This window comes from Dromiciops gliroides, chromosome 5 (genome assembly GCF_019393635.1).
Source record: "Dromiciops gliroides isolate mDroGli1 chromosome 5, mDroGli1.pri, whole genome shotgun sequence".
Classification (NCBI taxonomy): domain Eukaryota; kingdom Metazoa; phylum Chordata; class Mammalia; order Microbiotheria; family Microbiotheriidae; genus Dromiciops; species Dromiciops gliroides.
This window is the reverse complement of record NC_057865.1, coordinates 216,213,540-216,357,718: the sequence shown is the minus strand read 5'-3', so window position 1 is coordinate 216,357,718 and position 144,179 is coordinate 216,213,540. Positions and strand designations below refer to the sequence as shown.

Genomic DNA, 144,179 nt, shown 5'->3' with positions numbered 1-144,179 from the left:
AAGGTACTGTAAGACACACTTCATATCCTCTCTGGGTAGCTTATAAAGTCACTCAGAAGTCTAGATTGCTTCAGAGTGGGCTTGGGTAGTTTTGGACACTCCCTAGATGTGAGTTCATTTTGTCCTTCAGGGACTGAATGTATAAACCAATATCACCTTATTACCTCTGTTCTGTCTCTAAAGCTCCATGCTTTAGTTTGTTGGGGTTTTTTGTTTGGGTTTTTTTTTTGGGGTGGTGTCACAGAATGTTCATTACAAGGACTGCAGGGAACTGTGGAATCCAAATTCAATTTCAGATTCCTCCCTATAATCATACCCTTTGTTTCATGCCCCCCAAACCAGAGTTTCTCCTGTATACATCAGAATGTGGCTTGTATCTAAAAAGGTCGTGAAATTCCATGCAAGCACTCAGGCTAACAAAACATCAAAGATAGAAGAGGTTTTATTTGACCTGACTAAATCTGTATCTTTCCAAAGAGCCTACTACAGGGGCAGCTAGATGGCACAGTGGATAGAGCACCGGCCCTGGAGTCAGGAGTACCTGAGTTCAAATCCAGCCTCAGACACTTAACACTCACTAGCTGTGTGACCCTGGGCAAGTCACTTAACCCCAATTGCCTCACCAAAAAAAAAAAAAAAGAGCCTAGTACATAGTAGGCACTACTAAATGACAAGCACGTAGAAGGCACTTAATAATACTTGTTGTGTTGATTGAAACATATACTGGAATATTTTCCAAGTAATGTCCTAAAAATATCATTAATTAATACATTCCATTTATTTGAAGTAGAACTCACCTACACTGTGCAAGGTACTGCACTAAGTGATAAGGGAATAGACAAAGATGAATAAGACATAGACAATATTCTTAAGGGGTTCACAATCTAATGATGTTTTTAAAACAGTAAAATTTAAAAGGCTATAAAGTGTCAAGCTTTAAGAATCTCTTTGTGTCTTTTAATAACTCGTTCACATGTTGAAATAGCTTGAAGGCATAATGGTCAACATTTTCATTTGCCAGGGTCACATGAGGGACCTAATCTCTAGTCCAACACTCTAGGCTACAAAATGAAAAAATCTAAAAGAAATGTTTCAAATCAGTGGGCTGGAAGAAGATAGGAATAGTCTAGCATTTGGAGGGAGGGGAAACAGCTATTTTGTAAAATACTTTTTTGCCAATATCTTCTGCTTTGACGTCCTCCTGGATTTTCTAATGTATTCCTTCTCATCCCCCTCCCAGAGAGGCATCCCTTATGAAAACTTTAAAAAAAAAAAAAAAAGATGAGGCAGCTAGGTGGCACAGTAGATAAAGCATTGGCCCTGGATTCAAGAGGACCTGAGTTCAAATCCGGCCTCAAACACTTGACACTTACTACCTGTGTGACCCTGGGCAAGTCACTTAGCCTTCATTGCCCAACCCCACACCCCCCAAAAAAGGAGAAAGGGAAAAAAAAAGAGGAAAAAAAGTTCTGCAATACTAACCAGCCAATCAAAAAAGTCTGATGTTAAAATTAGTGTTCCACACCCAGAGGCCTCTATTTCTGCAATGAAGTTGGGCTGAGGTGTCATCCCATATCTCCTCTTTAGTCTTTATTATTGTTCAGCAACCATTTTCAACCATGTTTTTGCTGCTGTCCTTTTGACTTACATTGCTATAATCATTGTGTATATTGTTTTCCTGATTCTGCTTGAATCATTTCATATAAGTATTCCCCTGCTTCTCTGTAATCGTTGCATTCATCAATTCTTAGAGCACAGTAATATTCCATCACATTCATGGACCAAAATTTCTTTAGCCATGGTACAGTTGATGGACATCTCTTTTTCTTTTTTTTTCCAGTTCTTTTTCTTTCTTTTTTCATTTGTGTGTTTTTGGTGAGGCAATGGGGTTAAGTGACTTGCCCAGGGTCACACAGGCAGTAAGTGTCAAGTGTCTGAGGTCGGATTTGAACTCAGGTCCTTCTGACTCCAGGGCCAGTACTTTATCCACTGCACCACCTAGCTGCCCCCAGTTCCTTACTACTATAGAAAATACTGCTATAAATATCTTGGTGCACATGAGGCTTTTCTTTTTTCCGTTGACCTCTTTGGGTTATATACTTACAAGTAAAATCTCAGAGCCAAAAAGTTTAGTTAAGAATTCTCCCTCTCTCCCTAGCCATAGCTATATTGATCTGCTTTTCTTTTCTTTTTTTATTCTAATATTTTTAACATTCAGGTCACATATCCATTTTGGTTTTTCTGTGGTATATGGTATAAAATGTTCCTCCAAACTAAATTCCTACCAGACTACTTTCCAGTTTTCCCAGCAATTCTTGTTAAACAAGGAGTTCTTTCTAGGTAATTTATGCTTTCAGGTTTATCCCACACTGGGTTATCGAGTTTCAAATACTTGTACTTGATTCTTTTGTTTCTATATTTTTCCAGTGATCTATTTTTCTATTTTTTAAAAACAATATCAGATAGTTTTGATGATTATTGCTTTATGATGTTTGAGGTCTGTAAGAAGACTCCTTCCTTCATTTCTACCTTTAAAAAATTATTCTTTTGATATTATAGATTTTTTGTTCCTCAAAATGAATTTTATTATTTTGTCTAGGTTTGTGAAGTATTCCTATGATAGTTTGGTTGGTATGTCAATAAATTTGTAAATTAATTTTGAGAGTACTGTTATTTTTATTACAGTGGCCCAGCCCAGCCATGAGCACTAAATATCTCTCTAGTTACTTAAGTTGTTTTTTATTTCTTTAAGGAGAATTTTGCTATACAGATATAGACAGATTTTTTTTTACAGTATTTTAACTGTATTTTTTTCTGGGGGGCAGCTAGGTGGCACAGTAGAGTCTTGGCCTGAAGTCAGGAAGACTCATCTTCATAAGTTCAAATCTGGCTTCAAGCACTTATTAGCTAAACCTGGGCAGGTAATTTAACTCTATTTGCCTGAGTTTATCATCTGTAAAATGAGCTGGAGAAGGAAATAGCAAACCATTTTAGTATCTTTACCAAGAAAAACCCAAGTGGGGTCAAGAAAAGTTGGACATGACTGAACAACAACAAAACTGTATTTGTATAACTTTTACTGTATTAAAAAAATATCTTTCTATGTTTAAACTTTGTAGGGTATGCTTGTTGACTTGACTTTTTTTTTAGCATGAGTGAATGTTATACTTTTTCTTTTTTTCCCCATAAAAGTGTTTTATTATTTTCCAGTTACATGTAGAGATAGTTTGCAACATTTATTTTTCTAAGATTTCTAGTTTCATTTTTTCTCCCTCCCCAAGACAGCTAGCAATCCGATATAGGTTATAGATTAAACATTATTTCTGCATTAGTCATGCTGTGCAAGAAGAATCAGAGCAAAGAGGAAAAGCCTCAAAAAAGAAAAAAAATAGAGATAGTATGGTTCAATCTGCATCTAGATTCCATAGTTCTTTTTTTTTTCTGGATTTGGACAGCATTTTCCATCATGAGTCCTTTGGAACTATCTTGGAGCATTGTATTGCTGAGAAGAGTCAAGTCCATCACAGTTGATCAACATACAATGTTGTTGATACTGTGTACAATGTTCTCCTGGTTCTGCTCAATTCACTCAGCATCAGTTCGTGCAAGTTCCTTCCAGGTTTCTCTGAATTCCTCCTGCTCATTTTTTCTTACAGCACAATAGTATTCCATTACATTAATATACCACAACTTGTTCAGTCATTCACTACTTGATGGGCATCCCCTCAATTTCTAATTCCTTGCCACCACAAAAAGAGCAGCTATAAATATTTTTGTACATGTGGATCCTTTCCCCTTTTTTATGATCTCTTTGGGAAAAAGACCTAGTAGTGGTATTGCTGGGTCAAAGGGTATTCACAGCTTTATAGTCCTTTGGGCATAGTTCCAAATTGCTCTCCAAAATGGTTGGGTCAGTTCACAGCTCCACCAACAATGCATTAGTGTTCCAATTTTTCCACAACTTCTCCAACATTTATTATTTTCCTTTTTAGTCATATTAGCCAATCTGATAGGTTATACTTTTTCAAAACCTTTTTCTTCATCTATTGAATGGACTTTACTAGCTGATTCCCAGATATTTTGTGCATTTTTTTTTTGCTGGGCAATAAGGGTTAAGTGACTTTCCCAGGGTCACACAGCTAGTAAGTGTCAAGTGTCTAAGGCTGCATTTGAACTCAGGTCCTCCTGAATCCAGGGCTGGTGCTTTATCCACTGCACCACCTAGCTTCCCCCTATTTTGTGCATTTTCAAGTTATGTTGAATATGACTTTCCTTTCTATTGGTTTCTCCTGAATTTTATTACTATATATAGAAATACTGATGATACTTGTGGGTTCATTCTACATACTGAAATTTTGCTAAAGTTATTAGTTGTCTCAATTAGAAACTTCTTTGCTCATTTCCTAGGTTTTTCTGAGTGAATTATCAAGCCATCAGCAAATAAAGATTTTTTAAAATCGTCTTTGCCCTTAATTACTTTTGTCTTACTATTGCTATGATATCTCAAAACTATGTCAAATAACATCAGGGAAAGGAGATATCCTTCCTTTACTCCAATGTTTATTGGGAAAGCTTCTAGTGTTTTTCCTAGCACATAGAATGTTAGTTTTTGGTTTGAGATGGAAACTTTTTGGTATATTAAAAAATTATCTTTCTTTCTTTTTTAGTGAGGCAATTGGGGTTAAGTGACTTGCCCAGGGTCACACAGCTAGTAAGAGTTAAGTGTCTGAGGTGGAATTTGAACTCAAGTCTTCCTGACTCCAGGGCCAGTGCTCTATCCACTGTGCCACCTAGCTACCCCCCAAAAATGATCTTCCTATACTTATGTTTTATAGGGTGTGCTTATTGACTTGACTTTTTATAGCATAAGTGAATGTTATACTTATTTAAAAAGCTTTTTCTACATTTATTGGCATAATCATATCCAACCAATTATTTTAAGATGGTAGGGTGGAGTGAGGACTTCATTAGCCCCTTTGATGAAGGGCAGTAAATGTCTTCCACTACATGGGAAAGCTTGTCAATACCTTCTTAAATTTATTACCATTTAGATACTGATTTTTTTTGGGGGGGGCAGGGCAATGAGGGTTAAGTAACTTGCCCAGGGTCACACAGCTAGTAAGTATCAAGTGTCTGAGGCTGGACTTGAACTCAGGTCCTCCTGAATCCAGAGCCAGTGTTCATGCATTTCTTCTACTTCATCTACTTTTACTAATTTCTCAATCCTCTTGCAGTCTGGTTTCCCACTTTGTTGCTCAATATATGCTATTTTCTCCCCAGTTAACTAATACTCTCTTGTCATTTGTTCAGTTGTGTCTGACTCTTCATGACCCCAGTGGGGTTTTCTTGACAAAGATACTGGAGGGGTTTGCCATTTCCTTTTCCAGCTCATTTTACAGATGAGGAAACTGAAGCAAACAAGGTTAAGTGACTTGCCCAGGGTCATATGGCTAGTAAGTGTCTGAGACTAGATTTGAACTCACAAAGAGTTTTCTTGGTTCCAAGCCCAGTGTTCTATCCACTGTGCCCCTTAGCTGACCCCTTAATTGCCATATCCAATGGCCTTTTCTCAGTCCTCATACCTTTTTTGGATCCCTTTGCAGCATTGGACACTGTTAGTGAACCTCTCCTGGATACTTCTACGGACATTCCTCTCTCTTGACTCTTCTACCAATCAAGACAACTCCTTTTTCAGTCTCCTTTGTGGTATATTCATATTCTACTCTCTAATTATGGGTGTGCCCTGAGACTCTGTCCTGGGTCCTCCCTCAATCTTGGTAATCTCATTAGCTCCCATGAATTCAATTTTTATCTCTATATAGAAGACTTTTTGAGTTCAAGAGAAGTATATAAGGTTCCTACAGTGGAGATGATTGGTGCCAGAGGAGTTTTCTCATAGGAGCAAGATAGCACAGGGCATAAAGCATTGAATCTGAAACTGGGAAAACCTCAGTTCAAATCCAGCCTCAGTCACTTACTAACTGTGTGACTCTGGATAAGACACTTAACTACAGTTTCCTTATTTCTAAAATAAAGATAATGTTAACTCTGAGAAACAGAAGTATGACTGGCAGTTGTTTGAAGAGTACAAAGGTGAAACAAAAATGTAATATGCCTAATCAGCAGTCCTGAAAACTACTCTATGTTTTGATGAGATTTAAGAATCAATCTCTTAAATTGAAGGGATGCCCATCAATTGGGGAACATTTGAACAAGTTGTAGTATATGAATGTGATGGGATACTATTCTGCTATAACAAATGATGAACAGACAGATTTCAGAAAAACCAGGAAGGATTTAAGTGGACTGATACTGAGTGAAGTGAGCAGGATCAGGCGAATATTATACATAGTAACAGCAACATTATATAATGACAAATTGTGATAGAATTAGCTCTTCTCAGCAATATAATGATCCAAGACAATTCCGAAGGACTCATGATGGAAAATGTTCATCATATCCAAAGAAAGAACTATAGAATCTGAATGAAGCTTGAGGCATAATATTTTCACCTTTTTATTTTTGTTTGTTTTTTCTTTCTTGTGGTTTTTCTCTTTTGTTCTGATTTTTCTTTCACAACATGACTAATGTGGAACTATGTTTAAAATTATTATATCATATATGATATGTGATATATTATATATAAATGATATAAACTTACATCAGATTGCTTGTTGTCTTGGGGAGGGGGAAAGAGAAAGGAAGGGAAGGAGGGAGAAAATTTGTCATTCAAAATTTTACAAAAATGAATGTTGAAAACTATCTTTGTATGTAATTGGGAAAAAATAAAATACTATTAAGTGGGAAAATTCATTAATTAATTTTTAAAAAGAACCAATCTCTTGAGAGATTGTAATAGTAGTTGTAAGTTAGGTCACTGAATTCTGATTTGTCATTCTATCATCGGGCATTGTGAGTCTTTTGTGTTTTTAACCTTTCTTTTCAGTGTGGGAAATAAGTATTTTCCCCACAATTTTACATTGTACACAGAATATGTTTCTGGGAGATATAAACATGACCCAAAAACCAAGCTTTAAATAATTTGTCTCTAGGGGACATGAATAGGTTCAAGAATATGAGAAGAGAAAGCCTACCCCATTTCTCATTAGAAGTCAATGGGGGGCAGCTAGATGGCACAGTGGTTAAGCACCGGCCCTGGATTCAGGAGTACCTGAGTTCAAATCTGGCCTCAGACACTTGACACTTACTAGCTGTGTGACCCTGGGCAAGTCACTTAACCCCCGTTGCCTGCAAAAAAAAAAAATTATTAAAAAAAAAAAAGAAGTCAATGGAACAGGGAGCAGATAGGTGGTGCTCTGGATAAAGCACCGGCCCTGGATTCAGGAGGACCTGAGTTCAAATCCAGCCTCAGACACTTGACACTTACTTGCTGTGTAACCCTGGGCAAGTCACTTAACTCTCATTGCCCCCCCCCAAAAAGAAGAATTCCATGGAATGGGGGCAGCTAAGTGGCACAGTGGATAAAGCTCAGGCCCTGGATTCAGGAGGACCTGAGATCAAATCCAACCTTGACACTTACTAGCTGTGTGACCCTGGGCAAGTCACTTAACCTTCATTGGCTGCCCCCCCCAAAAAAAAAACCCCCAAGAAGTCAATGGAATGAATCTGGTATTGACTGCCTGGAGGGTTCTGGAAAAAGGGAGTCCCTTAGAGAGAGGGAGATAGAGCAGTGTACCAGCCTCTTAGGCCTAACAATGGTTCCTTAACTGTAGATATCAATAAAATTTTAAAAAGAGGAGGAGGAGGAAGAGGAAGCAGAAGATGATGATAATGATTTTGATGGATCTTGGAAAGATAACCAATGAAATGAAAAGTATTTATGAAGTATCTATTAAGCGCCAAGGCACTGTGCTAGATGCTGGAGGCACCGATACAAAAATGAAATAGTCCTTGTTCATATTGTAAGTAAATGCAAAATGTATCTATAATAAAAACCTAGAATGCAGCCTAAATATTAGCCTCTCAGCCAATCATAACCTTTGTTTACAAGGCAAATTATTCAATCCTGTTAATTTTGTTAATTTGAGCTACAATTTTTTAATATCCATCATTCCTTTTTCTATGTAGGAATATTTTACCTAGCAATTGTTGTGGGCAGGAGGCCCACAACTGGGGAGACAAGTAAAGAAGGTGTTGGATAGTAGGAGGCACTCAAAGCTATCTTTGAAGGAAACTAGTTATTCCAAGAGGAAGGGGTAAGGAAGGAGTCCATTCTAGGCATCAGGGACAGCCTGTGCAAAGGAACAAATAGGAGATAGAATGTTGTGGATGCAAAATGGCAAGTAGCCCATTTGGCTAAAATATAAAGTGCACAAACTGGGGTAATGTGAAAATGGACGGGAAAGGGAGATTGGAACCGGATTTTGTGAAGTCCTTTGAGTGTGAAACAAAGGAAACAAGAGAGGATGATTACCTATTCTTTGAGCAGGGGTATGATAGACGTGTGCTATAATATTATCACTTTGGAGGAAAGATTGGAGTGATAATTGAGGCAGGGAGGTCCATTCAGAGGCTATTACAATAGTCTTGTATGAGGGGATAGCTGAACACCATGTTTCGAGAAATCATAAAAGAAGACAGAAGGCAAAGTGCAGACTGTTAGATACCCAGGTCACTACCAGAGAGGAATCTCAGCTTTCATTCATCCATATGTGACAGGTGGGCTGGTTCTTGGATATCCTCCATTAAAGAATTAAACTCCCGGGCGCAGCTAGGTGGCGCAGTGGATAAAGCATTGGCCCTGGATTCAGGAGGATCTGAGTTCAAATCCAGTCTCAGACACTTGACACTTACTAGCTGTGTGACCCTGGGCAAGTCACTTAACTCTCATTGCCCTGCCAAAATAAATGAATGAATGAATGAATTAAAAAGAATTCAAGTCCTCCACACTCCAGAGATAGCATAAGGTTTTATTTGGCACAGAGGAATGGGACCCGGAGAAGTTTAAGACCTCTTCCTCTCTGAGCCAGAAGAAAGACAATGCCTTTATAGGGGGTAGATGGGCGAGCCTTGAAAATGGAAAAATTATAACTTTGCAGGGCTGGGGATACTTGAAACAGTTGTGTTTATATTCCTGAGCTCCTGGGTCATCTCCACCTCCTGGTTCTAATCACACAATATGCATATCTGACCTCCTGTTATTGATTTGTATTATATATTTGTGTATATATATATGTATATATATATATATATATTTGTATTATATCTACTTTCTTTGTACCCTTGAGGCACATCTGACTTAGTACGTCAACTAATCTTCACAGAAAGATCCTTCCGACTGACCCTAGGCCCACTACACATAAATGTGATTATCAAATTCCATGGCTCCCAGAACAAAGAGAAAATATTGTGAGCAGCCAAGAAGAGCCAGATCATGTACTGAGGAACTCCAATTAGACTCATGCAGCACTATTCAGTAATGTTGGAAAGGAAAGGAAAGAATAGACTGGGACATACTCAAAAAATAAATGGAAAATGACTTACAGTCAAGAAAAACTTATCTCTTAAATAGTTGAACATAATCCTACTGGGAAAGAAAAGTATTTTTTAGCAGAAATGATTAGTTCATCATTGCATTCCAACTGATAAAACCGGAGCTGAGCTGAGTCTTAGACAAAGTAAACTCAAGGAAGGTAAACAAGTTTGAACACCTCGAAAAGGCTAAGTGATTATCCACGCTTACCTTCTGAATGGAGAGAAAAAAACATTGACCTTTCGGAGTCACACCCTGTCTAAGTGTTAAAGAAGGAACTAAAAGAGACCAGTTCTGGACTTGGGTGTTTAAAAATAAGCAAATAGATAAAATCAAACACAACCCAAGGGAAGGAAAGCAGGAAGAAACATTTCTTAAAATTGGGGTACCATAGGTAAAGGTCATTTTACAACATTGCAGTAAAAGATAGAAAGAAATAGAGTTCTCCTGAACTTAACACTTAGCTGAATTGAACAAAGGAATGAACAAAAAAAGATTGTAGCGAGAAATAATGTAGAGTAAATAGGAGATGAATTTGGATAACAATGGAAAAAGGAACACAAGGATGGGAAGGTGGGGTTGGGAAGAACATTGATTCAATCAAAACAAACTACCACTATAGATGACTGATTACAAAAGAAAAAAAAAATAAGACTTGGCCTGGGCTGAAGGAGGGAGGATTAAATTTTTCTATAAACTGCAAATAGCTAATGTTGATTTCTACTCTTTTTTTCCTTCAAAAGAAGGAAGTTTTAAAATCAATTCTATTTCTTTCTTTCTTTTTCTTTTCTTTTGGTGAGGCAATTGGGGTTAAGTGACTTGCCCAGGGTCACACAGCAAGTAAGTGTCAAGTGTCTGAGGCCAGATTTGAACTCAGGTCCTCCTGAATCCAGGGCCAGTGCTTTATCCACTGTGCTACCTAGCTGCCCCTTAAATCAATTCTATTTCAATAGGCATTTTGAAAGCACTATGTGCCAGGCACTTCAGGTCCAAAGGCATTCAAAAGAGAAAAATGTAAACGGTCCTTGTACTCAAGGAAATTATGTTATGTTATGTCTTGTTTTGGGTGGAGGGAGAGGAGCAAACAACATGTACTCAGAAAATTAAATTTAAATACGTAATATAAATTGCGCAGATATTCTCTGACTACAAGAGCAGGCTGGCAGCAAGGAAAGTTTTTGCATTAAAGTGGGTGACCACTGGAAAGAAGATTGTCCCAAATCTGACCATATGATTGAACAGTGGACAGTCTAGGTGAAATGAAAAATAGCTAATTAGTAGTCTTCTAAAATGATATTATGCTCTAATTCAGTTTAAATATTAGCCTCTCAGCCAATCATAACCTTTGTTTACAAGGTAAATTACTTAAACCTGTTAATTTTGCTAATTTGAGCTATGATTTTTCATATATATCATTCCTTTTTTATGTAGGAATATATTACCTATCTCAGACACTTATTCATATTGTTACAGTGAGTATCTCTTTTACTCCTCTTACTCCCCAACACATATGAGCCATAACCTAAGCGGTAAAATTGTTTCTGGGAAGGTGGATTTAGAACTTTAATGAGCCAATGAAAGGGAGGAAAGGGAGTCCCCTCTCACAGACAAGGTCCCCAGCAATGAACCCAGTCTAAACTGTATGGCTTCCTGGGCTCAATCAAACAGTATCTCAAAAGTAAAAACATATACAGAATGATTTCTGAGGAAAATGTACTTATTTTTTCATATTGCATATCACCTTTAGCAAACTCAATCACATGCTATGACATTAGATTGTAAGCTATTTGAGGGCAAGGACTGCCCCTGGCACACAGATGCTTAATAAATGTTTATTGTGGGGACAGCTAGGTGGCACAATGGATAAAGCACTGGCCATGGATTCAAGAGGACTTGAGTTCAAATCTGGCCTCAGACACTTGACACTTACTAGCTGTGTGACCCTGGGCAAGTCACTAAACTCTAATTGCCCTGAAAAAAAAGTTTATAGAATGAATAAAGAATGCATCCTTTATAGGCCATTGTACAGCAAAAATTTAAATCAGTAAAGTAAATTTAAACAAAGGACATAGACTTTAAAAGTCTAAATAATATTACTTAAAGAACAATTAGGTTAAATAATAAATCATAATAGATCAAAGAAGCAATCTTGTTTAATTTCTTACTATTCTTGTAATGACTATTTTAAATAATGCTTTATTTTCCCCCAATTATAAGTGAAGTCAAATTTTAACACTCATTTTTTTTTAAGTTTTGAATTTTGGGGCAGCTAGGTGGCACAGTGGATAAAGCACTAGCCTTGGATTCAGGAGGACCTGAGTTCAAATCCGCCCTTAGACACTTGATACTTACTAGCTCTGTGACCCTGGTCAAGTCACTTAACCCCCAGTGCCCCACCCCCCCCCATTTTTTTTTGAGTTTCAAATTTTCTTCCTCCCTCTTTTGCCTCCCCCATCCCTGAGATGGTAAGCAATTTGATATAGGTTGTACATATGCAATCATGCAAAACATATTTCTATATTAGTCATATGAAAGAAGAAACAGAACAAAAGGAAAAAAACATGAAAAAAATTAAGTGAAAAATAGTAGGCCTTGATCTACATTCATACTCCATCAGTTCTTTTTCTGGAGGTAGTTAGAATTTTTGTTTTTTATTTCTTTCTCTCTTTCTCTCTCTCTCTTTTTTTTTTTTTTTGCAGGGCAATGAGGGTTAAGTGACTTAGCCGGGGTCACACAGCTATTAAGTGTCAAGCGTCTGAGGTCGGATTTGAACTCAAGTCCTCCTAAATTCAGGGCCAGTGCTTTATCCACTGCACCATCTAGCTGCCCCCTGCATAGCATTTTTCATCATGAGTCCTTTGAAATTGCCTTGGAACATTGTATTGCTGACAATAGCTAAGTCATTCACACTTGATCATGGTATAATATTTCTGTTACTATGTTTAATATTTATCTGGTTCTACTCCTTCATTTTGCATAAGTTTGTGTAAGTTTTTCCAGGTTTTTCTGAAATCTACTTGCTTGTCATTTCTTAGCACAATAGTATTCCATTATATTCATATACCACAACTTGTTCAGTCATTCCCTGATTGGGCATTCCCTCAATTTCCTATTCTTAGCCACCATAAAAAGAGCTGCTAGAAATATTTTTGTACAAATTGATCCTTTCCCCTTCATGACTATTTTCTAATCAAACTAGACTAGGTGTTCCCCAAAACTTATACTCAATCTCCTGCCTCCATGTATTCATAGAGATTCCCAGTCCCTAGAATATGTTCCATCTTCATTGATACTACCTTTAAGTATCATTACCTTTCCTCAAGGCTTTAGCTTAGATGCTATATTCTTTTTTGTTGTTTGGTAAGGCAATTGGGGTTAAGTGACTTGCCCAGGGTCACACAGCTAGTAAGTGTCAAGTGTCTGAGGCTGGATTTGAACTCAGATCCTCCTGAATCCAGGGCCATGCTTTATCTACTGCACCACCTAGCTGTCCCCTTAGGTGCTATATTCTTGACGAAGTCTTCTCTGATCATCACTCACCTAGTTAGTGGTCTCTAAGTCCTCAAATTAGCTTATATTATACAAATTTGTGATTGTTATCTCCCCCTCTTTCCAAAAAAGATGTAAAGTCCCTGAGGGGAGGCACTTGTTGTTTGTTTTTGTGTTGTTTTTCTTGCAGGGCAATGAGGGTTAAGTGACTTGCCCAAGGTCACACAGCTAGTAAGTGTCAAGTGTCTGAGGCCAGATTTGAACTCAGGAACTACTGAATCCAGGGCCGGTTCTTTATCCACTGAGCCAACTAGCCTCCCCCCCGCAGTTTTTATTGTTTGTTTGTTTGTTTTTTTGCAGGCAATGAGGGTCAAGTGACTTGCCCAGGATCACACAGCTAGTAAATGTCAAGAGTCTGAGGCCAGATTTGAACTCAGGTCCTCCTGAATCCAGGGCCAGTGCTTTATTGAGGCACTTGTTTTGTTTATGTCTTTGTGTATGCTCTGTGCATCACTGTATGAATCAACCAAAATTGCTCTCATCTTTTCTTGATCTCTCCACAGCCTTTGTCCCTGCTGATCACCCTCTTCTCCTGTATACTTTCTAGTTATTTTTTATGGCACTGTGCTCTTCTGTTTCTCCAACCTGACTGATTGTTCCTCCTGGTCTCCTCTGCTCCATGTCATGGTCATTGTCCCCCAAGGCTCTTCCTTCTTTTCCTCAAACACTACACTTCATCCCCTCTCCCCATTTTCACTAGCTGGGTCTCCTGCCTGGATTGCTCTCCTCATCTCTGCTTCTTGGCCTCCTTCAAAACTCAGCTCGAATCCCACCTTCCTGGCCTCTCCCCAATTCCCTCACTGCTTATGCCTTCTCTTTGAGACTATCTTCAATTTACCCTGTATATACCCATTTGTTTGTACCCTTTTATGTACCTACTTGTACTTTATGTACCCATTGGGATGTAAGCTCTTTGAGGACAGGAACTACTTTTGCCTCTTTTTGTATACTTAGCACTTAGCACAGTGTGTAGCACAGTGGCCCGTGGATAGAGAGCTTTGGGCCTGGAATCAGGTATACCTGAGTTCAAACCCAGCCTCAGATACTAACTGTGTGACCCTGGGCAAGTCACTTAACCCTGTTTGCCTAACTTTTCTCATCTGTAAAATTGAAGAAGGAAATGACAAACTAGTACCTTTGCCAAGAAAACCCCAAGTGGGGGCAGCTAGGTGGCGCAGTGGATAGAGCACTGGCCCTGGAGTCAGGAGTACCTGAGTTCAGATCCGGCCTCAGACGCTAGACACTTACTAGCTGTGTGATCCTGGGCAAGTCACTTAACCCCAATTGCCTCATTTAAAGAAGAAGAAGAAGAAAACCCCAAGTGGGCTCATGAAGCCAAAGACATGACTGAACAACAAAATAGGACACACCAAGCACTAAACAAGTGCTTATCAATAGACTATATAATAAATACTTATTGAATTGAACTGAGCTGTTCTGTCATGTCTGACTCTTTGTGTCTGTAGAATTTTCTTGGTAAAGATACTGGAGTGATTTCCTTCTCCAGTAGATTAAGATAAAGAGAATTTAAGCAACTTGTCCAGGATAAAACAACTAGTCGGTGTCTGATGTCAGATTTGAATTCGGGTCTTCCTGATTCTAGGCCCAGCTCTCTATCTACTAAGCCACCTAGTTCTGAAATTACACTACAGAAAACCCAGAGAGAAGGAAGAAACAGATAAGGAGTTCAAGGAAGGGATCGCAAACCTGTGAGGGCCTTTAATTATCTAGGCATCTGCTGGAACTTTCTCTGCCAAAAGCAAAGAGGCTAACAAATTCTTGGCATGTCTTAGTAATAATTTCATCCTTTCAAAGGTAGTGGGAGCAACAAGGAGAATTGCTATTCTAGTTCTGATTGTGATTAATAAGGAAGAGTTGGAAGCTAAGGTAGAAAAAAGAATGGGAACCTTGGATGGAAGTGACCACTCTATCTGAGAATTCATTAAAGAGAAGAAAGGGGAAGCTAGTCATAGACTGCTATGAAATCTAGATTTGGGGACAGTGGATTTCAAAGAGTTTAGAGGAAGGATAGGTAGGATTAGCTATAGGGAATTCTGTAAAATTCTGTAGGGAAAGTTAACCCCAAAGAGTTGGGAAATTCTTTATCTGAAGATACAAAGAGAAACAATTCTATTTTTTTTTGCAGGGCAGTGGGGGTTAAGTGACTTGCCCAGGGTCACACAACTAGTAAGTGTCAAGTGTCTGAGGGCGGATTTGAACTCAGGTCTTCCTGAATCCAGGGCCGGTGCTTTATCCACTGCACCACCTAGCCGCCCCCAAAGAGAAACAATTCTAAGGAAGAAGAAAAAGATGACTTGCATAAAGAGACCACCACCCAACTTATATTAAAAAGGGGGAAAGTATTTAAGATGGAAGAAAACAGATACTAAAGAATGAACTCAACATTGTGGCACAGACTTTGAAGAATAACATTAGGACATGCTAGGGAAAAAAGGCTAATGGTCACTATACTTTCAGACTTGAAAGCACTACAAAGTGATATTTATTTATTTGTTTTTAGTGGTGCAATTGGGGTTAAGTAACTTGCCCAGGGTCACACAGCTAGTAAGTGTTAAGTGTCTGAGGTCGGATTTGAACTCAGGTCCTCCTGACTCCAGGGCCGGTGCTCTAGCCACTGTGCCACCTAGCTGCTCAAAGTGATATTTATTAATAGTCAGATCCTTGGTAAAAACTAGGTAAATATATCTATATAGGGAAGAGACCAGATATAGGCTAAGCCAGGTCCATAATTTTTCAGATGAGGAAACTGAGGTCCAAGGGACATAGAGAACATCCGAGGTAGGATTTGTGCCCAGGCTCTCTGATTCAAGAGCAGAGTGTTTGGGCAGCTAGGTAGGGCAATGGATATGACGCCAGGTCTGGCATCAGGAAGACCTGTGTTCAAATCCAGCCTCAGACACTTAGATCCTGTATGATGACCCTGGCACTTAACTTCAATTCCATCATATGTAAAGTGGGGATGATAATAACATCCACCTCCCAGATCTGTTGCAGGAATAAAGTCATATTTTAATATATCGAACATTTTAAAAAATGATTTCATCTAGAAAATGAATCTAATCATGAGGTCTAGTCTGACTTCATCAAGAACAAGTTATGCTAAACTAACTTCTTTTCCTTTTTTGGCATGCTTAATAGATTAACCCCTGGTCAGGGGATGCATATACCTAGATTTCAGCAAAGCATCTGACAAAGTCTTTTATGCTATTAATTATTATATTATATAATATTAATTATATAATTATTATTATATAATTATTTCAATTAATTTTAGTTGACTCTATAGAGTTCTCTAATTACCCCATCATAACATCTGCAAAAAATGATCATTTTATTTCCTCTTTGTCTATTCTTATTTGGGGGGTGGGCAGGTGGCGGAGAAATCTTCTGGTTTGGGTACAAGTTCGGTAAGAATCAACAATGTAACATGTGAGGTAAATTCAGCCACCTAGGAGAATGCCTCTGAGAAGGATGCTTGCAAGACCTGACAGAAAGCCTCAAGTGTTTTCTAATTCGGGCTTTGACAATGTCTGAAAAAACAGTTTTCCTCTCTTCTCTCTGAAAGGAACTGAGTAAGATGAAATCTTGTCAAAAAGGATGGAGGGAGAAAGAGGATATAATATCTTCCTCCGTGCTAGCAGGTGGAATGAGAGGGGGACAAGAGACCAACCATGCTGGGAGGTCACAGTGCCAACACAGCTCCTCCTGGTGCTCTTCCCATAGCCACTGCTTTGACTAGGAGTAAGACACTGAGGGAAAAAAAGACTGTAGATGAACGATCTGGAAGCCTCTGAAGCCGGCCACCCTCCCATGGTCTCTGTCTTCTGCCCAGAGCATTTAGAGTAAGGAAGAGCCCAAAAAAACAAAGACTGTGCTATCAAAGAACACATTTCAAAAGTGTCATTCATCTGTCATATCAGAGACATCTTGGTACGGAGAAAAGAAGCATTCTTTACTTAGCCTTGGAGTTAGGAGACCTAGGTTTGAATTCAGGCTCTGATGCCAGCTTTGTGATTATAGGTAATTCATTTAGCTTTTCTGATCCTCAGCGTTCTCTATAAAATGGATAAAAAGATACTTGCACTACCTACTTCACAGAATTGTAGATACAAGTACAAAAGGAATATGACCTGTTATTGCTATTATTGTTATTGTTATTATTAATTATTGGACTGTAAGCTCTATGAAAGCAAGGGTAATACTCTAATTAAACTTTCCATCTCATCTAGAATTAAATGTTTGTTGATCAAAGGAATGAATAGCATGTATGAGATGAGGGAGTAGAACTTTTCACCATCAAGATTTCTTCTACGACACCAAGCTAACCTGAAAGCTGGCTCCCGTCCCCATTCTAACTTTCCAGGAAGTCAGAAGAAGAAGATGGGAATCAAGGGATGATTCAGGTCTCCCTGTTTAAGATTTCCAAGAGTAGATTGACACTCAGTCTTTTTTCTCTTTGAAAATCATAATTTAATGAAGAGATATGTTTGGTGCTATTGTGTATATATAACCTATGTTGGATTGCCTGCTGTCTAGGGGAGGGGGGAGGGAGGGGAGGGAGGGAGAAGGATTTGAAATTGGAAGTCTTGTATAGACAAATGCTGAAAATTATTTCTACATGTAACTGGAAAATAATAAAATTATTTTACTTTTTAAAAAATCATAATTTAAGCTTGAGGACATAAATCGAATCTCTATTAATCATCTCAACATGCCAAGCCTGGCTGAGCAAGACTGGATACCATTTAGGACAAATGGTTTGGAGTAAGAAGCCAAGAGCTAGTTCCTACTCCAGCCTTTGCTCCTTCATAAGGATTGGATGACTGGATTGAAGTATCTACTCTTAGAGGGCTTATCTTGCAGAGGGATGGAGTAAATGACCTAATAAAGGTGAGGGTCAGTCCATAGTATCAAGGATAAAATGATAGACAGATTGATTCTCACTCATTGGGCTTCTGTTTTGTCTTTACAAATAATGGATGGATATAAGAAATGGAGGCCTATGTAGCTGCCTTAAGACTATTGATTGCCTAGAGATTACAGTGCCCACCCAAGACAAATAAATTTGGGGGGGGGTGTGGATGGTGCAAAGTCATCAGTCTCATTCTCTCTTCCAGAGTCATCAAAGTGCAGTGGCAAGACAAAGTCAGGATGAGCCGTGACGGCCTGGGATGCAGTGAATGACTTTGGCATCTTCGATGTCTGACCAAGCTCTAAGTGCCTGCTTCAGCCGCCTCATGGCTATTGGAACAAATTGTTCTCATCTGCCTACTTCACAGGGTGAAAGTCTTCACATGCTTGGGGTAGACACTCCCCTGTTGGTTACCTTCAACCTGTTTTAGTCCATCTGCTGAGATAGTTTATCTAGGATGTGGCCACTGCATTTGCTACAGCTTCTCTGAGCCACAGGTGAGAGTTGGGTGAATCGGGTAGATGAGCAGCCCTGAAAAGGGATCAGTAAGCCCTCACACCATAGGTGCTAGTCCTACCCAAACACCCAGAATTCCAGTGCACAAATAGTCAAAAGATCCTCAGGACTGATGGACTTCCTATTATCACATCAATATACCTTTATGATGGGACATAGAAGTATGGCGAATATGGAGTCAAGGGAAATGGTGCTCAACTGAAACCAATAATGTATCTTTGCCAAATAGCCTTTTTTTTTTTTTTTGTGAGGCAATTGGGGTTAAGTGACTTGCCCAGGGTCATGCAGCTAGCAAGTGTTAAGTGTCTGAGGCCAGATTTGAACTCAGGTCCTCCTGACTCCAGGGCCAGTGCTCTATCCACTGAACCACCTAGCTGCCTCCTGCCAAATAGCCTTTAGAAGCTATTGTTGAATAAACTTCCTTTTGTTAAATGTTAGATGGTCTATGAGTATCTCATTTCATTCCAGTCCCAAGCCTGAACCACCAGATTGGCCTGAGTCAAGCCTGGCCCAGAACAATAATCAACCTTTGTTTTCTTCTTTCATGGGAAGGGAGCCCAGATTTCAGAAATTCCTATGAGACCTTTATGTGCTCCTCCCACAGGGAGCAAAGAAGAGAGCTGGGGATCCCAAATGAAACAGAGGGGAGGGAGAACCCAAGAAGATGCCCAAGGAGAATCAAAATGATCTCTCATTAAATGACGGAAAGACAAAAGACATATACATACACAGTTATTTTAAAGTGTTCTGGGCATCTATTGTAACAGAGAACATAAGATTTTGAGGTTAGGAAGAAGGGTCAAAATCCCAAAGGTCAATCCCAAATCTTGTCCTTGAGAAAGTGCTGGCAACTCCTTTTTTTAGCCCTGGGGACCATCATTAGAGCGAGTGTGATAATTAGAGTGTTTATTATTGTTGATGTTTTTCTTTTCCTGGAATCTTTTAATAATTATTGTTCCTGGGAAGCTTCTGCTTGAAACAGAGTCCCATTTTTTGTTTGTTTTTTGTTTTGGGTAGGGTTTTTTGGTGAGGCGATTGGTGTTAAATGACTTGCCCAGAGTCATACAGCTAGTAAGTGTCAAGGAAGGGTCTGAGGCCGGATTTGAACTCAGGTCCTCCTGAATCCAGGGCTGGTGTTTTATCCACTGTGCCACCTAGCTGCCCCCCAGAGTCCCATTTTAAAAATGTGACATGAGAATCACAGAATTTCAGAGTTGGAAGGAACCACAGCAGCCATTTAGTTCATGTTTAAAAAAAAAAGTCATCCTCCACAACATGTGGTACAAATGGTCATCCAGTCTCCACTTAAAGACTGCCGTTGGGACAGCCAGGTGGTGCAGTGGATAGAGCACTGGCCCTGGATTCAGGAGGACCTGAGTTCAAATCCGACCCCACACACTTGACACGTATTAGCTGTGTGACCCTGGGCAAGTCACTTAGAGAATCTAAGCCCCAACAGTGACCGCTCTTCCAACACTTGAATGCAACTATCATATCTCCCTTGAATCTTCTTTTCTCCAGTTCTCTGAACTGATTGGACTCATGTCACCTAGGAGAGAGCACCAGGACTGAAGTCAGGAAGACCTGAATTCAAATCTGGCCTCAGACACTTAGCTTGTATGACCCTGTTCAAGTCATTTAACGATGTTAGCCTCAGTTTCCCCATCTGCAAAATGAGCTGGAGAAGGAAAAATGACAAGCCACTCTTTGCCAAGAAAACTCCAAATAGGGTCATGAAGAGTCAGACATGACTACAATAACTGAAAAACAACACGATCCTTCATCATGGTGGTTCCCCTCCTATAGATGGATGCTCTTTGTTTATCAATGTATTTAAACTCTGATGCCCCCAAAGTGAATCCAGATGTGGCCTGACGAGGGCAGATGTCTAACCTAGGATTTCTTTTCTTTTCTTTTTTTTTTTTTACAGGGCAATGGGGTTTAAGTGACTTGCCCAGGGTCACACAGCTAGTAAGTGTCTGAGGCTGGGTTTGAACTCAGGTCCTCCTGAATCCAAGGCTAGTGCCTTATCCATTGCGCCACCTAGCTGCCCCCCTAACCTAGGATTTCTAACTCTAAATTCCTTATTCCTGGAGGCTATGCCAGTCTTTGGATAGCCCAAGATTGCATTACTTCTTTTGGCTACCACATCACATTGCTGAATCATGTAGAACGTTTAGTCCCCTAAAACACCTAGGTCTTTTTCAAATAAACTGCTGTGTAACACACCATTCCTTATCTCATATGGTTGACGTTGCTTTTTTTTTTTTTTACCCAAGTTTAGAACTTTTCATTTTCCCTATTGAATTTCATCTTATCAGATTCAGCTCAATGTCCTAGTCTGTCAAAGATATTTTTGGAACCTGATTCTGTCCCCCAAGTTGTTAGCTATTGCTCCCAGTTTAGAGTCACCTGCAGATGTAATTAGCATTACATTCTATGCCTTTATAAAAGTCTGACTAATACAAAGGAAGGTAAGTAAGGCATGCCCTGGTATAATACTTTACTGAGAGAGGTCACTTGCACATGTGGGGTTTAATGGAGGTGGTTCCTATGTGTAGTGCAGACCTTCCTTTCCCAATCTTGGCTCATTCCTTCCTCAAAGACTTATATCTACTAGGTCTAGGGGTAAATTTACATTTATATGTGTAAGAGAGCTTGACCTGCACATGCCCAGATCACCTAACATGGAGGTATCCTGCATCCTTGAGTTTCCCATTACTTGGCTTACTTAGCTTACTTGATTGGACTGTGTGACCAGAAAAGTGTACAATTTCCTGCTGCGTTCAGAGGTTGAAGATCACAGTTTACCCACAGTGCAGGCAACATTAACTGAACCAGGAGGAAAATACCTTCCCTATTACCTTCTCCTTTTAGACCTTTTTAGTCCTTTTGTCTGGGCATTTAGGGCAACTAGGTGGCATAGTGGATAGAGCACCAGGCTTGGAGTCAGAAAAACCTGAGTTCAAATCTGACCTCAGATACTTCTGAGTTGTGAGGCCCTGGGCAAGCCACTCAACCCTGTTTGCCTCATTTTTCTCATCTGTAAAATGAGCTGGAGAAAGAAATGGCAAACTGCTTGGGTATCTCTGCCAAGAAAACCCCAAAATGGGGTCACAAAGGATTGGACATGACTGAAATTACTGAACAATAACAAAACTTGGGATTTATTTTTTTTCTTAGCAACCACCAGAATTTCTTTTGTATAAATGTAGGGGAAGTAAAACAATAGCAATGAATGGACAAAAAGCAACAGGAGGTGGAGGAGGGAGAGAGAATTTGTTTCTAAAGGGATCAGTCAGAAGCTGTAGAGACAGAACCAGCTTCTTTTTCTGAACTCAACCCTTTCCCCAGCAAAGGAGAGGAAATTATCCACTGGTTTAACAGAAATGTGAGCTTTGAACCAATTTTTCTTTAATAAGCAAATGAGGGGAAATGCAATTCCTTTTGGCTGCTCTCCAGCTTGACCAAGGCACTCTCAATTCTTGCCCGGAGAAACTTGATTTTTGTTCCTTAGCATTTGATAGTTCTCTCAGTCAGGTCCTAGTGGAAGGCAGGGAAGACCACAGTTATACGTTGTGCTCACCACTCTACCCTCCTGCCTTACATCTTACAGCTTCTTACAGCTTCTTTCTAGTAGAATTCTCCACAGATATATTCCCAGAAGTGCAAGCTCAAACCATGTCATCAGCTGGTGAATTCTGAGATAGCTTCTACTTGAATCTCCCATCTCTATAGCAATGAATGTGTCACATAGGTAGTTGATAAAAATGTTAACAACAGAAGGTGGAGCACAGATTCTCTGGAGTACTCCATTGGATATCTCCTATTAAGTTGACATTGAACCATTAGCTATGACTTTAGAAATCATACCATCCAACTAGTCCTGAAGCCATTTAATTGTGTTATTGTCTTTCTCTAGCTTCTTTAACTGTGGTTAGAGACCTTATATGGAGTCGTAACTTGACGTGGGGGTTGTGAAAAATTTGGCAATGGTAGAAGGTTATGTATCCCTATTTTATATACCTATACACCTGGGGTCACGTAAAAAGTTCTTGGACAAAAAGGGGTTGAGAGTGGAAAAAGCTTAAGTCCTGGTCTAGTCCACACTTTTCCATAAGAATAGTATGAGATATCTCACCAAATGATTTGCTAAAATCTAGGCAAACTGTAGCTATAGCATTTCCCTGATGTACCAATTTAGTAACCTTGTCAAAAAAAAAGGAAATAAAGTTAGTCTAGGAAAACCTGCTCTTGATAAAGTCATGCTGGCTCTTTGTAGTCTCTAACATTGCCCACCCTTCACACTGGCATCATCCTATTGGCAACATCTGAAAATGTAAGCCTCATTGTCATGAGGTAGCCAGGCCATGCTCATATCATTTTCAGTTCCACTCCTTACTCTCTGGACTTTTCCACCTCCTCTCCAGCAGCCTGGAGAGGCTTCCTATCTTCCCAACCCCCCACACCCACACCCATCCCTCTACATTCCTTTTATGCGTTATTCTCCCATATTAGAATGTAAGCTCCTTGTAGAGAGGAGTTACATTTTTTGCTTGTATCTCCAGCAATTTGGGTAGGAACTGTCACAGAGTGAATGCTTAATTGATGTTTTATCTACCTACCTATCTACTTATCTACTTATCTATCTATCTATCTATCTATCTATCTATCTATCTATCTATCTACCTATCTATATCATTCTGTACTCTATTACCTTTTTGCCAAAAGACAGAAGAAATGTTTCATTACCAGCTTTATGCAGTAATGATTTGTCACAGCATTGACCAGAGATCTGAAGTCTTTCAAAATTGTTTTCCTTTACATTTCTCATAAATGATAAATCATGCAGATAAGATGATATAGAAATCTCACAGGTTTTGGGGGGTTTACCTGCAAGATGTCTTCTAAGGACCACTCCTTAAACTGAAAAGGCTCTAGCCCTCGTGGATTTGCCAAAAATAATTGGTCGCAGGCCTCATTTTTGCCATTGTTTGACCTCAGAATGGCTCAGAGTGGGTCTAAATAGCAATTGTATCTCTTTTGGCCAGAAATTCTGAGGGTTGCCCCCCCCTTCTCTCTCTCTCTCTCTCTCTCTCTCTCTCTCTCTCTCTCTCTCTCCCCCTTTTTTTTAACTAAGTAGAAGAGGCCTTTCTTTGCCTCCTTTCTTACCTAGGCTTAATCACTGAATGGGTGTTGCCTCAGGCAAACTGAGACCTTTGAAAAGGCCTTAGCTTAAAAGGCCAAGGTCTCCCATTGCATCCTGGGTCATCTCCATTCATCCTAACCTATGTCTTGCCACTGGATCCAGACGGCTCTGGAGGAGAGAGGGAGGCTGGTGACTTTGCACAGTCCTTCCTCACTTAAATCCAATTCATTGTAAGTCATGACATCACCTCCCCAACATCATGGTCCTCTTTGAGAATGAAGGACAAACAACAACAACATGACTCAGGAAAGCCCCTTCCTATAAGAGATTTCTACTTGCTCTGGATTCATCTCAAGACTAGTCTAACTCCTAAAAGAGGGAAGTTGGGCTTTTCTCAAACTCTCCATTTTGAAGTAGACCTCTGGGGAAAATCTTGAAAACATAGCTTAAGTATGGCTCATGTTCAGGGTATCTTGAAAGAAATTCACAGGTTCCTGTCTAGAGAAGCTATTTAACGCATAAAAATTATAAAAGGTATAGGATAGATATTTATTTCTTCCACTACAGAAGAAAGCTTTAAGATTCAAAGAATTTATAAGTGTATATTAACAAATACTCAACACACAAAAAATAACCCATCACCATCATTACCATATCCTAGAAAGATAAAGGCATATTGTGGGACTATTTGAACAGACCTTTCACTTGCACCTCAGATCTGTATTTTCCATGCATTTCTGGTCTGGATATGGCCTTATGTTCAATTATATACAATTGAAAAATAATTGCCTATTGTAAGTGAAGGTGATTATAATACCTCCTCCTCCAATATTGTGTGGATCCAAGAGATAACATATATGAAAGTGCTTTGAAAAGTATGAAGGGCTCTATTCATCCAGACTTTATTGAGTCACTGCCCTTCAATTAGGTATTTTTCTTATCCTTATCATAATCAAGAAGGTTTTATTCAGCTCTCATTTCTGCTGGATGCTACAGAGATCTAGTTACACATATCGACATTGCACTTGTGGAGTTCATGGCATAAGACACACTGATATTTGGGGTAACTTTACAGAATTAGACAAAATAATGACAAAATTAATCTGGAGGAACAAATGCTCAGGAATCTAAGGAGAATAATGGTTGGGGGGGGGGGAGTAGCAATCAAGGGAAGTTAGTTAGCATTACCAGATCTCAAATAATACTGCAAAACAGTAATCACCGAAACTTTTTTAAAAAATAGAAAAGTTTATCAGTGGAATAGATTAGATAAACAAAATCTCAAAATAATTGAATACATAAACCCAAAGATGCCAGTTACTGGGGGAAAGGACTCTGTATTCAATAAAAAAAAAATGTTTTAAACTGTTGCAAACTGGAAAGCAGTCTGGCAGAAATTAGGTTTAGACCAACATTTAACAACCTACACCATAATAAGCTCCAAATAGATACATGACCTTACTAGAAAAGGGAAAGAGGTATTTTTTACAACTGTGGCTAAGGGTAGAATTCTTAACTAAATACCAAATAGAGGTGATCATTAGAAGATGAAATGGATAACCTGGGAAGACATGTGTGAACTGATGGTGAAATGTGAAGAACTAGGAGAATACTTTGTAAGATGACTGAAATAATTTATAATGGGTGTGATTGGGGCTTGTAGGGAAGGGACCCTGATCTTTTGAACTGAAGCACTTTCCATATAGCTAGGCATACACTCTGGCCCCTTTCTGTGGAACTTCTTTTTTTTTCTTTTTTAAATCATGAAAGTATTTTATCATTTTCCTGTTACATGTAAAGATAGTTTTCAACATTTGTTTTCATAAGATTATTTGTTCCAAATTTTCTCCCTCCCTCCCTTCCCTTCCCCCTCTCCAAGACAGAAAGCAATCTGATATAGGCTATCTATGTACAATCACATTAAACATATTTCTGCATTAGTCATATTGTGAAAGAAGAATCAGGACACAAGGGAAAAACCTCAAAAAAAGAAAAGAAAAACAGCCAAAAGTAGAAACAGTATGGTTCAATCTGCATTCAGAAGCCACAGTTCTTCTTTTCTGGATGTGGAGAACATTTTCTATTATGAGTTCTTTGAAATTGTCTTAGATCATTGCACTGCTGAGTAGAGCCAAGTCTACTAAAGATGATTTTCACACAATGTTGCTGTTACTGTGTACAATGTTCTCCTGGTTCTGCTCATCTCACTCAGCATCAGTTCATGTAAGTCTTTTGAGGTTTTTCTGAAATCTGCCTGCTCATCGTTTCTTACAGCATGATAGTATTCCATTATATTTATATACCACAACCTGTTCAGCCATTCCCCAATTGATGAGCATTCCCTCGATTTCCAGTTCTTTGCCACCACAAAGAGAGCTGCTATAAATATTTTTTGTACGTGTGGGTCCTTTTCCCTTTTCTGTGATCACTTTGGGATACAGATCTAGTAGTGGTATTACTGGGTCAAAGGGTATGCACAGTCCCATAGCTTTTTGGGCATAGTTCCAAATTGGTCTCCAGAATGGTTGGATCAGTTCACAACTCTCTGTGGAACTTCTCGATAAATGACACTTATATCCTATAAACTCCTTACTACTCTCTTGGTCCCTATGGCTTGAGTATTGTGCCAAAAAGGACTGGCATCATGGGGATAGATTCTTATGGAAACTTCCCTCTCAAGAGATTATAAGAAGATCTGTAGAGAGGCTCTATCCTCTTTTTGATCTTGAGACTTTTCCAGCCTTTTTCTTGGTCTTCTAGAAAAGGGGAAAGGCATTTCTTTCTTTCCTACCCCCACCCTATCATAGCCCACAGATCAAGCTCACACTGGCTAGATGCTTGCTTTGCACTTCTGATACTGGACCTCAAGTAATTGGCTGCCTCTTCTGGATACAGGTCTGCAGTCAGCAAGTATAAATTCTGAGAGACATATGCTTTCAACCTTGGCAGCTATCTTGTCTAGCATTTTTTTTTTTGGTGAGACAACTGGGGTTAAGTGACTTGCCCAGGGTCACACAGCTAGTAAGTGTCAAATGTCTGAGGCTGGATTTGAACTCAGGTACTCCTGAATCCAGGGCCGGTGCTCTGGTGCACTGTGCCACCTAGCTGCCCCATCTTGGCAGCTATCTTAGCAGAACTCATTTCAAAAATTCTTGGGTTTCTAAGTCAGTTCCATTTGTCTAGCAAGAAGTGCTATCTATAACTACACCACTTCTCAGAAAAAGGATTATATTGAGCCTGAAGGGGCTGAATGACCATGCCTGAGAACCTGAGTTCAAATCTTGTTGCTATTACTTGATACTTATTTCTCCTGTATATTGTCTGATATCTTTCCTCCTTTTCAACTCCTGGGGGTGGGGGACTATCTCCACTTCCTTTCTCCTCCTCCCTCAACCCTGAGGTTAATAACCTCATCACTTTGTTAAAATTAGCATCTCTACAAAGTTACTATTGCTCCCTTATTTGCCTAATCCACTGTCCTTTTCTCAGTCCTCATCTTTTTTTTTTTTTTAACATCTTTGAAGCATTTAATACCTTTGGCCCCTCTCCTCTTGGATTCTTTCTCTTCAGAATTTTCATGATGCAGCCTTTCCCTCTTCTCTTAATTATTGTACATTTTCTTTTCATAATTATTTGCTGGATCCTGTCCCCTGACTGTGAGTATAACCCAAGGCTCTGTCCTGAGATCTTTTCTCTTCTCTCTCTCGACAATATTTCACTTGGTGACATCATTAGCTCCCGTGGGTTTTATTATCATTTCTATGAGATGATAGCAACATGTGAAAAATGTTCATCCCTGTTACAAAGCTAGACTAGTAGCTTTAGCTTCAAGAAGAAGCTCACCCTCTGGGTTACAGAGGACACATGAGATATTTGACTTAAAGCTGAAAAGCCTCTATTGGTTTTTAGTTCAGCTTTTTATAGGTGCCTGAGTTGGCAAAGATTGGAATAATGTCTTCTAGGAGATTACCCTCCAGAGTTTGTTCAGGTTGTGGTGTACCACCTCCTGAGACAAGATTAAACTGTTTCTTATCCAGCTGTGAAGTGGTTCCATGCTGTTTGAAATGGCACCAGTTGAGGATGAAGCCTTAGGAGGATGGGCCTTAGGAATGGCCCATTAAACCAGTGACATTTCAATACAGGTAAAAATACTAGGTTACTGTGTTAGGGGTGATGGAGTACAATGAAAAGAGGTGCCTTCTCCATACTGAAGACTTATTTAGGTTTCAATTAAGAAGACCTCGTGCTGTTGGTTGATTTCTGCCATCTCCTCTGGTGACAGACTTTGAATTCTATTCTTTGAGAAAGATGCCAGTTCAACATGATGCTGCTAGAAAGCCTGTTATTTTTGCCAACTTTCTACTCATCATCTATCAATATGAAGGGTAGGGGGTTAGGTCAATCTCTTTTGAGTGTCTATAGCTCTCATTAAAGAGGGCCTGTAGTATCCTGGATCTTAAGGCAATAGTCACAATGTCATCTATAGCCAGGAATATCTGGAGAATCTTACCAATCTTTCCTCACTAAATCTTCAATTTGGAATCTGAAGGTTATTGAACATGAGTCCAATGAAGGTTCAAAGAAGTTACATCAAAAACCTAATAAGAGCAAAGCCAAAAGATGAACCCAATGTTCCAATGTCAGGTCTAATATTCCTCTTACAACTACCCTATGCTTTCTCCCTGTCAGTAAACAGATTTTTCCTGAGATCCCAGAGACAGTGACTTTATAGAGTTTATGAAGCAACAAGGGCACTCCAAAGAAGGGATAAAAGATACTGGAAAGACCTAGATAATATGGCGGCATGATCAGGAGCAGAATAGTCTAGCTTTTATCCAACTACTCTAATAAGAACAAAAAAAAATTATTGGACTGAGTAATGATTAAGAAATCTAAGGAAAAACTACAGAAATGCATTTTTTTTTCAGACAAGGTCTGCACAAAGACAGCCAGAAGTATGCAGGCTCAATAGAAGGGATGAAGCTAGAATAGCAGAGCCTGGGAGTGCAACATGCCAAAGCCAGGAGTAAGCCTGGGAAACTTAGGGCTTGCAACTGTATTATGGGGGCAGGAAGACAAAAGCTTGAGCCAAAGCCAACAATCAGATGGCACCCTAGATCAGAATGAACCCTATGGTTCTATAAGTTTGCCACTCACTGGTCTGAGATGCTCCTGAGGTCTTTGAAGAACAGTGTACCAAAAGTGAACCAAAGTACATGGAAAAAGTATTGAGAGGACCAGAGACAACACAGCTAAGAGCTAAACAAAGCTCCATCATTCCTCCCAGAAGGACATAGAATTTGAACCTGATACAAAGTCTCCAATTAGGAGATGAATGAGTAAAAAGAAAAAGACACCAATGATAAAGAAATAATATTGATCCAAAGACACCCAAGGCACAAATCCAGGGGAAAAATAGTTCCATAACATCTATAGGTAAGGCCTCTGACAAACACACAACTTGCCAAAAGGTTTCCTAGAAGAAGCTTAGTGCAGGAGGTATAACACCTTGCTCAAATAACAGGCTTCCTGAATATTAGAATGGACAAAACAAAAATATATTATTTCATTAGACAATTAAAAAATACTAGAACAAGCTCAAAAAAAAAACTTAAAAAGAAGAAAATTTGAGATATGGGAAAAATAGGCCAAGTAGAGATAATTTAATAATCATTAGTCTTCCTGAATCCTGAGACTCCCTGGGAATTACAACCAGAATAAAAGCCTAGAAACCATATTTTAAGAATTTATGAATGAAAACTGCTTGAATTTATCAGAACCAGAAAGCAAAGTGAAAATAGGAAGAATCCACCAGTTATCTCCTGAAAGAAATGAAAACTTCCACAAATACCATAGCCAGACCCCTTAGTTTCCAACTGAGAGGAAAATATAATACAAATATTCAAAAAAGAAAGTTTAAGTCCAAAGAACCACAATCAGAATTTCAAAGACTTGGTAGCTACCATCTCCATCAGAGTAGAACTGGGAATATATTCCAAAGAAACAAATGCTTACAACCAAGAAAAGGCTACCTGGCAAAACTGAGTATAATGCTTTAAGAGGAAAAAAATAGATCTTTAATAAGATAAAGGAATCCTAAGCATTTCTGATTAAACAAACAAGCAAAAAAACCTATACCCAAATAAGTCAAGAAATTCTAACAATTGTAGAGATAACATCTCTTGAATCCACTCCCTTTTCTTCCCTCACATGGCCACCACTCTAGTTGAGGTCCTCACCAGCCTTCACTAGACCTCAAGTGTATCACCTGCCCAATTTATTCTCCACATGACTGCTGAAGAGATTTCCTTACAGAACAGGTTTGAAAATGTCACTCCTCTGCTCAAAAAGCCACAGTGGCTCCCTGTTCCTTTGAGATATCACAAACTCATCTGTTTGACTTTTAAAACCATTCACAGTCTGGTTCTTACCTGTCAGTGCTGGCTTACTACCCAATACCCTCATACATATTCTAGCCAAAATGACCTATCTGCTGTTCCTCCTATCCAGTGTCTCATCTCTTGTCTCCATATCTGTGCACTGGATGTCCCCAATGCCTTGAATGTTCTCCCTCTTCACCTCCATATCTTAGAATCTGTCATAATTCAACTCAAGGGTCATTGCCTAAGTATGGTCTTTCTTGACTACTTTCCCCACTCTCAATTCACCTAGTATTTTGTATGTACTTAAAATTTACTCATATGCATACATATTATTCCCCCACCCACCCAATAACCAGAATTCTTTCAAGAATAGAAATGTTTCGTTTTTGTCTTATACATCATTTGGCACTTAATATGTGCCTCGATGTGCTGATTGATTGGTTGATAACCTGTGTAACCTTGGACAAATCACTTCATTTCTCTGGGACTCAATTTCCTCATTTGTAAAATAAGAGATTTGAGCTAAATGACCCTGGAGTCCCTTTCTATACTAACTCTGTCATATCTCTTCATGGAATTTAAACTCCTTAAGGTCAGGAATTATTTTGTGTTTGTATTCTCAGTGCCTGTCACAGTGTCTTGAACAATTTGAGGGTATAACATTTTCAGGGTAGGGAATTCCTGGTTCAGAAACTCCCTCTGCAACTGTTCAGCAATCTGCAAAGTGCCCGAGGCTCTAAGGGACTTGGCCAGAGTCACACAACCTATAATTGTCAGCCATGGAAATAGCTGGACCTTGGGCAATGCACAACTTCCATTAGCTTTAGTTTCTTCATCTGTAAAATGGAGATACTACTAAGAAGTAGTTCTTGGGATTATTGTGATGCTCAACTGAGACAGAAGCAAGAGCTGAAAGAAAGGGATGTGGGGTTGGAGATAGGCGTGGGTAGAGAGGAAAGAAGAGATGGGAATGTAGCCCCATCAATGACAGATCTGGCTTCTGGGAAGAGAAGGGAAGAAAGGTGATTCAGGTCTTCCATTCCTGCCAAATATTTCTTATCACTTGTATCTTGGAGATTTGGGGTAAGAGTGGGGGAAGGGAGGCAAGGAAGGAAATAGCAGGGGGAGGAGGGTGCAGGGCACTTACTAGGTTCTAGGAGTGAGGGGAAGGTTGGGGGGCAGATGCTGAAAGGAAACACTAGGGAGGAGCTGTTGTGTAAACAACCTATGCCTCACTGGGTTGCTAGGGTCAAGTTTCTTGATGTGTGGGGCTGGGATATAGATCCTTGGAAATAACATGTTAAACATATATATATGTATGTATATATGTTTATATATATATGTGTGTGTGTATCCACACACATTTATATATTTGCAAAAAGTTATTCATAATAGAGATTCACAAATATATATGCATACAGATGTATGTACGGGCATTCTGGTAAATGTTTAACAACCAACTCTAGGGAAAAAAATTGTAAGCACAACACATTTTTAAGTTTAATTGGCATTACTAAACTATTCTTCATCACTTTCTTAAGTCTTAACACTCAAAAACCCAATAATTTTACTTATTGAAACAGGAAGAAATTAAAATAAACATGAGACTTGCATATGAAAAGCATTAAGAAAACAGGCAAGAAAGACAAAACAAAGACTGTCTAAAGGTAGCTGAATGGCAAAATGGACTCAGGCCCCTCCTGGGCCTGGGGTCAGAAAGACCTGGATTCAAGTCTGGCCTCAGACACTTCCTAGCTGACCCTGGGCAAGTCATTTAACCTCTGTTTGGCTCAGTTTCCTCAACTGTAAAATGGAGATAATAGCACCAACCCCCCAGGATTGTTATGAGGATCAAATAAGATATTATTTGTAAAGTATTTAACACAGTGCCTGGCACATAGTAAGAGCTTAAAGATGTTTCCTTCCTTCCTAAAAGAGGAGAGTGAAGGAGAGACTGTCCATCATAGACATACTGGATGCTACTTGCCCACTCCCTGCTAGGCTGCTAGCAGTGTAAACATTGCAGTGACCCTTGGAGACAAGGTGTGCTGGATCTCAGATCAGAAATCTATCCATGCCACACACAGGCCAGCATATCCATTTTAGGCAACCATAAATAAATAAACAAATGAATGAATGGATAGGTGAATGGATAGATAGATAAATTAATGAATAAATAAATATGCATATGTACAAACACATACATATGCCTATTTTTTATATTGTATATTTGTGTGAATACATGTGTGTATGAATATGTATATGTACATGTGTATCTATATATGTGTGTATACACACATATTTTTAAAGGAATTTTTTTAAATTGTTAAGCTAAGATCATTAAAGTACAAAGCCTAGAATTATTTTCATTGACTCTATTCTAATTCTCTATCTTGGCCCTCAAAGTCTGCCCTCTTTTTACTTCTTCCAGTCTGAAAAGGAAAAATCTTATTGGATAGACATAAACAAAAAGTAAATAGTGAGTCAATAATGGTGCTCATAGGCTAGCATCTCCCACTAGATTCATCAACAATTAATCAATACAGTGCTTATTATGTGCAAGGCACTAAGTCAACTTCAGATCATACAAAGAAAAAATGAAACAATGCCTGCCCTCAAAGAGCTTCCATTCTAGGAGGAGGGGGAGAGGGAGAGACAACACATACATATTTATGCTATGTACTTATTTATAGATATTACCCCCCCAAAAGTGTTTATATATGTATAAATAAGGTAAATATAATCACAGAGGCAATTAGGAAGGATAATTGGGGAGAAGGCTTTCTTTCTTTCTTTTTTTTTAAATTAATAAAGTATTTTTTTCTGTTACATGTAAAGATAGTTCTCAACTTTTGATTATACAAGCTTTCCAATTTCAGATTTTTCTCCCTCCCTCCCCTCCCTCCCCCCTCCCCTAGACAGCAGGTAATCTGATATTGGTTTTATATATATATATATGTATATGTATATATGTATGCATGTATATATGTATATATATACACATAGTAACATTAATCATATTTCTGCATTAGTCATGTTATAAGAGAAAAATCAGAGCAATGATGAAAAACCTCAAAATAGAAAAAAACAACAGCACCAAAAACAAAAGAAATAGTATGGTTCATTCAGCATCTATTCCACAGTTCTTTTTTTTTTTTCCTGGATTTGGAGATACTCTTCTATCATGAGTTGCCTGGAACTCTTCTGTACCATTGCATTGGTGAGAAGAATATAGTCCATCACAGTAGATCAACACTCAATGTTGATGATACTGTGTACAATGTTCTTCTGGTTCTGCTCATCTCACTCATCATCAGCCCACGCAAGACCCTCCAGGTCTCTCTGAATTCCTCCTGCTCATCGTTTCTTATAGCACAATCGTATTCCATTGTATTCATATACCACAACTTGTCCAGCCATTCCCCAACTGATGGACATCCCCTCAACTTCCAATTCCTTGCCACCACATAAAGAGCAGTTATAAATATTTTTGTACATGTGGGTCCTCTTTTTTTTTTTTTTTTGGTGAGGCAATTGGGGTTAACTGACTTGCCCAGGGTCACACAGCTAGTAAGTGTTAAGTGTCTGAGGCCGGATTTGAACTCAGGTCCTCCTGAATCCAGGGCCGGTGCTCTATCCACTGTGCCACCTAGCTGCCCCTCTTTCTTTTCTTTTTTGCTGGGCAATGAGGGTTAAGTGACTTGCCCAGGGTCACACAACTAGTAAGTGTCAAGTGTCTGAGGCTGGGTTTGAACTCAGGTCCTCCTGAATCCAGGGTGCCACCTAACTGCCCCAGGACGGGGCTTTCTAACCATAGTTGGGATACCTATCCATTGGGGGAGGATAAGGAAAGGCCTCTGGTATTTGAACTGCTTGAAGTGGAATTTGAAGTGATCTTTGAAGGAAGCTAGGACTTCTAGGAGGTGGAAGTAAGAAGGGAGTCCATTTCAGATATTGGAGATGACCTGTGCAAAGGTACAGAGAAACAAGGTTTGTTGAAACAATGGGCAGACATAGGGATAGTCTTTAGGATGTGGTCTCAACAAGGGAAGGGATAAATACCTGAGAAATAGGAAAGAAAAGTTGTTCCTTTTCCAAAGGACCCTAAGCTTCAACAGAATAATTTGGAGTGTGAGTCAGAATCAAGGACCCCAAATGCCAGACTTAAAGTTTATAGTTTTTCCTGGAGGCAATAGACTGCCCCTGAAAGTTGGGTTGTTGTTGTTGTTGTTTTTAAAAGGGTAGTTATGTGGCCAGAACTATTCATTAGGAAGAATTTTTTGGCAGCTTTGTGGAGGTTGGATCGAAGGGAGAAGAGAATAGAGTCAGGGAGACTAAGAGGCCAAGTATGCCTCTGTACCTCCTGGACCCCCATCGGTGTGCTTCCCATTTATACAAAATCAGTCTCCACAATACCATTAACTTTCAAAAAAGTTACTTAATGATAAGACAAAAGCAAAATTAATCATGACTTCACAGTTACTGAGTATAAAGAAAGTTCAGGAATAATCAAAATATCATAGTCCACCCATGGGTCTGGATCAAACACTTCCACAATGGGGGAAGAAACATATGATAGGGAAGCTATCATAGCAAGCAAACATGACATGTGCTCAGGTCAACTCACAAATCTGGACTGCAGATCTTGATGTCCTTGGTCTCTTCAGAAACAGCCTGCAGCACATGAAGCCATTACCCCACTTCTGGTCCTTAACATTTTACTACTGAGCAAATTGGCTCCTCTTCTTCCCTCAAGCTAATGAAGTAGTGACAAACTTTTAACTCATAGTCAAACTTAATAGGGTGTGGAGAAAGTCTTATACTCCTACAGTAACGAGCAGTTCTCTTAAGCAAGAGAACTTTAAAATTCCTTAACTTGGCTCTCCAGACAATAAGGACAAGCTTAGCCACCTCTTCACTGGATGGGATTCTGCTTTGCAGTCCTCAGATAATCAAGCTTCTTCTCACTTTAAACAGATGCAAAGTCTGTTTTTGTTTTTTTCTCCCTGACATTTCTTCTTCTCAAACTAGAGAGGACAGACATTAGAGAACATCCATGTGCCTCTGAGTTTTTCTCCTTTAGAAATTATAAGCTCAAATTGCAGCAAAATTCAGCTCTCTCCTAATGAGTTTCCCAGCAACCACTCTAGCCTTCACTTTAGCCAGTCAGCAAAACAGTGCATCTCTTCTAATCAGCAGACTCGCAGCAAAGTAATTGACACTGTCCCATCAGCTAACTCTTCTGCTGGCTTCTTCACCACACTCTCAAACCCTTTAATCAGAGCTTTCTGGTAGTCATTGATTAATTTTTATCTTGTGAGATAAAACTCATGAAAGAAGAAAGGGAAGGAAATAGGCACTTATATAGCACCTACTATATGCCATGTACTGTGATAAGCGCATTATAAATATCATTTCAATTGATCATAAAACTTACCTTTCTGTCAAGTAGGAACCCAACAATATTGACTCTTCCCATAACCTCTAAACAGTTATTTGAATTAAAAATAAAAATTAAAAGTTTGTCAGTAATAACCTCTAAAGCTCTAAAACCAGTCACTTACCAAGGTTATCTCAGACATCTCTCTACCTTCAAATAGGTCTTCTCAATATATTCTATCTGGTCCTCCCAACTTCTACATCTCCCCAAAATTTCATTTAAAAGATGATATTTCTTACTAAGTTGGCTTTATCCTTTTTCCTTACACAAAAGTTTTTTTTTTCTTTTCTGTCCCTGTCAACAACCAAATTATTTAAAGATGTAAGGGAAAGTATCTTACACAAGGTAACCTGCAGGTTCAAGGGCTGTGATTAATCCTGAACATAGTCTAAGAGGTTTCCCTCAACCTCTCTTTCTCCACTCTCTTCCTCAAGGTCCTTCCTTAACTTGGCTGACCTGGAATGATTCAGCATAGTTGGATTTGGAGACAATCTTGAAAGGAAAAGTTTGTGTGAACTTTGGAAGATTGGTGTGTTGGGCTGAATTATTCTAGTTTTGAATGTAAAGAGAGAGCAACTTTTCTGCTGATAGATATACATAATAAGAACAGGAATAGGAACCAGATGAGTTAAGAACCTCCATACCTTGCCTTTATTTCTATCTCAGATTCACTTGCATGCCATACCAGAGAAAATCTTGGGAATGTCTAACCCTAAATCAAATCGTTATCTATAACCAAAGGCTTTGAGCTCAACCAAGTTTTAAGAATCTGAAAGACTTCATCTTAGCCTAGGGGCACCCTACCTGCTTTTTTTGTTAGCTGGGTATGGTTCCTGTGACAAAAGAGTAGTCAGCTTTCATTTACCAGAAAAAGATTCTAATCTTGTACCCTAGCACAGTCGTCTCCACGTAGGGTACAGAAAAACAATCCATTGGAGTGCAGTAAGAAAATATTAGAATGATTTTATATGTTTTAATCTTTAAAAATAACGGTAACCCCACCCTCCACCCCGATTTCTCTGGGCATGCCCAGTTCTATCATGGAACCCAATGCCTCCTCTACCACAAGGGGAGTAAAGCCTCTTTTGATTGGCTGCCTGCATTTTTTTAAAGTGGCAAGATTGAGTCATTAGCTCTCTTCCACCAATGGATTCGTTCTTTTATGTGACTCTTGTTTCCTGTGCTCAGCATGGATGTCATGAACTGAATTGGCAAAAGGAGACCGGCTTCCTCTTTTTTATCTCAGCTCTGAAGAATGGTCTTAGAGGTGTTTGTTTCTGCTTTGTGCTGTTTGTATTCCTCAGTTTCAGGTGCCAAAGGTTATTCTCATGGGGCCTAGTAGTTAGCCATGGCAATCTTGGCAGGTAGACCCAGCATGAAAATCTTGAGAAGCCAGGGGATAGTTTGGACTTGGAACCGCAACTGTGCTCTGTAAGGAACCAAGCTAAACTATGAACCAAATCCTCTTCCCCTCCCTGGAGACTGAGGTGGCACAAGAGAGATGGGAGGAATTATGCCTCCCATGTGTTGTGGGAGTACATTTGTATATTGTAAAATATTCTGTGTTACAAAAGAAACAAAGCTTTGCAAATATTTAATTATTTATGGATTGACAATGGCACCCTCACTGTCCATCATGGTTATGTGTCATATAAGCTACCTAAGGAATCCAAAGGGGAAAATGGGAGTTCGACACTGTGGAGGGATTGGCAATGGAGCCCTCACTTTTTGTTTGCTTTCATATTACAGTTTACATGTGTATGGAGCAAACTGCCTCAGTTTACCCAAATAACTCGAGGAGACCACCAAGTCAAGCAGAGACAGATTTATTACATTCCCATAGGAATGGGCAAGTTCAATACCTGAACCGCGCCAGCCAATACATTCCTTGACCTTATATAGGAATGTTGGTCAGAGGGGAAGTCCCCACGCACACTAGGTCGAGCTCACAATCTAACATCCAATCCTGTCTCACCCAGGGTGCGTGTTCAGCTCGTGATCAATGTATGGAGACATGCATACGTGTTCCAGGAGCAAGGGGGAAAAGGGGAGGGGGAACAAGGTCAAACCAAAGGAAGAGGAAACAGGGGAGTGACAGTCAGATGTTTCAGATCTCACAGTTCCCACTGACTCCCCTCTCCCGGCCCTTGTCTCTAAAGATATTCAACCTGAATAACAGGAAGAGTCACTCAGGTGCTTCAGCATTGTTCTGTAGTTGTGTTAATTCTAGAAGGATGACAGGGTTAAAATTTATCTTCAGCTATGTTGGGAAGTCAAAGAAATAGAATAAAGAATAAAAGAATAATCCATTGTTGGGACCCTAGGGTCAAGGGGATTCTGCTCTGAGAAAAAGAGACATGTCACTTAACATCTGGTCTCAACTTAATTGCTGCATCCTGTGCCGAGCCCTGTCCTTTCTTCTTGAGTCCCGAGTATCGAATTGGTGGGCTAACTCCCCAACCCACTGACTGGGGTTCTGACACATGATGGATTGCAGAAAAAACTAATATGTAGCTGACAAGTGGGGAGACTGAGCAGAAGTAAAAATACTGTTAATTGGCAATAAAACTTAAAGGAGACAGTGAGAATTTGACAATCAATAAACTTCTAAACTAACTATACTGGGGCAGGGCTGGGTACCTTCCAAACCCCATCCTCAGAGTTTAATCTGACTCAAATCCATAATCATATCATACACATGTGACCAGGGCATGTAATTTACAGATTATATTATCTAGTTTTAATTAAACTAACCTTCCCAAAATGGATGTGACTGAAAAAGCTTCCGGCAAGGAAATTGCACATTGAAGAGGATGTCAATTGTGAACACAAGCAAATAATAAAATGTCTGAGTTGATACTTCTCCTCCTCTCCTTGTGTAAGCTCTTTGTTGGACATATTTCAAGATAAAAACAATAATAATCAAATCAGATCTGATAAGGGGCAAACCAAGTAATTTAAAACTCTCAAGATTTACTCATGATTGACATTTTACTAATTTTTTTTTTAGTGAGGCAATTGGGGTTAAGTGACTTGCCCAGGGTCACACAGCTAGTAAGTGTTAAGTGTCTGAGGCCAGATTTGAACTCAGGTATCCCTGACTCCAGGGCCGGTGCTCTATCCACTGCGCCACCTGGCCGCCCCATTTTACTATTATTATTGATGGATCTCACTCAAAGTGTGCCTTGAGATGTTCACTAATGATAGTATAAAACCATCATGACTAACAAGATATTTAACAACCACACTATTGTTGCCAAAATGATGCATGTCACCTAGAAAACCTCTCATATCTGCACACTTTAAATACCTCAAAACAGAATTTTGCAACTTTAGAAATGTCTTCCAAATAAAGAGCTTCAGTGAGTTTTAAACCCCCTTGTTAAAAATCGGTTTTTAAAATGCAAAATATTCAGACTAATTTGTAATAACTGATTGATACCAGGGAAAACAGAAATACACAAGCTAATTTGAAATGAGTATCATGATGTAATAAGCTCAGACAGCAAGCTGGTTCTTCTATCTTGAGCTACATCTTTTTAAAACGTCTTTTTCAATCAACAGTCATTAAAACCAAGCATCAAAATAAACCAGACCTTTGAATCATATGATAAAGTGTTAAAACAACATTTAAAAAAAATAAAACATATTTAGTCACATTGTTCTCTATAAAATGTTATTACTGATGATAATTTTGTTAGTGAAGCAAAATGCTTTATGTAAATACTTTAAATATTTTAAAATATCCTTTGAAAATTCTTTTTGGTATAGCTTTTATGATGACTATAATAATTAAAAATTAAATATTATTTAAATAAAATTAGGATAGTAGAATATTATATAACATAATATATAGATATTATATATGTAATATATTTCATATGAGATATGAAATACATATATTGGAGTAGATACTAAAAAAATTTAATTAATGAGGGTACTTTCTCGTAAAAGTTTGGAGGCCACTTCTTTAAGAGACAACAACTGATAAGGTGAGTAGCGGCCCTGAAGAGATGATCCCAGAGGCTGGTAACAGAGAGCAATGTCCAACAGAAACTTCATACACCCAGCAGCTACCAGATACCTGGGAAATGGCAGAGCATTATGCTCAGTAGCAAGCAATATCACATCCACCAAGCCAAGTAAGAGCAGCACAATGGCATCACCAGAGTATATTGGTGGTCCTGAAGTTTTAAAGGCATGAATTGTTCCTCTATATATGTACCTTGGTCATACATGTTCCCTATGAACATGCCCTTCATGCATGATTGCTCTCCATGCACTCTCCCCAATGATGGTATGTATATTTGCAAGAGATAATAGCCTCATTTTATGTTGGAAGATGAAGGAGGGCATGTTTACTTTGAGACTTTTCTTACTGTGTTATTTGATTAAATGCCTTTTATTTTATTCAATCATTCCAGTCCTGACTAGAGGGGGGGGAAAGTAAACACATCCAAAAGGGCTTGTGACCTGTGGTTTTGAATGAAGTCAAGATCCATGAATCTGAAAGTAGCTGTTCCGGGAGTACCAAATACTTTGAGATGATAGGAAAAACTTTATGTGGCAATTTGTTACATTCTTCTTCCCACATGGGACAGAAAAAGGGTAAGTTATTCAGCTAAATGATTTCAAATTAATATTGGATCCGACAACAAAAATGCAGCATTTGAGACAGCTAGGTGGCACAGTGGATAGAGCACCAGCCCTGGAGTCAGGAGGACCTGAGCTCAAATCCAGCCTCAGACACTTGACACTTACTAGCCGTGTGACCCTGGGCAAGTCACTTAACCCCAATTGCCTCACACACACACACAAAAAGATACAGAAAAATGCACCATTCAGTAAGAAAGCCTCCTACCTGCTTAAAAGGCAAGGGTTGTATTGTGTGTTGATCAACTGTGATAGACTAGATTCTTCTCACCAATCCAAAGGTACAAGAAAGTTCCAAAGGACTCATGATGGAAAAGGCTCTCCAAATCCAGAAAAAAAAAAAAGAAAAGGATCAGTGGAATATGGACGCTGATTGGACCATACTATTTCTTTTGTTTTGGGTGCTGTTGTTTTTCTTTTTTGAGGATTTTCTTTTTTGCTCTGATTCTTCTTGTATAACATGACTAATGCAGAAATGTTTAATGTTATTATGTATATGTGTGTGTGTGTGTGTGTGTGTGTGTGTATCACCTATATCAGATTACCTGCTGTCTGAGGCGGGGGTGGGGGGGGAGGGAGAAAAATTTGAAATTGGAAATCTTATCTAAACAAATGTTGAAAACTTAAATAAATAAATAAATAAATTTTTTAAAAAAACAAGGGTTGTTATGGGGTAGGGGAAGATTCTAGGATAAAAGGCATTATCTTATGAGGGAAACAAGAAGCCATGACAGACCTGGTTTTTGTTTTGGTTTGGTATGCCCAGGGTCATATATCTAGTTAAGTGTCAAGTGTCTGAGGCTGGAATTGAACTCAGGTCCTCCTGAATCCAGGGTCACCTAGCTGCCCCTATAGCTTTGAAAGGATCTTAAAGCACGCTTTATCTGTTGAGCCTTAGTTAAGGATTGAGTCTAAAAGCTTAAGAGCCACTCAGTCTGCAAAAGAATGTGTTTCTTTTATATGCATTTCTTTTTAAAATAGATTTTACTTTTGTTTTTATACCACTTATATTTCCTCCTGCATCCCTCTATCCTACTCCTAGAGAGTCATCTCATACAATAAATAAATTAAAATAGGAAGAAAAAAGAAACTCAGCAAAACCATCCAACATGTCAAAAATATTATATACGATATTCAACAACTGTTAACCCCTACCTCTTCCAAAAAGTCTCGGTAGAGAGGCGGGGAGGCTATCTTTGTATATCTCCATTCTGGGGACAAGGTTGATCACTGTGATTGCACGACATTCAATTTCTTTTTTTTTTTTTTAAGCGAGGCAATTGGGGTTAAGTGACTTGCCCAGGGTCACACAGCTAGTAAGTGTTAAGTGTCTGAGGCCGGATTTGAACTCAGGTTCTCCTAACTCCAGAGCCAGTGCTCTATGCACTGCGCCACCTAGCTGCCCCACGACATTCAATTTCAATTGCTCTGTTGTGTTGCTCTTTCTGTTTACATTGTCACAGTCACTGTGTATATTATTTTCCTAGTTCTGCTCATTTCACTTTGTACCAATTCATCCAAGTCTTTCCATATATAATTCTCTGTATTCATTTTATTTTTTCTCATTTCTTGCAACATAGTAATATTTCATTATATTCATGTGCCACAATTTGTTCAGCCACTCCGTAATTGATAGGAATCTACTTTGTTTCCAATTCTCTGTGATCAAAAAAGTTGTTATAAGTATGCTGGTGCTTTGCTGCTACAAATATTTTAGTGTGTAGGAAGCCTTTCATTGACCTTCTTGGATTATACACTTTATAGCAAAATCTCTGATTCAAAGGGTATGTTCACTTTAGTGATTTTCTTTGCATAATTATAAATTATAGTTTGCCCTTCCATCCCCAACCTTCCAACATTGATTACTACCATCTTTGGTCATCTCTGCCAGTTTGTTAGTTCTTGGGTGAAACCTGAGGATTTTTTAAAGATTTGCATTTGTCTTATTATTATTTTGAAATATTCTTTCATATGGTTATTCGTATTTTCCATTCTTTTTTTGAGAACTATTTGTTCATATCTTCTGACTACTTTTTTACTATTGGAAAACAGCTTTCAGTTTTATATATTTCCGTTAGGGGTGTGTGTGTGTGTGTGTGTGTGTGTGTGTGGCCTGCTTGCATGCTTGCATCTTAAATGTCAGACCTCAGTGGATTTTTTTCCCCAATTAATTGCTTCTTTTTTTATTCTTGGATGTATTAACTTTGCTCAGGAAAAAGCTTTTCAATTTCAAGTATTCAAAATTATCCATTTTATCTTTTGTAGTTTTCTCTGGTACTCATTTAGTTAAGAATTAATCTATTATGCAAAACTGTTAAAGGTATGTGATCTGCTTCTCTTCTAATTTTTTTTATGCCATGAATTTACTATGAAATACTATATAAGTTTTTCCAGAAATTCAGATTCATGAAACATCAGGTTAGAGTTTAATCATTTTTTATTCTTCCTTGTCTAGCCTATTCCATTGATGTACTTTTCCATGTTTTAAACCAGAACAAAATTATTTTGGTAATTGTTGTTTATAATAGAGATCTGGAAAAGATAGTCTTCTTTCATTTCTACAATATTCCCCCTGGTTTTGCTTGATATTATGGATCTTTTGTTCCCCCAAGTGAATTGGGGGGGGCAGTGAGGGTTAAGTGACTTGCCCAAGGTCAAACAACTAGTAAGTGTAAAGTGTCTGAGGCTGAATTTGAACTCAGGTCCTCCTTAATCCAGGGCCTGTGCTTTATCCACTGCGCCACCTAGCTGCCTGCCCTCCCCCCCAGTGAATTTTGTTATTATTTTGCCTAGCTCTGAAAAATAGCCCTTTGGTACTTTGATTGGTGTAGCACTAAATCTATAAATTAATTTGGATAGTATTATAATTTTTATTATATTAGAATGGATCACAATGAGCAGTGAATTAAATATTCCTCCAGCTATTTAAATTGTTTTTCATTTCCTTAAAGAACATTTATAATTGAAATTATACAAATAGCAAATGTACTTTGGTAGACTTCCAAACTTGGTAGTCATATTGAACAGGGCTTCTTTTTTATGATTGTCTCTTGGATTTTATTGTTATATTGTGTTTATTTTGTAGTATGCTTGTTGAATTATCTCAATGTGTTTCTTTTCTGATTCACTAGGATTTTCTAAGTAAACCATTACATCATCAGCAAATAGGAATTGTCTCCTCTGACTATATTTCTTTAATGTGTTTCTCTTGTATCATTATTACTAACATTTACAGAACTATATCAAATAATAATGGGGAAAGGAGGCATACTTGCTTTACTCCTGTATTTATTGGAGAAGGTTCTATTTCTCCATTGCTTATAATACTTGCTGTTGGTTTTAGAAAAATACTTTTATTATATTTTTTAATCTTATTTCTTTACTTTTCTTTTTTATTATATTTTTTAAAAACTCTTTTATGCTTATACTTTGTAAGATTTTAGCTGTATTTTTCCAAAGAATTTTTATGTATCTATTGAGGTAGCCATATGGATGGGATGTTTTGGCTTTTGGTATGATTATATCCATTATTTTCCTAATGTTGAACCATCCTTTTATGCCTAGTATAAATCAACTTGGTCATAATGATCTTTTTTTACAAATTGCTATTATCTTTTTTCTATGATTTTATTTAAATATTTTGAAATCAATATTCATTAATGTTATTGGTCTAAAGTTCTCTTTCTTTGCTTTATTCTTCCCTGGATTAGGTATTAGAATTATATAGCATCTCATAAATCTTAGTGCGATTTCTATGTGAGAAGATATGCCCCAGTAAAACTTCTGGAAAAGCAGTTTTACTAAAACCTTTAGGACACCTTGTATTTATCTTATAAAAGGAGTTTAGTAGAGTGCTTTCTTCCTCAGTTTTTGAGAATAATCTGTGTTGCATAGGTACTAATTGTTTTTTAAATTTTTGATAGAATTCTGTAAATCTGGGGGTTTTTTTCCCCTTTCAACCCCTTTAGACCCAATTCTATTTCCTTTTGTGAGATTGTCTTATTTAATATCTCTATTTGGTGTTTTATTGGTTTGTAAATTTTGTATTTTTGTCCTTTTTGGATGGTAGGGGGGTGTTTTTCCATGTTTTTCCAGCATTATTGGCATATAGCTATGAAGAGTAGGTGCCAATAATTCTTTTTATCTCTTCTAGTTTTGCTGTTCATTTTTTTTACTTTGTTAATTTGATTCTATGCCTTTTTCATTTTAATCTAGTCAGCTAAAGGATTACTAATGTTTAGACTATTCAAAGAAGCAACTTTTAGTTTTATTTACTAGTCCTAAACTCTTTTTTTTTTTTTAGTGAGGCAATTGGGGTTAAGTGACTTGCCCAGGGTCACACAGCTAGTAAGTGTTAAGTGTCTGAGGCCGGATTTGAACTCAGGTACTCCTGAATCCAGGGCCGGTGCTCTATCCACTGCACCACCTAGCTGCCCCTCCTAAACTCTTTTTGATTTCTAATTTGTCTATTCTCTCATTTTCAAAGCTTTCTCTTTTTTATTTTTTTGGGTTTGTTTACTTGCTGGCTTTCTAATTTTAAGTTCATATTCAGTTCATTAATTTTATTTTTATTGTGTGTGTGTGTGTGTGTGTGTGATTTTTTCCTTTGAGGATTGTTTTAGCTGAATCCTAGAAATTTTTGTACCATCATTATCATTGTCTTTCATGTAATTGTTGATTATTTCTCTAATTTATTCAATGACTCATTCATTATTTAAGATTTTATTGTCTTCAGTTAAGTCTGTGGGGTTTTTTGTATTCCCTGAATTGATTATTATGTTCATTGAGTTATGGTCTGTAAAGAATGGATTTAGTATTTTTACTTTTTTTTACATTTATTTACAACCTGTCCATGCTGACACAGAGCCTATTTTTGTAAAAGTGTGTATGTATGTCCTTTTAGGTGTACTTCACATAAGCAAGATTGTGGGATTCTGCTTTCTTATCCTTTCTTCCACTCTCATTTTGTTGGATTGTTTAATTCATTCACATTTAATGTTATGAGTTAGGTTTATGTTTTCTTTGATTTGTGGTTCTATTATTACTTTTTTCTTAGGATTTTGTTGTTTTGTTTTCCTTTTAGGTCATTACCTCGTCTCTTTGATTAGTTTTGCTTAAACTTTGATGAAACCCCATACCCAAAGGCTTTCTTCTCTTTCTCCCATTATCTCTCCTTTCCAACCCTTGATCTAATTTAGGGTTTTTCTGGGGCAGCTAGGTGGGAGGACCAGAGTTCAAATCTCACCTCAGACACATACTGAACCTGGGCTAGTCACTTAACCCCAATTGCCTTAAAACATCCAGGGCCATTTCCAGTCATCCTGGTATACATCTTGTCACTGGACCCAGGTGGCTCTGGAGGAGAGAGTGAGGTTGGTGACCTTGCACAGCCCTCCCTTACTTAAATCCAATCCACTGCAAGTCATGACATCACCCTGATGTTATGGTTCTCTTCTAGAAGGAAGGACAAACAACAAGAAGTTAATTTAGGGATTTTACTTAAATTATCAATTTCTTTTCTTCCTTTTATTTAGTTCTCTTACTCTTTTCCTATTTTCTTTATTTTCCTCTTCTTAGTTAAGTGTTCATTTCAAAATCCCACTTCCTTTTCTCCCCTTTAACTTCTTTTGTTAGTTAAATTTTTCTATCTTTTTCTAAGAAAGTTTCTTTACTTTGTCTTCTTCCTTTTCTGTTTACTCTGAACTTATATTCTCTAATTCATTAACTCTTGGTTTACTTCTTATTTAATCTTTTTGTGTTCCTCATGGAATTCAAGTTTCTGTAGTACCCAGTTCAAGCTTCCTCTTCTAACCAATTTCTATGTGAGAAGATGTGCCCCAGTAAGACTTTAGGAAAAGCTAAAAGTCTAAAGGGGCTAAAAGATAGATATGTAAAGGGGAAATAGTAAAGATGGATACTGGCACAGATAGATGAAATTCATAAATAATATATAATGTGTGCTTTGTAAGGCACTGCAATTTATTTTTATGCATGCCATTACTATGGAATTAAATTTCTTTTTTGGGTAGTGTTGAAATGTATGCTATTAAGCAATATTTAGCATTTACTACTGATATCATCTTCTTGATGTGTGATTGCTATATATACATTTGACTTATATGTTTGTCTCTTGTTTGCAATTCTATTGTGTTATGTTATTATGTTATGCATCTATATACAGTGAAGGTCATGAATAAAGTTCACTACATTTTGTACTGACCTTGTGTTAACCTTGTGAGCTATTTGAAATGCTAATATCTAGCACACCCATAGACATCCTAGCATCTCTCAAGTTATTTTCAGGTATGACAAATTTCTCACTGAGAGGAAGATATAAGAGGGAGTTGATCAGTGAGACTTCTGCGAAAGCAGGTGTTTACAGCTGCAAAATAGATATTCCTCATCCTCATCATCCTGCAAGATCACATTAGTCCTAGTATTCCCTACTACTCATACCTCATCAGTACCCTCTGCCCTTGGGACCCTTCTGACTAAAGGGCAGAGAGAACTGCTCCTTCCTGAACTTCCATTGAAGAAGAGCACTCAGGACAGCCGTCTCTTTATTTCCCACCAGGTTGTATTCCTTTGGAATTTCCCATCAAGTCCCAAGTAGAGTACCTTCCTTTTCCACCCCTCCCCTTTGCAGCTTCCTCTTGTGAGTTGTCTTGCCCCCCATTACATTGTAAGCTCCTTGAGGGCAGAGACTGTTTTTCTTTTTCATATTTGTATTCCCAGTGCTTAACACTGTGCCTAACACACAGTAGGTTCCTAATAAATGTCGATTGCCTGTTTAATAAATATCTGTTGGAACCTGACTTACCAGGAAGAGTGTGAGCCTTGAATACTTGAATTGAATATTAAGAGGCAAACAAAACAAGAAACTTGACTCTAGGACATAGACTGCATTCATCACTTTGGTCAAAACATTTCATCTTCATAATATTCCCAAAGGAGTATGGGAGGTGAAATAGAATTGAATTGAAATTAATCACCCTAAGATAAGGTGGAGTGGCTTTTTGAGAGAGAAGAGATTTTTGAGCAAAGAAGAATTTGTCCAATAGGTGAGGCAAAGCTTCCCACATATTTGCCTGGAGAAAAATAAACATCAGAGTTGAGGTTCTGAAGTTTGTGGCTAAGCAAAGTCAAGTCCCTGCCCTAGATAATGTTCCAGCTTAAAAGATCATAATAGGGGGCAGCTAGATGGTGCAGTGAATAGAGCACCGGCCCTAGAGTCAGGAGGACCTGAGTTCAAATCCAGCCTCAGACACAACACTTACTGGCTATGTGACCCTGGGCAAGTCACTTAACTCCAATTGCCTCACCAAAAAAAAAAAAAAAAAGATCATAGTAACACTCCAGAAGAAGAGAAAGCAGTACTCACCTCCCATACAAACCAGTGGCTAAAGGTGGAAACCACACGTTCTCCTGTCCTCCAACTCCTCCATATCTATTGAGGAACATTCCCTCTATGATTTTGAGCAGGGTTGTGCTGGAGCCAGATCTAACTGCTTTTGAGTATTCACAGATCAGAAATCCAATTGCTATAAATCAAGGCTTGATTTATTGTTTTGTAGATTGTGTAGATTTTAAAAAGTGTTAATCATACAGATTAAACTTAAAAGTGTATGTACATACATTCCCTCCACCTAAGACCAGTTATTAAACATTTTTTATCAGCACACCCCTGGTTGTGGGATTTACCCCCAAGAGGCTTCTGTTTTGTTCATCCAACTTTATTTATTCTATTTATTTAAATTTTGCTTTTATCTTTATCCTTTTGTGTACTTTTAAAGACCCTTTGCTTATCCCACTGTTGGTTTGTTTTTATTTTTTTATACACCATAGGTCACTCTTTCTCTTTCATTTTTAAAAAAATACTCTCTAAAGATGGGGTAATTTATTTAAAAATACTCTCTAAAGATGGGGTAATTTAAGTGACTTGCCCAGGGTCACACAGCTAGTTAAGTATTAAGTGTCTGAGGCCAAATTTGAACTCAGGTTCTCCTGACTCCAGGGCTGGTGCTCTATCCACTGCACCTGTGCATTCTTTCAATTAGTGCTTCTTCTTTTTTTTGCACTCACAGTTTTCTAGTATTTTCTAGTATTATTTCTTACATTATGGTATTTAGATTTATCTATTTGGCATATTATTTTGGGAGACTTATGATCCTTAAGTTGTCTCTATGCATCCTGTCCTGAAGGCCAATGAATTTTGTTTGATCATTTATTCTTCCAACATTATTGCCTTTTGCTTCTTTTCTTCCAGATTATCTTTCACTTTAGTTTTTACACCCAAATCTGTTGTTCTCATTAATTTCTTTAGAGATAACACCACTGTGGAGTCAAGATTTTTTTTAATCTGCTAATTATTTCATGGCAGAAGGTTTTAAGTTTTTATCTTTATTCCCTCCTAAATTTTTCTCTTATGCTTTTCATTTTCTTTTGAAATAGTCTGGAATAACTTGTTCCATGTTCTCTTGAGACCCCATGGTTCTGTATTTTTCATCAGTCATTGGTGCAATTTTCTTTGTCTTATAATACTTAATAAGAGAGTTTACCATCTCTTTGAGGTTTTAGTAATCATCATAGGATCATAAATTTAGATTTGGAAGGGACCTTAGAGGTCACTGGACTCAACCTTCTTATTTTACAAATAAAGCTTAGTGACTTTCCCAAGGTAAAACAGGCAGTAAATTATAAATATTTGAACCCAAGATGTCTGTCTCAAGTCTAAAATTTTAACCTTTTCCACTCCTTTCTATTGAGTTATCTGCTTATGCTCTAGTTTTTTTTAACTGAATTGTCTTCCTATTGAAATCTCTGATATTTCAACTTTTTTCCCCTTCTATTTCCCTCTCATTCACTTTCTGGCTCCTTCCCCTCTGGGTATACATCTAGGGCTGGTCAGCAAAGTTGCCTTAGTCTTTTCTCTGTGTTGGGAGATTTACTTTTCATCAGCCTAGGTCTTTGCCCCACGATTTTAGTCTCCTTTCCTTCAGGCCTGAGATAGCCACACATGCTGAATCCCAGCCACAGTTCTTCCCTTGGCTCCTGCAACCTCCAGAGTTCCTTCATGGTAAAAGCCTATATACTCTAAGGCACCCCATATTTACTCCCTCTCTCTCACTGGAAGTAATGATAAGGTAAACTTGAGGTTCTCTTACTGCTGTGGCAGATACCCAGTTCTTACCTCACTCCTGATACCATTCCATGTGTCTTATAAACCTGATCTCAGGGGATTCCACATATTTGTCAACATGATTTTTGGGTTGGAGATAATACTTGCCCACAGCCTATCAGCTGATCTCCATCTACATTGCCCTTTTGCTACTATCTGTAACTACCACTATAACTTCAAAGCATAGTCCTTTGAAACCATAAGTTTTGCTCAACTCAGAGAGAGTTCACTTTCATTTTTTCCTTATGCTGGTAGCCAGGATTTACTAGGACCATTAATAAGAACCAAGGAATGCTCACATTGATACAATCTTTATCCTCCATGTCAACCTCCTTTAGCACCCACCAGACTAGTCCCTTCAGGTCAGTGTGGGCTCCCTCTCTTTCCCATTGAAAGGGCTTAGCCTCAGGAGCTGTGAAGTTCTAGGTTCCTGTATTTGATCATTCATTTACCTCAAGCTCCACTTCCTCCGAATCAGCCTTCCCTCACTTCAACCACAGGAAACACATTCTGATCCCATCCTGCAAAGACATTTGGCAATAGTAAATGAATGAAGGGGTGGCTAGGTGGCACAGTGGATAGAGCACTGGCCCTGGATTCAGGAGGACCTGAGTTCAAATCTGGCCTCAAACTCTTAACACTTACTAGCTGTGTGACCCTGGGCAAGTCACTTAACCCCAATCACCTCACCAAAAAAGAAAAATAGTAAATGAATGAAGACTGACTCAGGGTGGTGAAGTAGTGCAGATTCAGAACTTGAAGGAAATGAGATTCCTAGACCACCTAACAGTTAAAAAAGGAACTTTTCTTATTCTTAGCAAGGAAAGTATATTCAGAAAGGATAAAGCACTGGCTCAAGTAGCTAAGCACCCTCCCCACCCTTGTCTCCAACAGTGTGTCAGATGTATATGATGACTCACATGACAATAACTATGGATGAAAGCCAATAAGATTAAATAGAAATAAATGTAAAGTTCTACACTTAGGTTAAAATATCAGATTCACAAATACGAGATGGGGAAGGCATGGCTAAACAACAGGTGTGGGGATTTTGATGAACTATAAGCTTAATGTAAGTCAACAAGACAACATGCTTTTCCAAAAAGCTTTGGTGGCAATGAGCAGCATAATTCCAGAATTGGGGATCCCAATGTATTCTGCTCTATCAAACCACATCTGGAATAGTATGTTCATTTTGAGGCACCATATTTTAGGAAGGAGGTTGAAAATTTGGGGAGTGTCCAAAGGAAGACAACTAGGATATGAGATATCCTGACACTGCCACAAAAGGCTAGGTTGAAAGAATTAATAAAAATTTAATTAGTATTTATTAAGCATCTAAAATGTTCTAGGTACTTCAAGGAGCTTATGTTCTACTCTGGGAAGATAATACACACAAACAAGTAAATTTGTAGAAGTAAATACAAAGTAATTGGGGGGTAGGGATGGGACCACTAACCATTGGAGAAATCAGGAAAAGTCTCATGGAGGAAATAGCACTTGAGCTGATCCTTGAATTGAGCTTGGGATTCCAAGAGACAGAAGTGAGGAGGGAGAAATGAGAACATTTTAAGTGGGGGTGCAAGGGGAAAGGCAGGAATAGCCTGTGCAAAGGCCCAGAGGAGGGAGACAGATCATCCTATATGGGGAAGAGTGAATAAGCCCTTTTTGTTGAAATACAGTGTGTTGTTGTTGTTGTTTGTCCTTCATTCTTGAAGAGGACCATAACAGATGCCAAGACTTGCAATGAATTGGATTTAAGTGAGGAAGGACTGTGCAAAGTCACTTACCTCACTTTCTCCTCCAGAGTCATTTGCTTCTAGTGGCAAGATATATTATCAGGATGACTAGAGATGGCCCCAGATGTTTAAGGCAATTGGAGTTAAGTGACTTGCCCAGGATCACACAACTAGAAAGTGTCTGAGGTGAGATTTGAATTCAGGTTCTCCAACTTCAGGGTCAGTGCTCTATCCACTGCACCACCTAACCATCCCAATATGGTGTGAACATTTAAGGGGAACAATAAGAACTGTCTTGATAAACATGGAGCCAGACTATGAAGAATTTTAAATGTTAAACAGATGAGTTTTAATTTTATCCTATAGAAAACAAAAAGCCAGCAGAGTTCTTTGAGCAGGGGGGTTATGTGACTAGGCAGGTACTTAACAAATATTAATTTAACAGCTGAATAGAGAAAAGATTGGAATAAGCAGAGGTTTGGGGCAGGGAGAGCTATTAGGAGGCTTTTGTAGTAGTCTAGGCAAGGGATAATAAGCACCTGAATTTGTGTGGTTGACCTTCGAGTGGAGAGAAAGAAATAGATGTGAGAGACATTAGGGAGGCATATTGGCAAGATGTTGTTAATTGATTGGATATGGGACTGATGAAGGAGAGAGAAGCATTATCAACTGGGTAACTAGAAGAATGATGGTCCCCCCATCAAAAATAATGAACTGGGAAATCCTGGAGAAGAGGCAGCTAGATAGAGTGGCCTACAATTGGGAAGACTTGAATTCAAATCATGACTCAGACCTTACTAGCCCTATAACTTTGGGCAAGTCCTTTAACTTCTCCTTGCCTTACTTTACTAGAGAAAGAAATGGCAAACCACTCCAGTATCTTTGCCAAGAAAACCCCATGGACAGTATTGGCAAGCTATGAACTATGGGGGTCACAAAGAGTTGGACACAAGTGAACAACAACAACAATCCTGGAGAAGAGATTTTGGGGGGGGGTAATAGAACTGTCTTCAGCTATTTGAAAAGCAATCATGTGGAAGGATTAGACAGGCTTTGTTTGGCTCAAGAGGACAAAACTTGGAGTAATTAGCAGAAATTATGGAAAGGTGGATGAAAGGATTTAAGCTATTCCAAAGCACTATCTTGGGAAATAATGAGTCCTCCCTTACTGAGGTCCTCATATAAAAGCTAGATGATCACTGATGAGTGTAACAGACTTATATGGGATGGGACACCACAAGGTTGACATGTACCAACCAGACAGTACAGTGGACAGAGTGGTGTACTTGGAGTCAGGAAGACCTAAATTTAGACACTTATTAGCTGTGTGACCCCAGGCAAGTCATCCTTGTGACTTATTCTTCATGTAACCCTAAGTTTCTTCCTCTGTAAATTGGGGATAATAACAGCACCTCCCTCACAAAACTGTTGTGAGTATCTAGTGTAATAATGTATGTAAAGTGCTTTGAAAGACTGTTATTTTTTTGGTTTTGTTTTGGTTTTTTGGTGAGGCAATGGGGGTTAAGTGACTTGCCCAAGGTCACACAGCTAGTAAGTGTCAAATGTCTGAGGCCAGATTTGAACTCAGGTCCTCCTGAATCCAGGGCCAGTGCTTTATCCACTGCACCACCTAGGTGCCCCACTGTTACTTTTTTAATAATGAATAACTTTGAAAGTGCTATGTTATATAAAAATGCCATGTATAGCTTAAAACTATTCTTATTCTTATTATCCTCATTATCATTATCATAAGGGATTCCTACTCAAGTGTTGGTCAGACTATTGAGCTCCTTTCCAACTATGAGATTCTGTAACATATACAGGGACGGGGCTTTAAGAGATGGTAACAGTGGAAGAAGAGCAAATAATATTAAGGTTTGAGTTCAGGGCCTAGGAGGGTACAAGAGGCTCATTCCTTTGGGGCTCAGTGATCAGGAAAGTTTAGAAAACCATGAAGGTGAAAGAGCTGAGGGTTGTAGCCAGGGTTCTGTTTCCCATAATGTTGAGTAGATTCTCTTAGAACTAAGCACTAGGGATAGATAGATCATTTACAGCACCATTCCTAGTCTTTCTCTCTCTCTGTCTCTCTGTCTCTGTCTCTGTCTCTGTCTCTGTCTCTGTCTCTGTCTCTGTCTCTGTCTCTGGGTTGGGAGTTGGGGAAGGCAAATTAAGAATGAGTAAGTATCCCTTATCTACATAAGGGAAATGGGGGTTTTTTGGTTGTTTGCTTTTGGTTTGGTTTGGTTTTGGTTTTGGTTTTTGCAGGGCAATGAGGGTTAAGTGACTTGCCCAGGGTCACACAGCTACTAAGTGTCAAGTGTCTAAGGCCAGATTTGAACTCAGGTCCTCCTGAATCCAAGGCCGGTGCTTTATCCACTGTGCCACCTCACTGCCCCTAGGAGGTGTTATTTTGAGGATAGTTTGGGGGGTTTTGATTTTTTTTTTCAGTGTATGTGTACGTATATGTAGAGTAGCTCTGAGATTATCCTGCCCACACAAATTGGGTCAGAACCAGAACTTCTAAAACTGTCAAAAAATGGGTCATTTTTGACTACCGACATTCTACTCATCCTTCAAGGTCAAGGTCAAATGCTGAGTCCTCTATGGAGGTTTTGTGTGTGTGTGTGTGTGTGTGTGTGTGGTTTTTTTTTTTATGTGGATTTACTATCCACCTAAATCCAACTGTTCGACAAACAATATGGAGGGGGCAGCTAGGTGGCACAGTGAATAAAGCACTGGCCCTGGATTCAGGAGGACCCGAGTTCAAATCTGGCCTCAGACACTTGACACTTACTAGCTGTGTGACCCTGGGCAAGTCACTTAACCCCCATTGCCCCCCCCCAAAAAAACAAACAAACAACCAAAAAAAAACAATAAACAATATGGAGGTAACATGTATAGTAGACAAATTGTTGGAGTAGGTACCAAGTATTTCTTTGTCTCTAAAAAGCTGGGTGACACTGGGCAAGCCACTTTCCCTCCCTAAACCTGACTATCTCATCCAATCAAAACCAACCAACATTTATTAAGTGCCTATTATGTGCAAGAAGGCACTATGCTAGTTGCTAGGGTTAAAGAAACCCCCCCAAAGTCCCTCCCTTCATGAAGTTTACATTTTCCTGGGTATTCTACTGAATTACAGAATCTATAAAATGTTTTGGGGGGAGGAAGGTTTGAAGCAGGTGGTCTAGATCAAAACGGAGATTTGCTTCCATTGGCACAATGCAGTAATAACTGCAAGTTACCAGGTTGCTTTCTGTACCATGCATTTCAATTTCTTGAGCTACAGCTGCATCAAGGATCCTCTATGCAGTTTTTACTGATCTCCATGGAAGCAATCTCTTAATCTGATCTCTTTATACTTTGTATTCCACTATGCCCTTATAATAGCATGATTTGCATTACATTTATCCGTGTGTTTTGTTGTCCTTACTAGATTGTAAATTTTTTGGCAACTTGTCTTAGTCATCTTTGTATCTCCCCCAATAACTAGCACACTGCACTGAATTTACTACTAAATGTTTATAGAATGTAGAAAGGTCAGGTGAGGACTAAGGGAAGGAGCTTCTTCAAGGTTCCAAACTTTCTCACAGCCCTCCAGGGACTCCCACTCAACATGGCTGTAGTTGGGGATGCAGCCAAGGGGATGCGGCTAAGGCTAGCGTTGGAGATGGGCTGTCATCCTTGAGTAGGGCTGCATGAGGTAGAGAAGGGATCTTTTCCTTGGGGTTAAGTGTCAGTTCTTTAGTTGCACTTCAGGGTTCAAAACAGCTGGCTTGGGCAGTGAGTTGGGGAGATGCCAGAGGCAAAGCAGGGGAGAGGGAAAGGCTGCCTGGTTCCAGGGGAAAGAGGGAGAGATCTCTGTTGGAACCCTGATCAGGGGCAAGGGCATGGTGACCATCAGGGACAAGAAATGTGAGGCAGTTTTACTTTCAGAGTATTCTATTATTCCATATTAGGATAGGCCTAAAGTATCATCTATTCCAACCCACTCATTTTACATGTAAGGAAACTGAGGCCAGATTTGCCAGATGTCACATGGCTAATTAGTGGTTAACTGAGGAAGGATATATTTCAAGGACAAGACTGAAAACTGTTGGCTCTTTAAACGCTTCATTTTCTTTCTTTACTACTGACAAACAGTGAGTACCTAATAAATGCTTGTTGAGAGACAGAAAGAGACAAAAAGAAAGAGAGGAAGACAGAGAAAGATGGAGAGATAGAGACAGAGAGGGATACAGCAAGACAGAGACAGACAAAAAGATTAAAAACAGCATATGCAGCCTTGAGTAGGAGATAGTAGAGAAAACGAAGGGAAAAAATAGGAAAGTGGTAATGAAGAAAGCAAGTCAACAAAAACAAAGGTGGGGGGATGGGGAGTAGACAGGAGAAGCAGAGTCATTGAGACCCAGAATCAGACACTCACAGAGAGGGCTACAAATAGAGAACTTGAAAAATTGGCATAGATGCTACTGTGATTGCACATGATTTCATTGTATTTTTTTTTCCGGAAGTCAAAGAGCTTTATTCCAATGCACTTTGGGGAGCGGGGCGGGGGCTGGCGGTTAATCTTCCTCCTCATCATCGCCGGTGCCGGCCCCTTCCTGGCCCTTCTTGGCATTCTTCCTCTTGACCCGGCCTGCCCGGCCCCCTCCGTAGGGCGAGCGCAGGGAGAAGTCGATGTGCTTCTGGGAGTCCAGTCGCACTATGAAGGAGGGGATGTTCACCACCTGCTTCCGGACCCTGATGTGCCTCTGGCGGATCAGGACCCGCGCGTGGTGGATGGACTTGGCCAGGCCCAGCTTGAAGACCTGCGTCTGCAGGCGCCGCTCCAGGAAGTCCTCGATCTTCAGGCCCAGGATGTAATCCAGCTTCATCTTGCCCTCGTCCAGGACGCCGATGCGCACCAGCCTCCGCAGCAGGGCATTGCCTTCGAACAGGCGCCGGGGGTCCTTCTCGTCTAGCGTCAGCAGCTCCCGCGCGGCCTTGCGGATCTTGGCCAGCGTGAACTTAACCCGCCACACCTCGCGCTTGTTGCGGAGCCCGTACTCGCCGATCAGCTTCAGCTCCTGGTCCAACCGCGACTTCTCGAAGGGCCGCCGCGGCGTCACGTACGTCTTGCGACACACCCAGCTCCTGGCGACCGGCATCTTGGCCTAACGGGGCGGTCTGGCTCGCGCCTCCCGCACGTTTCAGAACCGACCGGAAAAAAACTCATTGTATTTTAACAATGATCCTGTTCAATGAGTAGAGCAGGCTTTATTAATCCCATTTTACAGATGAAGAAACTAAGACACAAAAATCTTATAAATGACTTGCTCAAAGTCATGTAGCTAATTAGTGACATGGGGTTAGTCAAGAAGTCAGTCCCATCATACCACTCTTCTGACATCAAAATAGAGACCAACATAGAGACAGACACCTAGATTTTTTAAATGGTGATAAAAAGTTATAGACAGAAATGGAGGCAAATAGAAAGGGAAATAAATTTTAAAACACTAGAGATAAATAATCATTCCTAAAACCATGATCTTAGCATTCTTCAACCTACACAACTCCACTCAACCTTAGCCAGCCACCTGAATGACCACACCTCATATGTCATCATCCTTTGAAAGTACTACACCTCCAAGATCTTGAACTCTAAAATTCCCTTCTCTGACTACAAGTTCTGATCCCTCATTTCCCCCACACCCTCACTCCAACCCAACCTACCCTTTATCCTCACTGTGACCTCAGCTCCTTAGACTCCTTCCTTCATACCAGTCCACCATTCATATTCTGGCTTCTTGTGCCTCCGCGCCAGACTTAGATCACCTCCATTATTTTCCTTCTTCCTTTCCTTCTCTGCTCTGTTCCTAAATCATGGAGCATTGCTAAAGAAAGTGACAATCCATGTTTATTTGGTCCACTCCAAAGTCATGCTTCCTTTCATTCAACAAATATTTATGTAGGATCTATTGGGTATAGAGCTCTGTGCTAGATATTGAGGGAGATAGTTTAGATGAGATAAGAGGACCCCTGCCCTCTTGAAGCCTATAGTTTTTATTTATTTATTTTTTTGGTGAGGCAATTGGGGTTAAGTGACTTGCCCAGGGTCACACAGCTAGTAAGTGTCAAGTGTCTGAGGCCGGATTTGAAGTCAGGTCCTCCTGAATCCAGGGCTGGTGTTTTATCCACTGTGCCACCTAGCTGCCCCAAAGCCTATAGTTTTTATCTGGACCTACATTACTACAAAGAAATCTTTTTATTTATTCCCTTATCAAATTCTCAGCAATACTTCTTTCCAACTTTTCCCACTTTCTTCAAGAACCTAATTCCATAATCTACTCCTCATTCTCAGCAATTAATTTTCCTGCTACTTTACTGGAGATCCAAGAGATCCCAAATAAGCTCCCCCAAATTCCCTTCTCCATACTTGAAAGCTTTGCTAAAAATAGGTCTGGCTTCTCTTTTCCTCTTATGTGAGTGGAAGATGTGATGCTCTTGCTCAGCAAGATGACTTTTCTCCTCAACCCCATCGCCCTTGTTTGCTGCTTCTGGAATCTTGTTCCATCTATCATCTCTTCTTTCTTGTATCTTCCCCCTCACTGACCTTTTTCCTTTCACCAACAAATAGTTATAGGATCATAGTATCAGATATGGAGCTAGAAGGAACCTTAGAGGTCATTCAGTCTTCATTTTAAAAGATGAGGAACCTGAGTCTCAGAAAGGTTAAATTTCTTGGTCAAAGTCACACAGCTATTAAAGAGTAGAACTAGGACTCAAACCCAAATGCTTGGTTCTAAATCCAGAACTGTTTGTAATATGCCACGGTAACATGTGCAGGTCTTTTCTATCCTCCCTACCTCCATTTCCTGCCTCCCTACAAAAACAAACAAAAAAAACTCCTTCCCTTTACCTTGATTTCCTTTAAGCTTTCTCTTTTATCTTCTTCTCTTCTAATTGTCTAGAAAATATACTTGCTACCTCCTCCTCACCAGTCACTGGCTCCAATCCCTTGCTACCTCCTTTCTGCCCACTCTTTGGAAATTTTTCCTGAAAGATCATCTCCTAATTACCCATTATCTTAGGTCTCAACCTCCTTCAACTCTATATAAAGCATTTTTAAAATTAATATTATATCTATTTTCAGTTTCAGATTCTCTCCCTCCCTTCACCTCCTTCCTCACCCATTGAGAAGGCAAAAAAATATGACACCCATTATAATATAGTCATGCAAAACATCTTTCTACATTAGCCATGTTTCTCCCTCTAAAAAAAGAAAGAAAGAAAACCCTGCCCTCTAAGCCCATCAATTCTCTCTCTGTAGGTGGATAGCATTTTATATCATGAGTCTTTTGGAGTTATAATAGATTATTGTATTGATCTGTGTTCCTAAGTCACTCACAGTCAACTATCTTTATAATATTGCTGTTACCGTGTGGATTGTTCTGGTTCTGCTCACTTCACTTTGCTTCAGTTCATAGAGGCCTTCCTAGGTTTTTCTGAGACCATCCCCCTTCATCATTTCAATAATATTCAATCAATAATATTCCATCACATTCATATTAACTTGTTCAGTCATTTCCCAATTGATGAGCATCCCCTCAGTTTCAAATTCTTTGCCACTGCAAAAAGAGCTGCTATAAATATTTTTGTCCATATGCTTCATAGAATGTCCAAAGGGCTTACCCTTATACCCCCAAGGATATCAAAGAAAAAGGAAGAAGACCCATACAACTCAATACAATTCCAAAAACATATATGAAGCATCTAGAAGGGACAAGAAGAGGATAGAGGACTGGCTTTGGAGTAAGAAAGATGGGTCTGAATCTAGCCTTTGACTGATCTTGCTGGTTGGTCTGCCTTTCATAAGTCTTTCTCCTCATCCTCCACTCAGGTGTCAAAGTATTTTTCTTTAAGTTCAGGTCTGACCATGTCATTTCCCTTCTCCCAACTATCCAATGAACTTCCTGTCACCTCCAGGATCAAATAGAAAATCCTCTGTTTGGAGTTTAAAACCCTTAATAACCAGGCCCCCCTACCCCTACTCCACACACACATGCCCACATTCTTTGACCCAGTGACACTGGCCTCCTTCGTATTCCTCAAACACCAAACTCTTATCTCCTGATTCTGGACATATTCACTGTCCTCCATTCTTGGATGCTCTTTCCTCATCTCTACTTCCTGACTTCCTTCAAGTCGCAGCCAAAATCCCGCCTTCTGCAGAAAGCCTTTCCTAAAACCATTTAATTCTAGTTCCTTCCTTCTGTAGATTTTCTCCCATTTATCCTGCATATATCCAACAATATCACCAATCAACCTATACCACAAAAAGATCAAAGAAAGTGGAGAAGGATCCACATGTACAAAAATACATTTATGTCTTTTTTTGTAGTGGCAAAGAACTGGAAACTAAGGAGGTACCCATCAATTGGGGAATAGCTGAACAAATTATGCTATATGGATGCCATGGAATACTTTTGTGTCGTAAGAATTAACAAAGGGGATAGTTTCAGAGAAACCTAGGAAGACTTGTATGAACTGACTCAGAGTGAAAGTGAGAAGAACCAGCAGAACAGTTTATATAATAATGATATTAAAAAGAAAAACAACTTCAAAAGACATAAGAATTCTGATCAATACAATAATCAACCTCAGTTTTGTATGATATGATTATGGATTTGAGTCAGATTAAACTCTGAGGATGGAGTCTGGAAGGTACCCAGCCCTGCCCCAGTATAGTTAGTTTAGAAGTTTATTGATTGTCAAATTCTCACTGTCTCCTTTAAGTTTTATTGCCAATTAACAGTATTTTTACTTCTGCTCAGTCTCCCCACTTGTCAGCTACATATTAGTTTTTTCTGCAATCCATCATGTGTCAGAACCCCAGTCAGTGGGTTGGGGAGTTAGCCCACCAATTCAATACTCGGGACTCAAGAAGAAAGGACAGGGCTCGGCACAGGATGCAGCAATTAAGTTGAGACCAGATGTTAAGTGACATGTCTCTTTTTCTCAGAGCAGAATCCCCTTGACCCTAGGGTCCCAACAATGTGTTATTCTTTATTCTTTATTCTATTTCTTTGACTTCCCAACATAGCTGAAGATAAATTTTAACCCTGTCATCCTTCTAGAATTAACACAACTACAGAACAATGCTGAAGCACCTGAGTGACTCTTCCTGTTATTCAGGTTGAATATCTTTAGAGACAGGGGCTGGGAGAGGGGAGTCAGTGGGAACTGTGAGATCTGAAACATCTGACTGTCACTCCCCTGTTTCCTCTTCCTTTGGTTTGACCTTGTTCCCCCTCCCCTTTTCCCCCCTTGCTCCTGGAACACGTATGCATGTCTCCATACATTGATCACGAGCTGAACACGCACCCTGGGTGAGACAGGATTGGATGTTAGATTGTGAGCTCAACCCAGTGTGCGTGGGGACTTCCCCTCTGACCAACATTCCTATAAAAGGTCAAGGCATGTATTAGCTATCATGGCTCAGGCATTGAGCTTGCCCATTCCTATGGGAATGTAATAAATCTGTCTCTGCTTGACTTGGTGGTCTCCTCGAGTTATTTGGGTAAACTGAGGCAGTTTGCTCCATACAGTTTGAAGGGACCAATGATAAAACACACTATATTCTTCCTGACAGAAAAGTGTTGGACTCAAGATATAAAATGAGACGTAATTTTTTGGACTGTTTTACTTGACTACACAAATTTCTTACAAAGGCTTTCTTTTTCTTTTTTATATGGAAGGATGGCTGGGGAGGAGAGAAAATAAATGGTTGTTAATTGGGGAAAAAATTAAGTAGGCTGAGATTTGATTATAAGACTTTAAATGCCAAATAAGCCTTTATGTTATTCTAGAGTCAACAGGGAATCATTGAAAGTTTTTTTATCAAGAAAGTGACAGGGTCAGGAAGATTATTTTGGTTGCCATGTAGAAGATGAATTGGAGAGGCCTGACTTGGAAAGATCAATGAGGAGGCTGGTGCAATAGTCTAGGCAACAGATGATGAGGGCCTGAACAAGGGACCTGAGGTAGAGGTAGAATAAGAAAGAGTTTGTGACTGGCTGAATATGAGGGTGAGGGAGAGGAAAGAGTCAAAGATTCTAAGTGGCTAATTTAGGTGACTAGAAAAACAGGGGAGTTTGGAGAAAGAGGGGAGGGGTTAAGAGGGAAAGATAATGAGTTCTGTTTTGGACCCATAGAATTGGAGATGCCTAGCAGGGGTGTGGTAGAGCTGACTTGAATGGGAAAGGTTGATCATTAAATTCTCGTTGTTGAGTATTTTCACCTCAGAAATCAGCAAACTTCAAGTCAGGACTAGATTTATTGGTTTGTCAATTGTCTAGACTTTAAAAAGTGCTGCTAATGTAAATTAATCTTAAAGGGGGTCCTACATGGTTTTCTGGGGGAAGATGTTAGATAAACATTTACCAGGACACCTCTGTGTGGGGATCAAAGTGTCCAACATACAGTTGGCAATATAAGACTGGAGCTCAGGAGAGAGACTCAGGCTAGATATGCAGATGCGGGATACATCTCTATGCAGATGACTCCCAGATCTCCATCTCCAGCTCTACATGCTCTCTGGAGCTATAGCTCCATACCACCTTTTGGCCATCTTGAACTGAATGTTCTATAAGCATCTCAAATTCAACGTATCCAAAACAGAACTCATTATCTTTCCACTCCCCACAAACTCTCCTCTCTTCTAAACTTCCCTATTCCTGTTGAGGACACATTGTCCCCTCAGTCACTCAGGCTCACAACCTCAATGTCATCCTCAGGTCCTCATTCTTTTTTTTTTTTTTGCAGGGCAATAGGGGTTAAGTGACTTGCCCAGGGTCACACGGCTAGTAAATGTCAAGTGTCTGAGGCTGGATTTGAACTCAGGTACTCCTGAATCCAGGGCCGGTGCTTTATCCACTGTGCCACCTAGCCGCTCCCTCAGGTCCTCATTCTTGACCCACATAGCCAATCCCTTACCAAATCTTGTTTCCACCTTCACAACATCTCTCATGTATATCCTCTCTTCTCCATTCACACAGCTGCTCCCCTACTTCATTTCCTCATTCCCCTTTTTGCCTGGACCACTAAAATAACCCTCTAATTGAACTGTCTCAAGTCTCTCCCTACTCCAATCCATCCTCCACTCAGCTGCCAAAGAGATTTTTAAAAGTGTAGATCTAACCATGTCACACCCCTTCTCCTGCCTTCCTCCCATTAATAAACTCCAGTGGCTATTACCTCAAGAATCAAATATAAAATTCCCTATTTGAGATTCAGAGTTTTTTATAACCTGGCCCCTTCCTGCTCTTACAGTGTTACACTTCATTCCCCTCCATGAACTCTATGATTCAACTATGCTGACCCTCTTCTAGTTCTTCACACATTGTACTCTGTAACCCATCTATATGCTTTCAAACTGGTTGTTCCCCATGCCTAGATTGTCCTCCCTCCTTATTTGCCTCTTAGCTTCCCTGGCTTCTTTCCAATACTCAGCTCAAATCCTACTTTCTGCAGGAGATCTTTTCAAGTCCCCTCCACCTTAGTGCCTTCTCCATTGAGATGATCTCCTTCACTTGTATATATCTTGTATGTACATGGTTTATCCCCCATTAGAATATGAGCTCCTTGAGGGCAGGGACTATTTTTGCTTTTTTCTTTGTACCTCCAGCACTTAACACAGTGCCTAGCAGATAGTAAGCACTTAATAAATACTTGTTGATTTGACTTGACATGAATTCATGGGAGATTATGAGATCACTGAGAGAAGGTGTTGAAAGGTGAGAGCCCTCTAGAGAAAATATTAGGGTGTACCCCCAGAAAGGGGGAAGGGTGTTAATGATAAGTAAAGGATACAGCAAAGGAACATTCTGATATTTAGGAGAGCTGAGAGCAGTGTCATGAATAACCCTGGCTTCCTGGGGTCCCTGCCCTATTCAGATTGCCATAGAACCATCAGACTCTGGAAGTAGAGAATTACTGTAAGCCAGAGTTCACCAATATAGTAATCAATTTGGCTTTGGAGTCTTTGGGGAAAATGAAATTGGAAGGTTTTCCATCTTTCACCCCAGAGTATAGTAGATCAATGTTTGATTTCTAGAAAATGACTCCCTCACATTCTTCCTCCTGAATTCTGGTGGAATTTGGTAGCAGGCCAATGGCACTGACGGTACCCTCAATACTGGCCTCACCCTCATTCCAGCTCAGAGAAGAAATAAAAAGAGACCGAGCCCTGACTGGGTTTTGGGGGGGGGGTTGTTGTTTTTTGTGGGGCAATGAGGGTTAAGTGACTTACCCAGGATCATACAGCTAGTAAATGTCAAGTGTCTGAGGTCAGATTTGAACTCAGGTCCTCCTGACTTCAGGACTGGTGCTTTATCCACTGCGCCACCTAGCTGCCCTGGTTTTGGTTTTTGAAGGGCTTTGGTTGCTTTAAGGAAACAGGAGATACATCCTTGCTTCTGTGTGAACTGAGGCACAAGGCAAGGAGGAGGAACAGACTCTGATCCCATTCACAACTCCCCCATGCAAGAGAAATGTATCCATCTCATACCTCTAGGCAAAGACAAGTTTCCATAAACTAGGGAGCTTTGAAGCAGAGAGTCATAATTTTATATATGCACCCCTAGATGTAATCCAGATAGGTACTTGAAGCAAACACAAACTGAGCCTGGTTACACCCAACCTCCCATGGAAGGGAGGAACTAGGCCTCCCTTTCATATCTCTTAGTGGTAGAATTCCCTATGCTTTATTTACATATATCATCTCTCATTCTTCATAATTACCTCACTGCCCAGGGAGAGAAGAGTATCTAGGCAGAAAGGGTGGTCAGCAGTGTCAAAGGAAGCAGAGGAATCAATCCACAGTAGTCTGGGTCTTAGCAGGCTCAGCTTGTGTTTGCTTCAAGGACCTATCTGTAAAAGGCCATCATACTTAGCAATAAAGAGATCATATTGAGGGGCAGCTAGGTGGTGCAATGGATAAAGCACTGGCCCTGAATTCAGGAGGACCTGAGTTCAAATCCGGCCTCAGACACTTGACACTTACTAGCTGTGTAACCCTGGGCAAGTCACTTAACCCTCATTGCCCAGCAAAAAAGAGAGAGAGAGAGAGATCATATGATGGGCCATTGACAGTTGTCTTGAATTATGTCTTGCTATTGGACTCCAATGACTCTGGAGGAGAGAGCTCACTCATTAGCCTCAGCTAATGACTACACAGCTCAGCCTCACTTAAATCCAATTCGTTTTCAAGACATCACCCCCCTGATGTCATTGGTTTTCTTCAAGAACAAAGGACAAACAATAACAAAGAAATCATCTGAACTATTGCAATAGTTTCCTAATTGTCTCTCCACCTTCAGTCTCTCCTTGTTCCAATCTTTCCTATACATAGTTGCCAGTTTAATCTTCCTAAAAGCTCATGTCACCCTTCTGTTAAAAAATCTTCAAGAATATCTTATTATCTATTGAATCAAGTCCAAACTTACTTGTGAGGCATTCAAGACTGTATGCAATCTGGTTTCAACCAACCTTGTCAACCTTGCTAATACTAATTCCCTTAAAGTATTCTAAGCACCAATTAAATTGAATGATTCATCATTTCCTAAATTAAGCCCTCTGTTTTTTACTTTTGTAGTTTTGCTCACACTAGACTCTGAAATGTCTTTCCCCCCAATCTCCATCTTTTCTTTATTTTTTTTTTTTAGTGAGGCAATTGGAGTTAAGTGACTTGCCCAGGGTCACACAGCTAGTAAGTGTTAAGTGTCTGAGGCCAGATTTGAACTCAGGTACTCCTGACTCCAGGGCCATTGCTCTATCCACTGCGCCACCTAGCTGCCCCAATCTCCATCTTTTCTAAAAGTCATGTCCTTCATGAAGACTTCCTTGACCTTCACCCCATTCCTTCCCAGGATAGAGGTGTCCTCAGTCATTAAAGTACCACAATGCTTTTTAGGTCTTACAACCTGTTTAACCTTGGGCAAATCAATTAGCAACCTCACAACCTCACTAGGCCTCCGTTTTCTCATCTGAAAAACTAATGGATTGAACCTAATGTATGACTGTTCAAACTAGTCCATGATGCCCCTATATCTATTGGCTAGCCCTAGATACTGGACCATGCTTCAATTTTATAACCCATCCAGCCATCCACTGATGTACCCACCCATAGCTGGTACTCTACTCCCATCTACTTCCCCAGAACAAACCCCTTTCCTGGTTACCATTCCCCTACATGCATTGCCTTCTCCTCCTATTACAACGTAAGCGGGAGCTGTCCCTCTCTTTCTAAATGTTTTCCTCAATACATAGCACATAGTAAGAGCTTAATAAATGGCTTTTAATTTTTAAAAATTAGTCAGACTAGATCTTCCCTCTCTAAACTCACTTCTCCTGCCATTAGGCACTTAACATAATGTATTTTGTTTGCTTGTCTTTCTTACTAGATTTTAAGAGTCTCCAGGGCTGAGCTCTTGTCATAGTGATCTGCATGGTTCATAGCACCTAGCATAGTGCGCACAGCGCTTAGCTCTGAGTAGGGGTGCCATAACTGTTTATTGAAGGAATTGAGACAGTGATAAAGACACTAAGATGAAGAAGGAGACCAGATGGAGATAATAGAGACCAGAATAGTGTCAGCGATAGTGATAATAGAGGTAGAGATAGCCACAGATCATAGAGATGGATTAAGAGATAAAGAGCGGCAATACAGCTTTAGATAGTCAGAGACAAACATCAGCTGATTCGATTTCAATGAATTACTTTATGTGGCTGCGGGGAACGTTATCCCTGGCTCCACCCCTCACTGTGCTCTGGCTCCTCCTCCCTCTACCCTTAGGAGCTACCCTCCATTCCTCCCCCCACCCCACCCCAACTTGGGCTGCTCTGATGTCTGGTACTTCCCCCCCCCTTAAGGGGGGAGGGGGGTGGAGCGGGTAGACTGCATCATTCTGAGTAACGGGGGGACAAACATCATTCTTTTTCCCTCCCCAAGCCCAAAGCCGCAATTTCTCAGCATCTAGAATCCATCCCCAGAACTACCCCCACCCCCACCCCCTTTCTGGTACAGACATGGTACGCTCCCCAGTCTCGACCCTGAGCTGCAGTGGATATTGCTAGAACCCACGCCGAAGACTGAGCTGGCGGCTGCAGTGACCTGGGCGGCTTTCCCTGGCCTCAGGGACACGGCTCCCCTCGAGACTGCACCATGACCCAGGGAAAGGTACTATGCGGCCCCTATCCCCAAATTCTCCCCATCCCCTGGGAACGGAGAGCCAGACTCTAGACCTCTCCAAGCATCTTCGCTACAGCTGTTTGCTGAGGATCTAAGAGGAAAAGAAAGGAACCATTTAAAGATGTAATGCTACCAAATTGGGCTGTCTGGGGGCTGCCACCTTCCTTTCTTTCCCCTCCACCAAACCCTCTCCCCAGTCTATTTCTTTCAGCCGTATGTTTGCTAATGAGGACCCCATGGGGCAGTGCCATCTGTCGCCTCTACCAGGACTACGCCACTTTATACGCTTCTCTCCTCCTCTCTCTCACATCCCCTCCTCCCTATTATTTCCCATCTGGATGCTTCTGTCTGTGATTCTGGGCTGGGGAGGGGGTATTAATAGACTTCTTGCCTGTAGTCGCCATTAGGATGGTCAGGTGTCATTACTTTGTTTAGGGGTCTTTGGGGAGAGGGGGCGGGGAGGAAGCTAGATGCAATGGCTTCCTTTCCCTAATTTAGATTTAAGTTTGAGGCTTATCGGGGGCTCAGTCAGAGTCTTGGCCCCTCCCCAATAGATTTATGTAACATCATCTGCTACAGGAGTTATACAACCAAGGATGGCAAAATGGGTGGGTTGTTATTTAGTCTCCTGTCCAGAATTGATGATGGCTAGACAAATAGACCTAAGGACAACCCTTAGGCTCCTTATTTCTCCCAAATGATGAATAGAACCAATAGTGTTGTTGTCAGGGACCTCAGAACCTTACCCTCTAGCCCTGGTCCCAGTTTTGAGCTCTTCAGGATTTAAGATGATGTCATTGTGTGATGGCATCACCTGCTATTGGTTAGGTAGGTTTAGGGGGGCCTCCAGATTAACCGAAACCAGAGTTTAGGTGATGTTTGGGTGCATATGGTGGAATGGGCTTACGGGGGGAAATTAGCTCTGAACAAAATGGATGTTATGTAATTTTGGATTGTTGAATTTATGTTTTCCCATATCTGGAATGCTCTGGTGAGTGCTAAGGGTCTGGGCAAAGAGGACTTCTTTAGTTCTGGGAGTGATCTTTCTGGCTTTGGAGAAGGAAAAATAGATTCATCTGAACCAGTAGGAGGAGATGAGATTGCAGAAAGTAAGAAGTTATCTCTAGCTAAGGAGTGGAGCCTTAATTTGTTGGTACTAGGGCTCAGCTTGGGGTGCTTAGGGTACCTCGGACCTCATTCCCCAGAGGCTAAGAAACCTTTCATAGAATAGTCTAGCTGGAAGGGACTTTAGAGGTTATCTAGTCCCATACCTCCCCCCCAATATTTTATAAATGAGGACACTTAGTCTCTTAAAGGTCACACAGGTGGTCAAAGCAAGGATGTGAACCAGATGATCTGATTACAAATTTAGCTCTGTCACTGCACCAGGCTGCCCAAAGGAAATAAAATTTTCCTTCCCAACTAATCAATAGACTTCCTCTTTCCTATCTTTACATTTTCCCCAATCTTTTTGTTTCTACGTCACTTTCTGAATATTCCCTTTTCCCCTTTCATTCCCAGAGAGCTTTCCCTTCTAACAAAGGCTTAAAAAAATACCCAGTTCAGCAAAACCAAAACATTGACTACATCTGCAACATTCCAGGCACATAGTACCCCGCATCTCCAACAAAAGGAGGGAGGTGCATTTTCTCACTTCTTCAGAGTCAGCCTTGGTCATCATAATTACCGTTGTTCAACTTCAGTTCATTTTTTTAGTGTATGTTTTTTTTCATATATATGTATATATGTGTGTGTATATGCATATGTACACTGTAGTTGTATATGCATATGTACACACATATATACATATGCGTAGTTTTTTAATTCTATTTATTTCACTTTTCATCAATTCATATAAGTATTTTCATTTTCTCTGAAATTTCTTGTTTAAATTTTCCTCTTAATCTTTCATCCAAGAGCTCTCTTTTTTGTAGTTAAACTCATTTTCATTTTTGTATTAATATCCCCAGCTCCTAATTGTTTGATTATTCTATATTTCCTTTTTTATCTTCATAGTTCATTAACCCAGCCTTGAGAGAACATGAATGTTTCCCACAATCAGTTTTACTGTGTATGTGTTTTTTCATTTCAGTAAACTTTTCTTTTATGAATTTAGATGTGATTTCACTTGGTGCATATATGTTTAATATTGATATTGTTTCATTGTCTATAGCCACCTTAGTTCTAATGTATTATCTCTGTTTATCTCTCTTAACATTTATTCTTCCATTGGTAACATGATTGTAATTCCTGACTTTTTAGAATTGCTTGATGTGTAGTGAATTTTTTCCAGTTTATTTTTCATTCTGTTTTTAGATATTTATTTTATGCAGAAAATTGACTTTTGATTACCTATTCCTGTCGTTATCTTTTTATTCTCTTCTAGTCTGTTCATGAACAATTATCAAATTGTATAACTTTTCACATTTAAAGTGAATGTGGGGGCAGCTAGGTGGCGCAGTGGATAGAGCACCGGCCCTGGAGTCAGGAGTACCTGGGTTCAAATCCGGCCTCAGACACTTAACACTTACTAGCTGTGTGACCCTGGTCAAGTCACTTAACCCCAATTGCCTCACTAAAAACAAAAACAAAAACAAAAGTAAAGTGAATGTTAATCCTAGGATTATATTTTCCTCCCCTTATTTCTTTTGTATTGATTTTTATCTCCCTTTTAAAAAACATCACTTTGTATGTAATTAGTTTTGTTTCTAATATTTTAATGCTAGGCTTTTCCCATAGGTTCTTTTCCTACCCTGCCCACTCCCTTTCCTACCCCAAGTTCCTTGAATTTACTTAAATTGTTCCTTCCTTTCTTTCATTTGACTCCCTATTTTAACTCTTCCCCTTCCCTCGGCTTAATGTTCCTAGAAATGTTTTGTGGTACCTTTTTCCAAGAAGTTTTTATTTACTTTACCCTCTTCCGCATTTCTATCTTCTTCTAGTCTCTTCTGAATTATATTAGCCTATGTCTGTGTGCTTCCTTGTGCTTTCTCTATTTTCTCTACTTCCCTTGTGAAGGTAAACCTCCGGGAATTACAGATTTGAGCACTCTCATCCATCCTCTATCTGTGTTATTGCTTTTGTACTTATATATGTGTGACCAGGCATTACACAGAGCATGTGCTCTTACTGTTTCCGGACCACCACCTGTGCTTTGAGATTTGTGGTTTAGTACTGCTCTGCTATGATGCAGAAAACTGCGTCTTTCAGGACAGCTGCAGTGGGCAGGGTGCTGTCAGGAGATACAGCTTGAGGTCCCACTCTCTTTCTTCAACTTTCTAATATTCAGCAAGTAGTTCCCTCTGTCAGTAGACTTACCAAGAAAGGGTAAGGAGAAGCTAAGCCCCACAGCACCAAGTCAAACATATGTGATCTACTGGTAGAATTCAGGGAATCTTTGCCTATGTTCTATGCAACCCTCATTATACATGTATGCGTACACTTAATTTCAAGTTTGTTTTGCTTTGTTTTTGATGAAATCTTTTCCTGCTTTGTCTCACTTGCAGAAATATCAATTAGTGAAGGAAGCAGTATCATGTCACTGGATATATTATATCCTAGGTCATGAAGCCCTTCTCTTACCCCTTGCACTTACTATGACTATTATTCATCCTTCGTTTTCAAAGAGGACCAATGAAATCACAGGGTCATGTCTTGACTTTACAACTCTGAAAGTCAGGTTATCTTGTCTTTGTGGGTCTCTGAGCCCCCTACTACCTTGGGAACTGGCTGCCTCTGAGGACATCCTCTCTCCTAGGATGCGATCCAGTTCTGGGAACTTTGGAGAAGGTAGCCTCCAATTATCATGTCCATTACCCCCCAGATGAATCCCATTATTAGCCATCTGTTTCTCATCACAGATATCTACTACTTACTCTTCAACCATGGAAATATTTCAATGAGACTTTTTTCATTGTCCCCTGTAGGAAAAGACCAGCCTAACAGTCTGTCTTTTCCATTTTTTGCTTGTATACTACATTCCCTACATAGGAAGCTAGGTAGCACAGAGGATAGAGTACTGGCCCTGAAGTTGGGAGGACCTGAGTTCAAATCTTACCTCAGACACGTACTAGCTGTGTGACCCTGGGCAAGTCACTTAACCCCAACTGCCTTCAACCTTCGGGGTCATCTCCAGTCATCCTGATATATATCTTGCAATTGGACCAAGATGGCTCTGGAGGAGAAAGTGAGGTTGGTGACCTTCCTTAAATCCAGTTCACTGCAAGTCATGACATCACGCCAATGTCATGATCCTCTTTGGGTATGAAAGACAAACAAGAACAACGTTCCCTACAGCAACTTTACCCACCCCACTTTCACCGCAACCCATACCCCCACCCCTTCCCACACTGGTGTTGAAAGACTAAGTTATTATCCATTTTCTTCTCACCAAAGGCAGCTGAGGAGGTATATCGCTAATTCCCCTCTTGTCCTTGCCTTCCCTTTCCTTGCTCAAGTACCTTTCTACTTTTCTGCTGACTCTTTTAAGTCCCTGTAGGTATTTTTTTTCTTTGATGGAACTTCTTTCTTTTACCCATTGGTCCAATTTTTTTCTTTTTGAGGGGTGGGGGTGGCAAAGAGGATTAAGTGTCTTGCCCAGGGTCACACAGCTAGTAAGTGTCAAGTGTCTGAGGCCAGATTTGAACTCGGGTCCTCCTGAATCCAGGGCTGGTGCTCTATCCACTGTTCCACCTACCTGCCCCGGTCCAATTTCTTTTAAAAAAAATGAAAGAATTTATTTTATTGCTTAATCTTTTCTTAGTAATTATACTTATTTACCTTTCCTCTGTTCTTGTTTGGAGTGTTTGCAAATTAATTGCAAATTATTGTTTTTAATTCTTTTTGTCTTTAGTTGTTGGTTTTTGTACAAGTAACTCAAATGTCTCTTTTCTTGAAGAAGAGACCACTTTTCCATAATGATTAGGCTTAGCTTATAGGATATTTTATTTGGGGATGAAATTTAGGATTGCAGGTCTAAAGCAGGAAAGACCCTTCTAAGGTGTCAAATCCCCTATTTCACAGATTAGGAAATTAAGGCCAATAGTGCTTAAGGTCCAGGTGTATGATTGTAAATTAAATGCTCTTTTTACCATATCATTCGGCCTCCCTTGAGTTCCTTTGATTTTTAGAATATGCTATTCTGTTCTTTTCTCTGATTTACAAAAAGAAAAACAACTTTCGAATGGCTCAAGAATTTTGATCAATGTAATGACTAAACACAACACTAGAAGACTGATGATAAAGTATATTTTTCATCTCCTGACAGAATAGTGCAAAATGCAGGTATATATTTTTGGATTGGTCAATGTGTGGATGTTGCAAGAAAAGTAAAAAAATAAAAACTTTTTGATAAAGCTAATATTCTGGGGGGGAGGGGTAGTGATGATGATGCAAAAAAAGAAAAAGAAGAAGAAAAGAGCATCAATGAAGCATTTTTTAATGCAAAGAAAATATAAAAAAGTTTAGAGAGATCACAAGCTTTTTTCCATGTATGTTGTTTTTATTCTTAAAGACAAAGCTGGACATAATATGTCTTATCACTAATCATTAATCGCTGTCACAGCTCTGAGGTTCCATCTCATCCATCAGATTGGCAAAGATGACAAAAGAGAAAATGATAATTGACAGAAGGTATGTGGGAGGACAGGCACACTAATGTACTGTTGTTTGAACTGTGAAATGGTAAAAACTGTTTGGGGAAGTAATCTATCCCCAAAGTCACTAAATTGTATATCACCTTTGACCCACTGATCCTGCTGCTAGGCTTATATCCTAAAGAGGTCAGGGGCAGCTAGGTGGTGCAGTGGATAGAGCACCAGCCCTGAATTCGGGAGGACCTGAGTTCAAATCCAGCCTCAGACACTTAAGTGTCTTACTAGCTGTGTGACCCTGGGCAAGTCACTTAACTCCAATTGCCTCACCAAAAAAACAAAACAAAACCAAAAAAAAGAGGTCAAAGACAGAGGAAAAGGACATGTTTATGCAAAAATATTTGTAGCAGCAGAACTAGAAACAATGGAAATGGCTGAAAAAATTTTAGCATATGAATTTCATGCAGTGAAATGCTATGGCTAAGTAAACCTTTTAAAGTAAACCTCAAACTTGGAGAGCTTAAGTTGGTGAAACTTGGGAGAGGATTACCTGCATTTGTTCATGCATTTGTTCTTTCCCCTCAATAGGAGCAGCCATATTTGTTGAGTTCAAGGTCTGACTTGTTTAGAGGTTGGTGCATATATGTAATAGTATTTTATTTTACAAATGCTATATTACCAAACTGTGAATGCCAGGTAAACAAAAATTATATTAAATGTATTAGGGAGTAATAAGGGAAACCCACCTGATGTGCTGAGCTAGAACATTGCCCATGGATCTACACATGTTCTTTCTAAACCTCTTTCTGTGGGATATTCTCTCTGATTTCTTAGCTTCCTTCCTATGTTTCATGAAAATGTTTATGTGGACATTTGTCAAGGGATATTGATCTATAATTTTGCTTCTCTGCTCTGACTTTTTGTGATTTCAGTTTCAGACCTTATTTTTATCATTGAAGGAATTTGGAGGAATACCTTCTTTCCTATTTTTGCAAACATGAGGGACACCCTTATCCCTTTCTTTTCCCCCTCCCTTCCTCTTGCCAAGGGACATTCCAGAACTCATCCAGGATGGCATGGTGATACCTTCAACCCACGTAGCTAGAACATTGCCCATGGATCTACACATGTTCTTTCTAAACCTCTTTCTGTGGGATATTCTCTCTGATTTCTTAGCTTCCTTCCTATGTTTCATGAAAATGTTTATGTGGACATTTGTCAAGGGATATTGATCTATAATTTTGCTTCTCTGCTCTGACTTTTTGTGATTTCAGTTTCAGACCTTATTTTTATCATTGAAGGAATTTGGAGGAATACCTTCTTTCCTATTTTTGCAAACATGAGGGACACCCTTATCCCTTTCTTTTCCCCCTCCCTTCCTCTTGCCAAGGGACATTCCAGAACTCATCCAGGATGGCATGGTGATACCTTCAACCCACGTAGGCTACTTCACCACTGATACAACTTGGATGAATCATGACTCCATTCCTTCTAGTGAAATGGAGAATCGCCACACCTTACTACTGTATCCCAAGAACCTCCTTCCCTTAGCATCCTCCCCAATCTACTGCCCTGCAGACCCTCAGCATTGTCCTCCAACAAACCAACAGAGCTCTGGGCCTGTTATCTGCCTCTTCCTGAACCCTTAAGACTTCCCTAAAGCCAAACTCTTTGTTATACATTGTTTTCCCTCATTAGACTGAGAGATACTTGAGAGCACAATCTGTCTCACTTTTTCTGTTTGTATCATCTACTCTTAGATGATACAATTCCTATTAGAAAGTATACTCTTTGAGGGAAAATACTGCTTTTGCCTTTTGTTATATCCCCAGTGATTAACATAGTGCCTGATGCAAAATCAGCATTTAATAAATGTGGTTTATTTGGTTTGGGTTTTTTAAAAAAACTAATATTGGAATTAATTGTACTTTAAATGTTTGACAGAATTCAGCTGGAGATCCAACTTGTCCTGGGTTTCCCCTGCCCACCCCACTTTGGGAGTTCATTTAATGTTTATTCAATTTATTTTCCTTGACTGAGCTATTTAGCTTCCTTATTTTATTTTATTTATTCTTTTAATCTGAATATTTGATACTTTTGTAAGTACACATGTTTCACTTAGAAGTTTTTGTTAGGATATAATTGGACAATTTTCTGATAAATTATTTTTCATTAGTTGGGATTCTCTTTTTCATTATTTTATATTGGCAGTTTGGCTTTCATCTTTCTCCTTTTAAAATTAAATTAGCTAATGTTTTATTTCATATGAGCTTTTTTAAAAAACAAAACTGTTCCTAGTGTAACTCGTTAATCTAATTTTTTCTTTTAATTTTTATTAATTTCTTCTTTGTTTTTTCAGACTTTTTATTTTTTTATGTTTAGCTGAAGTTTTTGGTTTGCTGCTTTTCTAGTTTGTTTTAAGTGCATGCTTGGTATTGATCTATCCTCTCTCCGTTGTTGAAAGTGTTTAGAGATATAAATTTTCCCCTGAGGACTGCCTTGGCTTCATCCCAAATGTTTTGGTATATTGTGTTGTTGTCGTTGTTGTCATCTTTGAAATTATCAATTGTTCCTATTATTTGTTCTTGTCCTCCCCCCAATTATTTTAGATTAAATTATTTAATTCAATTTATATTTTAATCATTTCTATGAAGGCCCTTTATTAATTATAATTTATATTATGTTATATGAGTTAATAAAAGTTGTGTTTGGCATTTCTGCTTTTCTGAATTAATTTGAAGTTTTAATCCCAGCACAATGTTTCACAGCCTAGAGTACTTCTACTCTTGGGGGGATGAGAAGATAGTCAAGGGGCATTAAGAGAATTACTAAGGGCATGCTTCCCTAAATAACCACTTTATCCTATTGAAATATTCTAAAATGTAGTAGTGTTAATTGGGAAAAAAAAGTGGAATGGAGAAAGCAACTAAAAATGTAGTTATGTTCTGAATAAAGATTTCTTTATTGAAAATTAATTAATCTCTTTGGTTTATTTCATAGTGCATGATAGACTCTAGAATTTATTTCCTTTCAGATTTAATAAGAGGTACGGGGACTGAAAAAGGTTGGGAACCCAAGTACATGGTCAATTTTTATAAAGGTATCATGTACAGATGAGCAATATATATTCCCTTTTCTAGTCCCATTCAGTAATCACCAAAGATCTATCAACTTTAAAAAAATTCTGTTCAAGCCCATAACTTCTTTCTTGTTTATCTTTTTGTTTGATTTAACATACTGACATTAAGACATACTGAAAGGGGTACACTGAAGTCCCTAAATTGCAGTTTTTGCTGTGTGTTTGAATCTATAATTCAATTAACTTTTACTTTAAGTACTAGGATGTTATTCCATTCAGTACATATATGTTAATATTTATATTTATTTTGCTGACTATGTTGTCTTTAAGTATGGTGTAGTTTCCCAGTTTATCTTTTTAAACTATGTTTGCTTTTACTGTTGCCTTGGCTGAAATCATAATTGCTGTCCTTACTTGAAGAATATTAAATTCTGAGTCATCCCCTAATTTTAACTCTCTGTGAATTTTTATGTTTCAAGTATGGTTCTTGTAAACAATACATTGTTGGATTTTGTTTTCTACTTGATTCTGCTACCCTCTTCCATTTTGTGGATGAATTAATTCCATTCATGTTCAGGATCATGATTGTTAACTGTGCACTTCTCACCATCATGTCTTTTTAGACTTTTTCCTCTCTTTTATCCCCCCTACCTTTACAAAGAAAAAAAAAAGTGGTGAAAGAGAAGGAATGTGATCAACACTAGTGATCTGTAATTGAAGTGATCTGTTTCCATTCCACTGCCCCTCCTCTCTTCCCCTTGCCCAGACACTGATCACTGGTTCTTATCTTTTCTTTCTTGTCATTCTCCCCTTATGATCCACCCTCTGATGATAACATTTCTTTTGCTTGTGCTGATTCCCTTTCTGACTGTATACTCACTCTGAAAACCTTTCCCTTTTCTCTGTCCCTACCTGTTTCTTGCTGAATTTAATGTTTTCCTACACCAAACTCTGTGCGTGTTTTCTACCCTTTCCAAGCTATTTATCCTTCTACTTCTTTCTTTCAGATCTCTTATTTCACTCATTATTTATTTTTTTAACCTGTTGCTTCTTTTCTTCCAAATACTCTTGTCCCTGTGGCAAAGCCTTTTTCTTTTTTTTTCCTCCTGGGGTCCGGCTTGTACTTGTGGAGTTACTTTCTTTTTCTGGATTGGATTTTTGGCTGTCTTTGGATCTATAATAATTCCTTCGAGGGGTACTGTCTTTTGTATGGACACGTCTCCATCCCCAGTTTCTGAACTGAGGCTTTGTGCCACAGCCAGGTTACATACCACCCCTCCTATCCTCTTGGTTATAAACCAAGGGATTCTGCAATTACTTTCAAGGGATAACTTTTTATGGCAGTCAGGGTCACTGGCTGTGATTTCTGTGCTCCTTCACACTTCCAATACCTGGGGTGTGCCTTGTGGCTCTCCCTTCCAGTCCCTAACATCTGTGGTTAGAATGCTGGTGATTTCTGACACCCCCCTCCCCCCAGAGCATGCCACTCTGGGCTTTCTGTTCCCACCCCTCCCCGGGGAACAGAGCTCAGCAGGCTTCAGGTGCCTTTGCAGGATCTCTGCACAGAGCTCTGGTTGACTCCCAGACAGCTCACCCCCAGTGACCACAAGTTTCTTCTGAGCAGTCCCGAGCTAAATAAAGGAGCTTGTTCCTACTTCTCTTTAGATGTCCTGTTTGTTTTGTAATTTGCTGCCCTTTTCAGATCTCTGCTGTAGTGTACAATGGAGAGCTGGGCTTCTCTAGGAACCTTTTCATAGCACCATCTTAACTGAAAGGTTGACCTACTTCCCATCCTAATTCTTTTAAAAGATGTATTTCCCTTTTGAACCACTCTGGAATTTCTTGTAGTCGATCCAAAATCTTTGGGGAGTTTGAAAAATACTATTCTTCACTAGGGATTTTTGGTCACTTTTCTTCATACTTGGTACAATGTTTTATGGCATTAAGATAGCTAGGTGATGCAATGATTAGAATTCTGAACAGCAAGAAGGCCTGAGTTCAAATCCTGACTTTTTTTTTCTTTTTTGGTGAGGCAATTGGGGTTAAGTGACTTGCCCAGGGTCACACAGCTAGTAAGTGTTAAGTGTCTGGGGCCAGATTTGAACTCAGGTCCTCCTGACTCCAGGGCTGGTGCTCTATCCACTGCGCCACCTAGCTGCCCCCAAATCCTACCTTAAAAATTACCTTATGACCCTGGCAAGTCACTTAACCTTTATGTGCCTCAGTTTCTTCATCTGCAAAATGAGGACAATAGAACATATCTCACAGGTTTGGTGCAGTGCCTTGAAAATCTTCAAGTTCTATATAAATGCTAATTAATATTTTTTCTTTAATTTACTTATTTTTCTTGAGTCTTCTTCAGTTCTTGAGTTTCTTAATTGTTTTAGGAGCTAAGTCTGTAGTAGCCTTTTTCACTTGGACTTTCTGTCTTATAGCCTTTTTCTTGTATTCCCACTACAATATTTTTTCCCCTCACTCTTTGCCCAGAGGGCCACTTGACTCCTTCCATTGCTGTGTAGACTCTTTAGGTTGTACTTCCTTGGTTTCCTCAGTATGAAAGGTGTTTGGGCCTGGCAGGATCCATTATGGGAACATACCCCAGGATGAGGACTGACATCAGCTGAGTTTCTAGTCTTTTTCTCTTCAGCCCAGAAGCCTTTCCCCCTCTGGACTCAGCTGTGTTTTTCTCTGACATCTTGCTGATAAATTTCTCAGCCTGCCTCTTTTAGTCTTTTCCCCAAATGAATCTGCTTACCTATTTAAATGAAATGCCTAGAGTTCTCCTTATCAAAGTGATTCAGGGGGCAGCTAGGTGGCGCGATGGATAAGGCACTAGCCTTGGATTCAGGAGGACCTGAGTTCAAACCCAGCCTCAGACACTTACTAGCTGTGTGACCCTGGGCAAGTCACTTAAACCCCATTGCCCTGCAAAAAACAAACAAACAAACAAACAAAAACAAAGTGATTCAGATCTCTGACTGGACTAAGAGGACTACGATTCAAGTGCTGACCTGTTATTCAAGGGATACTAATAAATACTACTACCCTAGTGACCATTGGCAAATCCTGTAACCCACCTAGCCGCCTCTTCCTCTAGCTCTCTGCTTCCATTATGGACCTTTCCTGACCAAGCTCACCTTCCCCTCCCGGAAAGATAAAATCTACCTGTTCTAGCACCTTCCAGGCAACTTGAAAACCCGGATTCATCTTATTCATCCCCCTGCTTTGGGTAAACCTCTACTCAACCATCCCTGTCACTGAGAACTCCACCTCTGCTCCACCTCCAAAGAAGAGGTTCTTAACTTTCTGGTTTAGGAAATTCTTGTGGTCTAACCTAAATTCCTTGTTCTATAGCTCCTAAGCCTATTTCCTCTTGAAGCGGTATCTTCAGAAGGTTGATGGTTTGGGGGCTGGTTGTGTCATTTAACCTCATCAAACCTCAGTTTCCCCATCTGTAAAATAAGGGAGTTGATTTCTGGTCCTTTCTAGCTCTAAATCTATGATCCTTTTTAATCCTTTATTTTCTTGACTCCTACCTCTTCTTCATCTGTGACTCACATGTCTGCTTTCTTTCTTCCTCTTTGTTCTTTCTTCTCCTATTCCCATCTTCTCTTGTATTCCTCCTCCTCCCTATTCTCTTTATTCTCCTTCCTCCCATTATTGAATCCTAGAATCACAAAACTAGAAGGAATCTCAGACCCAACTGAAAGACCTCAACTGTCTCCAGCATCTCAACATATGGTCTTTCCTCCTCTGCTAAAGCTGCAGAGACAGGGAACTCATTACTCTAAAGACAATCCATCATCTTTCCTCTCTCTTTCTCACTCCCTGTTTTCTTCCTTTTCTTCCTCCCCCTCTTTTTTCTTCTTTTCTCAACCCCCCCCTTTCATAACCTTATAGGCAAAGTCCTAAGCTGACAGCCAGATCAGATCACCTGGAGTTCTTCTCCAAGTTCCACTTTGTGATATTTTGACCTGACCCTCTTTGGGTTCCTTTTCTCCATCTATAAAATTGGAAAAGCCTTGTGCTGAAGTGGAAAGATCTGGAGTATTTAAATCCTGTCTCCGCAACCTGTGTGACCTTGCCCAAATCACCTAACATCTCTAGACCTCTATTTTTCTCATCTGTAGGGTCTTTTCTAGGTCTTGCTATATGATCAGATCTAGTATGAAAAAGGCCTTTTTCCTCATTCCCCAGGGAACTAAGTGACATGAGTTAAGTGCCATGCATGTGCGTGTGTGTGTGTGTCTGTCTGTCTGTCTGTCTGTCTGTGTGTGTGTGTGTGTCTGTCTGTCTCAAGGCATGGTTCTCCTTTTCACCTGAATGACTGACTCTCTGATTATTTTCCACAGGTTTCAGTGGTTAACAAGGCCCCTGGAACGGAGGGGCAACAACAGGCAAATGGAGAGAAGAAGGAGACTCCATCAGCTCCCTTGGCCCCTCCTACTTATGAGGAAGCTACCTCAGGGGAGGGGCTGAAGGCTGGGGCCTTCCCTCCACCAGCCCCAACTGTGCCCTTTCATCCTAGCTGGGCTTACGTGGACCCAAGTGAGTCTCCCCCAACTCTGATAGGTTGGACTGTGGGGGTTTGGGGGGATGGTGGTGAGACCTCATGGAAACCTAGAAAGAAGTAGCATGGACACAATCTACTGTACTGTTGTAATGATATCAGTTAGTCAGCCCCAGTTGCTAAGTTTTGGGGTTTTTTTGGTTTTTTGTGGGGCAGTGGGGGGTAAGTGACTTGCCCAGGGTCACACAGCTAGTAAGTGTCAGTGTCTGAGGCCGGATTTGAACTCAGGTACTCCTGAATCAAGGGCCAGTGCTTTATCCACTGCACCACCTGGCTGCCCCCAGTTGCTAAGTTTTAAGGTAGTGGAAGGAGGGGACATATTGTTTCTGTTCTTGGGAAGGCTGCTTGGAAGGGCAGGACAGATAGAACCAAGGACCAAACTCGGAGTTCTGGATCTCTATCCAGAGTGGGTAAGGAGGAGGGAAGAGGAAAGAGGGAGAAAGGAAGGTTTTCTAGAGGAAATCATCAAACAGTTCTGGAGATGAGGATTCCCAAAAAGAGAAGCCCTTATTAAGTAAGGGTAATGGCTTGTGAAGATCAGAGGTGGTGATGGCTAAGGGATGGGTATGTACCTTGGATTTTGACCAGCTGGAGGGGGAAAGCAGATCCGGAGAATCATAGGACTTAAACAATCTAGATTAGATGATACAAGGGAGAGGGTAGCTAGGTGGCGCAGTGGATAAAGCACCAGCCCTGGATTCAGGAGGACCTGAGTTCAAATCTGGCCTCAGACACTCAACACTTACTAGCTGTGTGATCCTGGGCAAGTCACTTGACCCTCATTGCTCTGCAAAAAAAAAAAAAAAGAAAGAAAGAAAGAAAGAAAGATGATACAAGGGAACAGGGCCTGGGAATGGTGTTCTCTAAACTACTTGTTGGTGACATCTCTTAATGTCACTTAATTTTCTTTTGAATTTCTCCTATCCGGCTCTATCTTGTTTCCCAGAAAAGGCATTTCACTGGGATAGAGAGAAGTCTTGGTATTTCTCCAACCTCAATATTTTGGACTCAATGAGTTCTGCAGTCCTCTGCCCTGGCTTCTTTTTTTTTTTTTTCCTTTTTTTTGTTTGGTAAGGCAATAAGGGTGAAGTAACTTGCCCAAGGTCACACAGCTAGTAAGTGTCAAGTGTCTGAGACTGGATTTTGAACTTGGGTCCTCCTGAATCCAGGGCCGGTGCTTTATCCACTGAGCCACCTAGCTGCCCTTCTGCCTCGGCTTCTTTTTCTCTTTTGTCATGCTCTCCTCTGCCCTTGTGCTCCTTCCAGATTCTTACCTTATTCTTTCACAGCTTCAGAACCACACCCATGAAATAGAGAGAAGGGGACTCAGAAAGTACCTAGAGGTTCCCTAAGGCTTCCTGTATCCTCAGCTCAGTGTTAGGGGAAAACTAGGATCTAAGGCCTCCGTGGGGGTTAATCCAGTCCATAGGATCTGTTTGCATAGAAGATAACTTGGAGACACCAGGACTGTCACCAACTCTTCCTCCTCCTCCCCACTTCTTCCACTTTTTGTGTCCTGTTCCCACCCTCATCACCAGTCTAAGGGGATTGGGGGTCAAGGAGAGAAATTGGATTTGAGAGAAAAAAGAAGGAAGTAAACAAGCATTTATTAAATACCTACTGTGTGCCATGTGCTATGCTAAGCTTTTTACAAAATTATTTTATTTAATCCTCACAACAACCCTGGGTGGTAGGTGACATTATGCTCCCCATTTTATAGAAGAGGAAGCTGAGGCAGACAGAGGTTTAGGTGACTTTCCCAAGATCACACAGCTAGTAAGTGTCCGAGGTTCGATTTGAACTCAGGTCTTCCTGACTCCAGATCCAGCTTCTTCCATCTGGACTTCAGTGCAGAAGAATGGGTATAGAGTGGTCCCTTCCTCACCTATGAGTGAGGATTTTAGGTTTCTGATTCTACTAATTGCTGAAGGGGAAAGAGAGGAGAGTAGAGAGGCTTAGAAGGAAAGGTTTCTAAGGACTCCAGTATTGCCTAAAGGGGTAACAGGGAGTTCCTCCAGACCCACCTTCTTTAAATCCTGCTGTTCCAGGATGTCCCCAAGACCATTACAGGGAGAGCCACTTCAGCCCCACCCATCCGCCCTGGAGGAACGGGCATGGCAGAAGAGGACTGGGAAACTAGCCCACCTCCTTCTGAACCATTGGGCTGGCCAGGTTGGGTGACCAATGATCCCTACCCCAGCCACAGACACTTGCCCCCCGCCAGGCCCCACGGCTACTTGATTTGGGGACCATTTGAAAAGCTTTCTTTGGACCTTCTGGGGCTTGGAAAGAAATGCTGTCCATGTTTGGAAATCACTCGATTTCCGAGCTGCTTTACCTGTGTTGGAAAGTCTAGAAACTAAACTCAGAATTCAGACTTTTATTGCGTAGCTGTGGAAAGCCATTTTTGAGCAGAAGAGTAACATGAACAGGTTAGTCAATCAGCATCCATTACTAGTGCCTACTGTGTATGTGCTGGGCACAAAGAGGATACATGTAGCCCTAGAAGGAAGGGAAGATTAGTTGAGAGAGAGAATGGAGGCAAAAAAGACCTTTCAGCAGACTATTGCAGTAGTCATTGTGGTGGAGAGAAGATAACAAATGGGAGAGATAATATGAAAGCAGACAGAATTGACAAAATTTAATAATTATAATAATAATAATAATGGGGGCAGCTAGGTGGTGCAGTGGATAGAGCACTGGGCCTGAAGTCAGAAAGACGTCTCTTCCTGAGTTCAAATGTGACCTCAGATATTTACTAGCTGTGTGACCCTGGGCAAGTCACTTAAACCTGTTTGCCTCAGTTTCTTCATCTTTAAAATGAGCTGGAGAAGGAAATGGCAAAACTATTCCAGTATCTTTGCCAAGAAAACTCCAAATGGAGTCACTGAGAGTCAGATACACAACTGAACAAATAACAACAACAATACTATAACAATAATAATAGCAAATAAATAAATTTATATAGCACTTACTATGTGCCAGGCATTTGCTAAGTGCTTTACAATTATCTTATTTGATCCTCACTACAACCCTGGCAGGTAAGTACTGTTTTACAGATGAGGCAACTGAGGCAAACAGTGTAGTGACTTGCCCAGAGTCACAAAGCTAAGGTCTGAGGCCAGATTTGAATTAAGATCTTCCAAGCCCCCAGACCTAGCGCTCTATCCACTGTAACACCTAGAAGTTGGCAATTGATTAATTAAATATGAGAGATGAGGGAAAGGGAAGAGTTGAAAATAACTCCAAGGTTATAAGCATGAGAGATTAGGTGAACAGTGATAGCAGAAATAAGGAGGACCATTAGAAGGGGTGGGGAGGGTTTTTTTAAGGGGAAGGAGAAAAAACTTGTCTTTAAATGGGTTGAATTTGAGGGCCTGTTGGCACATCCATTTGGAGGTGGTTGTGGAAGACATGGGCCTGGCACAAAGTAGGTGCTTAATAAGTGTTTATTGATCTAACTTTAGGGGTGAGACCAGGGCTATAGATTTGAGAAACTCCTGAATGGAAGTGATGGCTCGAAGTCTCTTGGGGGAGATCGGACATACCAAGGACACAGAGCAGAGAGACAAGGACTGATCAAGCAACTGTAAAGCCAAGCTCTGGGCATAAGTGCTGAGGGGAAGGAACCTGAGAATCTGAGGAATGATGTTGAAGCCAAGGAAAGGAAACTCTTTAAGAAAAGAGGGGTGGGGCAGCTAGGTGGTACAGTGGATAGAGCACTGGCCCTGGATTCAGGAGGACCTGAGTTCAAATCCGGCCTCAGACACTTAACACTTACTAGCTGTGTGACCCTGGGCAAGTCACTTAACCCCAATTGCCTCACCCCAAAAAATAAATAAATAAAGTATATTATTTTTTTTTAAAAGAAAGAAAAGAGGGGTGGGGCAGCTAGGTGGTGCAGTGGATAGGGCACCAGCCCTGGATTCAGGAGGACCTGAGTTCAAATCCAGCCTCAGACACTTGACACTTACTAGCTGTGTGACCCTGGGTAAGTCACTTAACCCTCATTGCCCTGCAAAAAAAGAAAAGAAAAGAGGGGCTTGTGGAATAGCAGATACATGAGAGAGAAAGGGAAAGGGGTTTCCAAAGAGCACGTGTGAACAGCTTGTTTGAAAGTTCAGGGATGGGGCTGGTGGAATAAGGACAAAGCCGTCTGTGCTTCATGATCCAATACCCTTCTCTACAGACAGCAGCCCTGGCTATGGAAGTGGTGGGTACTCTGGAGACCCTGAGATCTTCACCACCTTCAGCTGGGATGATCCTAACGTGAGAAGGGTATTTGTCAGGAAGGTAAGTTGCCCCCTTTCCCTGTAGCCCCATCCACACCTTTGGGGAAACCTGGGTATTTAATGTTCTGTGGGCCCTCTTCCCTTCTCCAGGCTGGATCGGCCCCATCAGCCTTTTCCCTGTGGGCCCCACTTTTCAAACCCTTTATTTGGTTGTGTTTTGCTTCCTATGATGGGCCCCTTTCCATTATTTCCCAGAAGAGTAAAGATTTACCTAGTCCAGCCACTCAGATTTTGGCATAGGTCACCTGTTCTTAAGGCTTCGTGGAAAGCGAGACTCCCCTCTATAATCCATGTGGATGGATGGGCCTAGGCTTGCCAGGTCCTGAGCAGCTCCTTTCCTATTGCTGAGTCACCCACCTTCCCTCCGCCTCCTTTCCCAACAGGTCTATTCCATCCTAATGATCCAGCTGCTGATGACTGTGAGTGTCGTGGCTCTCTTCACCTTCTGGTGAGTCTGGCCTGTGGGCTCAGCCTTCCCTTCCCCTTCAGTGGAATTGAAGAAGTGAGATTCCTCATGTTTGCACTAGGACAGGTACATAGGCTTGTTGAGCTGATGTACCCGGCAGTGGAGAGAGTTGGATCTTTAATAATAATAATAAATAATACCTACTAGCCCTTATAGAGTGCTTTAAGGTTTGCATATATTATCTTATTTGGTCCTCATAACAGCAACCCTGTAAGGAAGATGCTGTTTTTTTGTTTTGTTTTTTGTTTTTGGCAGGGCAATGAGGGTTGAGTAACTTGACCAGGGTCATACAGCTAATAAATGTCAGAGGCAGGATTTGAACTTAGTTCTTCCTGACTCCAAATCTTGTGCTCTACTCCCTGTGCTACCTAGGCAGTCTCCTTTAAGAAGTTAGATGGTAGATATAGAAGAAATCAGGTGACAGGGAGCAGCTAGGTGGTGCAGTAGATAAAGCGCTGACCCTGGATTCAGGAGGACTTGAGTTCAAATGTGGCCTCAGACACTTGACACTTACTAGCTGTGTGACCCTGGGCAAGTCACTTAACCCTCATTGCCCCACAAAAAAAAGAAAAGAAAAGAAATCAGGTGACAGGCCTAAATATATATACCCTGGGGAGGAACTCTGAGTCTCTCCTCCAAATTTAGTGCCAAAAGAAAGGACCTGGGATTTTTGGAGGTCTGAGGGAAAAGGCCTGAGAGAAAAAGGTGGGCAGGATTTCTTCTGGCCCCAGAATTACCTAAATGAATGATTCAGGCCCGGGACTCAGGCTTTCTGACCCATTACCACACTAGGCATCTCCTTGTAGAGGAGAGCCAGGTTTAAGAAATATCATGTAGGGGGGCAGCTAGGTGGCACAGTGAATAGAGCACTGGCCCTGGAGTCAGAAGTACCTGAGTTCAAATCCGACCTCAGACACTTAACACTTACTAGCTGTGTGACCCTGGACAAGTCACTTAACCCTTACTAAGTCACTTAGCCTTACTAAAAAAAAAAAAAAGAAGAAAAGAAATAAAAGAAATATCATATAGGGATCTTTATAGATGCTTATTTTTTCATGGGGTTTGGGACAGGAAAAAAATATAATATGTATTCTCTCTCTCTCTCTCTCTCTCTCTCTCTCTCCCTCTCTCCCCCTCCCTCTCCTGCAGTGAACCAGTCAAGCTGTATGTTCAGAGCAACCCGGCTTGGTATTGGGCATCCTAGTGAGTATACCGTGTGAGCCTGCTGCTATATTGGGTCAGGAAACTATTTCCCAGGGGGTCTAGACATAAAGACTCTGCTCCCCCCGGGAACTCCCTAACCACCTCCACTAGCTAAGAGGTGTCAGACACAGAGAACCAGGCTTCAGATTAGGGCCTGTACACACAAATCCTCTGGAGCATTCCATGACCTCTGCCATTCAAGAGGGCCTGGGCCTTCTCCTTCTCAGAGAGGACTGGACCAATCAAAGCCCTCAGAGAGGTCCTGAGAGCAGAAACTGGAGCCTCAGCAACACTGACAATGGTAGAGCTGGAAAGGACCTTAGAGAAGTGGTTTCCAAACTTTATGGAGCGCTGTCTATCTTTGTTATAATCAGAATGGCCGTGCTTCTTCCAAGTCTTTCATAAAACAACACTTGCAAATAATTTTATTAGCTCATATTTTATTCAAACAAAATTAAGAATTCATTGCAGGGGCAGCTAGATGGCGCAGTGGATAGAGCACCGGCCCTGGAGTCAGGAGTACCTGAGTTCAAATCTGGCCTCAGACACTTAACACTTACTAGCTGTGTGACCCTGGGCAAGTCACTTAACCCCAATTGCCTCACTAAAAAAAAAAAAAAAAAGAATTCATTGCAGCTTTATAACACAGATCTGATAAAACACCTAATAAAAAGAGCATACCAAATAATAGTCATTGTACTGGGTTCATTGTCGCAGCATCTTAGGCTAAGAGAGAAAAAGGACCATAGTGGTCATCTCTCATTTTACTATTAAGGAAACTGAGGCCCAGAGAGTAAATGACTGGTCTAAGGTCACAGGGTCAGAGGAAAGATTTGAAACCAAGTCGACCTGGTCCAAATCGTATACCATGCTGCCTCCCAAAGGTAAAGGGAAAAATACAACAGCCCCCCTCCCCAAATCTTTAAACCTCCACTGAAGGGCATTCTGGGTATCTGGGATGTAGATTGTCATCCTACCCCTGAGTGGCAGCCAGTCAAAAAGAGGTATTGGCCTGGGAACCTCTTTTACCTGCCTCTCCAGCATGACAACTCACATTTCTATAGTGTTTAGAGATTCAGGAGTACCTGAGTTCAAATCCGGCCTCAGACACTTGAGACTTACTAGCTGTGTTACCCTGGGCAAGTCACTTAGCCCTAATTGCCCTGCAAAACAAAACAAAACAACAACAACAACAACAATAAACAAAGCTCAACTACTCCTTGGGGATTATTTTCATCCCCTCCAGAAAGGGAGAATCCTGTGAGACCTGCTTAGAGAAGGAAATCCTGGTCATGGGCTCCCAGTTATGAGAAAGAATGCTGAACAGCAGTAGGAATTTTGGGGGTGATCCCCTTGCTAGCTACCTACTTAGTTTTCCAAACAAATCAAAGACCCTCCTAGGCCTTCTAAGAAACAAGTGGGTAAAATGAGGGGAATGGGTTTGGATTAGTTAGGTAATAATTCAGGCAAAGGGTCCTGATAATTCTAGCGAAAAAATACACGTTGGCCTCAGTTACCAAAGTAAGCTGGGGTTGTGCTGTTGCCTGAATTGTCTAAACAATTTGTTCATGTCAATTTAGCCTCTGTGAGTTCCTGGGGACTGGGAAGCCAGTTGGGTGAGGGAAGAGGGCCCAAGGGAAAAACCTCACAAGAGAACTGGCCTCACCATAATCTCAATCATTAGAGAAGTATTTACTGAGCACTTCTGCCCAACACTGTAGAGAGGCGCCTGCCAGGGTCACCATCCTTTAAAAGCTTAGAGTATTGTAATACAAGGGAATAGCTGATTAATGCCCAATGACATTAAGAGCTATGGGAGTTCACAGGAAGAAGGAAGGGGTGGGGGGCAGGGTTAGGAAAGATTCCCTGAAGGAGATGTCACTGAAGAACGGGCAAGGGGAAAGAGGTTGGGGAGGGCATTCAGGCAAAGGCACTAAGACGGGCATCAGTCAGGCTTCAGTGAATGGGCCAGTCTGAATGGAACACAACATGGACGGGATCTTAGATTTGGAGTGGGAAGAGACTTCAAAGCTTCTCAGCTGCCTCTTTTTACCCATGTGAAAACTCAAGCAGCCTAGGTGGTGAAGTAGATAGCATGCCCAAGTTCAAAGACCTAAGTTCAAATCTGACCACAGATATTTACCAGCTGTGTGACCCTGGACAAGTCACTTAATCTCTGCCTGTGTCAGCTTCCTCAACTGTAAAATGGGTTGCTGGGCTCATTAGTGAAGATTAAATGAGATGATATTTGTAAAGCACTTAGCACAGTGCCTGGCACATAGTAGGTACTCGGTTAATGCCTGTTCCCTTCCCACCTAAGACTCAGAGAAATGACTTGTCTAGGGTCACACAGCTAGTATGTGTCATGAGCAGGACTTGAACCCAGTTAGTTTATGTAGGAGAGTAGCACATTTGGAGAGGCAGATTGGGAGTGGATTATGGAAAGGCTTTTGAACACCTGACTGAGATATTTGGACTTAATCCTGTAGTGTCCTCCATCTTTTCATCCCCCTCCTCATTTGGAAAACTGATACAAGGATAGAGCCCTAGGCAGGTAACTCACTTTAGGGACAGCCTGGAAATCCTGCTCCAAACTGGACCTCTGAGCTGCTCTAGAAAACAATAGCAAACCATATGGGAGGCAACAAAATTCAACTGAGAGATGACAAAAATCTGTCAAGACCAAGGTTTCTTAAACTTCTTGGGCCCTGGAACCCTTGGGAAGACTTATGAAGCTCATCAAGCCCTTCTCAGAGGAATGCTTTAAAATACATGGGGAAAATTCAATAATGCAAAAAGAAAAATACAATGGAACCCGAATGCATTGAAATATAGTTATAAAAATATTTTTAAAAGATCATGAGGGGCAGCTAGGTGATGCACTGGCCCTGGATTCAGGAGGACCTGAGTTCAAATCCAGCCTCAGACACTTGATACTTGATGCTTACTTGCTGTGTGACCCTGGGCAAGTCACTTAACCTTCATTCCCCCCCCCCAAAAAAGGTCATGAACTCCAGGTTAGGAGTAGCCCATGCTCTAGAGCCATCTGCCCTCCCCCCAGAATTTCAAAACAACCAGAACTCTGCCCCCACCACCCACAAGAGTACTAGACTAGGGTTCTCCCACCCAAACCCAGACTGCAGACTCTCTCCAATTCCCACTGTTTGGCCCTTCTTAAGGGAGCAGAGTTTCTCCCCTGGGGAGATGCTGTGTGTGGAGGAGGGAAGGCAGGTGCCCTAAGGGTTAGTCCCCTCCTACATGTGCTTCCAAGCTAATGAGGTCTCTGCTGGGAGCAGCAGCATGGCTGGTTGGCATGGCTCCCTTGTCATGCGCAGCATCCCATCATCAACACTGTGCCGGACCAGCCTGAAAAATAAGCTTTGGCCCACATAACCAGGGCTGTGTGGAAAAGAGGCATCAGGCCTAATGAGAAATGCAATCTCCCTGGCTCTAGCTCTCAGGGCTTCTTGCATGAGTTGCTATGGGAATTTCTGTTCTGTCTTAGCCTGAGAGGTCCATCGGGGGTTCTCTGATCCAACTTGCTTGGGGGCAAGGTGGAAGAGGACCACAGCAGAGGCCTTGGGAGGGGGTTAGGGAGAGGAGGTAGCCTGCCACACGTACTGGGTGGCAGGAGAGAAATTTCTGTAATGTTATGGAAACCTCATCTCCTGGTTGCCAGGAGGGTACTGGGTAGCACACAGAGATATTAGTCATGCTGCTTTTTTTTTTTAAGATGGGGGTGGGAAGGGCAGCTAGGTGGTGCAGTGTATAAAGCACCAGCTGTGGATTCAGGAGGACCTGAGTTCAAATTCAACCTCAGACACTTGATACTTACTAGCTGGGCAAGTCACTTAACCCTCATTGCCCCACAAAAAAAAATTAAATTAAAAAAAAAAAGATGGGGGTGGGGAGGAAAGAAAGGAGAAGAATCCAGGGCTGAAGGAGTGAAGTTTGAGCTTTATTTGTGTAGGTCCAAACCTAGAGTTGCCAACCAGGGCACCCGTCTTCCCCAACTCTTTCAGGCAGCCTTCCCAGAGCTCTGTCCTTGTTCAGACCTCCCAAAGCTGTCTGGAAGCCCATCTGGCCACTCTTCATTTTTCTTTGCTCTCTACATCTGTGCTCCTGGGCTGCGTGTCTGGTCATCTTGCTTTGCTCAGAATACCCAGGACCCTCCTCCGGCAGGCAGGCAGGCAGGCAGGCAGCAGTGAGTCTAGGAGGAGGCTGACTAACAAAGGAACCTAGCTAGCTGCCATGGTTTGCTGGCTGGCCCGGGCCTCGGGGGTGTCTAATTTTCCTTTGCTAACAGTCTGTAAACAGCCCTGAGGCTCAGGGATTCAGCCTGACTCTGGGCAGGAAGGGAGCCTGGGGACTCTGCTTGATGCTCGTGTCACTCTTCCTCTCACCTCCCTCATGACTCAGCCTCTCCGCCTCCTTACTGTATTGAGGAATCACCCCATCCCTCCTAAAGCCCCCATCCCGGCTTTTTCCAGTCTCCACCTCTCCCTGCCTGAGCAAACCCCCAAGAGCTGTAGATAGCCAAAGCAGAAGAAGCCGGGGTTCCAGTGGTGGAAGAGAGTCGGGTTAGCCCCAAACAAAACAACAACAAACTAACCTTTTGAATAAGACAAGAGCTGCCCCGTGTGGTCCTCTTTCTTGAAGCACCATCCTCCCTGGCCTTCCACAGTATTGCAATATCCGGGTTCTTTTCCTTCTGTTCAGCTTCTTTCATTGTCTCTTCTTCCTCTTAAAAATGGGTGTCCCTGAAGCTTCCATCCTCGGCCCCCTTCTCTTTTCATCCTGTTTCTCCTAGCACTCTCCAGTCTCCCAGCTACCTGCATGTAGGTGGAAGATTCCCAAAGGCATAAAAGAGGTTGTAGAGTATTGTGAAAAAAAAACCACCAGACTGGGATTTAAAGGACCTGGGTTCAAATCTTCAGCTCTGCTACTTTCTGGGTGACTTTGGGTCAGTCATTTAACCTCAGTGAATTTTAGTTTTCTCATTTGTAAACCACGGGGACTGGACTAATTGATGCCTGAGGTCCCTTCCAGCTCTAAAGCCAGGATCTCCAGACCCAGATTTCTAACTGCCTGGTGGACATTAAATTCAGTAGTATCCTAAATTTAGCATGTCCTAAATTACACTGAGAGGAAGCTAGGTGGTGCAGTGGATAGAGCACAGGCCCTGGAGTCAGGAAGAACTGAGTTCAAATCCAGCCTTAGAAGCTCATTAACTGTGTGATCCTGGGCAAGTCACTTAGTCCTATCTGCCTCAGTTTCCTCATCTGTAAAATGAGCTGGATTAGGAAATGGCAAACCACTCCAGTATCTTTGCCAAGAAAACACCAAACGGGGTGACAAAGAGTGGAACACAACTGAAACAACTAAACAAATTGCACTTATCACCTCCTGCTTACTTCCTGGTTTTTGTTAGGTGTGCTTCTGTCACCCAGGTGAGAAAGCTTGGAGGATCGTCCCCCTTCTCTATCTTGGCCCAGCATGTAATCAAGTCCTGTGTGGCTACCTTTAGTATATCTAGGGATCCATCACTTTCTTTCCACTCACCTACCTTTAGTTCAGGTTCTCATTGCCTCCTCCTTGGACTTTCTCACTTACCTCTCTGCCCTGTCCTACACATGACTGCCAAATTACTCTTCCAAGGGCACTACACTGATAGTTGTCACGCCATTCCTCAGATTCCATGGATTGTCACTACATTTGGGGGGGGGAAGGGCAATGAGGGTTAAGTGACTTGCTCAGGGTCACACAGCTAGTTAAGTGTCAAGTGTCTGAGGCTGTATTTGAACTCAGGTTCTCCTGAATCCAAGGCCAGTGCTTTATCCACTGTGCTACCTAGCTGCCCTCACTACATTATTTTGTTTTGTTTTGCTTTTTTAGTGAGGCAATTGGGGTTAAGTGACTTGCCCAGGGTCACACAGCTAGTAAGTGTTAAGTGTCTGAGGCCGAATTTGAACTCAGGTACTCCTGACTCCAGGGCCGGTGCTCTATCCACTGTGCCACCTAGCTGCCCCAGAGCTGGTAACTCTTGAGCTTAGATAATAGAAGGCTGAGGTCTATATGTGGATGAGTGTGTATACACACTGTACACATGCACATACGCACATGTAAGCATATACATGTGTATATACATATACACATATGTATGTGTGTATATACTCTCATATGCATATATGTATTGTGTCCATTACTCTCATATATGTGCATGCATATATTCTCAAAGTATATATATATATATATATACATTTGAAAGTATATATAAATGAGTATGTGTGAAATATATATATGTATGAGAGAGAATTGAATCAAGTATTACTGATTAATAAATCAATAAGCATTTATTAAGGACTTACTGTGCCAGGCTCTGACCATGGGATACAAATGTGCCAGGCATACAAAGATAAAAAAGAGAATGAGGGAAAAAAAGAGAGGTTACATTCTATCAAGTATATACATAAAAAGTAAGTGCAATGTGTAGGCAAGGTAAGTATGCAGAGTGATTGGGGAGGGCACTGATAGCTGGGGAGATCAGGAGGAAAGACTTCATATAGAAAATTCCCCTGGAGCTGTGAAGCAAGCTCAGGATTTCAATGAACAAAGATTGAGTATATGGCGGTCACTGCGCTAGGCACTGAGGACCCAGAGAACCTCCTGCAAGGAAGATCCTTGTCCTAAGACATCACACACCTCTAAGACCCTTATGGGCTCATGTCACTATGTAGACTCACAGAGGCTGGCCAGCCAAGTAATGATTGCTGGGCCTACGTGTGGGGAGGAGGTAAACCCTGAGACTTTTTTCCTCCTTCACATCTAAGCAGGGATTTCTTCTGAGCCCTTTAGGTGGTGGTGGTGGTGGTGGTGTGCACCCTTGGAGATTCATGTTTTTATTCAGGGTAGACAAGATAGAAGATGGTACAAGGACCGGGTTCTAGGGACCATACCCAGACTAGGCTGGCCTTCTGGCTTTTCATCCTACTTCCCATCCTAGAACTAATCATCACCCAGAGGCCCAGGGCATGGGGGGTTTTGACTAAGAGCCTCATTCTATGCTAGCAATCCCCCATCTCTTTCCTTAAGTCTTGTGATTTAGTCACCATCTGCCAGATCAAAACCATTGCTCTGGGGTCAACCCTCCCCAGTCCTTCTCCTCTGCTTTGCCCTTTTATTATGGCCCCCGGAAGAGCGGGCTGTTGTTTCCTTTCATGCTCACCCCCACACCGGGACAGGTGTCCCTTCCTGACACTGTCACTTCACTGGTCTCCCTTTGTGCCCTTCACTTAAGCACCCCTCCTTCTTTGACAGTCACTCCACCCCATGTGTACCATCTATACCTACAATCTACTGACCTCCAGGTCATTCTCCCTCCTATCTTGAGAAGTTTAGCATTCAACTCGCTCTCTACCCCATCCCCTGACATTAAGACACATGTTAATGACCCCTCGAACATTCTGGCCTGACAGCTAAACAATTTCTCAACTCTTGTTTCTTCAACTCTATTTCATTTACCCCCCCCCCAAGGATGGTTGCACCTGGATCTCACCATTTCCCATAACCTGCATTAACTTGAGCTCTAAAATTACCCTCTCTGATTATAATTCTAACTCCTCTGCCTTCTAAAGCAGGGTTTTTTTTTAAATCAACATTTTGATAACTATTTATTTTTCTTTTGTTTTTTATTTCTTATTTATTGTTTGTTCGCTTGCTTTGCGAGGCAATGAGGGTCAAATGACTTGCCCAGGGCCACACAGCTAATAAGTGTCAAGTGTCTCGAGGCTGGATTTGAACTCAGGTCCTCCTGAATCCAAGGCAGATGCTTTATCCACTGCACCACATAGCTGCCCCCAATAACTATTTCAATATCATTGGCTTCCTTTGTAATCTTATTATTTTATTTTATGCATTTAAAAAACATCATTTCCAGAAGGGGCCATAGATTTCACCAGACTGCCAGAGAGGTCCATGCAACACACATAAGAAGTTAAGAACACTTGTCCAAAAACTATTTTTAAAAGAATAAATTTTAATTACATCTTTTATCCTGGGCCCTCTTTTCACCCTCCCTTGATTATAACTGCTCCCATAGGTTCAATTATCACCTCTTTATAAATGACTCCCAAATCTCTATACCTAATATTAGTCTCTTAGCTCCAATTCTATATCACCAACTGCCTGTTGGACATCCACCTGGATATACAACAGACATCTCAGACTCAATGTTTCCTAAACCTGGGGCAGCTAGGTGGCGCATTGGATAGAGCACCGGCCCTGGAGTCAGGAGGACCTGAGTTCAAATCCGGCCTCAGACACTTAACACTTACTAGCTGTGTGACCCTGGGCAAGTCACTTAACCCCAATTGCCTCACTAAAAATATATATATATATATATATATATATATATATATATATATATATATATATTTCCTAAACCTTTGTCTTGGCCATTATCTTTCCCTCAATATCTAACCATCCTCCAAATTTCCCTATTCCTTGAGTCAGTCGATCATAAAGGTTTTATTAAATGCCTACTATGTGCCAGACACTGTGCTAATCTCTGGGCATACAAAGAAGGGGAAAAGAGAGTCCCTGCTCTCCAGGAACTCACAGTCTAATGGGAGAGACAAACAACTATGTTCAGGTCAAAATCCTTCTGTAGCTCCCTAGAATCCCCACAGATAAAATACAGACTCCTCAGTCTGGCATGCAAGACCTCCCACAATCTTCTTTCAGTCTACCTTCTCAGATTCATTTCATGTTAGTCCCCCCTCAAGTCAAACTAGCCTTCCAGCTGTTCCCTGAGTTCAGTCTTCTTAGTGGCTTGGAAGAGGTTGTTCACCGCCCCCATCCCTAAAGAGTACCCCTTCCTCAACTCTGCCTCTATAGACCCTTATTCAAGACTCAGCTTGGGTGCCACCTTTGGGAAAACTTTCCCAGAGGGTGCTGCACCCCCCCTTTTGTTAGCAGTTTCTCCATCCTTAAACTACCTTGTATTTACTCACCTTACTCCACTTTGCTTTTACTTACCTTACTTTTATTATTTTTTATTTTAAATTTATTATTATATTATATATATTTTACTTCCCCCTCCTACCACCCTTCCTCACCCAGTAGATATATAAGTCCCACTGATGGGAGGGACTGTTTCCTCACCTACATGAGTGTCTGGCATTCGTAGGTGCTTAATAAATGCATGTTGAATTGAATTACATCGAAGTCATGGGTTGCACCAGGGCATAATGGGAAGAGCCCTGGTTCCTGCTGCTTACTGCTTATAAGATTCTGCACCTCTCTGGATGTCAGTTACCTAATAACTAATAATAAAGGGGTGAATATTGAACTAAGGACTCTCTAAGGTTCCTTCTACCTTTAAATGTTAAAATATGAAACTTTCCCAACAGTCAAGAATTGGGTCTGGGCCTTTCTCACCTCACATAGTTCTTTTAATTCCACCAAAGTTGTCCCTCTTGGGGAAGGGGTAGGGTGGGGAGGGAAGGAAAATAGTTCCTCACTCTCTTAGTTCTGGGTACTGGGGCAGCTAGGCGGTGCAGTAGATAGAGCACTGGCCCTGAAGTTGGGCGGACCTGAGTTCAACTCTCACCTCAGACACTAGCTGTGTGACCCTGGTCAGGTCAATTAACCCCAATTGTCTTACAAATCCAGAGCCATCTCCAGTCGTCCTGATCTATATCTTGCCACTGGACTGAGATGGCTCTGGAGGAGAGAGTGAGGTTGGTGATCTTGCACAGCCCTCCCTCACTTAAATCCAATTCACTGCAAGTCATGACATCACCCAATGTCATGGTCCTCTTCAGGAATGAAGGACAAACAACAAGCTCTGGGTACCAGGTGGCTAATGCTTTGTATTTTCTCCCTCCCTCAGTGCTGTATTCTTCATGACTTATCTAATCCTGGCCTGCTGTTCTGGACCAAGGTATGATCATTTAAGGGGCAGCCAAATTGAGAGGAAAAGTGATATGAGCAAGATTTGGGATTTGGAACCCTGTACTGTGCATTGCTTTGAAGATACAGTTGCTCTGTATCTCCATCCATACCTGCTTGTGCCTTCTCTATGTGGACTTAAGAATGGGGGAGGGGAGTCTTCAGGAAATGGTATTGTTTGGGGCAAACTGCCTCAGTTTACCCAAATAACTCGAGGAGACCACCAAGTCAAGCAGAGACAGATTTATTACATTCCTGCAGGAATGGGCAAACTCAATGACTGAGTCGCAATAGCTAATACGTGCCTTGACCTTTTATAGGAATATTGGTCAGAGGGGAAGTCCCCATGCACACTAGGGCGAGCTCACAATCTAACATCCAATCCTGTCTCACCCAGGGTGCGTGTTTAGCTCGTGATCAATGTATGGAGACATGCATACATGTTCCAGGAACAAGGGGGAAAAGGGGAGGGGGAACAAGGTCAAACCAAAGGAAGAGGGAAAGGGGGAGTGACAGTCAGATGTTTCAGATCTCACAGTTCCCACTGACTCCCCTCTCCCAGCCCCTGTCTCTAAAGATATTGAACTTGATTAACAGGAAGAGTCACTCAGGTGTTTCAGCATTGTTTTGTAGTCGTGTTAATTCTAGAAGGATGACAGGGTTAAAATTTATCTTCAGCTATGTTGGGAAATCAAAGAAATAGAATAAAGAATAAAAGAATAATCCACTGTTGGGACCCTAGGGTCAAGGGGATTCTGCTCTGAGAAAAAGAGACATGTCACTTAACATCTGGTCTCAACTTAATTGCCACATGCTGTGCTGAGCTCTGCCCTTTCTTCTTCTTCTTCTTTTTTTTTTTAGTGAGGCAATTGGGGTTAAGTGACTTGCCCAGGGTCACACAGCTAGTAAGTATTAAGTGTCTGAGGCCAGATTTGAACTCAGGTATTCCTGACTCCAGGGCCGGTGCTCTATCCACTGCGCCACCTAGCTGCCCCTGTCTGCCCTTTCTTCTTGAGTCTCGAGTATTAAATTGGTGGGCAAACTCCCCGACCCACTCAACAGGGACTGGGGTTCTGACACATGATGGATTCCAGACAAAACTAATATGTAGCTGACAAGTGGGGAGACTGAGCAGAAGTAAAAATGCTGTTAATTGGCAATAAAACTTAAAGGAGACAGAATTTGACAAGCAATAAGGTTTTAAACTAACTATACTGGGGTGGGGCTGGGTATCTTCCAGACCCCATCCTCAGAGTTTAATCTGACTCAAATCCATAATCATACAGTATGGTAGTTGAGGAAGGAGCAGGGATCTAGCTCTCTGATATAATTAGTCAAGAGTTATTTATAAAACACCTACTAGGTGCCAGAAACTGGGCTATTGGGAATAACATGACAAAAATGAAACAATCCTATGTCCAGGAGCAGCTAGATGGTGCAGTGGTTAAAGCATTGGCCCTGGATTGAGGAGTACCTGAGTTCAAATCCAGCCTCAGGCACTTAACACTTACTAGCTGTGTGACCCTGGGCAAGTCGCTTAACCCCCCATTGCCTCACTAAAAACAAACAAACAAAAAAACAACAACAACAACAACAAAAACCAATCCTATGTCCTCAGAGATATCATATACATATACACATACTTATGTATGTAAACATACGTATTATACAAATATACATAGTATATACAAAATAAAAGGCAGTTGGGGGAGCCACTAGCAACTGGGAAATCAGGACAATTTTCTTTATAAGGTAGCACTTGAGTTTTAAAGTAAATAATGGATTTCAAGAGGCAGAGGTAATAAAGGAGTTAATTCTAGGCACAGGAGACAGCCATGGAGATGGGAGATGGAATTTCATGTGTGAAGAATAAGAAAGTCAGTTTGGCTGGATCACAGAGTGAAGGGCAGTAATATATAATACTGTTGGAAAAGTAGGTTGTGGCCAGGTTGGGAAGGGATTTAAATGCCAGAGGAGTTTATAATTGATCCTAGAGTCAATAAATGGCTACTAGAGTTTACAGAATAGGGGAGTGGCATGTGCTTTATTTAGGAAGATCACTTTGGCAGTTGGCTATGTGGTGAATGGATTAGAGAAAGGAGAGACTTAAGACAGGATTCAAATTGTGAGGCTCTTGGGAGAATGACAACAACCTGAACTAGGGATGGTGACAATTCGAGTAGAAAGAAGGGGAAAGATACCAGGTGTTAGCAAGTTTAAAATGAAAATATTTGGTAAGTGAATAGAAATGTGGGGTGAGGGAGAGTGATAAGTTCAGGTTTTGCCATGTTGAATTTGAGATACCTACAGGACATCTGATTGGAAATATCCAATAGGCAATTGGTGGTATGAGACTGTAGAGCAGAGGAGAGAGAGAAAGAGAGAGAGAGAGATGCGTTTATGTATGTATAAAAGAGTCATCTACATAGGGACAGATGATAATTGAATTCATCAGAAGTAATGAGATCACTAAGTGAGAATGTATAGATATAGAAAAGAAGACCAGGATACTACACTGGGGTATAGACATAATTATAGTATGGATATGGATGATGTCCCAGAAAAAAAGACCGAGGAGTGGTCAGGCAGGTAGGAAGAAAACAAAGTGAGGACAGCTTCACAAAAACCCAAAGCAAAGAATATCTAGAAGGAGAGGGGTGTTCAGTGCTCAAAGGCTGCAGAAAGGTCTACAAGAATGAGAACGGAGAAAGGATACAGGCAACTGAGAGATTGCTGGACTTTGATTGATACAGTGAATAACCCTAACTCCAGAGGACCAGTGATGGAGCATGTCATTCACCTCCTGACTGAGAGATGGTGGAAAGTAAGAAACATATTTTCGAGCATCACCAACGTGGTCCTGCTTATTCATTATGAGAGGGTTTTTATTTTAAAAATTTTTGAAGGGAATAAAAGCATAATGATAATGATGCCAGAAAAAGAAGAAAAGAAAGAAAAGGGGATCGTTGAAGCATTTTAAAATGTATAAAAGATGACAGAAGGAAGTTCAGAGGAAAGTGGACAAGCAGGACAGCTTTGAAACTCAGGGATTGAAGTTATTGTAAACTCTTTAAAAATTACAGTGTCCAAAATAGAGATTTGCAGTTTCCCATACAGTTTTTTCTTTTCTTCTTTATCTATAGAAATGTTCATATCTGTGGATATTAACATGTTCAGGATGACTTTTTTTTAAAGATTTCTAAAAGTGACCATTGGTCACTTTGGAGAGAGCCGTTTCAGTTAAGTAATGAGTTAGGAGCCAAACTGGAAAGAGTTGAGACATAAATGAGAAGAAAGAAAGTGGAGGGAGCTCCAGGGACTTCATGGGCTGCCTCTGATCTCTGTGATTTTGATTACAGGAGATATTTCCCTTGGAACCTGATCCTCCTGAGCATCTTTGTAAGTGAGGAAGCAAGGACTGGGGTGGGCTGGGACAAGGGCTGAGCAGGTCTGAGAGCTGGGCATGGTCCTCCCATCTCTCTGAGGTTTTAGGGGCAGGATACCATCAGGACCAGAACACTCCCCCTCAGGGGAATGGGTTGAGATTCCAAGGGACCTTTATATTGGGGGTATCCTTTATGATGTCACTGGGGACAGAGCTATTGCTATCTCAATTCTCCTTAAAAAAAAAAAAAGCCACGTTCCTATAGTCCCCTGCCCCACATACACATGCATATACATGCCCAAAAGTCCTTGTGCCTCCCTTCCAATCTTTTATCCAGTGGTTTATAAAAAATAATCTCAAGAGGTACTATGGGTTTAGAGTAGGTGTGGTGAGACGGATGGGGTCTTGGGGTGGGGATGAGGGACAAAGATTTAAGTTCAGGCTGGACTTGAAAGTAGACAAATCAAGATTAGGATCTCACCTAAGTCAGAGATTGATGACATCCCTCCCTCCTGGGGACTAGGGAACAGGATCAGGGAGTTTGGACTTTAATGGCCGGAGGAAAGAGTGCAGGACAAGATGTAAGTGGGCAGTACTAGTGATATGACACAAATGAAATGAGCTTGGGCCCTAATAATCAGAACTCTGGGGGCTTTCCCTCCTAATTTATTTCTCATTGCAGACCCTGTCTATGGCCTACCTCACTGGGATGTTGTCCAGGTAATAAAAAGGGAAGAGGTGGGCTAGAACTGCAATTCTGGGAAGTGGAGGAAGTGGCCTCCCTTTTCTAGACTCATGACTCAATTTACAATTGCCCTCCTCATCCTTTCTAAGAAGGGAGAAAGCAGCCAGACCTAATCAGTTCTGTGTCTCCCCACCAAGTAGTTTATATGCATGTGTAATCAGTTCCTAAACTTCCTAACACCACCAAGACAAAATTCCACATACACACACCAGGTGTACATCCTTTCTTAGGCTACACCTTGCCCCTTTATGACTCCTTACAAGAATGTTCCTTGAGGGTCACTTTTACCAACTTTTACCCATGTTCAAAAATTTAGATGTCCGGGGGCAGTTTGCCCTTAGCTGAAATTTCTAAGGACTTTCCTGGGGAAACTGAGCCCTAAAAAATTCCTCGATCATCTTGTCCTCCCTGTTGATTCAGCCGGGATCATGGGGGAGGGAAGAAGTTGGGAGCCCCAGCTAAGAAAAGGCTTCCAGAAAAGGCTCAGGAGAGAAGGAGCTCCTTGATCCTAACAAAGGAGAAAGGTAGGGATCAGTGGGGTGCGGGTGAGCTCCCTCCATTTGGTGAAGTCCCAAACCAGATGACCTCGCTTCTGGCCCCATGTCCTGCCTGCCCAGCTGACCACCACTCTTGCCCTGCAGTTACTACAATACCAAGTCCGTGCTTCTGTGTCTGGGGATCACTGCCCTGGTCTGCCTCTCCGTGACTCTGTTCAGCTTCCAGACCAAGGTGAGCCAAAGGACCCCAAGGGGATGGCGGAGGGGAGCCCACAGGCTGGGTGGGAGTCAGCAGGGTGGGGGCTGCCTGGAAACAGGAGATGGTGGGGAGAGGCGCTCTGGGTTCCACGCGCACAGCTGGCTGGAGCACTGAGGAGAGAAAAGGGCTGCATCAAGCAAGGTTTGGAAGGTAGATGAAGGCCGTGGGCTGTGGAAGTGAGAGGGCCCCCACACTAATGGTCGCCCCTCTTCCGTCTTCTCTCCCTGCAGTTTGACTTCACATCCTGCCAAGGCGTCCTCTTTGTGCTTCTCATGGTGATGTTCTTCAGTGGGATCCTTCTTGCCATCGTCCTTCCCTTCCAATATGTGAGTCACCTTCCCCTCCACAAACCCCTCATCCTCATCCCTGCCCAGGCCTCTTCCACCCCTCTCCTTCCCCTCTATATCCCAGGGGCTGGAGGCCAATGACCAGGCCGGGCAGGTGCCTGCTGGGGGTCTGCTCTTCTCCTGGCCTCTGGGCGGGGATGTCGGGCAGCTGGGCCCAGTTCAGGGGCACCGAGGGCAGGAACAGGGGACAAGGAGTGGGGGGAGGTAGCGGCGACAGTTAGACTAGTTAGGAGGTACTTGTGTCATCACCCGGCAGCCCTACCCTGGGCTTGGCAGCGAGTACCCTGTGTACTGGCAGGACTGGAAGTTAAAGACCATGGGCAAACAAGGCGGCTTTTCTTTGGCAGCTGCGGGCACCTGCCTGACTCCTCAGCTGACATCCGGTTTCACCTTTCTCAAGGGTTGAGAGGAGGAGAAAAATGGAAATCGAAGTGAGGGTAGATTGGTCTGGGGGTGGGGGCAGGCATCTGGAAGGCCAGCCTGGCACTGATTAGAGAGACCGTAAGTGGGAGGTCCTGGGGTGGTCACCTGGAGGTCAAACAGACATTGCACAAGGATTGGAGTAGCGATGTAAGTGTTAGTAAAAAAGGCCTGGTTGTTTTGTTTTATTGGGGGTGAGGGGAATCCACCTGCTGGAGCTGTGAAATCTTCACCCTTTTAAACTGCCCCTGGAGAGAGTCAGTCATAGCAGGGGAAAGGATGCCATGCCCATGCGAGGCTGTTGTTGTTGAGCAGGCAGAGGAAATCATGTTTAGAAGAAGGGAATATAGCTCGGGGTCCCCAAGATATTGAGCTGGAAAGCTCCACATAGATGTCTCTCTCCTTTGCTTTTCCCTCCCCTACCCCACACTTGGCTGCTCTTCAGCTTTGGTGCCAAGAACTGTGGGGAGAGGCCATATTGGCAGGAGTCACAGCATCCTTCTCTTCCAATCTCTAGCCAAGATATCCAAACATGGATGTGTTCCCACCCCCACCAGAAAAGTTGGGGGAGAGGGGGCGGCATCAGCAGCAAAGATCAAAATGAGGAGTGTGTGGGTCTAGTTAGAACACCAACCCTGTCCCTTTCTGCCAAATGCCCCAGATCAGAGGCAGCTTCAATAAATCAGAGCCCCCGATATTTTCTTGGCAGTTCCCTGGATCCTGTTGATCAAGGGAGGGGCCGGAGCTAGACTGGGGCCCCTGAGGGCATTGGGCAGGAGTGACAGGAGAGGGCCCCTATAGCATCAAGGAGTTCATTGTTGACCTTAGTTGGTCAAGCAGGTCTTTTGTGTTTCCAAGAATCTGTACAGGTGGAGCCAGCCCTGAGGAGGGTGGGGCAGATGTGACATATACTGCAGGTTAGATTCCAGGGGGGTGGGGGTGGAGGGGCTGGATAGTATCACCTTAGGAAGTGTTAAGTAGTGGGGAGCCTGGGATGGCAGGAGGAAGGAGATGAAAGTCTGCAATCCTGAAAGAATATCCATCCCCTACACTGAGCTTCCTGGTGGGGAAGATAATTAGGAGGAAGCAAAGGGCACTGGAGTTAGTGTCAGAAAGTCTGGATCTGAATCCTAGCTCTGACACTTGACTGTATGTGGAACAGTGGGAGGGTCACAACCTCATCCATAAAATGAAGTTCCTTCTAGTTCTAAATCTGTAATCCTCGGACTGAATTAGGTTCTACCTCTGCATTCTATAGAAGTCACAGAACGTTCATTAAGTTCCTGTTTCCTTCAAGGTGGTGTCCTAGATCCTGATGATACAAAGATGAAAAATGGGGAAGACTTGGGAGCAGCTAGGTGGTACAGTGGATAAAGCACCGGCCCTAGATTCAAGAGGTCCTGAGTTCAAATCTGACCTCAGATACTTGACACTTACTAGCTGTGTGACCTTGGGCAAGTCACTTAACCCTCATTGCCCCCACAAAAAAGGGGGGGCAGCTAGGTGGCACAGTGGATAGAGCACAGACCCTGGAGTCAGGAGTACCTGAGTTCAAATCCAGCCTCAGACACTTAACATTTACTAGCTGTGTGACCCTGGCCAAGTCACTTAACCCCAATTGCCTCACTAAAAAAAAAAAAAAAATGGGGAAGACTTGTACACAAATAAGTTAGATACAGTATAGAATGTGATAAGGGCAAAGGAGGGGGTCTATAATAAATAACTGTTACATTTAAACAAATGTTGAGGGGGCGGCTAGGTGGCGCAGTGGATAAAGCACCGGCCCTGGATTCAGGAGTACCTGAGTTCAAATGTGGCCTCAGACATTTGACACTTACTAGCTGTGTGACCCTGGGCAAGTCACTTAACTACCATTGCCTCGTCAAAAAAAAAAAATGTTGAAAACTAAAATAAATAATTTTTTTTTTAAAGAAGAAAGAAAGAACTATTACTATCAACTGAGGAGTTGAATGAAGACTTCATGCCCAGGCAGCCCTGATCTCTTATGGTTATCTAGCAAGGACCTTCAGAGATCATCCCCTCCCTCCTATTCTCTGAGCCCCTCATCCAGTCCATTCTCCCCTTCCCACTCTTCTTTCTGCTGTTTTGACAATGGAGGGGAGGGCAGCTAGGTGGTACAGTGGATAAAGCACCGGCCCTAGATTCAGGAGGATCTGAGTTCAAATCCGGCCTCAGACATTTGACACTTACTAGCTGTGTGACCCTGGGCAAGTCACTTAACCCTCGTTGCCCTGCAAAAAAACAAAACAAAACAAAAAAAAACAACCAGACAATGGAGGGAGGGGAGAGAGGGAGAGAGGTAGAGAGCCAGAGAGGGAGGATGCCCAGTGCTTGCCATCTGGGAACTCCCGTTTAATGAAAAAAATTGTACCCTCAGAGGAATAAGACACGGGGAAATAAATGTAAGCTCTACAACCAAGTAGAAAGACTATGAGGAGTAAAAACAATTATAATTAATCTGGGAAGGCTTCCAGGAGTGGAGGGTCAGAATGCTTATTGCTAACTGACTGAGGGGAAACAGGAAGCAAGATCTGGAAGGGAAAGAGGAGAACAGCATCCCAGATTAGGGGACAGGTTAATGAAAAGGTTGGAGGTGGGAGAGGGAAGGGATGGAAACTGCATGTTGTGGAAGTGTGCATGTCAGTACTGTCAAATGCAGCCTGATTCTGGAGTTTTTTGAAAGAAGAATTCAGACTCATCAGAAGATCCCAAGGAAGCCAATTTTATGTTTGCCAGAGCCCAAATGTATATAATTCAGCCCCTCTACTTCTCCTGATTACTTCTCTCAGACCAACATTGGGCAGCAGGGGGATTAAGGAGATAGATAAGTCTTTTCTGGGGGCTTCATCTTTAGGAAAGGTTAAGCAAGACAGAATTTTGACCATTTCAATCACCTAGGCAAAAAGACCTTAGATAACCAAGAACAGACTGACTATTTGATGTTTCTACTGGAAGTTACAGACAGGAGGATTCTAATTCAACATAAAGTGGGGAAACAGTAAGTCAGCTAATAAACATTTATTATGTACCAGAGAGGTGCCAGACATTAAACTAAGCTCTGGGGATCCAAATATGGAAGAAGAAGAAAAAAAAACAGTCCTAGCCCTCAGAGAGCTAGGAGACAACACACAAAATGACAAGGGAGGGTAGACAGGGACGGGCATGGAGAAATTCAAAGGACTACTTCTTGGAGAGGAGGAAAGAGAAAAGAAGCAAAAGAGGAGGAAACAAACATTTCCATAACACTTACTATGTTCCAGACACTGTGCTAAGCACTTTACAAATATTATCTCACAACAATGGGAGGTGGGGGCTATTATTACCCTTATTTTACAGATGAGGAAACTGAGGCAAACAGGGGTGAAATGACTTGCCTACACGGCTAGTAACTGTCTGAGGCTGGGTTTGAACTCATGTTTTCACAGTTCCAGTCCCGGTGCTCTATCCAGTGTGCCACTTAGTTGATTAGAGATGTCTAAAAGAGGAAAATGGGCTGCTTCAGGAAATAATGAGCTCTCCATCACTTCCAGTAGGGGCTAGAAAAACACTTGTGTGGGATGTTGAAGAGGGAATTCTATGCCAGACATTAGACTAGATGCTATCTGAGGGCCCTTCCGATTCTGAGGCTCTCTAATCCTTTTATTGTCTCTTCACCCTGCTCCCTCCCTCCAACCCAACTCCCCACCCTTTCCCCAGAGTCATTTGAGTATACATTTATTAAGTGTTTGCTGAGCATAATGTACTAGATTACAGCCTAGGGATACGAAGCCAAAAATGATTCTATCCCTTCCATGGAGGATTTTACTTTCTCCTGAGAGGATTTAGTATGCACACAGATAAGTAAATACAAGGTAATTTGAGTTTGTATCATCAGTTTGTATCTCTGTCTTGGCAGGTACCCTGGCTTCATGGGATCTACGCTGTGCTGGGAGCCATTGTGTTTACAATGGTGAGTCTGACAGAGCCCCCAAACGGGAAGGGGGCCCATGCAGCCTGGATTATAGCTTCTCTTGTCTTCTGGGTGATACTGGCTCATTCTTCTCCTCCATAACCATCACCCGGGTGGTGATGATGAATCATTCTCCTCTCCCTCCCTTCATGATTATTCATCACCTACCTGTGAGTGGCAGCTGTAGTCTATAAGATAGACATAAGAAAAGGGAAGGATATAAGCAGCAAAACTGTTGAATCAAGGTGGGCAAGGGTGAGAAAGGAGGGTAAATAAAGGTGTCATTGGAATGGGAGGAAGGGGATGATCCAGGGAAGTCATATGGATGGAGCCTTTCCAGTCAGCCTGGGAAGGCTTCCTAGAAGAGGGGAGAATTCAAAAACTATGACAAAGGGGGCAGCTAGGTGGTGCAGTGGATAAAGCACCGGCCCTGGATTCAGGAGGACCTGAGTTCAAATCCGGCTCAGGCACATGACACATACTAGCCGTGTGACCCTGGGCAAGTCACTTAACCCTCATTGCCCTGCAAAAACAAAAACAAAAAAAACAAGAAACAAAAACTATGAGAAAGAGGAGAAGGAGACATCTTGGAAGGAACACATTCTAGGACTCCAAGGTAGCCTAGAAGAAAGTTTAGAAGCAAGAGAGGACTCGTGTTTGTGGGAGACAGGGTGAGTGAGTCTGGAAAGAGTGATGTTTTTATAAAGAGATAATGACTGGTCAGCTAGATGGTGCAGTGGATAAAGCACCAGCCTTGGATTCAGGAGGAACTGAGTTCAAATCCAGTCTCAGACACTTGACACTTACTAGTTGTGTGACCCTGGGCAAGTCACTTAATCCTCATTGCCTCACTCACACACACAAAAAGCGATAATGACTTTGGCGGCATACTCTCATAATAGTAATAATAACAAATATTTATATAATACCATGTGCCAGGTATTATGCTAAGTGCTTTACAAATATTATCTCATTTGATCCTCACAACAATCCCTGGAGATGGATGCGATTATTATCTCTGAGATTAAGTGACTTGCCCAGGGCCACACAGCTAGTAAGTGTCTGAGATGAGATTTGAACTCAGGTCTTTCTGATTCCACTGCAGCAACTCTCCTCAGTCCCTCTACTAGGCCCAAGGAACCTGAATTAAAAAGTCATTTCAGGGGGCAGCTAGGTGGCCCAGTGGATAGAGCACTGGCCCTGGAGTCAGGAGGACCTGAGTTCAAATCTGGACTCAGACACTTAACACTTACTAGCTGTGTGACCCTGGGCAAGTCACTTAACCCCAATTGCCTCACCCCCAAAAAAAATTCGTTTCAGGATTTCCAAAGAACTGGGTGGTTAGGGGAAAACTTAGCTTCTAAAATCCATTGTTGTCTCCACTATTTTGGAGGGAAGCAGAATGAGCAACAAACTCCAGTTTAAAGATCTTGGTAAATTAACAGGAAGAAGTGAGAATCGTGCCTTTTATATCACATTCTGGCCATTCTGAACAGGACTCTGTGTCAATGTCATCAATGACGTCAATGTCAAAGATGAAGGATGTGATGTGGCCATCAGAGAAAAGACACCCAGATTCAGCTAGGACTGTGGTCAAATGGGAAGAGGGAGAAAGAGATGCTAGAAATTATGAGTAGGGAAGAAGTAGAAGTGCCAGAAATAGAGAGTAGGTGGGAAGGGAGGCAAGGCAGATGAGAACAGTTAATAGAAGAGTAAAAAGAATCTCGTTATCTTATATCAAGAATGAATTAAGGGGCAGCTAGGTGGCGCAGTGGATAGAGCACTGGCCCTGGAGTCAGGAGTACCTGAGTTCAAATCCGGCCTCAGACACTTAACACTTACTAGCTGTGTGACCCTGGGCGAGTCACTTAATCCCAATTGCCTCACTTAAAAAAAAACAAAACAAAAAACAAAGAATGAATTGAGAGATAATCGTGTCCAACCCTCTCAGTTCCCTTCACTTATTTATCCAACAAACTACAACACATGAGAGAGGCAATGTAGCATAGCTAGAGAGTGCTGCTGATGCTGGAGCCAGAAAAACTTGAGTTCAAATCCTCCCTCGGGGACTTGAGCAAGTCACTTAACCTCTGCCTGCTTCAGTTTCATCATCTGTACAATGGGTATCATAAGAGCATCTACCTCCCAGGGAGGTAATGTAATGATTAAATGAGATCATGTTTGTAAAGCACTTTGAAAAATCTTAAAGTGCTATATAAATACTAGCTATTAGTATTAAGTCACAACTCTCAGCTGCAGGCAACTCTGAGCTCTATCTGCTATGTTTTAAAATGGTTTGTGGCTCTTCATAGGTGACGGGCATTCTCATATAGAAGGAATATATTTATATCCTATGTACAAAAAGGCACTTTGGAAAGTGTCTCAGAGAAATTGTACAAAATAAATACTTCGACGGCAGCTAGGTAGCGCAGCAGATAAAGCACTGGCCCTGGATTCAGGAGTACCTGAGTTCAAATCCAGCCTCAGAGACTTGATACTTACTAGCTGTGTAACCCTGGGCAAGTCACTTAACCCCCACTGCCCCGCAACCCCCCCCCAAAACAAAACAAAACAAAACAAAAACAAAAACAAAATAAATACTTCATGGCTATTGATTAAGTTCATTAGGATTCATTCAAAAAAGCATTTCTTAAACATCCATTATATGCAAGGCATAGTGCTAAGTATTACATGGAACCCATAATAGAATAAAGTCCCAGCCTTGGTTGGTTCAGTCATAACCTACTCTTTGTGACCCCATCCGGGATTTTCTTGGCAAAAATACTGGAGTCATTTCCTTCTCCAACTCATTTTACAGATGAGGAAACTGAAACAAACAGGGTTAAATGACTTAGCCAGGGTCACATAGCTAGTTAAGTGTCTGAGGTCAGATTTGAACTTTGGGAGATTAGTGTTCCTGACTGCAGACCAGACGTTCTGTGCACTATGGCGCCATCTAGCTGCCCCTCAGCTTTCCTAGATCTCACAATCTAGTGGATTGGTAAAGATAGGTGACTATGTATGGTGTAGAATGTGTTAAGTCCTGTGATGAAGGGTAAAGGCGAGTCCTCTACTGAAGAAAACATCACAAGTCGATCATTTATTCTTATGTTTGGATGTTAACTGTTTACAGATTATTGAGCATACGTTGGCAATGTAAGTCTGTAGTATAAGAAATGTGATACTTTTGTAGGGGGCAATTTTAGTTAATTTGATTGAATGTTTTCAGAAATGGAAAGAAATCTTGATTCAGGATTGGGGGCGGGGCAAGACTGAAACTGGTTCATGTCGGAACTAGTCGGCTCTCTATCAGAAGTGTCAGATGCCTGCAGCTCACCACATTTCCAAACCATATTAAAGCGTGATTGGGATGTATTTAACAAAATAAATAGAAACACAATAAAATATAGATAATGGTTTTCAAAGTCAATAGGAAGGCCAGGGTTATCCTTATTGCTCTAGGTGATATGATGCAAATTGCTAACTTTCTCCTGGCTCTTAGTGCCTTTATTTTTCTTACATAATGCTTCCTTGGAAGAAGATTTGGAAAACGTTTCCCTTTCTAAAAAAGGGGGGAGGGGAATAAGACTGAGGGAAAACGATGAGGGAAGATTGTCTCAGGTGAGGTAAATGATCATTTCAAAAGTTCAGTCAAAAAGTGATGTTTACCTAGCTAGAGGCCAAATGAGGAAAATGAGGTTGGTGGGAAGCCTGAGGGAAGTTGAATTTTTGAAAAAGGCAGTTCTGAAATGGAATTGACTCCAAGAGGTCATCGTGAGCCACAGTGAGCTTCTGAGTGAGATAGTCTCTCCAAATGTCATTAAAGGAGGATAATTCTTGTGTGTGGCAAGAGTGACTGAAGGCATGAATTCTTTTGTAGCCATAGAGAAGGTCTAGGGTGGAGGCTATGGGAACAGAAACCTCAGAGTCAGGCACTGCTGGCTGGTGGAACCACAGAGCTTGTCTGCCAAGGGACCCAGCCTGCTCACCTGGTTTCTCCTGTTTCCCCACTGTCACCACCACCACCACCACCACCCCAGGTCTGGCAGTGTGTTCCTGGCCCAGTGTCCTGCCTTGCTATACAGGTGCCTCGCAGGGAATCCTAGATTCCCCTGGTATCAAATGGCAGACCCTTCCTGGAAGGGTCTGTCTTTCCAGTCACATCCATTGGCCTCATCACATTCTGAACAGCTCCCAGAATTTGCAAGTGGTTTCAGCAGCTGTCACACAGGAGCCAAACCAAAGTTGGGAAATTGATTTAATAGCTTCCTTTGTCAAGCTTCAGGATGATAAATTAAACCTATCTCTGAGTCATGGTGTATCAAGATACTTACTGCAGCATCTGTTTGTCCCCAGTCTTTGATTATGACTGACCTAATAATCATAATTATAATATATAAAATATAATCACATAATAATAATAATTAGACCTCTAATCAAGGACTATTCATCTTTGTCAGCCCTTTGGTCACCAGACCTCCAGTCTGGTTGGAAGGACCCCTTCTCAAAATAATGTTTTTAAATGAAAAATAGAAAATACCTAGCATGATGAAGGAAATCAATTATACTGAAATATAGATGTAAATTTTTCCTATTCAAGTTCACAGACACCCCCCCTGCCCCAAAATTATCCATAGACCATGGGGATGGGGGAGGGAGCAGCATCTGTGGACCCCAGATTAACAAATCTTTCTTTAAATAGACCTGGTCAAATACATGGATGGATGGATGGATAGAGAGAGAGAGAGAGAGAGAGATGGATAGATGATGGATAGACAGACAGACAGGCAGACCTGGTCAGGATAATTCTGCAGGTTATATGTATCCAGGCCAAAAGAAATAAAATTTGTGCCTTCTCCTTATGAAATGCCACCCCCACGTCTCACCTTTTCCCTTTGTTGCTGGTTAAATCCCTAGTGTGGTGGAGAGAACATTGGTCTTGCAGGAGGGGGCTCTGAGCACTGGTGTGAGCAAGATTACCAGCTAGTAAAGTCATAGCCCTAGCTGTGACATTACTTGATTGAGGAGCTTTCTAGACAAGTTGCTGGGATGCTCTGGGCTTCGGTATTCTTTCCTGTAAGAGCATAGGGTTGTGTTTTCGGGGTTGCAAAGGTGTCCTTCAGCACTAATAACTCTAGGATTTTAAGTCAGGCTCAGGGAAAGGAATATAGGACCCCTGCGGCTATAGGTCTGGCTGGCTTATTGTCTTGCTTCTTTCAAACCTCTTGTTCATTAGCCTCAGTTTTCCCATCTATGAAACAGGCAGCACTATAGTAGGCAGGACTGGGACAAGACTAAAGAAGTAAGATAGGACAGAGTAGGGGTGGCAGAGGACCAGAGAGGGGAAGAGGCTTGACTGTTGTCACCTAGGAATTTCAGAAATGGGTAAAGACTATGGCCCATGTACTCTGTCTCCCTGTAAGAGCTCTTTGGGTTCATATTTGTTCAATGCCCCTAGTTCCTTTGATGTGAGAGTCCATCCTGAATCACCAGCAAAGGTTTCCATGAGAGCTCCTATTCAAAATGTACCTCTGCTGGTCTCTTTTCTTCCTCTTCCCACTCCCTCAGCTTCAGCCCCCCGTCTCAGCCCCTTCTTAGCTCAGCTGATTTTCAGGGTCCTTCATAACGCTCTGCTTTGGAGTAACTAGGTCTCAGGATGGGCATGAAACCACAGTCTCTCCAGAGGATCTTCAGGGTGGTGTTGAGGTGTGATCGAGAGATTGTGGAAATTTCTAGGCACTCTGTATTCTGTGGGACACCTAAGATCCCTATCTCCCCTATCTCTCCCAGGCTAGGGATAACCTGCCCTTCACTCCTAATCCTCAACCTAGTTCCTGACCAATGATTTCAGAGCCCTTGGGCACAAGAAGCAAAATATCAATGAAAGTGAATGAGAAAAAAATAATAAAAATAATGAAAATTAAATAAAAATTTTAAAAAAAAATTTTTTTTAAGGAAGTGAATGAGTAAGTCAGGCTGGAGTTTGGCCCTGGCATGAACCTCATCCCTTTTTGCCTTTCCAGCATACTTTTTATTAAGATATTTTGAAGCACCCAGGAAGCAATGGTATGGAAGGAGTGTGGTATGACGAAGAGAGGTGGGAGAGTTCAAGGATGGACCATAAGCCATTTGGTTTCTAGTCTTGGCTCAGCCCGTGATCTCAACAGACTGTGTGGCTTTAGGCAGGATGCTTAGCTTCCCTGGGATCCCTGCCCAGAGCTACGGGGATGAGAACTTGAGTTGCCCAATCCTTTGGCTCTTTCTGGGTGAGGCAGAGGTCTCTACATTGCTAAAATAGCAGTAAAAACAAACAAAAAAAAAAACCAAGCCCTTCCCTAAAGACCTAGGGAATAAATCAGGCAGTGGATCTAACAGAAATGGAATCTCCCCGGCCCCTCCCCTCAGGCCCCTATTGGTGCATTTCTGTGGAACTTTGTCATTGTCAGAGGACCAGAGGTGACATATCAGGAATGAAGGATGGGTTGGTGGGTTCAAGGCTCAAAGGGTGTAAGAGGTTTAGAACTGCTTCACGAGTTGAACAGAATAATTGCTAGGCAGTAATCAAACTTCGAATATGAATTTGTAGTAGTCCCAGGAGACCAAGATGATGGCAAAGATCCAGAGGTGGCTCCACTGCTGGAGGCTGATGTGCAGATATGTCAGCAACGAAATGCTTGACCTCACTTTGTCACTGGAAGGGACCTTTGAATACTCCCTTGTCCAAACCACTCCTTTTATCAGTGAAGAAACTGAGTGGCCAATGGGTTCAATGATTTCCTAACTTTGCCCAACTAGTTAATGACAGTCCTGGGGCTAGAACCCAGCTTTCACTCAGCTGCTAGTCTCAACTTCTTTCCACCATGCTTTGATGTCTCCATTTCATCGATGAAAAAATTGTTCTTTGATGTATTTCCCCAGCATTTAGCACAGTGCTTCATACACAGTAAGCACTTAATAAATGCATTTTTATTCCTTCATTCATTGAGAGGCAGTGTAGCCTGTGAGGAGAGGGATCCTCAATAGTCAGGAGACCCGGATCTAGCTAGCCCATTCTGCCCTAACTCATTGTTAATGACTTTGGGCAAATCTTTTCACTTCCATGAATTTGTTAATAACTTTAGGTAAATCTCTTCGCTTCTTTGAATTTCATTTTCCTCATAAAACCATAGATTTAGAGGAGAAGGGACCTTTTCTCAAACGGGAATAATAATCCTCGTCCTACCTACTTGACAGAGATACCAATAATATATGTGAAAACACATTGAAAACTAAAGCATTATGCAAATTCAAGGTGGCGTTATTATTAACTTTATTATTTTACTTATTATATTTTAGTATTAACTATCAACAATAATAACAACAATGGCTAACATTTATATAGTACTTACTTTGTTCCCGGCACTGTACTAAGTGCTTTCCAATTATTATCTCATTTGATTCTCACAACTCTTGGAAGTAGGTACTATTATAACCCCCATTTTACAGATAAGGAAACTGAGGCAGACAGAGTAAGTGATTTGCCCAGGGTCACACAACTCAAACATACATGAAGCAGCATATGAACTCTAGTCTTCCTGACTCCATGCCCAACAGCCACTGTGATTTCAAGCTACCCTAAATAAATGATATTTATTATTTTTTTAAGTTTACCTTTATTTCTTCCCAGTCCCTGGGTCCTTTGGGTCCTATTCTGGGACCCTTGGCCTAAAATCCTTCTTGCTGCAACCTGTAGAAGATGGTATATCTGAATTTGGTTAAGACCAGCCTTTTTCTCTTTTATCTCCCTTTCCACTACCAGAGATCCACCTCACTTAGGGAGCAAAAGGAGCTGAGTTTCCAGGGAACAGGAAAGATAGGTGGGAGTAAGATCAGACTGCCTGGGATTGCTTATGAAGGGTGGGGTGGCTTACTGGACCAGGCTATTTCCCCTAGAAGGTGAAAGTGCATTGTGTTCCCTATCCCTGGCCTCACCCCACTCACACTTTCCTAAAGCTAATAACCTAAGTGCTAATCCTACTAACACCTTCCTCTGTTTGGGAGGTTCGGAGCAGCTTAACTGAAAGAAAGTGAGGGACACACCCCAGCTTCAGGGAGGGTGTGAGTCAGGGAGTAGAGTAGGTCTGAATCAACCTTTTATCAGGAAGAAGCCCCAAAAGCTAGAGAATGCTTTAGTCTGGGTCTTTAGAAGAAATGTTGGAATATGGATGGCTACAAGACCACAGGGTCATCTACACAGGTTGAAGGGTCAGGATATTGTTATCTGGCTAGCCAGGGCCATATAAATGACTCATACAGTCCCTCAGAGGAAGGACGCTCTGCTAAAGACCCAGGATTTCTATTTATAAATAGCCTGGAGAGCCTTCATTTGCTGCTTAATTTGCATATCATTGTTCTTTTATTATTTATTTTAATATTGGTTTATTTTATTACAATATTTTATTTCTATTGTTAATTATACATATGTTAGATTAACATATGTAGAACACACACACACACACACACAAGCAAGTGCACACATTGATTTACTTCAGATCAGAACGGATTGTCCTCCACAAAGAAAGATGAGACTGTTAGAAACAAGACTGTCAGGTAAGATGTTCAAGGACTCTGGTTGCCAACAAGGTAACCTCCTCCTTCTGAAAAGAGAAGTAGCACTTCTGGGTGAACACAATTCCCCTCAGTCACTTCACTTCTCCTCAGAAAACATCACTACTGGAATCAGTAGAGCCCTAGGCAAAGGCAAACCACATACTGAGACATAAAAGAAATCACTTTTGAAGCCTAAAATACACCTCTAATTTATTTTGTTCTCTGTGTGTGTTTGTTAACTTGAGTAATTTCAAATCAGCATTTTCCCAATGTATTTGAATTTTGTCTTCTTTCGGTTTTGTCTTTTTTTATACTGTTGTAGTCGTTGTTCATAATATATATTTCCTCTGATTCTGGCTAGTTCGTTCTGTATCAATTCATATATTTCCAAGTTTCTCTGCATTTTTTCATGTGTCATTCTTTATCATAAAATATTATTCATACATATGTATATCTATATAGATATAGATATAATAACTTGTTCAGCCTTTCCTCAATTGTTGGGCACATCTTTTATTCCAGCTTTTTATTGGTGCTGCTATGAATGTTTGGGTAAATAGAGGTACTTTCTCTAATTTATCTCCTTATTGGATAAACCTAATCGTGAATCAAAGGCTAGGAACAATTTAGTTAACTGTTTCTGACCAATTCAAAATTCCCAGAACAGTTAGATTTACATGAGGTGATACTTCACTTTACATTACTTTGCATTCCTCTGATTATAAGTAATTGGAATCGATCACCCAGAATTTATTAAGCATCTGCTGTGTGCCGGTCGATTTGATAAGCTCTGGGGATGCAAAGACAAAAACGAAACATTACCTGCCCTCAAGAAGGTGACATTCCTTTGGGAACAACTTTTCAGATATTTGTTGATAGATTACATTTCTTCTTTTGGAAACCATTCCTATCCTTTGGCCACACATCTCTTAAAGGGGAAGGGAACAAGCATTTATGAAGTGCTTACTATGTGCCAGGTACTGTGCTAAGTGATTTACATGTATCATCTCATTTGATTCTCATAACAACCCTGTGAGGTCAGTGCTATTATGAACTCCACTTTACAGTTGAAGAAACTGAGGCAGTAGAGGTCAAGTGACTTGTACACATTACTAGTAAGAATCTGAGGCTGGATTTGAACTGAGGTCTTCCTGACTCCTGATCCAGTCCTCTATTTACTGTACCACCTAGCTAAAGAATGGGACTGCCTTTTTTTAAATAAGCTCTATCGATGCCTTTTGTTTTATATAGCATCATTTCCAAATATACCCTTATCTCCCTTCTCCAGTAAGCCTTTTCTTGTAACAGACATGTCTTTTTTCAGAAGCACTTCAGCATAAGCAATCAACATGCTAACCTCATCTGACAATATGTGCATTGTTCTCTACTAGCAGTCTCTCACATCTCCAATGAAAGATGGGGAGATGAATTTTCCCATCTCTTCTCCAAAGCTCGTTACTTATTATAATTACATGGCATTCAATTTTATTATATTGTCCTTTTGGATTACATTGTTGTAGTCATTGTATATATTGTTTGATGAATTCTGCCTGCTTCATTCAGTGGAAGTTCATATAAGTCTTTCCTTGTTTTCCTGAATTCTTCCTTTTTATAGAGAATAATGATATTCCCATTACATCAAGTACAGTTTCTTGGCCATTTCCCAGTTGATGGGCACCCACTTAATTTTCAAGTCTGTGTTACCACAAAAGTGCAGCTATGAATGAATATCTTATTATTAATCAAATTCCTTGAAGTATATGCCTAGAAATAAGATCTCTTCAAATATGTTTTTAACATAGTTGGATCAATCCACAGCTCAGTAAACAATATATTCGTGTCTACTTCCTTTTTTCTTTCTTAATTTTTTTCAATTAACGAAATTTTATTTTCTCTTCTTCCTGCCATCCCCCATTGGAGGATAAAAAGTCCTATAACAAATATGTATAGTCAAGCAAAATAAATTCCCTCATTGACCATATTCATATACATCATTCTCATTTTGCACCTTTTTAAATCATTATTTATTTATTCATTTTAAACATTATTTTCTTTTTAAGTTTTGAGTTACAGATTCTCTCCCTCTCACTCCTCCCAACCCACTGAGAAAGCCAACAGTATATCAATTATACATGTGAAATCATGCAAAACATTTCCAAATTAGCCATATCACAAAAAATATTAAGTGAGAAAAATAAACTTCCGTTTTCATTCAGAGTTCATCAGTTCTCTCTCTGAAGGTGGATAGCATTTTTCTTCATGAGCCCTTTAAAATTTTCTTGGATCATTATATTGATCAGAGTAGCTGAGTCTTTCACAATTAACACTGATTTTCACAGTACAGCATTGTTGTTACTGTGCACAATGATCTCCTGGTTCTTTTCACTTCCCTTTGCCTCAGTTCATATAGATCTTGCTGTGTTTTTTCTGAGACCACTGTCATCATTTCTTTTTTTTTGTTCGTTTGTTTGTTTTGGTTTTTTGGGTTTTTGCAGGGCAATGAGGGTTAAGTGACTTGCCCAGGGTCACACAGCTAGTAAGTGTCACACAGCTATGTCATCATTTCTTATAGCACAATAGTACCCCATCGCAATAATATGCTATGACTTATTAATTCATTCCCCAACTGATATGCATCCCCTCAATTTCTAATTCTCTGCCACTAGAAAAAGAGCTGCTATAAAGGTTTTTGTACATAGAGGTCCTTTTCCTTTTTCTTTGATCTCTTTGGGATACAGACCTACTAGTGCTAATGCTAGATCAAAGGGAGGGTGTGAGTTCCAGATTGTTTTCAAGACTAGTTGGACCAGTTCTCTACTCCACCAACAATTCTTCTGTCTTTCAATCAATTCTGATAAGAATGAGATTCAAGCATTGCATGCCATCCCCCATTTTCCCCTCCACTATAAAAACTCTTCCCTGCATGCCTCTTTTACGTGTGAAAATTTTCCTCATTCTACTTCTCTCTTCTCCCTTCTCCCAGTGCATCCCTTTTTCTCACCCCTACATTTTTTCTAGATCACCCCAACATAATCAACTTACCTATGCCCTCTGTCTATGAAGACTCCTAAACTGCCCTAATAATAAAGTTCTTAGGAGTTACATGTATCATCATCCCATATAGGAATGTGACCAGTTTAACTTTGTTGAATCTCTCTTTCATGTTTAACTTTTTATGCTTCTCTTGAGTTTTCTGTTTGAATGTCAAATCTTCTTTTCAGCTATGGTCTTTCATCAGGAATGCTTGGAAGTCCTCTATTTTCATTAAATATTAATCTTTCCCTCAAAGAATTATACTCAGTTTTGCTGGGTAGATTATTCTTGGTTGTAATCCTAGCTCATTTGCCTTCTAGAATATTATATTCCAAGTCCTTTGCTCTTTTAATGTGGAGCCTGCTAAATCTTACATGATCCTGACTGTGACTTCACAATATCTTAATTATTTCTTTCTGGCTGCTTGTGATATTTTCTCCTTGATCCAGGAGATCTGAAATTTGGCTATAACATTCCTGGAAGTTTTTCATCTTGGAATCTCTTTCAGGATGTGATTGATTGATTCCTTCATTTTCTATTTTATGTTCTGGATCTAAGATACCAGGAAAGTTTTCTTTCATAATTTCTTGAAATATGATGTCTAGGCTCTTTTCTTGATCATGACTTTTAGTAGTCCAATAATTCCTAAATTATCTCTCCTTGATCTACTTCCTAGGTCAGTTGGTTTTTCTGATGAAATACTTCACATTTCTACTTTTTTCATTCTTTTATTTTTGTTTTATTGTTTCTTAAAGTCTAGTGGAATCGTTAGCTTTCACTTGCCCAATTCTAATTCTTAAGGAATTATTTTTCTTCAATGAGCTTTGTACCTACTTTTTCTTATTTGGCCAATTCTACTTTTTAAGGAGTTTCTTTCATTTCAGTGAATTGTTATGCCCTTTTTTTATTATTAGGCCAAATCCATTTTCTAAGGTGTTATTTTCTTTGGTATTTTTTTTTGTTCCTCTTTTACAAGCTGTTTGTTCTTTTTTCATAATTTTCTTTTCTTTTCTTTTCTTTTTTTTTTTAGTGAGGCAATTGGGGTTAGGTGACTTGCCCAGGGTCACACAGCTAGTAAGTGTTAAGTGGTCTGAGGCTGGATTTGAACTCAGGTCCTCCTGAATCCAGGGCTGGTGCTCTATCCACTGCGCCACCCTAGCTGCCCCTTTCATAATTTTCTTATAGCACTCTCATTTATTTTTTCAATTTTTCCTTTACCATTCATCTCTTTCTTTAACTCTTCCAGGAATTCTTGCTGGCTTTAGATCCAATTAGAATTTTTCTTTGAGGTTTTGATTGTACCTGTATTCACATTGTAGTATTTTTCTAAGTTTTAACTAGCTTAGTCCTTCCCTACCACCATAGTAGCTTTTATGGGTCAAGTTTTGTTGTTGTTGTTCACTCATTTCTCCAGCTCATTTCTTCACTTTGAACTTTATGCTAAGTTTGGGATCTCCTTGCCTAGGGGATTGCAGAGGCACTTTGCCAAGCTTGAGTCTTTTTCATGCTGCTATTTTCAGAACTAGTTCTGTGGGTCTGCAAGTTTTTAGTGCTTCCAAGGTGGTTTTATCCTGGTATTGTGTGTTCACTGCTCTTTTGTTCTGTGCTCTGGTCTTTACCCAGGAAGGCCCCCTCCTCCCCTGCAGTTGCAAGTGCAAGTGCTTCTCTTGGCCCTGGAAGTGTGACCAGGACCCTTGCTCTCTTGTGATTGATCATAAGCACTCCTCTCTGCCCTAAAACTGTGATCCAGAACTACTTATGGGCAATAGAGTTGCCAGTCAGTACCATCTGCACCCAGTGCCAACAAAGGGTCCCCTGTAATCTCTTTCTGACCAGTTTTCCAACCCCCTTATATCTCTGGGCAGAGAGTTCTTTAATCTGCTGCTGCTGCTGTCACAGCGCCACCACTGGTGCTACACCCACCCCAGTAGTACAGACTTCTCCTGTGAACATCCTAAGTTATCTTAGACTGGAAAAATATCTCCCCCTGACCTTTTGTTAGCTGTGCTGCTCTAATCTGATTTTTTATCTTTTTTTTTTGTGAGGCAATTGGGTTAAGTGACTTGCCCAGGTCACACAGCTAGTAAGTGTTAAGTGTCTGAGGCCAGATTTGAAACTCAGGTACTCCTGACTCCAGGACCAGTGCTCTATCCACTGCGCCACCTAGCTGCCCCTCTAATCTGATTTGATACATTGGTTTAAGGTTCTCTGAGGGGAATGCTGGGAGAGTTCAGCTGGGTCTGGCTTGTACTCATCATCTTGACCTCTCATGTTGCATCTTGAGTCAATCATCTCTCTGTCATGAGATGGGTAGCATGCTTAATCACTGGAACTTCTGGAATCTTGATTGGCTATTGATCAGAGTCAAAGTTGTTTGTGTATTGCATTGTTATAGTATAAATTATTCTCCTGATTCTGCTCACTTCACTCTGCAGCAGTTCAAACATTTTCCCAAGTTTCTCTGAAACCATTCCTTTTGTCATTTCTTACATCACAATCATCTTCCATTATATTCATATACCGTCATTTGTTCAGCCATTCCCCATTTGATGGGCACTTGCTTCATTTCTAGGGCTTGGATACCACAAAAAGTACAGATATCTCTGAATAAATATTTTGGTATATATGGGACCTTTCTGTATTCAAATTCCCTGGAGTATATGCCAAGCATTAAGATATCCAGATGAAAAGATATGGTCATTTTAGTCACTTTTCCCCTCCTAATTCCAAATTTGTTTTTTAAATGGTTAGACAAACTCACATCTCTACCAATCATATATTATATGACTATTTATCTTTTTCCATATTTGCCAATTTGCTGAACTATGAGGCAAACCCCACAGAATTGTTGCAATTTGCATTCTTTTTATTATTGGTGATCTAGAGCCTAGTTTCTTAAACTATGGGTTGCAACCCCATATGGGGTTGCAAAACGGAATGTGGAGGTTGTGAAAAATGTGGCAACAGTAAAAGGTTATGGGGGGCAGCTCAGGTGGCGCAGTGGATAGAGCACCAGCCCTGGAGTCCAGGAGTACCTGAGTTCAAATCCGGCCTCAGACACTTAACACTTACTAGCTGTGTGACCCTGGGCAAGTCACTTAACCCCAATTGCCTCACTTTAAAAAAAAAAGTTATGTATCCCTATTTTATATACCTATATACCCAAGGTTATGTACAAATTTCTCAGGCGAAAAGGGGTCATGAGTGGAAAAATTTTAAGAAGCCCTGATCTAGAGCAATCTTTCAGTAGCTGTTAATAGTTTGTGGTTCTTTTTTTGTGGGGGGGTGGGGGGACAATTTGTCCCTTTTTTAACCACTTTAGAATGGCTCTTAGTCTTATATATTTGTTCTCTATATATCTTGGATATACAGCTATGTAAACTCTAATGATGCATATTCCAAACCCCACTCCCACCAACGCTCAGGGATGCATTCTTTTCAGAAGCAATGGTGCTGTTGATTTGGGCATATAGAAGTGATCACCATGTTTCCTTTTTACCTATGCATTTCCTCCATTTTTTTCCTCAAAAGTTCTTTGACATTTCAAGCATGAGCTTTTTCTATGACCACAATATGTAAATTCAATCAACAATTTCTTATTTATATTCAAAACGTCTAGATAGTTTTCTTTTTTTCTCCCTGAAATATAGTACTCAGGTGTTTTGTTAGTCTGCTTTGAGAGCTCTGATTTCTAATCTTTCTTTTTAGGTGTTGGGGGGAAAGGTGCTAATAGAGAAATACTCTAAAAGCCAGTTTGTTTAGAATTCTGCCAATAGGAAATAAATCTTTTTTCATCATATCACTAATATAAGAATTACCTTGAACCACTACAAGCTTCTAAAGTGCCTTTTTATAATCAAAAATATTAATTATTAAATTGTATTCATTTTTGTATTTTTATATTTTAATTCTTTGAAAATCCATGAGTGGTAGGGGGCAGCTAGGTGACACAGTGGATAAAGCACCAGCCCTGGATTCAGGAGGACCTGAGTTCAAATCCAGCCTCAGACACTTGCCATTTACTAGCTGTATGACCCCTGGGCAAGTCACTTAACCCTCATTGCCCCACAATAAATACATAAATAAATAAATAAGCAAACAAAACAAATAAATAAAATGAAAATGAAAATCCATGAGTGGTATTTAACAGTAGCTATTTATTGAGGATAGCATTTTTCCAGGAACCTAAGGAAACCCTGTCATGACCCTGTACTTTCTTGGACAAGAAGCATCCTTATTTCTGTTCCTCAAATGATCTGGTGAATAAGAAGGCATGAATGGCAATCCTAATATCTTCTAAGAGTTTGAAATCTTTTTTGAATTATTCTGTAGTTGGGGCAGCTAGGTGGCACAGTGGATAAAGCACTGGCCTTGGATTCAGGAGGACCTGAGTTCAAATCTAGACTCAGACACTTGATACTTATTAGCTGTGTGACCCTGGGCAAGTCACTTAACCCTCATTACCCCGCAAAAAAAAAAAACAGAATTATTTTGTAGTTTTTTGCTTTTATTCCATTTTCTTTGGGAAACCCACAGATTTCTTTTTTTTTCCACTGATTTTTTGTTCACTTTCCTTCATAGCCAATTATATAGTTTTATAGCCTTTTGAAATTTCTGTTGCTCATTTTTTCTTCCATTTTTATGAGTAACACTGTGGTTTTATCTGTTCAGGGTCTGGTTTGTACACACCCTTTCTCTCTTAGATTTTTTTGTCTTTCAAGACCCCTTTTATTCCGATTAGCTTGTCTCTGACTTCCTCCCATCTCTTTTGGCTCTTTCCCCTTTCCACTTGCACACAGACCCCTTGAGAGTATCCTCAGCCTAATTGGGTTAGGGGTTCTAAGGGTCTGGCTACATCTCTGCTTGAAGTAAACTGTAGAGAAGGACTGACCCCAGCTATGTTTCTAGTTCCCATTCTTTTGGGCATGGAGCCCCTTCCCCTCTGGCTGGCTCTGTAATGCCAAGTTTTCTAACCCCTGCCATTGTTGGAATCCCTTTTCTTCAAATGGCTGAGCAGAATCAATGTTTTCTTACTCTTGTGGAGTAGGGGTGGGAGGGACGTGATGGGGAGAGGGAATTTAGACTTATTCACTACCACGAGAGAATCAAGCAGAGTTCCCTACAACTAGACATTTAAATAGAACTATGCCAGGTTGCTTGAGTTGACTGCCTGTGGCCAGGGTACATGGTGGGCTGAGGGTTGGGTTGGTGAGTGGGATCTTTAAGTATATAAGTTCTCCATTATTTCATGAACTTTTTAATCTCCTACTGTATTTCTGTCTTCTCTTCTTGAAGATTTACCTTTAATTACTCTAGATTTAGGTGTTCTTTTCCTTTGGGACTTTTTAGACTGACTATATATTAAACCATGGCACCTATCCCCCAGGGTTGTCGTGAGGATAAAGATAGTATATAAAGTGCTTTGCAACCCTTCAAATTTTATACAAATGTTAATGTTTTATAATGTTAAAAGCTGCTAGGTTGTCTTCCTCCAAGATTCCTTTGCCTACTCTGTGCCTCACTGTCCTGGGAACCAATCCAAATATTTTTAGCTCTTGCTTCATCCTTCACTTGTTTTGGGAGCACACCCCTACCAGGAGACAATAGCTAGCATTTAATATACACTTTAAGGTTGCAAAGCACTTTAGAGACACTATCTCATGTTTTTTCCCCTCACTGCAACCCTGGAAGGTGGACTCTACTATTACCCCCATTCTACAAATGAGATAAGTGAGGCAGACAGAGGTTAAGCGACTTTCTCAGGATCACACAGCTAGAGAATGTCCAAGGCAGGATTTGAATTCAGGTCTTCCTGCCTCCAGGCCTAGGGCTGTATCCCTTGAGCTACTCAGATGCTTGTTTACTGACCAACTCGAGAACAGAAGGCAGGAGAGGAGTCCCTGCTGTCTGTCTCATAGAAGAAGCAGAACGAGTGACTCTGCTTCGGTACTGCTCTGATCCTTTCCTCATGCAACCACTTCCCTTTGCTGATAGCGTCTCAATTTCCCTGCCTCAGAGAGCTTGGTGGTGGCTGAGACAAGAGGAGAAATCCTGTGTGGACCACAGGTCCTACCCCTAAATGTTTCCTTTCCGCCGATGCTACTTTTCCCAATTCCTCTTCTCAGTGCTGACACTTCCAGAACCTAGGACTTCATTCTAATGGCTCCATTCGTCTCACTCTTCACCTCCTTTCAGTCCCTCTTTGGCCTTCACCACCCAACCAATAAACCAATCTGAAACTGAAAAAGTAGATAGTAGATAGTAGAAGTAGATAGAGTATTGGACCTAGAGGGAGGAAAATCTCAGCCAGTTACTAACAGTTTCCTCATCTGTTTTTGTTGTTGTTGCTGCTTTGTCCTTCATTCTCGAAGAGGACCATGATGGATGTCATGACTTGCAATGAACTGGATTTAAGTGAGGGCGGGCTATGCAAAGTCAATAGCCTCACTCACTCACACTAGGCTCCTCTAGAGTCATTCTGGGTCCAGTGGCATGATATGTTATCAGGATGACTGATAGCCCCAGAATGTTTAAGGCAATTGGGTTAAGTGACTTGTCCAGGGTCACACAGCTAGTGTCTGAGGTGAGATTTGAACTCAGGTCCTCCCACCAACTCTAGGGTCACTGCTCTATCCACTACACCACCTAGCTGCCTGCAAAATAAGGCTAATAATATTACCTACTTCACTGAGACAAAATGGGATAATATGTGTAAAGTATTTGTAAACCTTAAAGAGGGACAGCTAGGTGGCGCAGTAGGCCAGGGCACCAGCCCTGGATTCAGGAGGACCTGAGTTCAAATCTAGCCTCAGACACTTGACACTTACTAGATGTGTAACCCTGGACAAGTCACTTAACCCTCATTGCCCCGCAAAACAAAACAAAACAAAAACCTTAAAAAGCTATGTGATGCCTAGCTGTTGTTATTATCATCATCAGTATCATTACACCCTCAAGGATGTTGCCCAGATGTGTTTACCTCCTCCCCTCTGGGAGGTCACACCCTCCCATACTGACCTAGAAAGGCATTAAGGGCACTATGACAAATGAACAGTCACTGAGTCAAGCAAGGTTTAGCCATGGGTAGGATTAAAGTAATGAAGATCAGGTTCAATGCTAATTGACGATGTGAAGTTAGAAAGCTGGTCTTCAGCCCCTCCCTGTCGACTTTCCTCTTCCTCCTTCCTGCCCTCCTCAGAGAGAGATCCTTCATCCTGTCTTCAGGGTCTTGCACTTAGGTGACTCAGCTAAGCCACTGGGGTTCCCCCCCCCAACGCTAAATCCACTTTCTTTTTTTGGGGGGGGGGGCAGGACAGTGAGGATTAAGTGACTTGCCCAGGGCCACACAGCAATTAAGTGTCAAGTGTTTGAGGTCAGATTTGAACTCAGGTCCTCCTGAATCTAGGGCCAGTGCTTTATGCACTGCACCACCTAGCTCCTCCTCACTTATTAAAAAAAAAATTTACTTTAAAGTCTTGAGTTCCAAGTTCTATCTCTCCCCTCACTGCTCCAGGAGCCAGTAAGCAATCACATATGGGTTATACATGTTAAGTTGTTCTGTTGATAAAGGTTAAGGGTGGAAGGAACAAGCATTTACTAAAATGCCTACTATGTGCCAATCCCTGAGCTCCATGATTTACAAATGTTATCTCATCTTATACTTACAACAACCTCGGGAGTTAGGTGTCATTATGATGCCCATTTTACACTTGAGGAAACTGAGGCTGAGAGACTTTAAGTGACTTGCCCAGATTCACACAACTAGTAATTGTCTGAGTCTGTATTTGAATCCAGGTCTTGCTGACTCCTCGACTGGTGTTTTATCCACCTAGGTTTAGCATCACTCCAGGGTATTTGCTTTTTAAGAGGGAACTCTAACAAAATTCAAAGGAGGAAAATAATAGGAAGGGAATAATGATAGGAAGTAACGTTGCTATATTGAGGTAGGGATCCCTTTCTATCAAGTACCCGCTCACATCACGCCAGGCAGATAAGCCATCGGACAGCCACCTGGACCCTGTGAACTTGGGCAAGGTCCTAGATTGAAGCCTGGTCATTAGAGACTTGGTGGGAGTTAGTGCTTTTGAAAAAAAAAAAACAAAAACCCACAACCCGGGTCTTATGCACAGGAAAGGGAAAGAAAGAGGACCTATCCTTGCTTAGGGCAAGCAAAGGACAGCCTATGTTAACTTGGCCAAGTCACTTCCCCTCCATAAACTTCAGTTCTTTTATTTATTTATTTCCTTTTCTTTTTTTTTAATGAACAATAAGGTTTTCTCTCCTTTCTACTCTCCCCTCCCCCAATTCAGTTTTCTCATTGATAAAATGAGCAGGTTGAACCAGATAAGCCCTGTGGTCCCTTCCAGCTTTCAATCAGTGATCCTATGAGCTGCCTCTCCAGCAGTTTGGGATTCCAGAGGATTTGAGTAAACAAACAAACAAAACCCCAGCACCACCCCCACCCCCACCAATTAAAGCCAAGCCCTTTGCCCTCTAAGGATTCTTTTCCCCACAGGCTTGCTAAACCTTAGCTCTGGGAAACAGGGAGTCTAAATTTTACTTTCTCAGAGGTGATGTTATATCCCTTATACAAACGAGGAAACTGAAGTTCAATAACTCTCCTAGATTCATACAGTCAATCCACTATGTCAAAGGTACTGAGGATTTAAAAAAAAAAAAGGCAAAACCCATCCTTGCCTTCCAGGAGCTTACTTCTATTGGGGGGAGAGAATGCGTACGTAAAGATACAGACAAAACAGGTGCAACACTAAATCCACCTCTTTTGGTTCTTCTGTCTAATACTTTCTTTTTTCATGATTCTACATTGCCTCCTGCAAATATGGTCCAGGAGGAATCGTGCATAGACTAGATTAATTTATCTTGAAGTCCTGAGGTATCCGAGAGATTGGGGATGGAAAACAGGTAGGATTCAGAATTAATGCGGAGGAGAGGAGAGGGTAAAGGTCCCCATGGATGAGTTTTTTGGGTCTGAGCAGCCAGGTATCTCAGCAGGACAGTCCCCAGGAATATTGATGATGACACCAAAGATCAACCGAAAAAGACCAACTTCATAACGTACCCTAGTGGTAAGTAACCCTTCTCAGAAGAGTCTCTGACAGTAATAACTCTTCCTTTTGCCTCTCTAGTTCCTTGCGTTCGACACACAACTGCTGATGGGAAACCGACGCTATTCCTTGAGCCCAGAGGAGTATATTTTTGGAGCACTCAACATTTACCTGGACATCGTCTACATCTTCTCCTTCTTTCTGCAGCTTTTTGGCACCAACCGGGATTGAAAGGCTTCCCTTTTTCCAACTCCAAGAAATGCGACCTGTTTGTCCTCTTGTAACACCCATCCCCTGCTCTTCCCCGGCCCCTAAGATATAGCACTAAACATCATCCTAGGCCTCGCGCCTCTGCCAATTCCGCTTCTTTGGCAGCATCCTTGGAGTTGTTTTCTGTAGGTTGTATATATGTGAGGGATTCTGGAAGCCTAAAGGACTGGAGTCACTATATTTCCTGCTTCCCTGCCCATCAGGACTCTCTTTTCCATTTCCACATGTGAGATTGTGAATTCAGTGTACTCCTTATCTCCCACCTTAGTTTTGGGGTACAAGAGTCCAAGGGAGAAAGCAGATGATGGTTGAGGATCTTAGGTGTCAACAAAGGGACCCCAGGGTGAAATGATTCCTGAACCTCAGAAGATTTGTGTGATTTGGGAGAAAATGTTTCCCTCTTTGTTACTCCCCTCATTTCCCTAGGGTCAAAACTGAAGCATTTTATGGAAAGGGATGAGCTGGCATAGGAGGATAACTTAGCCTCCAAGGGTCAAACCCTGGAGATAACAGAAGCAGCTTGTGTAGTACTTGAAGTTGTAGTACCTGAGTTTCAGTCCTGTCTGCTGCATATACATATATGACCTTGGACAAGTCCCTTACCCTCCCTAAGCCTCAGTTTCCCTATCTATAAAATGAGGGGGTTGGAGATGACTTGTGAGGTCCTTTCTAAGTCCAAAGCTACAAGCTTGTCTATGATATTATTATACTTGGGGGAAGAGAATGAGGGGTGCTGTTTAAAGAATGGCAATCCTTTAAATGGCCCTTCATTGGATATGGGGGGGGCGCTTCAGTTAGATCTGCGATTGCATTTCCAACATATTGCAAAAGATATGCGTGTGAGGGGTTGGGCACTCTCAGGTAGCAAGGGCAGGGAGAAGTGAGTCCCTGCTAAGAGTCCTATCTAAGGCTCTGCTCTGAGACCTCTAGTAGTGAGATAGAAGGTAGAGGTGAATCACGTATCAGAAGGAGGTCACAACCTAAAGAAATAACCAATCAGTGCCCAGACATTAGGGATGTAGAACAGCCCTTGATGTTCCCTCGGCCTCCCCATGATGCAGAGCTGGCTGAAAGAATTGAGAGTCATTTCCCTTTGAGATCCCCAAGCTGTCTTCCTAAGATTTTAGGGAGTGGACAGGACTTGGGATCGGTGAACAGTGCAAAATAGAAATGGTTCTGGGGTCTTAAGAGGGAAAGAAGTCTGTCCACTGGTGAGTAATAGAGAAGAGCCTTTTTTGAGAAACTAGTTTGGGTGGGAGATGGAATAGCTTCTTTGCTATGCTGAAATCCCCAGCAGGGGAACCCCTTCTCCCCTCCCCTCCCAGGGGTGGCCGCCTCTCTCTGCACTCCATTTCCCCAAAGTGCCTCCCTAGCTTGTTGCCTTGCCAAACAGTGAACCCAGGTCTTAAATGCCCAAGCCAGAGCCTATTTCTACATACTCCAAAGAGAAGACGCTTCTCACTCTTCCCACCTTCATTCTCTCCCCTCTTCAGTCCAGGTCACCCCAACCAGCTGTTTAACCCAACCTCCCCTGAGGGGGCAAGTGTGCTCCCTCTCTCTCCTCTTTATCTTCTCATCTCCCCAGTTTGGAAATTGGCCAGCCTATGGCTAATTCAGCCAGGCCCCTGATAAAACTGGTCCGTGTGATGAGGCCTGGGGCCCCTTTTCGGCCTGGGCGGGTCGGGCTGGGATCGCTGGGCAGGTGCGTGTGCGTCAGCTACCTAGCCCCTGGCAGTGTAGCCGTGCGCATGGGAGGGGACTCAGTTAGTGAGGCCTGGGGGACTTGGGGGGTGGAGAGGGAAGGAGGCTGGCTGCTCATTCATGCTGTGGTAGCTCTGGCACCAGTGGAAAATTACTGGTGAAGTGTTGAAGCCCCTCATCCCAGTCATCAGCGTTCTCCTTCCCCCCTTTCCTTCTAGCCTCCTTTTTGCATGCTCACTCTGCACAGCATGCCTGTTGCATGACCAAGATCCTCCTGTCTTTGTAGCTGAGCTGAGGTTTTTCCATTTAGGGAAGGAAGGAGGATGTACTAAATTCCCCATACTGCCCCTTGACACCCCCCCCCAACCCCTTGTACTTGCATCTGACAAGGCCCAAAAGGACTGAAAGCTTATGATTCTTGAGTACTCTCCAGGGGCAAAGAAAACTGTCAGTGGTGGGATGGAGCAGGAGGCAATTAGCTGAGCTGTAACTAGACCAGGGTGAATGGGATTCTCAGAGTGGTACAAATTTAGAGGCCCCTCCCAGCACTTATACTTCTGCAGCAGGGTGGAAACAACTGATTTTGCGCCCAAGCAGCAAGAACATTTAAACTGAGGTAGCTACCTGAATGTGTACTTCCTCCACAGGTACCCCCAATGAGCTACACTACCCAAAGAAGAGAGACCCTGCTCTGGCTTGAGTTTCATTCTTACCTTAAGTTGGTCCCTAAGTACATTTGCAAAGTATGATCCAGGCACAAAAAGTGCTGTTTACAGCTCTGAGAATCGAGCTAGGCGGCCTAGCTGCTGAGACATAGCCTGGGGAAACTAAGCATCTCCCCTCAGTAGCATTAGGGAGTTCAATGTCCTTTGTTCTGCTTTACATCCTTCCCGTGGGGATGTCTCCCAGCCAGATCTGCCTGAGGCCAGATTCTGATCCTGGTTGTTAGACAGGTTCCCTTCAGGCTCTGTGTCTCATATTCTCCACCAGGGTGAAAGAGTAGAGTGTCCGGGACCAGTATGGTAGGTATCAGGAAATTTTGGATCTTGATTGATAAATAAGATGTGTCCCTTTAGCGGCTGCTAGTAGGGGCATCATTTGCTTTCTCTGCCTTCACGTCCCTTATCCTGAACCCCACAATCTCTTTTTGGTGGCTTTTTTTCTATCCCTCTTCAATCTCCAAGCCATGTGCCTCCTTCCATCTCAAGTTTGTTTGGGGGGTCTTTTCCTGCTGCCCATTAAGCTTCAGCATCATATTTTGAGCCTCCCCCACCCAAAGAGCCCTCAAGTCTCTAACTTTCTTTACTTCCAAACTTTTTGCTACTTCCCAGAATCGACTTGCTCCATTAATCTATGAAAAATGGAGCAAAAGATTTTTCCAGGACCAAGCTCTCGACATGCAGTTAGAGGTCCCAGTCTATATCCTCAGTTGAAAAAAAAGAAAGAAAGAAAAAAAACTGTCAGAATGTGACTAGGATATAGAAACCAGTAGAAATCATGGGAATCAATCGCTGCGGTTCCTTTCTTTGTGTTTGTTGAGCTAAAACCATTCTACCACGTGCTTGGTTCCTTTGTGTACTATGGGAAGGAGTCTGAAATTTTGAATAATCTCAGCATTTCAGGAGAAGAAACTGAGGCCCAGAAAAGGGTCAAGTTCACAGAATCATGGGGAACGGATGCAGATAGCCCACCTCCTGGGTTTCATTTCCTTTAGAGGGAAAGACACAGGAGCTGGTTGGAGACGTATAAGTCATGAAAGACAAGCCCCACAAACACCTGGATGAGTCTTTTGAGGAGGAAGGGTGAGGGAGCAGGAATGCAGGATTACAAGAAATCAAAACTGGGCAGGTGCCACAGGCTAGAGAGGGAGGAGGGCCCCCCCCTTTCTACCTCACATTTTTGTTGGGGGTGAAAAATAGAGCTGAGGATAGGACACTTTATTAAAAGACCAAGGAGTATCTGAGAACTTGACCCAGGGCAAGAGTCCAGCCCAATGTGGGGGAGGGAGTGCTATGCTCCCGAAAGGGGAGGGGAGAGGGAACTCAGAGTTCAAGGGAGTCTCAGGTGTTAGCCCCACCAAAATCCTCTGCATACATTACTGTCCACTCCTGCTGAATAAAGGCTAAAAATATAGCAGATCTTGATTTCTTCAGGATCATGCAGGGGCAACCCTAGGAATCCTGTTCCCTTGATTAGTTTTCTCCACCATTCCCCTCCCCATCTCTTCCTACTGATAGAGACACTTTAAAAATTGCTGCCTCACCCTCCCCGATGCCCACCTGAGAGTCATCAGCATCTCAGATTTCTCACTGTTAAGGGATGGGTTTTGGCACCTTTACATACACTTTGCTGCCCCCATGTGGCATTTTGGGGTAATACGGACAGGCACTGGCAGATCTCGGAAAGTGGATTAAAGGCCTAGAATCCGGAATAAGGGATGATCTGCCACAAACCCCTCTAAGCTTGAATATGTTTGTTTCTCTGTTGCCTGAATTCCTCTGATGTCTACCCCACGGCTGACACTTGTTCCCTTCATTTGCCTAAACTTCTTCCCATAGGCTGTTAATGCCCCTGGGGCAAGAATAAAAGCAATTATGGTCCCAACACCTTTTTGTTTGGCTGATTTGTGATGCCCTCAGTCTCCTACCTTAGCTGTTGGGGTGGGGGGGGAGGGGGGGGCAGAGATTCACTTTCAAGTCACTTGGCTTCACAGCAGTGCTAACTCTCAAGTGTATTATTTTTATTTTTCAGCTATTATTAATTCAATGTAATAAAACTGGGATTAAATCTACCAATTCCCCATTTGTGAGAAAGAGAAAAAGACATCCCCACCTGCAGAACCCTAGACTCATCCTAGAATTCAATCACTCCCCATAAGAGTGATGTGTACATCACTTCTGAATATATTTGTGTTCAAAGTTCCATAGTGATGATGATAACAATCACAATTTACCTATTGAATATATTTGTGTCCAAAGTTCTATACCAATAATAACAATCACAATTTACCAATTGTTTTCTCATTTAATCGAAGCAGCCCAGTGAGTCAGGTGATACAGATAGCAAAAAACTGAGTCTTGTAGATGTTAATTGACCCCTAGTCACACAGCTAATAGGTGCCAGAGTCAGAGTTTGAACCCAGGCCATATAACTCCAAACTCAGTGGCTTTTGCACAACACCTAGTAAGGTGCTGTGCGTGATCTCTACCCTTCAGGGAGCTTTTGTGTAGGGAAATCAGCAGGTTGTCAGGGCACTATGGTGAAAGGGAAAGGGATTGGGAGACAGCAACATTTATTAGATACCTACTGTACAAGACAGAAGAGATTCAAAGGAAATAGAGAATACCATGCATAAAACATAGGAACTAGGAGCAGCTAGGTGGCACAGTGGATAAAACACTGGCCCTGGATTCAGGAGGACCTGAGTTCAAATCCGGCCTCAGACACTTGAAAGTTACTAGCTATGTGACCCTGGGCAAGTCACTTAACCCTCATTTCCCTGCAAAAAAACCAAATAAAACATGGGAACATTAACAAGTATAAATTCATATGGTCTGAACTGAGTATAAGCCCTGAAAAATGTAGATTCGTGGAGGGCCCAGAGTGAAAAGACCATTTAATCATCTGTTGTTATTGTTTGCTTGTTTTAAGGGAAGAGATGTGAATAGATGGGACCTGCTAGCTTGTTGGGTTATGGAATATGGCCTTGAGCTTCCTTACTTCTTTCCAACTACAAACCTTTATAAATCTCATAACCATGAGCACTGAGCAATTTAATTTGCATTTCTCTCAATATTAAGTGATTTAGACCAATCTCTCATGTGGTTATTAATAATTTTCCATTCTTTTGAAAGCTATGTTGTTACTCTCATTTGACCATTTATCCATTAGGGAATTTAATCAACAAGAATTTATTGAGCCCTATTATATCCCAGCCATTGTACTAAGCAATGGGGATACAAATGTAAGAGGTGGTTCCCCAGTGAGACTGAAGCCATGGAAAGAGAGTCAGTTGCAGAGACTGATAGAGAGAACAATAAAACTTAAGGAAGCAGGGGACAGCTAGGTGGCGCAGTGGATAAAGCACCGGCCCTGGATTCAGGAGGACCTGAGTTCAAATCCAGTCTCAGACATTTGGCACTTACTAGCTGTGTGACCCTGGGCAAGTTACTTGACCCCAATTGCCTCACCAAAAAAAAAAAACAAAAAAACCTTAAGGAAGCAAATGTGGCTAAACTAGAAGAATAACAGGGTATAAGATATCCCCAAGAACTGTAGGCATGCTTAAATGGTCCTCAAAAGCAAACAGATGGAGTAGGATTTGTGCAATATTACTGCTGATATCAACTAATCAATAAACATTTATTAAATACCTACTAGTGTCGAGGCACTGTGCCTAAACTCTCAAAAAGATGACAAAAAGAGGCAAAAGGCAGGCCCCTGCGCCCTGAGGGAGCTCACAATCTACAGAGAAACAACAAAGCAAATATATAGATAAAGAAGGAACTATACACAGGATAAATGAGAAATAAGTAACAGAGGAAAAGGTACTAGAAACAAGAGCAGTTAGGGAAGCGTCCAGTAAAAGATGAGGTTTTAGTTGGGACTTAAAGGAAGTCATCAAGGCCAGCAGTTGGAATGGAAGAAGGAGAGCATTCTGGGCATGGATGACAAACAGAGAAAATGCCCAGAGCTGAGAGATGGAGTTCTCAATGAAAAACAACTGACGTATAAAATTGATTCAGAGAGATAATTTGAAAAAGTATTGGACTACCTGAAAGCCTGATCAAAAAAAGAGTTTAGACATCATCTTCCAAGAAGTTGTCAGGGAAAATTGCCCTGAGATTCTAGAAGCAGAAGTAAAATAGAAATTGAAAGAATCCACCAATCACCTCCTGAAATAGATCCCAAAATGAAAACTTCCAAGAATATTATAGCCAAATTACAAAGCTCCCAGGTCAAGGATAAAATACTGCAAGCAGCCAGAAAGAAACAATTCAAGTATTGTAGAGCCATAGTCAGGATAACACAAGATCTAGCAGCTTCTATATTAAAGTATCAGAGGGCTTGGAATATGATATTCCATAGAGCAAAGGAACTGGGATTACAACCAAGAATCACCTACCCAGCAAAACTGTGTATAATCCTTCAGGGGGGAAAATGGGATTTCAATGAAAGAGAGGACTTTCAGGCATTCTTGATGAAAAAACCTGAGCTGAATAGAAAATTTGACTTTCAAATACAAGACCCTAGAGAAGCATAAAAAGGTAAACAGGAAAAAGAAATCATAAGGGATATTAAAAGGTCACACTGTTTGCATCCCCACATGGGAAGATTATATTTGTAATCCATAAGAACTTTCTCATTATTAGGGCAGAGTATATTTAGACAGAGGGCACAGGTGTGAGTTGAATATTAAAGGATGATATCTTTAAAAAAAATTAAATTGGGGGCAGGTAGGTGGCGCAGTAGATAAAGCACAGGCCCTGGATTCAGGAGGACCTGAGTTCAAATCCAGCATCAGACACTTGACACTTACTTGTTGTGTGACCCTGGGGAAGTCACTTAACCCTCATTGCCCCACAAAAACAAACAAACAAACAAATAAATAAGCAAATAAATTAATAGATGGATGGATGGATGAATGGATGCATGCATGGGATAGATAGATGAATAGATGATAGATGATAAATGATAGATAAATGGTAGATATACTAGATATCTATGGTATATGACATACATATATAGATATATAGTAGGTACTTAATAAATGCACATAGATTAATGTTGACTATGATAACCTAGAAAAGCTCTATACTCTTCCTAATAACTCATATTTTATATAACACTTAAAGATTTACAAGTCCTTGCCTCCCACCAATCCTGTGGGCATGGTAAGAATAAGAGATATTATGCCCAATTTATAGATGTGAATACTGAGGCTCAAAGGAGTTAATAGCATTGTCACATAGTTAGGTAGTGTTGAAACCATGGTTATATATTTAGTAAGTACTGGAAGTATTGATTGCAGACTATGAAGGCCCCCTGACTTTAGGTCTGTCATTCTTTCTATTATACTGTATATACTATAATGCCCTACCCAGTGAGGCATTATTTCAGTAAGTATCACTCTTTTTTTGGCAGGGCAATGGGAGTTAAGTGACTTGCCCAGGGTCACACAGTTAGTAAGTGTCACATGACTAAGGCTGGATTTGAACTCAGGTCCTCCTGAATCCAGGGCCAGTGCTTTATCCACTGTGCCACCTAACTGCCCCAGTATCACTCTTACTGAAATTCCTGAACAACAAAAACCTGTGTGAAGATGTGCTATTGCAAAAAACTTGAATTTGGGTGCTGAACAGATAACAGATAACTCCCAAGAGGATATCTATTATTCAACCAAATATACTTGAATTAATCCACCCATAGCAGGTACAGAATGCCTATACTCACATACATTTATTTGGCACAATTACCTTTACTCAAATCCAATTGAACATAAACTCCATGCCCTTAGCGAGGATCAGTATCAGATGGGAATAAGAGATGGTAAAAACAACTGGACTGGACTGAGTGACATCCCTGCTAGAGGAGACATAATTGTGTGAGAGAACAAAAATATTTCAATATGAACGTATCTGAAGAAAGGAAACAGCAGAGGTGGGAGGGGGGTGAGAAGTTCTGATCTATACCCCCAAAAAAGTAACTGCAAAAACATCAACTGATGAGATACATATTCCTATTCTCCTACGCTATATGAAATCTTTCAGTGAGTCTGTACACAAATTGAGAGTATCGGGCAGCTAGGTGGTACAGTGGATAGAGCACCAGCCCTGGATTCAAGAGGACCTGAGTTCAAGAGTCAGGCCTCAGACTTTTGACACTTACTAGCTGTGTGACCCTGGGCAAGTCACTTAACACCCAAATGCCTCACCAAAACCAAACAAACAAAAAAAACAGATTGAGAGTATCCTCGATGAAATTGTTAATGCAGAATAAGCAGGGTTTCATGAATGTTTTCAATAGCACACCAAGTCTTTACCATTTTACATTTGACTGAAAGATATAAAGAATATAAGATCTCATTATGTTTACTATTTATTTAATTAGGAAAAAGCATTTTATTCACTAAGTAAACAAGTCTAGAAGGCTTGTTTACAAAAAGATGTCTCCTATCCATACATAAAAATAAGTTAAGAGAAACACAAACACAGAAAGAAGCCTTTGTCCAATGATTTTATCATCCTCTGACCACAAACATCAGGAGAGGGAGTAACAGGTCATGTGTGCTCCTGAAAGACACCCTCTTTTTAAGTCCTGTTTCAATTAAGGATGAAAAGGGCAGAAAAATATTTTTGCATACATGATGACATTTATATTAATTGTCAAAGAACGTGGGATATTGCCACAGTTGTGGGTGAACATTTTGATGTTTGAGTAGAAAAAAAAAATTTGTTTTAATATACACTGCAAAACTAGGCATATGAAGAAACAGCTTTCAGACAGGATTTGGACAGTTTGAGAGAGAAAATCATCTGAATTTGTAGTCAACAAGGTGGAATGTTGCCTAATTGGTGTGGGGGAAAATTTTTAATGTTATAATGAAGCAGTAAATGACATTTTATTGAAAATCTGAGAAATGTGCAAGTAAAGAAATACAGTTTCAAGGTCACCAGAGAGACAGGACCACTGTGAGAACTTCAGAGAATTGTAAAGGGTTAATTTGCATATAGATGTTTTATGACTAAAGAGCGTAAAACTAAAAAAAAGATCCTATAAATATTTGGAGATTGAGGTAAAATTCTGAAAGAACTTGATAGGAGAAATTTGAGGAGTTGTAACTTTTTAAGTAAAAACTGAGTCACTAATACAGCATCCATCCCTATTAAAAACACTAGAGAGCACAGGAATAAATGGAGTTTACCTCAAAATGAGACATAATTTTTTTACCTAAAACCATCAGCGAGCGTTATCTGTAATGGAGATAAGCTAAGAAGCCTTCCCCACTACAATCAGTGGTGAAGCAAGGATGCCGATCATCACCTCTTTCTTTATTTAATGTTGTCTAGAAATGTTTAGCTATAGCAATGAGAAGAAAAAGAAATTAAAGGAATTAGAATAAGCAATGAGGAAATATTGATATTATGTTATACTTAGAATAATCCAGATAATCAACTAAAAACTACTTGAAATTATTAAACAACTTAGCAAAGTTGCAGGATACAAAATAAACCCACATAAGTCTTAGTATTTCTATATATGACCAAGTAAATCCAGCAACAACAGATAGAAAGAGAAATTCCATTTAAAATAACTGTAGGGGGCAGCTAGTGGCACCAGTGGCACACCGGCCCTGGATTCAGGAGGACCTGAGTTCAAATCCGACCTCAGATACTTGACACTTACTAGCTGTGTGACCCTGGGCAAGTCACGTTAACCCTTCATTGCCTGCCAAAAACTAAACTAAACTAAACTAAACTAAAATAAAATAAAATAACTGTAGCTGAGCAGCTAGGTGGCGCAGTGGATAGAGCACTGGCCCTGGATTCAGGAGGACCTGAGGTTCAAATTCCGGGCCTCAAACACTTGATGCATACTAGCTGTGTGACCCCTGGGCAAATCACTTAACCCTCATTACCCCACAAAAACAAAAACAAAAATAAAATAAAATAACTGTAGCCAATATGAAATACTTGGGAGGGGCAAACCCAGGAACACAACTATAAAACACTTCTCATACAAATAAAGTCAGATCTATACCACTGGAAAAATATTAATTGCTCATGGGTAGGGCCGAGCTATTTTTATAAAAAATTTAAATCCTACCTAATTAATCTACTTATAGTGTCCATACCAATCAATCTATCAAAAATTATTTTATAGAGTCTATAAAAAAGAATATCAGAAATTCATCTGGAAGAACAAACGCTCAAAGATATCAAGAGGGATCAATAAAAAAAAAAGCAAAAGAAAGTGGGTCTAGCCATACCAGATCTTAAACTGTATTATAAAGTAGCGATGTTCATAATACAACCTCTATACAGTCTAAGAAATAGAGAGGTGGGTCAGTGGAATAGAATAGTACAAATTGACACTATAGTAAATAACTATAGTAATCTATTATATGATAAACCCAAAGATCCAAACTTTTGGAACAAAAACGCATTATTTGACTGAAAACAGCTAGAAAAACTGGAAAACAGATGGCAGAAACAAGGTATAGAGCAACTCTCATACAGTATACCAAAATAAGGTCAAAATGGTTATATAATTTACACATAAAGGGTGATGCCATAAGCAAATTAAGAGAGCATGGAATAGTTTATGCTGTCAGATTTATGGATGGAAGTAGAATTTAGGACCAAGATGGTAGAGATCATTACAAAATGTAAAATAGGTAATTTTAATTATATACAATTAAAAAGCTTTTGCACAAACTAAACAAATGCAACCAATATTATAAGGAAAGCAGAAAAACTGGGAAGATTTTTTGGCAACAAATATCTCTGATAAAGGCCTTATTTCTCACTGAGTCAAATTTATAAAAATACAAGTCATTCTCCAATTGATAAATGGTCAAAGGACATGAACAATTTTCAGACAAAGAAACTAAAGCTATCTATAGCCATATGAAAAAACTGTTCTAAATCACTATTGATGAGAGAATTGCAAATTAAACAACTCTGAGGTACCGCCTCACACCTAACAGAGTGGCTAATATAACAAAAAAAGGAAAATGATGGATGTTGAAGGGATGTCGGAAAACTAAGACACCAATCCACTGTACTGGGAAATGGTGAACAGATCCAACTGTTCTGGAAAGTAATTTGGAACTATGCCCAAAAGGCTATAAAAATTGGGCATAACCCTTTGACCCAGTAATGCCCACTGCTAGGTTTATACCCCAAATACATCCCCCCAAAAGAGAAAGAGACCTATTTGTACAAAAATATTTCTAGCAGCTCTTTTTGTGGTGGCTAAGAATTGGAAATCAAAGGAAAGCCCATCAATTGGGGAATAGGTAAACAAGCCGTAATTGTAATGGAATATGACAAGTAGGATGAGTTCAGAAAGACCTGGAAAGACTTCTATGAACTGATGTATAGTGAAGTGAGCAGAACCAGGAGAACATTGTGTATAGTAATGGTGATATTGTTTGATGAAGAACTATGAATGCTCAGCTATTCTCAGCAAGGCAATCCCAAAGGACTAATGATGAAGCATACTATCCATCTCCAAAGAAAGAATTGGTATTGATTGAACACAGATTGAAGCATGCTATTTTTCTCTTTCTTTCATTTTTTTCTTTTATTCAAGTCTTCTTGTACAAAAGTACTACCATGACAATGTTTTACATAATTGCAAATGTATAACATATATCTGATTGCTGACTGGCCTCAGAGAGGGGAGATGGGAAAAAGGGAAAAGTGATAGAATTTGGAATTTCAAAACTTTAATTTTAATTTTTTGTGGGGCAATGGAGGGTTAAGTCACACAACTAGTAAGTGTCAAGTGTCTGAGGCCAGATTTGAACTCAGGTCCTCCTGAATCCGAGAGCTGCCCCTGGAATTCAAAACTTTAAATAAAAAGTTTATTTTTAAAAAACTGAGCCACTGAGAATCAGGAGGGTCTCATTTAAGCCACTTGAGCAGAAGGCGAAGAGATTGCAGCAAAGGAAGTAGAGAACCCAAGGGAGGTGAAAACAACAGCAGGGGATGTAAAAAGCTACTCTAAGAATTGTGGCTGTTTTGCGAACAGTCACGTAGGAGAGATGGTTTCGGGAATGAGCAATTCCTGATTAGTCAGAGAGAAAAGAGAACTGATTTCACTACCAAGAATTGCAATTTCAGGAGTTCTACTGTTGACTGTTGCCGGCATTAGCACCACCCAGAGGGTAGAAAGAAGTAAAGCTTTTCAGAAGGGCTTGTCTGGTTACCACCCCTGGCATAGAGAAAAAGGAGAGAGTTTTTGGAATTGTCTGTGGCAACTTGGTGAGCGGAATTGAAGAGGCAAGCTGATTGTGTTGGGTGTGAGCCTGTTATACCTTCAGAGATAGCCAGTTGGATGAGCTTGGCTTAAGAAAAACTGCTATTCACATTAAGAGCTAACAATTTGTTCCAGCAGAGTAAAAGGGTTTCTTCAACGTAGAGAGTGGGTGAGAATCAAGTCAGTAACAGTTCGGTGACAGGTCCATGGATCAAGGGTTCAAGTAGTGAGTAGAGAAGCACTTTAGCATGGTGCATAATCAGATGACCAGGATGACATATGTAATCTAGTTATGAGTTTACCTTATCACATGCATCTACCTCACCATAGCTTACTGGTCATTGGTAGAAGAGCATGAGTCTGAGGTTTAGATGCATTATTGATGTCTTTTATGGTTTATGCATTGGCTTTAATCTATCTCTTATCTAAGTAAATTGGTTATATTGAAGACCTAGGTCATTATTGTGGGATGCCTGTTTATGTAAATATCACACTGTTGATGTATTGCCTTGTTAACTGATTATATAGACTGAAAACACTGGATGGGGACTGAAGAACTAGAAGAATGAATAGGTGAAGTATTTTTTTTCTTCTAACAAAGAGTTTGAGTAGAACGTAGTAGTGTGGTGGTGGGTGGTGATGGTAGTGGGTATCTGGGAATATAACCTGCTAGTGTGAGAGCACATTGAAGGAATGAGTTAAACTGAAAGAGTGAAGGTATCTCTCAGTCTATGTATGGGGTACGAGACCCCAGGGGGTATGAGACCCTAGGGATATGAGTGACCCAAGTATTGACATTGTGAAGGTGTAAAATATTCCACTTTCTGTAGCCCCACTGCAACCTATTTTATCTTGTTACATTTTAGAACACCGAGGAAACCATGCCATATGTTTTATGATACTTGACTAAGTTGTTTACTGTTGTGATAGAGATTCTGGAACAAAGTCCAAGATGAAAAGGAATTTCTCTGTGGATGGTGAGTTCCTATAACCATTCAGGAAAGATCGTGACATACTTTTGGATAAAGCACTACAGAGCGTTTCCCATCGCCTCTATGGTATATGACAATACAGAGTGGAGCAATGATTGTGCCTATAGTCGGACATAATTCCAGGTGAAGGAGGGCAGGGTGGATGGCCTTTGGAAAATTACAAAATTCTCTCTTAGGGACCCAAGCTTCCTATGGAAACAAAGCCCTATTTCTTAACTACTAGCATTCTATAGGAGTTCCTCAATGGCAAGAAGACAAGAAATACAACAGTCTCTGAAGAATGAAAAAATGTATTTATCATACAGAGATACTATGGAATGATGGTGGGTGTGTGCAAGCCATGAGGAATGAACAGGAATAAAAGATGGCATCAGGGAAATGTAGAGTGATCATGTGACTGGTCAAAAATGACCAGTGGACTGTCAGAAAGCTTCACTGGTACACTAGAAATGCCAGGAAATATTAAAGAAGGCTTCCAGAACACCAGGTGGACCCTCTTTGATGAACTTATAGAAGGTCTTGTGGCAAGAGTTGTGCAGTAAGAGTGCTGTAATTAAGAATAACCCTGACTCAAACATTTTTAAATGACCTATATGACCCTGGTCAACTCACTTATCCACTATCAGCCTCAGATTCCTCTTCTGGAGGAGGAAAAAATGGAAATTACAATCACACCTAGCTAACAGGGTTGTTTTGAGAAGCTTTATTAAGATAATATAGGTAAAGTGGTTCACTAATCTTTCCCCCCCCTCAGGGCAATGAGGGTTAAGTGACTTGCCCAGGGTCATACAGCTAGTTAAGTGTCAAGTGTCTGAGGTTGGATTTGAATTCAGGTCCTCCTGAATCCAAGGCCAGTGCTTTATCCACAGCGCCACCTAGCTGCCCCATGGTTCTCTAATCTTAAAGCACTATATAAATCTTTGCTATTAAGACTTTTGCACAGGATTCTCAGGTATGGATAAATTGTTGCTCTTAAGTCATTTTTCAGTGTGTCTGTGACCCCATTTGGGGTTTTCTTGGCAGATACTGGAGTGGTTCATCATTTTCTTCTCCAGCTCATTTTACGGATGAGGAACTGAGGCAAACATGGTTAAATGACTTGCCCAGGGTCACACAACTAGGAAGTGTCTGAGGCCAGATATAAATTTATGAAGATGAGTCTTCCTGATTACAAGCCCGATACTCTATCCACTGCGCCACATTGCGGGAAATTATAAACAAGCACAGCTGCAGCCTCCCTGAAATAACGGGTCAGGAGAAGCACACAATACGATTCATTCTTTCTTTCTTTCCTTCTATTCCTGTTAGTAATTTATTAGGTATGAGCCCGTGGGCTCGTGAGAAAGGTCGCTATCATTTTAATTAAGGATAAAAGCGGACCTGGAGGAAACCTCTTTGTTTCCATTATGTAATCCCTCTCGCTTTAGCTGGAAGGAGCGCATGCACAAGAACATACGCTTGCGCAGTCCCGAAACCAAAGTGCCCCCCGGCCCATAAGTTCCACACGTTCCGGTTTCCCCGGGATCCACCCGCAGACGGACTGAAGCCAATGGCGGCGCCCAGTCCTGCAGGTGGCGGAGGCTGCGAACCGACGAAGAAGCGGGTAGCCGAACAAGGGTTCTTGGAGCCTGGAGCTGCCCCGTACGGAAACTTCCCCTGTTACTTCTCCCGCTGTCCACCCGCCCGAGCAGCGCTTTCGCCTCTTGCCCCCGGCGCTGTTGCAGCAGCTGTTTCCCCCAGGGAGCCCCGATCCCGCGGCCGCTGCTGGGGGCTCGATGTGGGCTGTAACTCCGGGGGTGAGTATGTGGAGAGCTCTGCGCATGCAGTGGGCCCCGTCCTCTGGAGCTACAGGAGGGAAAAGCTGCCCGAAGGCGTCTCCCAGGCCACGTGTCGTGGTCATTTGTGGGGCCCGCCCAGTGCCTCTTATGGAGAAGTACTTTCCCGAGTTTCCTAGGAATCTCTTGGAAACAAGACAAATATTTCTTAAGAACCTACTATGTGCCAGGCACTTACAAAGTACCGAACCCAACATTGTGAGCCCTTTTGACAGCAGGGGCTGCCTTTTGCCTCTTTGTGTGCCCCAGCGTATAGCGCGGTGCCTGGCGCCCAATAAATGCTTATTGATTGAGTGGGAAGTAGGTACAATTAGTATCCTCGTTTTTACAATTGAGGCAAACGGGTTAAGTGAGTTGCCCAGGGTGACACAGCTAGTATGCATCTGAGACTAGATTTGAACCCCGGTCTTCCGGCCCAGCTGTTTTCAGGAGGAGGAGATGAGAAGGGAGAGAGTTCCAAGCCCGGGCACCCCAGTGACAATCAGAAGTGGGGAGATGGAGTGTCTCCTGTTTGAGGAACAGTGAGGAAGGTAGTGTCAACGGAAGGAGGAGGAGGAGGAGGAGGGGAGGAAGGTGTAAGAAGACCGGAAAGGGAGGGAGAGCTTTAAAAGGCAAATGATTTTGTATTTGGTCCTTAAGACAACAGAGGGAGTTTTATTGAATGGGGGGAGGGGGCGATGTGGTCACCCTTCTGCTTTAAGATCGTTTTGACAACTGAGTAGAGGATGGACTGGAGTGAGGCTCAGCAAGAGGCAACTGGATATTTAAGAGTTGGTAAAAAAAAAATTAAAATTAAAAAATAAAAAATAAATAAAAGAGTTGGTCAGTGGGATTTCTGGTGAGCTTGACCTTTGCTGAAAGCTGGGGAGCACAAAACCTAGCTGAAGTGATGTGCTGGCATGATATTTTATCGGAATAATACTGGACTAAGGTGGGGAAGGAGTGAATTTGTGAGAAGGAACAGAGAGGAGTGTGGGATGAAGGATGTCCAAATTTCACCTGAAAATTCATCAGACAGCAGCTTGAGCCCCAGCTTCATGCCAGGGACTTATTTACCCTCTCCATCGGTGCCAAGGCACTTCTGGTCCTGTTGGATTCTTGCATCTTCTGTTCAGTCCTTTCCTCCACACTTTAGGTATCAGTGTGGCATTTCATCCCTCTGTCCATGGCCTGCATTCTTTCTGGTCATACTTTTTTGGTTGCTGTCTTTTATGTAACTCCTGTGCTTGGCAACATACTCCATCTTGCTTATGCTCACCTCTTGTCTTTCCAGTGCCCCCTTTGGGTCACCTTAAATTTTTATTCTAAAGGGACTGTGGTATCCATATGTTTGCAGTTATTAGTAGAATATTAATGTTATGTTTTGTCATTTCAGGAATCAGCCTTTGCTGAATAATTCCCCAAATGCAGTCCACCTCTTGCCTATACTCTTCCTCCTATCAGTTCTCTCTGCAGTACCTGTCCCAAGATTATATGAATCGATGAACTATTTCAGTGGACTGATTGCCGGTCCATTGTATCATCCACTTGAATAAAGCATATTGTATTGTTAGGCCAAACTCTTGAATGGTTGTGAATTTTGCTAGGGAAGACCTGAAGTGGGTATTTGTTGTTTGAGGTTTGTTCAGTCATTTCTGACTCTCTGTGACCCCATTTAGAGTTTTCTTGGCAAATAAACTAGAGTGATTTGCCATTTTGCTTTTCCAGTTCATTTTACAAATGAGGAGCTAAGGCAAACAAGGTTAAGTGACTTGCCTATGGTCATATAGCTAGTGTTTGAGGGGAATTTGAACTCAGGTTCCCTACTCCAGGCCTAGAGCTCTATGCCATTGTGCAACTTAGCTGCCCTGAAATAGACATAATTTTATCTAAGCATACCCCGCATGACCCTTTTTTAAAAAATCTAGTTATTGCCACCACTGGAAAAATTGTAGTGGAACCAGTGTTGTGATATCACAGACATACATTCCCAATAAGTAATTTTCTCCTCTCACCTCCTTAATCCTCAAAACATGCTCCAAATTGCTTGGCCTTGAAGAGAAAAAGAACACTACAGGTTTAAATGCAAGATAAATATACACATTGTAGTTGAGTGGGGACCTGGGAGGAGAATACATTCTGCATGGGGAAGAATATGTACAAAAGCACAAAGGCAATATTGAGCTAATTCTGGGAAACAGTGAGTTGAACCAGAGTACAGTGAGATGGGAAGACACTGTGGGAAAGGTCTTGGGACATTGGCTAAAGGATTTGTGTTTTGACAAGCCAGAGGTTTCAGAATAGAGTGGTAGTAATGGAATTGAGCATTGATTATCAAATTCAATTAGAAGTGGGGAGGCCACTAATCTATACACAAGAATCCCTGCAGACCACAGATTAACTTGGTTTTATAAATGTAATGTTACCTATGTTTTACCGTTTTTTATTGTTTTGTTACATTTTCAGTCTGGTTCTCAAGGGGTACCATGTAGTTGACACCTCTCAAGTAGAGGGATAAGGACCTTGTTGCTGTAGACCAGTAGAATGACTGGAAATGAGAGATTTGAGAACATTGCAAAGGGCATGTTGTTGTTAGCTTGGTCATTAGGAAGTAAGCGTCTGGAGGGGCAGGAACTTGTTTTTATTGGGGTGTTTTTTTTGGGGGGTGTAGAATCCTCATAACCCCATG

General features: G+C 41.1%; 3 protein-coding genes across 3 annotated transcripts in view; 2 read left to right on the top strand and 1 right to left on the bottom strand.

The window, feature by feature from the left end:
* Nucleotides 1–55,531: 55,531 nt before the first annotated feature.
* LOC122727535 (40S ribosomal protein S9-like) lies at nt 55,532–56,240 on the bottom strand. Its single transcript, XM_043965134.1, has one exon. The coding sequence runs from the start codon at nt 56,181–56,183 to the stop codon at nt 55,599–55,601; it is 585 nt and encodes a 194-aa protein (XP_043821069.1). The 5' UTR covers nt 56,184–56,240; the 3' UTR covers nt 55,532–55,598.
* A 9,750-nt stretch (nt 56,241–65,990) lies between these two features.
* FAIM2 (Fas apoptotic inhibitory molecule 2) lies at nt 65,991–130,302 on the top strand. Its single transcript, XM_043965771.1, has 12 exons — nt 65,991–66,253; nt 79,288–79,483; nt 83,695–83,798; nt 84,181–84,245; nt 85,413–85,466; nt 95,359–95,409; nt 98,777–98,816; nt 99,485–99,522; nt 100,189–100,276; nt 100,534–100,629; nt 104,987–105,040; nt 125,809–130,302. The coding sequence occupies exons 1-12, from the start codon at nt 66,239–66,241 to the stop codon at nt 125,956–125,958; spliced, it is 951 nt and encodes a 316-aa protein (XP_043821706.1). The 5' UTR covers nt 65,991–66,238; the 3' UTR covers nt 125,959–130,302.
* A 10,898-nt stretch (nt 130,303–141,200) lies between these two features.
* Nucleotides 141,201–144,179, top strand: part of BCDIN3D (BCDIN3 domain containing RNA methyltransferase) — a 6,463-nt gene continuing 3,484 nt past the window's right edge. Inside the window, 3 exon segments of the mRNA XM_043968934.1 lie at nt 141,201–141,348; nt 141,350–141,415; nt 141,418–141,472. Coding sequence (XP_043824869.1) covers nt 141,226–141,348; nt 141,350–141,415; nt 141,418–141,472 — 244 coding nt within the window. The 5' untranslated portion in view covers nt 141,201–141,225.

What these genes read in the sequence shown, in the direction of transcription:
- LOC122727535 (XM_043965134.1), bottom strand. Translation starts at nt 56,183, where the DNA reads ATGCCGGTCGCCAGGAGCTGGGTGTGTCGCAAGACGTACGTGACGCCG.
- FAIM2 (XM_043965771.1), top strand. An exon ending in TGTTCAGCTTCCAGACCAAG is followed by an intron (nt 100,277 to 100,533) that starts GTGAGCCAAAGG and finishes CTCTCCCTGCAG; the next exon opens with TTTGACTTCACATCCTGCCA. An exon ending in TCGTCCTTCCCTTCCAATAT is followed by an intron (nt 100,630 to 104,986) that starts GTGAGTCACCTT and finishes CTGTCTTGGCAG; the next exon opens with GTACCCTGGCTTCATGGGAT.